Source organism: Rhea pennata, chromosome 1 (assembly GCF_028389875.1).
Source record: "Rhea pennata isolate bPtePen1 chromosome 1, bPtePen1.pri, whole genome shotgun sequence".
NCBI lineage: Eukaryota > Metazoa > Chordata > Aves > Rheiformes > Rheidae > Rhea > Rhea pennata.
The window spans coordinates 199,042,472-199,179,469 of NC_084663.1; the positions used below are offsets into that span (position 1 = coordinate 199,042,472).

Genomic DNA, 136,998 nt, shown 5'->3' on the forward strand with positions numbered 1-136,998 from the left:
ACTTTTTAATTTTTTTTACTTCTAATTAGAAGTAGATTTATTTTTTAAAGCTAATATGAAATTGGTTTGTGTGAATTAACGTAATTCCTCAGGCAACAGTGCGGCTATGACAGTTACCCAGCTGAGGATATGGCCTCCAGAATGTACCTCTAGTATTTAGGAAATCTACATTTTTGTAGATTGTTTTGTATACAAGTCAAATAACAGCTGGATCCTATGTGATGTTACAGTTAGTTTCATTGGCAATTCAGAAGATAGATAGTTAATAATAAATTTCATTGCTTCTATTCCCCATTTTCATATACAAATAAATTGTCTTCTCTAAAACATTCTTTTTCTTTAGTAAGGCTTGTATTCATAGTCATATCAAAAGTGTTTTGGAGCAATCTTTCTGCTTGCTTTCTTCAGTTATCATTATTCTACAGTGTTCTGAACCTTAGTAGTCATTAGCAAACCTGCATTTGAGTAAAGAATCACATTAAAAAACTATAAGGTAAAGTATTTTCTTGTCCAAAACTAAGGCAGGATGAACTAAAGTAATGAGCTCATCTGATCCTCACCTATCAAGGCTTGATTTTAAACTGTACTCAAATACAAAGCCCAGTAGAGGATGTTGTCATGAAGATTATTGCGCTTTCTCAGTATCTTGCTATAGGATTACTTTCTTCAGCGATACATAATTTCTTTTCTTGAATGCCACACAAAGTTACTGTACTCTGTAAAAAAAAGGACTTAAATTTTGATGAAGTTGTGAATTAGACATAAGGAGACAGAAAACAAATTACTATTCTATGATTCAGCTACATCATGATCTAATATTGTTTCAAAATTATTTTGCTGTTAATTAGATTGGCATCGTTTTCTGAACACCTGATGTGCTCTTTGGCGTGCTACAAACTTAACAGATGCACTGTCTTCTGGGCTTTACCGCTTCCTCTGATGAATGTACAACATTTGGAACAAAGCCGCTCTTAACACCTTCCCAGCCATCCTGGATTGTGATTTCTCCTTTTTTTACAAGTTCATAGATGTCTCGGGTAAGAATTGTGAAGGACTCTTCAACATTTGTGGCATCTTTTGCTGAAGTTTCTATGTATTTCATACCACAGTCAGATGACAGTTTTTCAGCTTCTTCTCTGGTAACCTCCCGCTGTGATACTAAGTCGCATTTATGTCCTACTAACAGAAACACGATCTGAAAGGGCTGTACATGCATTTTTGCTTCTTCTAGCCAGTCTTTCACGTGTTCAAAAGATCGCCGATTTGTGATGTCAAACACTAGTAAGCCACCCACAGAATTGCGATAATAAGATCGTGTTATTGATCTGTGAAGAAAAAACAAGAAAAAGGAAAATTAAAATTAAATTACATTTTCACTTTATTTGTAAACACATTACTTTTCCACGTGGCAATGTGGTTTTTTTACTATAATTTTTATGAAATACGTCTTTGCTTTTCTTTAATCAGAATTTATCAGTTTGCCTTCTCTGCACAAAGACGTTCCTTTGTCATATTTCCTTACATTCAAAAGTCACTTTCTAAACGTTCTTTAAATCAACATCTGGCACCAGTTTTGAATGCTGAATACCAGTTTGAATGCAAAGTGCTGTTATTAGTAAATGGTTGCACATATTTGCAGAAGAAAAAAAATCAAATATTTAGCTAATAATTGTTAGCACTGAGGTCCCAGTCCTTCAGTTTTATACACACATGCACTTAACTTCATTCTATTCAGTTATTTCAAAATGAAATATATAGGCAAATGCTGACAAAACTGGAGCCTAGGTTTGTCAGTGTACAAGCATATCCTTTTGCATTCCTTTCAGACAAATTTGTCAGTAGTAAAGTTTGATAAATAATCATAGGTGCTTGTGCTTGTGGGTGGACAGGTAACAGACCACGAAAGGAAACTCCCCAAACAACGCCGTCCAAAATTGACTTGAGCTGAGCAAGCACGTACTTGTTAGAGCGCTGACAAAGAGCACTTCCACCTCTAGCAGACCTTTCACATAGAGTTTCAAAAACTCTTTATATTGTATTTATCCTTTTTTTCGCATGATACTTCTAGAACTAGCAACAAATACTCTACGTTGCAGAGCATTCTCTGGAAGTAATTTTGGAAAGCGGAAACCCTTCCTCTGAGAGAAAAGATTTTTAATGAGCTCTAGGAAGAGAAAAAAAAAGTGTTTGTTAGAATGTAGATGGAGAAAGATAAAGGGACTGAAAAATTATTCTAAGCTGGTATTCATGGGCAATAGGGGAGGATGGCAAAAGTGAGACGAGCCATTTTAAAAGAAGTGACAACAGTCATTTTTGGAAATGATAATATAGCGAAGAATTAATTCTATTTTATCTTATGATAGCGAAGAGAATATAGTTTCAGAACATAATGGATCAGAATGAACTGTACCCAGAAACACATTCTTCTGTAACAGTAACTCCCACTGATTTGCAGGTAATCATATGTTATATAGTCTTTTATAATAATTTGAACAGAGGTATAATTAGCTGCAATAGTCATATTACAGAGAAGTAAGTGTAGTTAGATAAGGCTTAGCTTTCTTTAGATAACTAAATTCCTTTAGCCATGGCAAACTGCATTAGATATGGTTTTATCTAGATAACAGGGAGGGATTGTTTGTCCTATTTTTCAGAAAGATCTTTTATGCATTCTCAGCAACAGAGTCCATGGAGTTTGTCTCTGAACCATTTCAATGTGAAGACAATAGGATGTAAAGACAAACTCTAAGGCTCATTCTAGCATGGATATGAAAAATGATATGTGATTTTCAAAAATTATTTAATACTGTAAATAAGGGCTATCATATTCTGTGATATATTGAATAAAAAGTACTATATGAATGTGTTTAAGGTTTTTGTAAGTGGTATTTTTGCAGTGGAGCAGTTGCAAACGCAAATGAGTACCTCAAAATACAAGTGGCTTTAGACTAAGGAAAATATGTAAAGAAAAATGGCATTAAATCTGGAAAAGTAGACTAATGCAACCAATTTTCAGAAACTACCTGGAAAACAGTTATGCTAAAAGAAATGTATTAGGTGGTGAAGTAAGTTAGTATTGAAAAAGTACTGCATCATCTACCAAACATTTTTATACAGAATGATGCCGTATTGTATATGTATTGCTATGTGCTTATACGTAGAAGTCTATATCCTCATGTATGTAACTCACTTCAGCAGAGTTATGGCAATTTATACTAGTTGATAATCTAGGCCATCATGTTTAATTATGTGTATGTATTGTCTGTAACAAAGGTGGCTAATAGCATCTGTAGCTTTGTGCTGTACATTACAACAACTGGAAGTATATATGAGAGAGGCAGCAGTCACTTTTCTATATTTTTGGTATGTATCATTTGAAATTAGTTTGCTCATACCAAAAAAAGTTAGATATACTAGTGATACTTTTAAAAACAGTAAGAAAAGAAAGTAGGGGGAAAATATAAAAGAAAGTATAAAAAATAAACATGATCTCATTATGTGCTGCTTAACCGATTGTCTAACATCTGAGAAAGGATGATGTTTGTTGAAATATGGTCTATAAATATTTGAATAGGCTTACTATTCAGATGAATTATTATTTACCTTTTCTTTTTTTAAAAAAAAAGAAAGTATTCCTGGGAAATAAGATAAATTTTTGAAACAGAAAGTTTAAGCCATCAGTTTTGAAAAATATCTGGGCACATAAATGTGGTAGCTTGTTCAACAGTGTCTAAAACATTTGACTTAGATATGACAATCAGAGTAGATAAATATTAGATGAATACATTTTTGGTGGATAGTTACTTGGAAAATGAACTGTGTAAAGTATATGTTCCTATATGTACCCCTAATGTACCCATAATGCACCCATTTATGTCCTGTATCATGCCTAGAAAGAGCAAAGAAGCATTGAATTAGATGATCTGGTAGATCTCTGGTTTTATTTTATTTTTCTCTGTGAAGCTAAGTGCAAGGCCAATGTTTGACCTGATAAGGCTGAGAATTACAGCAGCAACATCCTAAACGTATGCTCTGCTCAGCTGCTAACCTACCTAAGGTGCTGACGCGTCTGAGACATACTCTGATGTGTTCTTCAGGGCGGTGTGGGCTGGGGGCAGTGCCTGCCTTCACTCCTGGCTCATATAGGAGTTAAGACCAACCACGGCTCCCGGTAAGTGTCCTGAAGGGTTCTGCTGGGCAAGGTTTCACCAGAACACACCTAACACACTCAGATGGGTTCAAACTCCTCACCAAATGTAGATGAACTTGCTTTCTTTCAGCACAGTGAATATACCAATCTTTCACACAGATTCCTAGTGCATTAGTTCACCAGATGCAGGTTAGTGCTCACAGGACACTTGATAGAGGCTACTCTAAATGTTTTGCTTAGAACCCTTTTAGACTTTACCTTTTTAGAGGGCAGCTAGAGTGGGCTACTCAGCAAGTGAAACTGAATTTGGAGCTGAGTGTGACAGCAAGGCGGGTGGGAGCAATTATCTCACTGACGAAGGTGCTGTCCCATGGCACCCATGTAAGAGCAGAACAGACCTGCTGACAGTGGCCATGGTCAGTGACAGCAAGTGAGTGCCAGATAAATCTGTAGTGATGAGGCAGGGCTAAGTCAGGAAGACAGGTATGTGAGTCAGGGTCTGAGTCAGGATCAGTAAGGTGCAGGACTGGGTGCAGACATACCTACAGCAGAGCTCAGGCAAGAACCAAGGGTGAGAGGCACCAATGAAGCTTCTCACAGCTCTTTTCACAGCAATCCAGTCCCAAGCTACAATTGCACCATGTCACAGCTGGTCTTTGAATACAGGCAGCCAGATCCCTCGTAGGGCAAAATGTTGCACAGCATGTTGATGCACTCAGAGCCCTGAAAGTTATGTTTTATAAAAGCCATAAATATAGGCAGTTATGCCTTAAAAAGAGGAAGGGTGTTGTTCATCCTCATTTTCACTTTTGTTCTCAGGGGGTGATTCCAGGCTGTGCATTCCAGGTGGGCAGAAACTTCTCAAAGCAACAAATTTTCAATTCCATTTCCAAACCCATCATTTCTCCGTGGTTATCTTTGGGCGACTTCCTACATTATCAGCCTGGTTCTTCAGACCCTGCACAAGGTACCTTCCTAGTATAAGGTTGTGGATCCCATTCCAGGATATGCTATCTATTATTGAATTTTTAAATTGTTTAAAAGATGTACTTCTCAGCCTACTCTATTCTGATACAGCTGAAAGGAAAAATGTTTAATTTCAACACAGGACATTTTTCTACAGTATAAGCACCATCTCAGTGATTACAAAGACCACAAAGCAATCCTGAGTTAGTTTAGAAACTGCAGCCTAGAAAGAAGATAATTCAAGGGAGAAATGGTAGTCTACAAAATCACAGAGAGAGCAGACATAGACTGATTGTTCATCTCTTCAAGTACAAAAGTTAGAGGCTACTAAACATAGCTAGTAGGAGCCAAATTCAAAATAAAAACCCCAAATGATGGTCCTTCATGCAACAGGTGGTAGATGTGTGCATCTCAATGGGAAAGATGTTATGAATGCAAAGAGTTTATCTGAAGTCCATGGAAGTCTGAACAAACACTGAACAAGAGACTGATAGAGGTTTATTGAATAGACAAACCACACCAGGCTCAAGAAATCCCTCAAATTGAAAGTACGGGCTCACGGAGTACCCAGGAGAATTCAAAGGCTCTATCAGAGACAGGATACCTTTCAACACTGTCTCCCATAACATCCTCACAGACAAGCTGATGAAGTATGGGCCAGATGAGTGAGGTGCACTGAAAACTGGCTGGACAAACTTAGATGGTTGTGATGACTGACAAGGAGTCTAGTTGGAGGTCAGTAACTACTGTTGTACCCTAAGGGTCAAAACTGAGTCCAAACCTGTTTAACATCTTTATTAATGATCTAGATGATGGGGCAGAGTGCACCCTCAGCAAGTCTGCAGATGACATAAAACTGGAAAGTGCAGCTGATAAGTCAACTGGTTGTGCTGCCATTCAGAGGAACCTTGATATCCATAAGAGATGGACAGAGAGGACCTCAGGAAGTTCAACAAAGGGAAATGCCAAGCCTTGCACCTGGGAATGAATAACCCCCTGCACCAGGACAGGCTGGGGGGTGACCAGCTGGAAAGCAGCTTTGCAGAGAAGAACTTGGGGGTCCTGAGGGACAACAAGGTGACCAAGAGCCAGCAATGTGTTCCTTGTGGCCAAGAAGGCCAATGGTATCCTGCGGTGCATTGGGAAGAGCATTGCCATCAGGTTGAGAGACACAATCCTTCCCCTCTACTCAGTCCTAGCGCGGCCACACCTGGAGTAATGTGTCTGGTTCTGGGATCCCCAGTATGAGAGAGGCATGGACAAACCGGAGTCCAGCAAATGGGCCACAAGATGATTTATGGACTGGAGCATCTATCATACAATGAAAGGCTGTGAGAGCTGGGACTGTTCTGCCTGGAGAAGAGAAGGCTCAAGGGGATCTTATCAATATGTATAAATACCTGATGGGATAAAAAGACAGGGTCAGACTCTTCTCAGTAGTGCCCAATGACAGGGTGAGATGCAACGGGCACAAACTGAAACACAGGAAGCTGCATCTGAACAAAGGAAAATTTTTCCCTGAGAGGGTGACTGAGCACTGGAGTGGGTTGCCTAGGGAGACTGTAGAGTCTCCATCTCTGGAGATACTCCAAAGTCATCTGGATAAGGTACTGGGCAGCAGGCTCTAGGTGACCCTGCTTGAGCAGAGGAGTTGGACTAGCTGATCTCCGGAGGTCCCTTCCAACTTAAAACATTCTGTGATCTTGTGATTCTTTGAGTATGGACTTTAGACTATGGCCTTTCTTGTGCTCTTTCACAAGAAGAGAATATATCCACTTGCATGATTATACACAGTTAAGTGCTGCAAAATCAGATTCTAAGAGTAAAGTGAAGTTTTTCACTGCATTATTGTTATTACTTTTTAAATAGAAGAAAAATACAGGGTTCTGCAAGTTGTCCAAGTCAGGATGAAGTACTGGTGACAGATTAGATTTGATGCAGTCCAACTTTTTCATAAAGAATGCTCAAATTTCAGTTTCCCATATTATCAAGAAATCTGCATGTAGATCATAAATTCTTGTTGAAATTATGGCTTCTCATTTACAGTAAATTTTATTTCAGCTAATTAATTCTGATTGAATTAGCATTATGGAAGGGAAAAATACTGGCTAGAACAGAAGTCATCTTCTTAGCTTAATCTAAATATTAGATTAAAGATATAAGACCCTAATTAATACGCTGAAGAAAAGCTTTGCTAAGATGATGCCCACTGAACAATTGTTTCTAAACATGAATTAGATGTATTAATCACATAAGACTATGGCTTTAGAGTGACTAAATCAGTCACTGTTTTTTTCTCATGATCCTAGTGATAGTTGCTAGGATGGACCAAACTTTCACTAAAAGCTGTATCTAATTTCAAAGACTTATTTTTATACCATGACTAAAAACTACACTGTAATGATACTGACTTTGAAACTATGTATTGCTTACCTAAAAAGAAGAATAAGGATAGTGTTTTATTCTTAAGCTATTAGAAATGGAATGTATCTAGTTAATATCATGGTTTAATAACATTGGGTTAGGATAATTGAGATATCCCCACAATATTTTTTCCTAAATTCTTGAAATAAACTCTCAGTTTTAATAGTGCTAGTAAGTACTTCACAGCCTTGGAATTTCCATGATTTAAATACATATCGTTGGACTTAAACACAGGAAAATTAAACAAGAAATTCACAGCAAAATAGACAATGAGAAACACATTGCCAAAGAAGAAAATTGCTGTAAATGACAACTAATTTCAAGTTGGAAAGAAACACAGGGTGTACCCCGTGCTTACCTTAGTCTGTGTTATGGGCCTTAGTCTATACTCTGCAAGTCTGCAGGTTCTTGTTTCAGTAAGCTGTTTAAGGCATTGGTCAAGGTTAGCTGCTGTTTGTGCAGCAGCTAGCACAATGGGAAATTCTGACGCCTTACTGCTGTCAAAGTAAATATAATACATAACTGTACTATCTGAGCTCAAAATAAGTAAACTACCCAGTGTCTTGTTTGCAGCTTGTTCACCCTTGTTGTGGAAGTAGTAAGAATTACTTTGAGAATAATACAAAGAATGCTCCATTTTAAAAATAATTTCCAAGAACATACATGAAATTCTGTTGAAATACAGCAGCATCACTGAAGTAGACACATGCAAAACTTTTCCCGAAGCAAAATTTCCAAGAAAATGAGTGTTCTCTTTTAAGAGAGTGTGATGGCAGGGGTGTCAGACTTTACTTTTCCTCTTTTGCTAGGTCCTTGCCTAGGACCAAGAAAAGGAGGTTGTTGTACAGCCAGTATTTTGCCTTGTACACAGGAAATTCTCCAGGGAGCTTTTAAGGCAGGTTTTACTTCCTCCAAACTACCAATGCAACTGAGTTAGAGTAGAGCAAACTGTCTGTATTCCAGAAAATTAGATAACTTCTTGGAATAATTAGTTCTTCCCCAATAATAACTTTGCTTGTGATCTGTAATCTTCTTCATTAGCAGAGAACAGAATGTGCAAGTTTCTAACCTGTGGTGTACAATTTAGTAAAATATGCATAATTTATTTGACTGAATGTAAAATAGACTATAAAATGAATGTTGTGATATTTTGTACATCAGTTGACAAGAAATTAGCAGCAGGAAAGTAAACACAGATATTTAAAACTACTTCCTCCAGTTTGTGTCTTCTGGATATTAGACAAAACACAGATGTATACTAATAGTAAATTTTAAAGCAACTGAATGCATGACTCATCACTGTATATCCCCTGAGCATTCTCAGTTTAAATGATATCTATCATTTGATTCAAAATGTATGCAAAACACGGTGTATTTGCATTCCTTTCAGTCAAGTGCCGTGTCATTGGCCATCCTGGCCATTTGTCAGAATATTCAAAATAAAGCAGTTATAAATACTTAGTCATTTGTTTACATGTATTTTATGTTTGTTTGCTGGAAAGCACAGGGAGGATGAAGAATGCTGAGTGTTGGCACTGTTAATTTCTTTGCTAAACTTGCAGAGGCCTGTCTGCAAAGATATGTATAAGCTCCTGACTCATGCAAGCTCAGGAAAGTTTGTTGTTGTTGTTGTTTCTCCACTGTAAAGCTTGTAATTGAAAACAAAGGGTTGATATGCCCTAGTAAAATATTGAAATCCCACTTTGGCAGCTGAGTGGGAGAATCTACATAGTTGCTGGGGAGAAAAATAGGGAACTAAAAAAACCCCTCTTTCCTACAAGGAAGGGACCCATTTTAACCCTATTGCTAAAATCCCAGTGGCAAGTGTGCAGTTTAAGCACCACGTATTGCAACAGATAGATGGGCCTAATGCATTAGCCTCCTCCCCGCGTTTGTACCTAGCTTATAGATACTACTGAACCCAAAGTCCAAAATATATCCATACACAAATTGCCTGAGGTGGCAAGCAGTAAAGATAAAACAGAGAGTCACAAGAGTGTGTGACTTTGTAATGACAGAGCTACCTGAATGAATAATAGTATCAGCTTGTAAGCTGGGGAAGGACTGCGATCCTTTTGGGACAGGAAAGGAGGGTAGTTTTGTTACCTGTCTGTGGTAGAGGGGAGAAAAGAGGGGATTTAATACTCGGAGTAGCATGTAGGCAACTGCACTAGTTCAGCTGCACTATAGATGACGGGAGTACTAGTGAAGGCTCCTGGTAACCCTCAGCGGAGAGCAGATGGAGAAGGCCGATACAGCCACAGCGAGCGACTGTAACCGTCTGCCCTACGGCTCCGGCGCTGCCGGAGCTGCCCCGGTGCTGGCAGTGCTGCTGTGCCGGGAGGGGGGCGAGCGGGGAGGCGGCCCGGCCCCTCGGGCTGCACGGGAGGGAGAGTTACGGCAGAGGGAAACGCTGCAGGGGAGGATTAGTTCTAAGGTGATGACAAAGTAAGAATGGAGAGGGAAGCAGAGAGCTCCTGCTGCAAGGCAGGAAAAACCGTGGAGGAGGGGTCGCTACCCTGGCTTTGGGGCTTCAGGGCAGGGATGAGGGAGGGCAGGAGAAGCGGGACGAGGCCACTTGTTACCCCCACGGTGTGAGCTGGGGGGAGGGGGAGCGGCTGTTCCCCAGTGGGGCGGAGGGGAAGGCTAGGAGAGGAGGCAGCTCCCGGGGGTGCTGCTGGGCAGCAGGGCAGGGCGGCTGCTGGGCAACGGGCTGCGGGGCCGGGGCTCGGTGGGCCATGGGGGGCGGGGGGGGGGCTGAGTGGGGCACAGCAGCCAGGCGGGTGCAGAGCCGGACGTGCCGGGGGGAGGCAAAGCCCGTGAGGCAGGGGACGGCGCTGGCGGATGAGGTGGGGGCGCAGGGCGGCGGGGCCGGGGCCGCGCCGGTTCCGGGGGGCGGCCGGGCGGCGCGCAGGGCCCGGCTCCCGTACCTGAAGCGCTCCTGCCCGGCCGTGTCCCACAGCTGCAGCTTGACCCTCTTGCCGGGCTCGATCTCCACGAGCCGCGAGAAGAAGTCCACCCCCACGGTGGGGTCGGAGTGCAGCGGCCCCGGGAAGCGGCCCTCGGTGAAGCGGTGCAGGAGGCAGGACTTGCCCACGGTGGAGTCGCCCAGCACGATCAGCCGGAACTGATAGATCCAAATCGCCGCGTCCATGGCGGCCCCGGCCGGGCCCGGCTCCGCCTTGGGGCTCTTCCTGGGGCTCCTGCGCGGCCGGTGCCTGCACCGCGCTCCGATCGCCCCCACGCCCGGCATCGGCGCGGCGGGGCGGGCGGCGGCGGGCGCGCGGGGCCGCTCCGGGGGCCGGCGGCGCGGGCGAGGCCGGGGCCGGGGCCCCCGTGGCCGCTCGCGGGGCGCCGCGCGGGCTCCCGCGGCCGCGCGGGCGGGGCGCGGCGCGGCGCGGCGCGGCGGGCGGGGCGGCGGGGCGGGGGCGCCGCCGGCGCTGTCCCTTCAGCACCGCGCCGCCCCGCGCCGCCTCGCCCCGCCCGCTCTGCGGCGGCGCCCGCCCCGCCGCCCGCCGCCGCCGCGGCCCCGGGCGCCGCTCAGCCCGCGGAGCCGCCCCTCGCCCGGGCAACAAGTGGCGAGGGGCCAGCGGGAAGGGCGAGGCCGGGGCAGCGGGGGCGAGGGCGGCGTGGGGAAGAAGGTGCCACATAACCGGGCGGCTGCGGCGGGGGGTTTGGAAGGCAGCGTGCGAGGAGAACGGAAATCCCGGGGGAGGGAGAGGAGAGGGCAGCTCGGCAGCCGGCAGAGGGGCGGGGAGGCGAAGGAAGGAGCCCTGCTGCTGGGGCGGGAGGAGGACGGGAGCCAGCCGGAGGAGCGTGAGCCGGCGGGGTACGGACGGAGAAGCAGAGGAGCAAATGGTGAAGGTGGGCTGGCAGGAGGGCAAAGGGAACGGAGGGTCAGAGAACGGATCCGCCCGGAGAGAGCAGTGCAAGCTGCCTGAAGAGAAGGCATAGCACCGGCAACGGCAGGGACAGACAGTCTTCATTTCCAGGGGCACAAACTGCCTTTTTTGGCCTTGGTGAAAATTCCCGCACCTCCTGCTAGTGGGACGATTCCCTCGGTGTAGACGTCCTCCTAAGAAACTTCTTTGCTTCTTGGGATCTTCAGCTAAGTGTCACGTTATCATAAATCTCCTGAGCAGCTGATTCCTCAGAGTTCTCTGTCTGTCTCAGGACTACACAGGGTAACAAATGCCAACAGGCCAAGACGGCTGTTAAGGGCATTGGGGCCAAACAGGATCCTCAGCCTTCTGGCAGGAGCTGCAGCAGCTTCTGCGACTCGGGCTGGGATAAGGGGCACGGGACAGGAGCCCGTGAGCTGACCCGAGTAGGCTGAGTGAGCTGTGAAGTAGGGTGCTGCTGGCAGAGGATCAGCAGTAAGTGGATACTCGTATGAATGGGCACTTTGATAGTGAAAGGACAGGGAGAGGAGATGGGCAGCATTTTTTTTTTTTTTTCAGGCAGCCTGCTGTTTTCCTCTGTTAGTATCAGGCACAGATGCAACTAAACACATAACTTTGTGGTGGGCTAGGGCTGTATCAGAGACCATGCTTCTTCGGTGTCCAGTTCTGGGCTCCCTCAGTACAAGAGAGACATGGAGCTACTGCAGAGAGTCCAGCGTAGGGCTACAAAGATGATCAGAGGGCTGGAGCATCTGCCCTGTGAGGAACGGCTGCGAGAGCTGAGCCTCTTCAGCCTGGGGAAGAGAAGACTGAGGGGGGATCTGATCAATGTGAAGGGAGGGTGTCAAGGGGACGGAGACAAACTCTTTTCAGTTGTCCCGTGTGACAGGACAAGAGGCAATGGGCAGAAATTGAAGCACAGGAAGTTCCGCCTGACCGTGAGGGGGAATTTCTTCACTGAGAGAGTGACAGAGCACTGGCACAGGTTGCCCAGAGAGGTTGTGGAGTCTCCTCTGGAGATGTTCAAGGCCCCCCTGTATGCAACCCTGTCTAACATGCTCTAGGTGACCCTGCTGAGTGGGGAGGTTGGACTAGATGATCCCCAGAGGTCCTGTCCAATCTTACTGATTCTATGATTCTAGTATTCTATGATTCTGCAGCTCTGAGTATTTTCATTGTTCAAGTGTGGTTTTGTTATTCTAATGTGCTAGCTAGTCATGAGATTTAGAGTTGATAGTTTTGTTTCCCCACGTAGGCTGAGGTACACTGCAGCTCCGCAGTGTGAACGAGAACAACGGAGCAAGAGCTGGCCAAGGGTAGGGTGAAGCCAGAAGAAGAGGAGTTTGCACGCACTGCTCAGGAGCTCATGCTCCCCTGCCAGAAATGAACTGGCTGAGCCTGGCTGGGATGTGTAAGCACAGCTGTCCTGGGGCAGATGAGGCCAGACAACCCCAGAAGCTTCCAGCAGACTTGACCTGGCAGTCCAGAAGCTGTTAAGGGCAAGGCTGCCAGAGGGATTTATCTTGCTGCACACACTGAGTTGAAGCTGTAGGATGCTGCCTGCTCCAAGAATCCTGACTCTCCAAGGACCTTCTAGGCTGTCAAGTCAATCCCCAGAATTTAAGTGGCTGTATCTGTGTGGGTCTCTGTTTGTGTTTCCCCCCCAAACCCTGCACATTTCTCCTCCCTACTTTGACAAGCTATCCTTGAAAAAACTAAATGAAAAATAGCTTGTGCCTAACTGGTTGCTCCTTTGAGTAACAATAGAAGAATAGAAGAATAGAAGAATAAAACAATGTTACCTTGGATAAATGAATCTTCAGAAGGATAAAATCACTCCAGTTCTTCCAGTTTTATATGGAACAAGCTTACAAGTAATTCTAAGGCATCTTTTCCTAAGTGTTTTGACAAAAGTGGCACTTAGGTAAAAGAAGTGGAAATCTATGTGTGAAACAGAAGTGTGAGGTACGAGATACAGGTAGCTCTGATTCTTGCTGGAAATAAACAGGAGAAAATTTTAAATGGTCTTTACAGATTATATAATACCTGGATCCTGCCTGGGTCACCACCCCGGCTAACACCTGTGGATCTTCAGAGTTTGAAGCATAAACTTTCTAGCTTTGATGTACAGCAGACTGCTGTCCTCTGTGGGTCAGGATTGGGAGACACTCACAGTAATGAGTCACACAGCACACTTATTCCTAACATCTAATAAAAGTCAATTTACCTACTGCATTTACAGTTAAGCTAAACATATATATTTTGAAGGCTTCCAGTCCAGTCTATCTAACTAAACCCAGTGTTGTAGAAATATAGTGGTATCTAAATTCACACTTATCCAAGCACAACCATACGTAATCATTTGGGGACGTTTTGAATGTCGTGTCCTAAATGCTACCTAAAGAACCTTTACTTTTCAGGTTTGATGTGAGGTGGACAAGGTGGGTGTTTTACCCTAAGTCATTCAGCTTTTAGTAGTTTACCAGAGAGTGCAGATGCCCTGGCAGTGCATAGTACATCACAAAGATCTCTGACTGCCACAGTACCTTACAAAAATGGGGATGAGGAGCTGGAAGAGTTAAAGCAGAGAGGTTAGAGCAGCAGCATGAACCCGGCCCTTTTCAAGATAGTTTCCACTACTTGGGCATTGGCAGCTTCGATGAGCTCTTCCCCGGATTAATCAAACCAAAATTCTTGGAAATATTAAGAATAAAACCCAAATGTAGACCTTCATATCTACTGCATTATTAGCTAGGTGACTTTACTAAGCCATAAATGCAAGATAGTCTAAAAAATTCCAATTTCTTTCCACACTTCTGACTTGCTGTGGATCTTTGGCACCTTTCTTTAAGTGGTTAAGTCGCTATAGATTTACTTCATGGTGTTACCGAGGCTTAAAGAAACATGGGCCAAAGTAATTGCTTCTCAACCCCAGTCAACCAGAACCTTTGCACTCAAGAATCTAAGAGAACTCAGATGCCAGGCCTGTTTTTATGGTGTTTGTTCCTGCTCAGAGGCTGATACAGCTGCTCATTTTATCAGAGAAGGTTTCTATATATGCAAGCTGTTGGAAGATGTTACTATCTATCTTTCTTGAGAAGAGTAGGATTGCAGGTGGGATAGTTTCTGCTGATAAGCAATGATTTTCCTTCTTGTAAGATGCCACAAAACCAGCTGGGTTTCACATGATGGTGGGAAGAATATTTCTTAAACCATAGCATTTTGGTAATATTTCTTCTGTTGACTTCTTTGATGCACACACTTAAACTTAGTTCCAGAGTAGCAGAACGCCAATCATTATGTTGAAATAACCAGTCTGCCCTAAAAATCTCCTAAGTAATATGAGAGCAAATCTGCTGCCGTTCTCACTTTCTGCACTTCAGTGCGTTTCACACTTTCTCCTGTAGTGTTAATTAGCGAGTGCCTTAACTCTTGTTGAAGCTAATATAAACCTCAGCTCTGGTTTATGGAAATTTCTGTTCTCAGTAAAGGAGCATAAATAAATGTCTTTAAGCAATTCATTAAAAATGATTAAAAGATGAAGCAAAAAGCAGAACAGTGTATTTCAGTGTTTTTCTATGAGTAAGTGGAGACACAAATGCAAGTCAACAACACACTTTTATTAAAGTCTACATCTTGAGTTTGTATTTCAATGTACTGTATTAAGGAACCAAATTAGACCGTCAGCCTCACCTAAATGCAGAGTGGCATTTATTCAATCAAGTGTTGCCCATGCACAAGGAAAAATGGTTTCAGGGAGGCCACTTGTCTCATCCTAGAAGGCTGAGTCGTGCCCCCAAAATGCGTAATTTCTCCCAGTTGATTATAAAGGCAGTCTAGACAATAAGGTCACATATATGTGACTACGCTGTGGATGTCTAAAGTTAGGTGAGATTTACCGCATCCCAGGAGTCCTTCCATTGTCTTGAAGTTCTTCTATATATCAGAAGGATGAGGTTCTGTGATTTACCTTCCCACACTGCAGGTCAGTGCAATTCAATGCTAGCAAACACTATCATAAAGACAAATCAAACTGATGTTGCATCAGATGAAGTGGCACTATTTCACTGTGTAATGAACACACATTAGCAAAGCAATAAAGAAGTTTCTTCAAATAAATAATAGCTTTTTTAAAGGGCAAATTTTAAACTGTTTGCATTCCTTATTCTGTTTTATTGGAATTATAATGTAAATTTGAATAAAGTGAACTCAAATGACAGTTTTTCAATGGTGTATCAATACTGCTGGACTAATGTTAAGCCCTAAAACTAATTTTTGCTAGCTGTGTCCTCTTGAAGAATTAGAGATGTAGACTGTACAATCTTAGATATTGTTTGAAAGAGTGAAAAAAACATTTTGCCAACTGGCTGTTCAACAGCAAGGTCAAGAGGAACTTCAAGCAGTAGAGACACAGCTACATGTACTATTTCAGTAAGCAATCTAACTGGTATCCTCAGCTGTGTGAAAACTGCAGCCACGTCTAGCCTCGCAGCCGCTCGAGCTGCAGTTGGATGTGCGGGCTGGCTGGGTGGAGGGGCTGCAGGAGCTGGGGGAGCCATGGCCAGGCAGTGGTTCCTGGGGCAGCTCTCTGCGGGTGGGTGGCTGGGCATCAGCCGTGTGCAGGGCTGGGCCGAGAGGGCAATGGGAGGAGCAGCTGGTTGGGGCTGAGGTTTTAACGCAACTCTCAGCATGAGCCTTTGCTTCAGGAAAAGTTTCTGAGCGAGCTCAGAAACACCTTAGAGACCAAAGACTATCAATGAGGGCAGTGAAATCTGCAGGCAGGACTCTCCTGGGGCCGAGAGCAGCCAGGGCTGTGCCACACTGCGGCTGCGCCAGCTCCTGGCCTTGCAAGCGGGCTGCACCCAGGCATTGGGGCTCGCAGTGGGGCTTGCGCTGCAGCTCCCCCTTGTACTGGCACCTGCCTCTCTGCTATTTTTTGCAGTGACTAAGGGATGGGATAGCAAAAATTGTGCAGAGAGAATGATCACCTGATGAGATGGGGAAAAGAGGCTTCATTTTCACACTTTGTACTCAGAGGAAGTACAGCAAGAAGCTGGTAAATGGATTTGTTCATGCATGCATCAGTGCGAACTAGGATTAACTACTAGGCTACTGAATGCTAATGAAGACATCTATTGCTCTCATTAATGTAAACAAATACATATTCTCAATATCACTTTAAATTTTCTTACTAGAGTCTCAGTAGTGAGGAGTACATTTCTTGCTGATAAAGCTGAACCTAATATAAACAGTCTCTTTTTGTTGGCAAAGGCTTACTATGCACACTTCACAAAACTATGATTAAGGTTGCAGCAATCCTACTGTTCAAACTCTGCTTAAAATGACACTGACTGTAGTATAGTTCCTCTTTGTTTTTTATGCTGTTAAGTAGCTAGACATGGAATTATTTTGAAATTTCCCCGTGTACTTTGGAAAATTTTACATATCATAATCTATGTGAATTATAGTGAGTAAAATTAGCTACAAATGTAGTAAAGAAATACATATACCATAATGTCATAATTACCTTAACTCTTATCAGGTCCCTCTAACATTACTGTTGATGTTAAAATCTTGTTTCTGGAAGAAAAGTTAGGAAAATATCCTTCAGAATGAAAATGGGAAGTAACGTATGTATCAGAAAAAGGAGCAGCGGTTATGCACTGCTAGCAAATTGCATTTTGGTAATTTGGAGAAATATATTTTTAATGGATAACTATTGGACCTACATCAAACTCATAATGAATCGTCTCACAAATATCAATATATTTATATATACTCTGCTGCAACAATATTTATGTCAAGAGACGGGGCTGAGATTCAGCTGACTTGCCTGAGGTCATACGGTCAAGTTGGGCAGAGCTGAAAATTATAAACCTCTGGACTTAAACAATCCTACTCTACTTTCTTAACTGCAAGTTTATGCTTTCACCCACTTTTGCTCTGCAACACTCAGCAGCAGACAGCTAAATTAAAATGTTGAAGAATATATATATATACATATACATATATATATATATATTGTTCTAACTTCATTAAACCTGAGTTGGCCTCATAGTAGTGAAAATACTAGTAGTGAAAATACTTCAATATTTTACATTCCTGGCCTTCTGTTATGTCTCTCATGGTCTCACGCTCAGCTCTCATGACTAAGGTACCAGAATATCAATATGCATCTGCTAGATCTCTTGGTGCTTTTTTCCTTTGAATTTACTGAGAGCTCCTCCAAATAGTCTTTCTGTAGGAATAATGTCTGCAACTAATCTTTCTACAGTAAAGCTCAGAAATAACTTAAAATATTTGTATTTCTAAGTATGAAGACTTAAGTTTGGTAACAGAGGCAAGGTATTTAGGGAGAGAGAGCATCTTTCATTAAACCACCAGACACCAGTGGAATATATATTGATTATGTATTGATTGATGTATTGATGGAATATGTATTGATCACATACTCTTCAGCTCTGATAAAGCTCCAGCAAACATCAAACTTCGGAACAGATTGGGAGCAGTATACTTTGCAAAAAACTCATCTATTTGTAAAAAGGCAGTCAAACTTTGTGGAACAAAGCATGTCAACAAAGAAAAAAGTAATAGACTTTTGAAGGTGTTAGAGAGAGATAGCAAATTCCTATTCGTGATGTGTTAGCAGGAACTGAGGAGGGTGAAGAAAAATTAACGGGCCATAAATTTTTGAGATGGTGGAGTTCAGGATCCTGCAGGAAAGAAGTAAGGCAACAAGCAGGATTGCAACTCTGGACTTCAGGAGAGTGGACTTTGGGCTCTTTGGAGACCCAGTTGGAGGAATCTCAGCCTCACCTCCATCCCTGGAAAGGTGATGGAACAACTTGTTCTGGATGTCATCTCCAGACATATGGAGGAAAAGAAGGTGATCAGGAGTAGCCAGAATGGATTCACCAAGGGGAAATCCTGCTTAACCAATCTGATAGCCTTCTCGGATGGCATGACTGGCTGGGTAGATGAGGGGAGAGCAGTGGACGTTGTGTACCTTGACTTCAGCAAGGCTCTTGACACTGTCTCCCATCACATCCTCCTAGAGAAGCTCAGGAAGTGTGGGTTAGACGAGTAGATAGTGAGGTGGATTGAGAACTGGCTGAAAGGCAAAGCTCCGAGGGTCGTCATCAGTGGCATGGAGTCTAGTTGGAGGCCTATGGCTAGTGGCGTCCCCCAGGGCTCAGTCCTGGATCCCATCCTGTTCAACTTCTTCATCAATGACCAGGATGAGGGGACAGAGTGACTCTTCAGCAGGTTTCCTGATGATCCCAAGCTGGGAGGAGTGTCTGACACACCTGAGGGCTGTGCTGCCATTCAGAGAGACCTGGACAGGGTGGAGAGCTGGGCAGAGAGGAACCTCCTGAGTTTCAACAAGGGCAAGTGCAGAGTCCTGCACCTAGGGAAAAATAACCCAAGGCACCAGGACAAGCTGGGGGCTGACCTTCTGGAGAGCAGCTCTGCAGAGAAGGACCTGGGAGTGCTGGTGGATGACAAGTTGACCATGAGGCAGCAATGTGCCCTTGTGGCCAAGAAGGCCAATGGTCTCCTGGGTGCATTGGGAAGAGCACCTGTTGCCAGCAGGTGGAGGGAGGTGATCCTGCCCCTCTCCTCAGCCCTGGGGAGGCCTCATCTCGAGCCCTGTGTCCAGTTCTGGGCTCCCCACTACAAGAGAGACATGGAGCTACTGCAGAGAGTCCAACATCGGGCTGCGAAGATGATCAGAGTGCTGGAGCACCTGCCGTATGAGGAACGGCTGCGAGAGCTGGGCCTCTTCAGCCTGGGGAAGAGAAGACTGAGGGGGGATCTTATCAATGTGTACAAGTACGTGAAGGGAGGGTGTCAAGGGGGTGGGGCTGAACTCCTTTCAGTTGTCCCATGTGACAGGACAAGAGGCAATGGGCAGAAATTGAAGCACAGGAAGCTCCACCTTTACGTGATGGGGAATTTCCTCACTGTGAGAGTGACGGAGCACTGGCACAGGTTGCTCAGTGAGGCTGTGGAGTCCCCTTCTCTGGAGATGTTCAAAACCTGCCTGTATGCAACCCTGTCTAACATGCTCTAGGTGACCCTGCTGAGTGGGGAGGTTGGACTAGATGATCTCCAGAAGTCCCTTCCAACCTTACTGATTCTATGAAAACCTTTAGAGAGTAACGGGAAATATGTTGGAAAGTTTTGCATTTATTGCTTGGCTTGATCTCATTGCATTTGTTATTAGTTGTGCTGTAGGAACTTTCTTTCTAATAATGTGTCTGGAATGCCAGGGAGCCGTTCACAGGCGAAGGAGAAAGGAAGATTCTAGGAAAACAGAGTGGGAGTTACGAGATCCTTTCAGCATTTGGTATAATTAATTATATCCTGTATATATTTTGACTCCTATATGGTTGGTAAGGGTATTTTTATAGTGTTCTAAGAGTATCTATGTAATCCGGTGGTTCATTCAAAGGTACACTCTGACCTCTTAGAGGATGTCCTTGGTTGGTGAAGGTTTTCCTTTGTTGAGACAGGTACATACCTGCTAGAACATGTATATAAACATCATAAAAAATAGCTGCACAACTTCATCATCAAAATTCATGCATTCCACACATGCACATCTTAGATCCAGTTCGTCCTGAAATATTAAAATGGCCTTGTGGAGATGATGGAAGTGAAATTACTCTGTAGGGAATGAACTCACAGAAAGAGTCAGTAAAGAACAGAAATATCCAGCTGGAACAAGGAAGACTCTTCCTAACTCCCCAAACCTCATCTTTAAGAAGGACCTACAATGTAACTTCAAAGACAAGCCTGGGAACTAAAAGTCATAACTCTTCTGAGTATTATCAGGCAATCAAAAAAATATCCATAGATGTTTTATAACCATTAAATAATTTTTAGTTTTCCCCACATCTCACCAACAGTTTGTTTCTGTATGAGACAGAAATCCTGATTTCTCCAGTTTGCCCTGTCTATTTAAGAAATGCTACTTCTAACTTTTTCTGGGTGAGGTGGCTCTCTCCATGGATGTGTGTGCATAAAGATCTAAGCACTAGCAACTGGAGGAGTCATGGATCATAGAGGCTCGTGCATTTGGGATACCAGCAATTGCAGAGATCAGAGTGAGTGTGTCAGTATGTATGTGTAGCAGTTGGCATGAGTTAGGCTGAATTAGCACTGCTGTTGACATGGTTGACACCATGAACTTTACCTGATGTTTTACAGTAGTAGAAGCAGACAAAAATATGATCAACCAGCTGTCCCAAGCAACAGAATAGTTTTGGTTTTAGGAAAAAGACAGGCAAGCTACACAAACAACCTATTGATCATCAAGTAGTGTAAAATTGTCCAGAATTGTCTAGAGCTGACTGTAAGTGCCAGCAAAATAACAACAAAGCAGAAGAGAACAGCAAATTAGAAAACAAATGGGCCAATCATCAGCAAAGTATTCTCTACCCTATCCTATAACTAAGGACACTAAAGAAAGCTGCACTAGCCAAGGGTGGCTGCAAAAAGACGCTGGGGGAAAATCCCATGATCCTGCACCAGGATCTGCAGCCATCTCTCCAATCTCTGGGGAACCCCAGGAACAGAAAAGATCCCTCATGACCATGCACCAGGAGTATGCACAGTGTGACAGGGAACCACCACGCCAATCCATTTCACCTCTCTCAAGGACTGTGCCATTTCCCCCACAGGATGGGGAGGCTATGTAAGAAACCATAGTGCTAACCTGCCCAGCTTCCCTCCCTCGCTGTACCATCTCTTTCATGGCACAGGGAAGTCATGTATTTCATAATATTGCATATACCTGCAATTAAAGTGCTTTGGTATTCAAATTCATTTGATCTTCTGTATGGGGCATAAATGGCAGGGTTTTGGTAGCCAAGGGCTTTGGAGGTGACCTGTGTGGGAGGAAGTCATGAACCACCCTGTGCCAGTCATAGCCAGCTCTTGTCAACTCTGTTATGGATAAAAACAATCCACCATACACCAAAACTCCAACCAGTCAGAAGAGCATGTGGCATCTCTGCTAAAACATACTTCAGAAAGGGCAGTAGCTACTGGGGAAGAGAGGAGGAGGGGCTGGATGATGGTGCACATGAGGACACACAAAAGGAAAGACGTGGGGAAACCTGTAAAGGAGACACAGGAGGGCGCTCATGAGGAGAGACACAAGAGGAGATACAAAAGTGGACATGTTTGGAGAAACAAAATGGAGGAGGCAAGTAGAGGAGGATATTGCTGGAGACACAGTGGGAGATGTAGTCTTAGAAGCAGGTGCTCCATGCCAGAAGAAGTATACCTCTGAGGAACTGCGGTCTGTGGGGGACCCACACCAAAGCAGCTACACATCTGAGGAGACTGCAGCCTGTGGAGAAATCCACACAAAGTCACGTACACCTCAGAAGGCACTTGGCCCACGGATGATCCAAACTAGAGCAGGGATACCTCTGAAGGGACTGTGGCCTATGGGAGCAAGTATACCCCCCCCATAGAGACAGCAGCCCATGGAGAACCCATGCTGTAGCAGGGACACACCTGAAAGGACTGTGGCCCATGGAGGAACTTACATTGGAATAGGAACAGCTGAGGAGACTGTGGCCCGTGGAGAACCCACACTGGAGCAGAGGCACCTCCAAAAGGACTGCAGACCATGGAGGACCCAGATTGGACCACTGGAAGAAATGAGTGGGAGGCAGAGAGCAGCAGGGAGAGACTGCTGGGTGCTGACTCTCAGCTCCTGCACTGCCTGTCACTTCACAGAAGGGTGTGAGTGTATCATGCAGTGAAGTCAATGGCACTACAGATGAGGAAGGGAGAAGAGTTGTTGGACAGAAGCTGAGCCTGGGAAGTGGGAGCAAAGATGTTTCCGTAAGTATTTGTTTGTTTGTCTTCTTTGTTTCTCACTACCTTAGTCAGTAATTAAAAGCTAACAATTTACAACTGGCAACAAATTAAATTAAGTGAAATTCCCTGAATAGAGACTATTTTGATTGTGACACTTCCACAATGTCATTTCATTGTAAGCCATGACAGTATGTTGGTGTGTGTAATCATGAGTGCACATCAAGTCGGACCAGCCAGCACAAACTGGATGGAGTTCTTCAAGGAGATGACAGCCATTTGCAGAACAATCTGATAATCAAATTAATAAAATTATTTGGCCTCAAGTCACGTAAGAGCAGTCCAGGTAAGCTTGCTCTCTTCAGAAATAATCAAAGAAGCCAGACGAGACCCCTGTTTTTACCAAAATATAGAAGAGCTTCAAAATTCTTTATCCGATCCCACCGTGAAATATTCTTCCTCAGTAGAGCTCATTTTGTTAGAAAAAAGGCCATATCCAACACATGTTTTGAGCATATGCAGAACTGGAACAGCTCCTCTGTGCCTGGACCTATGTGTCCAAGCATTTTACAGAACTGAGACATGGAAGTCCATATAGTGCTGTGGGATTCGAATGTCATGATACAAAGGCCTGTGCAGAGAGCTGGCATCTCAGCTGTTTCTAAATGATTGACAACTGCATTAAAGTTTTTATTTCCTTATGCTGCCTTGAGGAAAAGCCATGGGAAATTTCTAGCCTTCCTTCTGCTGCACAAAAATGCTCCATTTAATCTCTTGTTGGGAAATAGTTTGTCCCTGGAACTACCCTGAAGCTGCTCTCTTCCGGTTCTTTTGCTTTCTCTGTAGAAAGGGAGAGTATGCAATGCTATAGCACTGCAAAAGGAGAAAAAGCCTTACTTGACTTTCAAGGTAATGACTACAGAATTGTTTACACATTTACCAAGGGGTAAAAACAGTGGTAACCAAGCAGCTCAGGGAATATTTGAAACTCTTTAATATCTCAGGAGTCAATAGGCTCAGGCATGGAAATAAAGTGTTGAAGTCACACAGTCGTTGCTGGCTAGCTCAATCTATCTTACTGTCCCAGAATACTCTTGCTTGACCTCCACCTGATTTGAAAAAGTGACCCCTGTGAATAGCCGTTAGGGGAACAGGTAAATCTTCTCCTTTATTAACAGAAGGTTCAAAGACTGAGGGGCTTCTACTTCAGATGATCATCAGTGGAAAAAAGGGAGATTTTTTTAAAGCAGATGTAAAACATCACATTTTTCCTCAGGAGTGAATAAAATGATGTCCTATGGACACTGTAGAGTTAAGCCGCCTTCTGTCAGGCCTTGTTACAAGAGCTGTTGTCTGATAGCATCAAGATGACTGAAGAGGACAGTGGTAAGAGCACCTAAACTGAAATCTTCTAGCACTTATCAATTACATTATACGTGAAAGAGCAGAATCCACAGTTAGACTATAAAGAAACTGCAGCCTTCATGATTAGGGAAGACACTCTGCTCAAGCTTTCTGTCCTAAGAGTCAAAGTGGAATGTTGACATAGTTTGTCTTGTTTGTGATTTCTGTTCAGATTGTTTGCAAGTATTTTCCTATAGATCAGGCCATAGACTCTATTATGACCAGCCTGGATGGTGTGCTGTCTGTTAGACCCACTTGTAAGACAGCTAGAAAGTGCACCATCGCTTTTCTGCAGGAATGGGGAAGATAAATACTCCAGTAAGGAATCACTCAGTGTGTTTACATGTGTGTGAATGACAAAGAGCAGGTCACCCTTGCAAGTGAGACAAGGCTTCAGCACAGAAATAGGGGTGCAGTTTAAGAATAGATCTTGAAAAATTGTCACAGAATTGCTCATTTACTTAAGAATTTTGTCTGGATTCCAGAGAAGGAAATGGAAAGAATGAAAGGATTATGTTTCTTTCTTACTGTGTTCCATTCAAATGCTAAAGTCCTTGTTGTTGTTTACACCTATTTGACAACTCTTAAGCAAGACAGCCTGATATATTTACTACATGCAGTATCTGTCCTCGTCCACTAACACCCAGAGGCAGTGATCAACAGCCTCTTCCAGAAACATGTGCCAGTGGACAGGCATATGTCATTCCTCACTTCCCCTAGACCTTCACTGCCTTGAGGGGAATTCTGTCAAGAGGCAGGTCATTCTTCTCCCTCAAAGTAAAGGCTGAATGTTGCAAGATCATATTCTTACGCATTTGTCAATAACCTAACCTCATAAAGCTCTGTTCTAGACAAGTATTATTTCCTCTCCAAGGTATTGCAGGTATAAAAGCATAAGGAACCATATGCAAATTTCTGTTAAATTGCAGTGATATTTGGGGGTTATGGAGGATTCCTGGTAGATCCTACTTATATTTAGCTCCTGAAGCTTTCAATGGACAAATTAAAGAACCTGCAAACAACAACAGGACTCTGATCGTGACACAAACAATAATCAGACTGCTATGGAAGCTCTCACGGTTTGTCCAACAACAGACATACCTCTGCCTCCTTCAGATGAGATTATGTTGCCTGAAAGGTAGTAGTATGACAGACTTGTTACAGAGGCCCCTTTTCAGAGATGTTCTTTCTTTGCTTTGCTGCTTGTGGATCAAATACAGCATTCTTGTATTTGGCTTCTAAATAATGCTCTGGAAGGAGAAAGTTTTGTGCACTTGCTAATCCACCAGACTCACAGTGTACTTTGCTAGATCATTCGCACTTTTATCAGTGTGGGAAGCCAAGGTGGTTTGTAGCTCCCAGTCTGCAAAGCGGTGAAGTCAAAATTCCAGACAATATAAGTCTGGAAGGCAATGGTGGAAAATGTGTATTTTCAACAGGTTGTTATTATTTTTTTTTTCTGGAGATAATCTGCCATCTTTGAGGTGATGTCCACTCTGCAATTTAAGGAGCCTGTTCAACACATGCTTTCCTGCTTATTTGCAATCCTGTTAAAGCTGAGAGGAGATATTTTTGCTCTCAGCAAGAGTCCAAAGAAAGCTCTTACTGAAGGGACATGGAAGTGATGACAATCTTCATGGTAATGAGCAAAAAAAACGACAGATGAATGGCATTGACTTCAGTTCATATAAGCAGTTCATGCTTTTTTCATGGTAATGAGAGTTATTTGGTCTGCCCTATTGTCTGCATGTAGAACAGATTGCTATTACTGCTTTTATTCCCCTTTTCTTTTCTTTTCTTTTCTGCTTTTCTTTTCTTATCTTTTTCTTTCTTCTTTTCTTATCTTTTTTCTTTTCCTTTCTTTTCTTTTCCTTTCCTTTCTTTTCTTTTCTTTTCTTTTCTTTTCTTTTCTTTTCTTTTCTTTTCTTTTCTTTTCTTTTCTTTTCTTTTCTTTTTCTTTTTCTTTCTTTCTTTCTTTCTTTCTTTTTCTTTTTCTTTTTTTCACGGAGAAATTTAACTTCCTGGCTCTGAAGATGCTACCTAGATGGCTTTTTTGAGTCTTTCCTCTTGTCTATACAGACAGGAATTTCACTCCTTTCCCTTTGTACTGATCACAAACTGTGTGTTGGCTAAAAACTGTTTTTTTCAGAAAGGATCTGAACATCTCAAAAAGCTCATTACATACATCCACTTTTCTGAGAGTCTTCTGAGTATAGGTGGGTTAAAATTGACTCTCCTCCTTTTCACTAGCTCCTCGACTGGAAGTGATGTCACCACCTTCTGCTGTCCCTCACTGCTCAAAAGCAGACCTCCTTCTCTCAGATGTCCTGCATCAAGCCTAGATCTGGCATAACTTCATCCTAGGTGAGCATGGACTTGGAGCCCTTGTTTGTACCCAAAAAGAAAAGCTCTCAATGCACTGAAAATGCCTTCCTCCATCAAGGAGTCTATAATATTCCTCAGAGAGGGACTATGATTATAGATTATGCCATTAAAGACTCATCCCCACACACAAAGGAATACAGAGGAATATTGACAGATGGGGGCATCCCAGTAACCATATCAGAGAAACAGAGCCTCCTGACCTGGGTCATCCCAGGGCTGTTAGAGGGCAGTGATCAGCCCTATGGGTTAGAATTGAAACCCAACTCACGAGTTAATGGGAAAGGCTTTACTGAGGGGGTTACAGCCTACAGGTGTATGGGACTTACAATGGGATGCAGGAGAGGAGCATTTGGGGATTATAAAAGACATCTTAGGATGTGGAGGAAAGGAACCAAAGGTGGGAAAAAGGAGGAGTCTATGTAGTTTGGGGAGGAACAAGGGTGGGGAACCGAGAGGGATATGGGGTTAAAAGGAGCCAATTGTGTGTATACATGTTACTGGCCAGCATGCTTTATCTGACTGTGGCCTGCACCTATCATGGCAGTCTGTCCTGTCTTCTTACTGAACATGGATGAGAAACAGCTTTTGTGCTATTACTGGACAGGCTATTCCTATGAAGTATTGAGCTATGTCTCTGTGGGGACAGGTGAGACAGGCCACTGCTCACGATGGAAAGGAGCCGGCAAATCCAGGAATACCGAGGAAGAAGAGGCTCAAAAGAAAGACCCGAGCCCATGACAATGCAGGGAAGAGAACCCTGAAAGGGCACTGCAAAGATGCGGGACAAGAGCGGCCTCGGAAGAGGAGCGGCTGGTGAGGCTGTGACAACGACCTCCGAGACTATCAGCCGTGACGCAAAGCCAGAGTGACGGACTGCCCCTTTTAGTAGGCCACACAGAATGAGACGAGATCCCTTGGCGCGATGCCGATGACTCACACCAGGCAAAGGACAACGGATGCCTACCACGCTACTGCTACACAGTGTGGGCAGTGCTCCTTGAGCACAAAGAACAAGAGCAACAGGTTTCTTTTGAGATGACTGGCCAGACCTAACAACTGTTCAGAATAATCAGAGGTCGTTAAAGAGTATCTCTCTCTGTGACAGGGAGTCTCAGAAGGCCAAACTGGCAAAAAAATAGCAGCCAGGTCTGGGTAGTTGGCTATCTGTGTTACCATTGAGCCACTGCTGTAAGCTTAAATTGGAAAATAATGCATGCCAGTTAAGGAGAAACTCATGGAGTACTTCTTTGGGACTCAGAGTCTCTGGACAAGCCAATGGATGAGAAACAGCTTTTGTGATATTACTGGACAGGTTATTCCTATGAAGTATTGAGCTATGTCTCTGTGGGGACAGGTGAGACACAGGAGTCTGTTTATGTTAGAATGACTTAAGACTCCAAGATGGGTAGATGATTCCAGAATGTGCTTGTCCACAGTGCTTCTATTTTCTGCTAAAACAGAGATTAAGTTTTTGTATGGCTGCAATAGCAGCCTCAGGCCATTTCTGGGTGCTCTTATTCTGCATTTTGGCTTGCCTGGCCCTTGGTGAGGGCTTGCTCTAGGAATCCCTGGGTAAGAATTGCAGTGGAAGATTTTTTTTTTAATTTCAAAACACCTGAGAGGTTTTTGAATACTGCAGTGAATGTAATAGTCCTGTTCTGTTCTCTGTAAAACTTTCTCCTTTGCCAAGTCTAGGAGGGGGTGAGGAGATGCTTGCTCCCTGTATGGAAACAACATAGACCTCACTTAAGCTAGGATTAATTTAGGTAAATCTCTTCTCAGAGCCCTCTCCTCAGCCATATGGAAAGTACAGTACATGTGTAGAGGCATATGTAGGGGGACACAGAAAGCAGAAGAACTGGAAACAAGCCATACATAATTTCTAGAGTACTGATGCTAGAAGTAGATGCACACAAGCCCTTTAGCACCCAAGCCTCTATTCAGAGGAGTATTTGTCTGTATTGTATGCATAAGAATCATTTAATCCACCAACAAAAGGTCACTACAAATGCAATGCAGAATATTGCTGAAACTTCAACTTGCAAGCCTTACCATCCACAAAAAATTATTTGTAGTGTGCAAGTGCAGGGACAGAATTTCCAGATGTGAACAGAAGGGAACTTGTAATCAACAAAAGAGGGCTGAAGCAGGGTCACCACAAGTGTATGCAAGTAAACAGGGAAGTGCGTACTGCACGGTGTTATGGGGAAAGCTCTCATGTTCTGAGAAATCAGCATACTTGTGTGCCTCTCTGAAGCACCTGTATGCTAATGCATGCAGGATGGGGAACAAACAGGAAGAATTAGAAGTCTGTGTGCAGTTACAGGGCTATGATCTCACTGGGATCATGAACAAATGGTGGGATAGCTCACAGAGCTGGAATGCTACAATGGATGGAAAGACAGGCTGGGAAGGTGGGAAGGGAGAGTTGCCCTCTATGTGAGAGAGCAGCAAGAATGCATGGAGCTCTGCCTAGGGACAGGTGAGGAGCCAGCTGAGAGCTTGTGGGTCAGGGCTAGTGAGCAGACCAATATTGGTGATGTTGTGACATCATCTGCTATGGACCAGTTGATCAGGAAGCTGTAGGTGAGGCTTTCTTCAGAGAACTGGAAGAAGCCTCATGTTTGCAGACCCTGGCCTTCATGAGGACCACCCCAATATCTGCTGGAAGGATGACACAGCAGAGCACAAGTAATCCAGGAGGTTTCTGGACTGTATTCATGAACTGATGAGGAAAGGCACTCTGCTGGACTTTAGACTTGCAAATAAGATTGGGATGTGAAGATCAGGGGAAGGGCAGCCTTGACTACCATGACCATGACATGGTGGAGCTAAGGATCCTGCAGGGAAGGAGAAGGGCAAAAAGAAAGATCAAAACACTGGACTTCAGGAGAACAGACTTTGGCCTCTACAAGGATTTGCTTGGAAGAATCCAAGGGAGATGGCCCTGGAGGGAAGAGAAGTCCGAGAGAGCTGGTGGATGTTCAAAGATCATCTCTTCTGAGCTCAAGAATTGTCCATTTCGAAAAGCAGGATATCAAGTAAGGGCAGGAGGAGGTCTGCCTTGATGAGCAAGGAGCTCCTGAGTAAACTCAAAAGTATAAAGAAAGCATACAAGAGGTGGAAGCAGGGACAGATGCCCTGGGAGGAATACAGAGATGGTGTCTGAGTGTGCAGGGATGGGGTTAGGAAAGCCAAAGTCTGCTCAGGGTTGAATCTGGCAAGAGATGTGGAAGGCAACAAGGAGGGCTTCCACAAGTATGTCAGCAGCAAAAAAGAACACTGAGGAAAATGTGGCCCTGCTACTAAATGATGCAGGGGCCCTGGTGCCATACAGAAAAGGCAGAGATACTGAATGCCTTCTTTGCCTCAATCTTTACTGGTAAGACTGGGTCTCAGGACTCTAGGATCAGAAGGAAAGTCTGGAGCAATGAAAACTTAGCCTCGGTGTAGGAGGATCAGGTTAGGGAATACTTAAACAAACTGAATGTCCACAGGCCATGATGAGATGCAGCCACGAGTGTTGAGGGAGCTGACCAATATCATTGCAAGCCCACTTGTGATCATCTTTGAAGGGTCGTGATGATCATGAAAGGTTCGTAAGGGCTGAATGTCACTTCTATCTTCAAGAAAGGCAAGAAGGAGGATCAGGGGAACTACAGACTGGTCATCTCATCTTGATCCCTGGGAAAGTGATGGAGCAACTAATCCTGGAAAAGCATTGCCAGCAGGTTGAGGAAAGTGGTCCTTCCCCTCTTCTCAACGCTAGTGAGGCCACATCTGGAGTGCTGTGTCTATCACTGGGCTCCCCAGTATGGGATAGACATGGATATAATGGAGTGAGTTCAGCAAAGGGCCGTAAAGATTATAAAGGCATGGAACCATCTGACATATGAGGAGAGGCTGAAAGACCTGCAGCTGTTTAGCCTTGGGAAGGCTCAGGAGGGATCTCATCACTTTGTTTAAATGTTTGATGGGACTGTGTGAAGAAGATGGAGCCAGACCCTTCGCAATGGTGCCAGCAACAGAATGAAAAGCAATGGGCACAAACTGAAACACAGGAAATTCCATCTGAACATAAGAAAACACTTTTTTCTTTTTTCACTGTGCAGGTGGCTGAACACTGGGGCAGGTTGCCCAGAGAGCTTGTGGACTCTATCCTTGCAGATATTCAAAAGCCATCTGGACACAGTCCTTGGCAGCCTGCTCTAGCTAACCTTGCTTTGAGCAGGGGGGGCTGGACTAGATCATCTCCAGAGGCACCTTCCAACTACTCTGTGATTCTGCCATTCTAACTAGAGAAATTAAAGCTCTTTGAAACATGACAACCCCCCTCATAGTTCTTAAAATATACCTGCTCAATAAAAGTGAAGGTGTAACCTCTCTGTGTCTGTAGTGTTTCCACATATGGCTTCACAGTGTGTGAATTATTCATTTGACAGAATTCACATCTTAACATTTACAGTATGATGATGATTGCTAAAGATTTTCCTGGATATGCAGGCAGTGAAACTACTGTTCTTTCCTCTAAACATATACTATGATCTGGCATGCTGAACAAGTGTAATAGATACTGATGAAATTGCTCTTTGCTGTTTAAACAAACTTGACATTACTAATGAAATAGTAAGTCTTTACAATTATTTACACAGAATATTTTGTGATGTTTACACAGGCAGCTTTTTAACAGAACAGCGTCTCTTAGTTTTGCATTTTCATAACCATTGTTACATTCACTCTATGGCTTTTATCTTTTTTCTTAGTTATCACCTGAGTTGCCATGCATACCAGCTTCCTTGGCTGGAGGCAAAGGTGGTCTCTCTGAAACCATTAGAGATTTTTACAATTGTGTAGTTTAGTCAATGCTTATTTCACCACTGTCTCTCTGTTTTTTTTTTTTTTTTTTTTTTTTTTTTTGCTGTGAGTGAAAAGGAATTCAAAATACAAGCAGCTAAAATACCTGAATAACTGTGTTTTTACTTTCTCTCTTTGAAATCTACCTAGTAGCCCTTCTCTATCTGACAGGTCTGCAAGTAGAGCCAAAGTAGAGAAAAACTGCAGTGTCTAGCAACTCAACATCCTACAAAAATGCAAGACCCTGAATTTGCAAAAGGGCAAGGAGATGGCTTAACTTTCAGCATTTCTCGTCTACTCCATAGAGCCTAATAACTTCAACATTGGTGATGAAGACCAATGATCATATTGCATAGCATCAGCTCCACAATACTGTACACTAATAGCTAATTTGGGATATTCTGTTAAAGAATGTTTTGACTAGTTAGTCATAATAATGAACAAGAAGTAACCATTAGAGTATACTGTTAATGAATATTAATCTAGTAAAGTTTTGAAGTTTAAAACTGATGCAATAGATTATATAGTACATCCCTAACACATTAAATATATATATGTGTGTGTGCGTGCACATACATACACATACACATTTTATAGTAAAGCAAGTGACAAAGCTTTTGTTTGTTCAGTATCGGTATGCCAGTCACCATACACAGTATTGCTCCACAAGCCGCTGACCAATCCTTGCATATATAAACGTGTCTGTCGTGGTAAATTTGTGAATTCTGCATCACGCCTGAAGGTGCAAGTCACAGCAAGTCACTTCCTATCAGACAGGCCTGCTTGAACCTCTTGCTCAGGAGACCAGCTTTGTTTCCAGAGATATTTGCAGTGCATCACAGGTCTCTCTGGCTCTGCAGGAAGACACATTCCTGCTACTTTAGTGGAGGGCTAGGGCCCGTGCACCCAAACTGCACCCCACTTGTGAAACAAGGGGCTGTGAAGAACAAGGCTAAGCCATGCAGGATCACCCCATCTCAGAGAGCAGAGCTCCAGGCTGCCCTCTGAACCTCGCTCTCCTCGGACACACAAGTGCTGGGGAGAAAGGCAGGCAGGGCCGGGAGCTGCAGGAGATCCACCTCCCCCGTCTCCCGCAGTCCCAGAGGAGCAGCCGCTCTCCTCCCGTGCCAGCCCCGAGGGCCGCGGCCGAGCGCCCGCCCCGCCGGCCCCTCTGCGCCAGCCCGTCCGCGGGAGGGGCAGAGGGCCCGGGCGTGCAGGCGCCTAACGGCTCGGCGTAACTCGGCTCGTGACGGGGCGCGTGTGTTGGCGCCACAATTCAAACGGCGCGAGGAGGCGCGGGAGGCGGCTGCGAACGAAGGCGGAGCGCGCGCATGCGCCCGCCGCCCGCACCGCCCCCGCCACCCGTTGGGCGGTGCGGTGGAGGCGCCATGTTAGCGCAAGGGGGCGCCCGCTGCCGCGTTGACGGGAGAGGGAGGCACGCAGGGTGCTGGGTGGAGCGGTTAAGTTCTGAAAATCAGCGGTACATCTCACGTGAAACTTTTAAAAGCAAACATGTTTTAACACAGAATAGTAGAAAAGTCGGTGCTGCACCTGCCAAAATCTATGGTTTTCACCACTGATTGCCTTCTGTGAAGTCTCCTTAAATGATGTCATGTCCATTGCTATACCGGAAACATCATCGTGAATATTTCTTAGTGCAAGCAGTACTCAATATGAGACTGTCAGGAAGTACCAAAGGCATCCACCCACTTGCTTTTAAGAAAGTAATTTTCTGAATAAATGTCATGTCTTCTTACTGGAAAGTACTACACATGCACAGCTTTCTTCTTCAAGTTGCAAGTCATTCGCTCTCTTCCAGCCAAGCCTGCAGATGAAAAATAACTTATTTTGGCAAGATTTGTTAAATCTTGTAAGTGAGAAACATTCAGGTTTTCATATTGCATTCAAATTGATGCATTTATATCAAATGTTCTTACAGGCATTTTAAATTATTTTTTCCTTCCCTATATCCAGTAGTGACAGCTAATCAAAGCCAGCTGACAAGTTCTCCTACTTGCTACTTTGATTTAGGTCAACTTGTATGTAAGCCTTCGGGATGATCCCAAAGTGTGATAAGATCAAAGTTTTAGTTAGATGTGTTTGTGCAATCTGTCACTCCAAATTTATTTGTGTGTAAGAAATTAAAATCTGTCTCTTGATTTTTAAATAAATGAATATCTTTTCTTTCTTTTGATTAAGTTCTGACTTCCTTGTAGGGACTTGGGAAAATGTCTAACAGTTCCAGGTAGATTAAAATATGAATAAATATATATTTGGCAAGCTCTGTTTCTTGAGTGTGCATTATCTAATATACTATACTGTTTACAACTCCAGGAAGCACAATGGTCTTTTCATAACGTAAAAGTGATCTAAAGAAACTTTAACTCACTGTTAATGCAATGCGGATAACAAGAAAGTGTAAGTTATCATACTGAGAGAATTGAACAACCATTCACTGTGCAAAGCAGTTGCAGAAGTAGAAGAAAACTTGGATGTGGTCACTGTAACACTTAGATGTCATGATGTTACTGCTGAGGTTGTGAATTAATATCCTTGTCTGTTTTTGGCAGGCTGAGGAATAGTGGGAATGAACTTAGAGGTGTAAGTGGGCTGAGGGATACTGGTTAACTAAGTGATACTGGTGGATCAAGTGGCTATTAGGAGGTACCTGGAAAGTTTATAAGCCAAAGACATATCACACGGAAAAATCTGTAAATGTAAGAAACTGAACACATGTAGAAAGTTGAAGTTTTTGTAAAACAGTGACTTAATAGTATCATACGAGAGATTCCTGTAAATCAGTCTAGCCATTCTTTTTATTTTACAAATGTAATTTTTCTCATTTAAAACAATGTAAGATAGCAGTGATTCTATAGAACTTGATGGAGGAGGGAGGTTGGACAAGATGATCTCCAGAGGTCCCTTCCAACCTCAACTATTTTAGTGAGATTCACAGAATCACAGAATCACACAGAATGGTTGAGGTTGGAAGGGACCTCTGGAGATCATCCAATCCAACTCTGCTCAAGCAGTTTCACCTAAAGCATATTAGACAGGACTGTGTCCAGGCAGGTTTTGAATATCTCCAGAGAAGGAGACTCCACAGCCTTTCTGGGCAACCTGTTCCGGTGCTCTGTCACTCTCACAGTAAAGATGCTTTTCCTCATATTCAGACTGAACTTCCTGTGTTTCAGTTTATGCCTGTTGCTTCTTGTCCTATCACTTGGCACCACTGAAAAGAGTCCAGCCCCATCTCTTGACATCCTTTCTTAAGGTATTTGTAGATCCCCTCTCAGTCTTTGCTTCTCCAGGCTCAACAGGCCCAGCTCTTGCAGCCTTTCCTCACGAGAGAGGTGCTCCGTTCCTCTGATCATCTTCGTAGCCCTACACTGGACTCTCTCCAGTAGCTCCATGTCTCTCTTGTACTGGGGAGCCCAGAATTGGATGCAGTACTCCAGATGAGGCCTCACCAGGGCTGAGTAGAGCAACAGGATCACTTCCCTTGACCTGCTGGCAACATTCTTCCTAATGCACCCCAGGAGACCATTGGCCTTCTTGGCTACAAGGGCACATTACTGGCAGCATAGCCTTCTGTTGCATCAGCCACTCCTCCCAGCTTGGGATCATTGGCACTCTGTCCCTTCATCTAGGTCACTGATGAGTAAATTGAACAGGATGGGATCCAGGATTGACTGCTAGGGGACACCACTAGCTACAGGCCTCCAACTAGACTGCACCATTGATGATGACCCTCTGAGCTCTGCCTTTCAGACAGTTCTCAATCCACCTCATTGTCCTCTCATCAAACCCACACTTCCTGACTGAGGATGTGATAGGAGACAGTGTCAAAAGCCTTACTGAAGTCAAGGTACACAATGTCCACTGCTCTCCCCTCATCTACCCAGCCAGTCATTCCATCCGAGAAGGCTATCAGATTGGTTAAGCAGGATTTCCCCTTGGTGAATCCATTCTGGCTACTCTTGATCACCTTCTTTTCCTCCATATGTCTGGAGACGACATCCAGAATGAGCTGTTCCATCACCTTTCCAGGGATGGAGGTGAGGCTGAGTGGCCTGTAGTTGCCTGGGTCCTCCTTCTTGCCCTTTTTGAAGACAGGAGTGACACTGGCTTTCTTCCAGTCCTCAGGCACCTCTCCAGTTCTCCAGGACCTTTCAAAGATCATGGAGAGTGGCCTAGCAACTTCATCCGCGAGCTCCCTCAGTACCCATGGGTGCATCCCATCAAGGCCCATGGATTTATGGGTGTCAGGTTTGTCTAAATGATCCTCCTTGACCATGGGAAAAATCTTCCTTTCTCCGGACTTTCTCTTTCATCTCCAGGCTCTGGGATTCCTGAAGGCTGCCCTTAGCAGTGAAGACTGAAGCAAAGAAAGCATTCAGTAACTCTGCCTTCTCTGTATCCTTCACCACCAGGGCACCCACCCCATTCAGCAGTGTGCCCACATGTTCCCTAGTCTTCCTCTTGCTACCAATGTATTTGAAGAAGCTCTTCTTGTTGTCCTTGACATCCCTTGCCAGACTTAATTCCAAATGGGCCTTAGCCTTCCTTGTTGCATCCCTGTGTACTCTGACAACATTCTTATATTCCTCCCAAGTGGCCTATCCCTTCTTCCACATTCTGTGTACTTTCTTCTTCTGTCTGAGTTTGGCCAGGAGCTTCTTGCTCATCAACGCAGGTCTCCTGCCCCCTTTGCTGGATTTCTTTCTCCTTGGGATCCATCACTCTTGAGCTTAGAGGAAGTGATGCTTGAGTATTAACTAGCTCTTTTTGTTCCCTCTTCCTTTTAAGTCCCTGTCCCATGGGAGTCCTCCAAGTAGTTCCCTGAAGAAGCCAAAGTCTGCTCTCCTTAATTCATACTTACATTGACAAAAAAGTGAACCACATTGATCTTTCTGAATTCATTTCTGAAAACAAGCAAAAAATTTCCCTTTGAGCGTATGTTAAACTATAGGTTAAAAAAGTCTTCCAGCATCTTCCAACATGGTGAAAGTTCAACTAAAGTACTGCTGTGTTAAAGGTAGAGCTCATATCATTTACTCAGTAATGGACTATCTTGCCAAGTTTAAAACAAAGAATGGAATGCTGCTCCACAAGTCTGGCTGACACATAATCTCTTTAATTTTTATTTTATTTTACCCAGTATTTTCTTCTCTCTCCTCCCTTAAATAAAGTATTTGTGAACTATTTAGAGTAAAAATATCTAGACCTAAAATCCAAGATTAATAATAGAACAGACTGATAACAAAATCCTTCAATAGTAAGTAGTGGAATAGAATGTTCTCAAGAAAGAGTAATTAGTTTTCTAAGAGAAATGATGTGAAACAAAGGCATATTATTAGAATTTCTCCAGCAGGCAATATGAAATGGATTTTGTATATGTAGGAATTTTAAGAAAAAAGAATTTAGAGCTGTTTACTTCCGCATTATTTATATAACCTTGTAATATCTGGATACTACAGTATCTTTTTATATGTAGAATAGAGTCTTGTTTTACATCATTCTGATGTCTGCTATTACTCACATTTTCTTGAAATTGACAAAAACTAAAATGAAGAAAAACTATTTTGATCTTAGTTCCATATTGAAGATCACACTCCCTTTCTGCTTTTTCATTTATAACATCTAATGTGCTTCTGCAGAATGCTCTTCCTACAAGTGTGGTTTGAAATGTCAGAAGCTGTATTTTGATTTTTAGAATAATGACTTTGATAAAAATAAGTAACATTGTTTCCAGTACAGATGTGAACAGCAACATAACTAAGAAACAATCAATAAATAAGATTATGTAAGACCTCAGAAAGAAACTGGTAGAAGCCATGCTTCTGAGACGTTACATAGTAAAACTACTGAAATTGCTCTACTTGAACACCTTAATAACCATCATTGATTTCTGTTTTTTCAGTGCTATCATCTGCATGTGGAGTACTGTGTTCAGATTTGAGTTCTCCAGTACAAGAAAGACATTGGCATACAGGACTGAGTCCAGCAGAAGGTCACCAAGATGGTCAGGGTGCTGGAGCACAAAACATCCAAGGAGAGGCTGATCAAGCGATGATTTTCTCACGTTTGCAGTCTAATATTCTGCTGCCACTCATCATTCCCCTCATAGACACATAGGCTATGAGTCTACAAGACCTTTGCTTGTTGTATATCCTGTCCATTACACCCTCTCTCTCTGTGTCATCCGTAGTGAGCATGGAAATTAGATACATCCATATCACTAACTACTGATGACCAAGATCCACTTGCAGGACTGATGGCAGATAAGAAACTGTTCTGCCCTTCAAGAGGCCCTACAAATGGGTCAGAAAGCAGGAAAGGTGAAAATAGCATTTTATCTCAGCAGAGGTGTGCTACTTCTTATGGGGCTTTTTTCAATATGGTGATTGATCTTAGAAAAGTAAGGTCATCCCCTTAAGGATAACCAACTCAAAACATCCCATAACAGCAAAACAGGAATCCCATAGCTACTCGGGAGATGAACAAATGGGTGGACACAACACAAACCAGCATATTTGCATGTAGTGCAAGCTAAAATAAACAACATTTTGTGCGTGCTGCCTAGTCTGACAGAAATGGGGCCAAGTGCATTCACTTCATCCACAACAAATCTATGTTGCCAGGAGTTTTGCCTTGGAAAATACAGGAAAAGCTTTCCAAACTTTGGGAATATTCATTAGGCTACAGTTCCTAATTAATATGGAAAGATTGTGTCCCAGTCTGCATATAGGAAACTCTAATGAATTTGGTGGATATTTTAAAATACTATTTTTACAGTCATCAGTATGATCAGCTAAAGAAAAATCAACATTGTGGCTGTTAAACGTTATACCATGAAATCACCAGGGGAATATGATTCGAAAACACAGAGAGAAAGCTGTCCAAGGGTTGGAAGAGCAGTCTCCTTCATTTCAGGGACAGACTGTTTGGAAAAAAAGATCATGTTAGCAGCATGTGCTAAGTAGATGCAAATTTTGATGTTCCTTGGGCTTTGTTATGTCTGCTTTTCAGAGACATAACTCTCAATCTGAAGCTGTAATCTCCAACTTCTCTATCAGCTTTTTAATTAACATTTGTGATATTGCCAACTGTCAAACAGTGCTAGAACACTAAGAGGATTTGAGGGAGTTGTGTTTGGACTGGATGTGAAACTAGTGTCCTTCCAAACTTCATGGGTTGTTAGTGAAATCAGCACTCAGGTCAGTTCGCTTAGGCTTCAGAGGTATTATGTCTGCAACAAAAATTGCATTTTTGCCTGGCCATAGTACCAACTAAGGGGAGAGTCACAATTCAAATAAATGAAACTGAAAATTTTGATTTCCTCAAATAGGCCTGTAGGTAGTATCCAGCCTACTCTCTCCCTGGCCAATGCACCCCACCCCACCTTCCCTCATCCCCTTCCTCATCCCTTCTTCCTGCCACCTCCAGCCTTGGTGAGTGGGTCCCATCTGCAAAATGATAGCCTGCCTTGCCAATCAGGACAGGAAAACTATGGCTTATATGTGGCATGGCCTTTTGGTTGGCTAGGCCGCACCCAGGAAGGGTGCCTTCGGGGCAGCCACCCTGACTCCCCTCTCTGGGCCTGCTTCCTGCTGCCTCCCTAGCCATAGCCTGTGGTGCGTCTTGGTCTAGCCACCCAATGTGCCTCACACATCTGTTCGGCAGTGTTGTAAAACAGATTAATAATAATAAAAAAAAGTTATCATTTTAAACCTAAATGTGTTTTGTGATCCACACTAGTGGCCTGCAGCAGAACTGAAGGAGGGGCCTGGGAGAGGGCAGGAGCGACTGAGGTTGCAATGTGGGAGCTCCTTGCTGGAGACATGGGTTCAGGGAGGCATGTCCTCTGCACCTGCGAGCGTGCCTTGTTTAAACAATTCTTCCGATCACTTCTTTATGTTATGCTGTCTGGCAGGAGGGAGCTGCTGGTAATACTTAGCTCTTGTGTAAGGAAACCAAAGGGTGGTGTACAAGACCAGAACCAGTGACAGATAAAGACATGTGTGGCCTCCTATTAATCAGCCCCCTAGTATCAGCCTCTGTCTTGTCATTTATGTGGGCTCTGGTGAATCTCAGTGGCAATCAGGTAGCTAGATTACAACCTTAAACTTTTCCTGTAAATAAAACTCTCCGTGTTTTGAAAGCCACCTTCTTCTTTTATTTGCTTTTGCATAGTTAATACCTCTTTGGCTCTACTTAATATTTCCTTTTCTTAGAGATTGAAGACCAAGCACTGCACTGCAGGGTATGTCTGAGGTTACATCTTCCTTGCCATAAGGAATGTTTTTGCGCTAAGTAGTTTACTGTGATATTTCTCAGATTAAATTTTATGTCAAATTTTAGAGAGCATTAGATTATTTTAATTTTAAATTTGTAGATTTCCTTTGTCTGCAGATCCTTTTTTTCATACAAAACTAGAATGACTCTCGTGGCTCTCAGGGCTAATCCCGGGCTGTCAGGCGCTTATTATTTTGTTTCTGCTACTCCTATAGAAAGCCTATTCCAGAGCCTGATTGTCCTAACAAAGACAACTGTATTGTAAATACTAGTAAGGAACTGCCTTCTGATTTTTGGCCTGAAGATAATAATGTTTAATAAACATATGTTTGTTCATGTGCCAACATTGTTTTTTTTTTTTGAAGAGTTTATTTTTTGAGGGTTTGCTCTCAGTGTATTTTTTGATGGTAGTCATATTCCCTCTCAGTGTCATTTGCTAGAATAAACAAGCCAAACTCCCACTGGCTCCTGTGGATCTTTTTTTTTTTTTTTTTTTTTTTTTTTTTAATCTTTCTGCACATTTTTCTTGAACACAGGTGACCAACATATACACCATATTTCAGAAGTCTGTCCAGAACCTCTCATGATAGTTCTAATACATCTCTGGCTTGCCTTCAGCTGATACATTTTAGGATTACATTTGCCCTTTGTGCAGCTGCTAGGCCTCTCAGCTCGTGGCCATCCTGTGAGTAGCAAGTACTTCTTTGTCCTGATTGTCAGCTGTTTCCAAATGATGAATTTATGCTACAAATCTTTGTGACAAGCTTCTAGATAAATGACATTGTGTTTTGTAGAGATAAGTTTAATCTCAGTCCTATTACTCAAGTTCTCAAGGCTGGCCAGGTCTTCTGAATATTTTTCAGACATTTTTAACTGGCTTCTCACTAGCAAAAATAGGAAAGAAATCATGCAATAGAATCATAGAATCAGTAAGGTTGGAAGGGACCTCTGGAGATCATCTAGTCCAACCTCCCTGCTCAGCAGGGTCACAAATAGACAGAAATTAGGCTAATCTTAATTAAAAAAAATATATGTAAGCTGTTTTTTTCTCTTCTATTGAGAGAAAAAAGAAATAGCTTACATATCATTTTTTTAATTAAGTTTAGCCTAATTTCTATCATTAGTTTGACTTTTACTTCCTTCTTTAGTCTTTTACAGGAAAAAAAGTGGTTATGTGAGAGAAGTAGTTAAAATGATGACATATTGGACCTGTAAGTATTCCAAAATGTTAAAATATTGAATTGATGACTTAAAAAATAAAATGGCATTTTATGTTGTAACAGAACAGGAGTTTTTATTTTAAAATATTCCATTTGAAAAATCCTTATATTGATATTTCCCTAGAAAAAGTTTCAGGAAGGAAAATCACTCCATTGTTCTAAGAATATATTATATTACTTTAAAAAAAGTTAGAGTAATGAAGCATGTATGTAGTATGAATGAAGAACCAGAAAAAAGGGGAAAAAAAACACTGTGGAGGAAATCATAATCTGATGATGAAGGACCTCTAGTGGTAAGAATATTTCCATTAAAAAAGCTTATGGTTATGCTTGTTCATAATTTTGCATTGAGTCATTACTTCAGTTTCAAATTTGAAGGTCAACTTAAATGGTATTTTTGTTTTATTTTTGTACATAAGATACAGAAAATATAATTTGATTATAGATATATCAATAAAGGGTTTAGGCTTACAATGGCATTTCCCTTTAAGCTCCCTGAAACTTAAAACAGATGCTGTCAACTTAGAAATTATTTTGTGTTTTTATGTGCTATCATTACAAATAATACAAAAATGGAATAATGAAAGATAGCAGATTGATTTCACATATTTAGCAGTTTTCTGTATAAAAAAACAGGAGAAATCTTCCCTCAGCTATGCTCCTTGTTTTTCATTCATTTATCACAAAATTATGATTTTCTTCTAGGAGGAGGAACAGCTTGATAGGACACACTGAAATAAAGCTGTTTAACAAAAAGGAGTTGAAAGCACATGAAGATATGAAACCTAAATCTGTGTCTCATTTGTTATGGCTGTGCTAACATTTGTTTTGTTCTCAGCCCTAAAGTATTTTTTTGAAAAGCAGCAAAAAAGCTATTCAGTTGCTTTTGGGCTATATTTCAGCCATTCTGGAAGATAACCAGCTATAAGAAATGTTCAGACTCCTAGTTCTTTTCAATCATACTTCAAAATAGTTTAATATTTCAGATACAAATTTTGAACAGACCACATTTTTAAAGAATTCTACAAATAGTAGAATAGTAGAACTGCTGATAGTTCTTTATCAGCAGTTTTTCTAAGTAAAGAAATAAGTGTATGCCCACTAGTCTATAGGCCCACTAAACATCCAAATGCATCTTGCACGCAAATAAACCCTAACAGCTCCCAGGGCTTTTATTCACACTGCAAAAGACACAGCAAACTAGGTTACAGGAAAAGAGTTACTTTTATAGAGCACCAGTTTTCACGTCTGAAGAAGAATGTGCTGCTGGTGGTGTGCACACTTACAAGTTTCTACTCGGGAGGTTATATAAGAGAGTGAACCATAGGAGGGCTTATATGTTGATTATATGTGGTTATATGAGTGAATATATGAGGGATATAGCTGATTATATGAGGGAATACCAATTCTGGACTGAATGGTGAGTCAGGACCCAGCTAGCCGGTTCAGCATCACACTCGAGATAGCTGTATAGTTCAGGTGCAGTATAAGGCAAACTCGGGGGCTGACTAACATCCATAAAACTACAGCCATATTCACCTATGAGGCGAACAAAGAATTGTTCTAAAAGCAGGAACCAGAAGCACGAATGGCTTGACGTAAGTCATGTTTGGTCATCTCAGCTATTTCTGTGTTCATGGCCATATTTATTCACAGGTCATAAAATCTTCCTCGGGTAACAAAGTTACAGAACATCTGTAAACTGTTCTTAACTTCTGTCATATTTAGCAGTGCCTAGATGCCCTAGTGCCTCGATGCCTTGGACTATAACCCTTCTATAGCTGAACAGCTCCAGCGTACAGCCCCAGACTGGCAGTTGCTTTCACGAGCCGGTCAGAGGCTGCTGCAGGTATGTGTAGCAAGGAATGCCAAGAGTTTAGCTTAAATGGAGATAAAAAGCACCAAAGACACAATTCTCCATCTTTGTTCTTGACATCAGCAGCAGATTGTAGATATGTGAGAAATACAGTTAAAGGCAAAGATAATAATACCACAGCTGTGGAGATCAGATGTGACAAAATATGCAGGCCCTGATAGTTCTGTTTCTTTTTATCCTATCTATATCTTTATCTTATTTTAAATTATGGAAAGTCATGACTAGCATGATCCGACTCGTGACTAGCACAGCACTGAAACTACTCTTAACAGACTGATTTCTTGCAAGTCACAGCAGGATTTTTTGATTAGGAATTTGAAAGAAAAATGCATAAACTATTCTGTTATACAAATGGAGGAAAAACACATACAATCTTAGAGAATACAGAAAGGAGTGTATATACATATTAATATATGAGCTAAGGTATGAAGCTTCAGCTTTAATGTTACACGATGGCAGAATCAGGGTTTTGGGGCCAATCCTCTCCCATTTAGTCCTGCTCCTTGGGGGTTAGGGCCTGGCCCTTGAAAAGTGGAAGACTTGAATTTTAGTTCAAGTTTCTGCTGAAAACGGACTGGAAGATATAGTTACAAAGATAGCTTGAGAAACAGCAGAGGAATGCCTATTTTACGTTCCTAAATCAATCTTCCAAGGATAGACTGTGGTAATTAGAAAGGAAGATAAGCAGGACTTGAATGAGAGAACTGTGGCAGGAAAAAACAATATCTGAAAAAAAGTGTGTGTGTGTGTATGCGTGCACGCGCGCGCGTGTACATGCATGTGTGTGTGTCTGTGTGTGTGTGTGTGACAGAGAGCCCCGAGCCACGATGCTCTGCGAGGAACAGGCAAGGACAGACATCAGCAGTTTCTAGTGGCAGGATGGTGGCAGAGCCAGGCCTGCGACATGTTTGCACCGATAAGGCCAAGAGATCACTTTTTCCCTCAGGTAAATGAGCCAAAATTACTGTGACCCATTTCCCGTTCGGGGAGATCTCTCTTGGGTTTGATTCCAGCACCTGCCACGCAGAAAGAGGAAGTGAGAGGAGCTGTATTAAAAAAAAAAAAAAAAAAAAAAAAAAAAAAAAAAAAAAGAAAGAAAGGAACAACCAGGATGTGCCAACTGTGACCTGTTCTGCCGGTGAGTTTAGAGTGGCTCAGCCTGAGACATGGGCAAAGGTAAACAGGCCAGGAGAAATCCTTAGGCCTGGGAGCTGTTAGGATGAAGATGAGAAACCAAGTGCTTACACATAAACGTGCTCACAGCTGTGCAGACACAAAGCTGGGAGAAATTAAAGGAAACTAAAGCCCTGTGGGGTTTAGAGCGATTTTGATGCGCTAGACTGCAGGAAGCCTGTGCTTCCTGCACCGCGGGAAGGCACAGAGACGGGACCTGCACGCAGTGCGAGCCCCCCGCCCGAGGCTGCGGGAAGCCCTCCCGATTTCCCGAGCTGCGACGGGCGCGTAGCCGCCTCCGAGCAGCCCTGTGCTCCGCCCGCGCCGCCGCGAGGGCCACACCGGCGCGGAGCCGCGCACAGGCGGCCCGGGCGGCCCCGCCGGCGCGGCTCCTCCTCCTCCTCCTCCTCCTCCTCGGCGGCGGGCGCGGCCGGGCCGGCGCCGCCTCCGCAGTTCCCTCTCTTCCCCCCTTCCCTCCGCCGCCGCGGCGCTCGGCGGGCGCACGCTCGCGGCTCCCCGGCATGGAGGCGGCCGCGGCTCCGGCTCCGGCGGCGGCGGCGGCGGCGGCTGCTGCGCGCGGGGCCGAGGCGCCGCCCGAGGCTGCCGCCGCCGCCGGCGCGGGCGGGCTGCTGGCGCTGCTGCGGGCCAAGCTCTTCACCTGGTGAGTCGGGGCGGGCGGCTCGGGGGGGCCGAAGGGGAAGGGAGAAATCATCTTTCAGCGCTCCGTGAGTCGCCCGCAGAAGCGGTGGGGATGCGGCGGCGGCAGCTGTACGCCCGCAGCCTGGCTCCAGCCCGGGGCTCGGCCGGGCTCTGCCGCCGCCGCCGGTGCTGCGGCGCGTCCCGGGCGGCCGCCAAGTCCTGCCCGCGGGCGGGCTGCGCCTGGCGGCCCGCGGGGAGCCGCGCTGGTCCCCGGCTGCGCGGACGGAGCCGTCCCCTGCCCTAGAGGAGCCTCTGCAGCTACGTGCTGAGCGATCCGTCGGATTCTTCTCTCTTTCGTAGGTTTAGGATATAAATGTTTCACTTTTACTCTCTTTACAAGATGTAAAAATGAAGACTGAGATTTCAGAACCTCCAGTGAGAGTGTGCGCTCCCACCTGCGCACATGTGCTTCAGTTTTTTAATATTTCTCGCTTTGATCTTATTTTTCTCTTTTCCTCTTTTGCTATACCTCTTCTATCAACATTGCTGCAAAGGACAGGTGATTAAAAAAAGGGGAAAAAACAGAACAAGATAGCTGAGAGGAAGCTTGAAGTCCAGAAAGCTCAGGATCCCCTCCCCTGCTTCCTTGAATCAGTTTATAGCTTTTAAAATGTATCATTTGGAGCAAGCATTGGTTAAGCCTGGAAAGCTGAGGAGAAAGTCTTACAAGTTAGGAAGTCATTGAATGTATTCCAAGGCTTATACTGGCAAAGTGCTACTTGTGGTGGGTGTAGTAACACCTCATCCTGCTTCCAGCTTTCCTTCAAGACTAGCAGTTGCTTACAGATTCAGTTTTCATCAGGGGGAAAAGAAATCTGTTTGAAAGGTTTTTTGGGAGGTTCCAGGTTTGCTCTTTAATTAAGCTACTTAGGTGAAAAATGCGAGGTGCTAGTTCGACTGCCAGCCCTGCACTTACAGTCTGGGGTTTGAAGGCTAGACTGCATGGAGGGGTGCACTGGCCAAGCAGAAACTTGTCTCCAAGGCTGAGGCCTGCCTTTCTTTTTCTTTTGCCCAAATCCGCAAGGTTGGACCTTAATGAACTGCTCAGTAATCTCAGCTCTATTAGAAGTTTTGCCAAAATGTTGCCAAAGGACATAACAAAGTAATTCTATTGATGGTAGTTGAAAGAAAATAAATAGCTCTCGATGTCTTTGGCAGAGCCTGATCTGAGACACTGAACTGTTTTTTTTTTTTTTTTTTTTCCATGTAGCTGGTGGCTCAGTTGAGGTTATTTCAAAGCTTTCTTGTAAGCCTTTTTGAGTCTTACGAAGGCTTAGTAATTGTATATAGGAAATGAAATGGATTTTTCTTTTTGTTTTTCTTTTGAGTAAAACCAATAGACGTAAGACTTTCTGGTTCTTGAAACAAAACCTGTTTTTATCTTTGTTTCATTATCTTTTACAAATTAATTTGAGCTTAGTTTTGAAGCAGGATATCGAGATACTTAATTTTGAAAATGTTAGTTTTCAAATTTTTTTTTTTATTCAGAGCTATCTGTCAGTTAATTGGAATATGACTTCAGTCTGAACCTGCGTTTTCTTGTAACTGTTCACATGAAGATGTGAGGTTATTCAAATGAAATGATCTCAATTTTTTTTTCCATTCAAGAAATATTCATTAGTTAAAGTTGAAATATGAGTAAATTATTTACATGAAGAGTGTTGCCAAACTTTATCTATTAGCGTTTCACTGGTGACATACATGATCTTAATTTTTGAAAAGAAAGTAGCAAATTGCAGCATTTTTTTTAGTGAAGAAATTGTACTGAAATTATAGGATTTTATTAATATAAATGCCAGGAATGGACTTTGAGGATTTTCTTTAAATGCATTCAGTCTGTATCTGAGGAAAGTAATAACCTGGTGTATTTTTTCTATTTCATGTGGATCCAAAGAAAACCAATCTGATTCTCTCGTATGACAAGATTTGCATGGTTAGTTGGCTAGTTCAGCATTATCTTTAGATCAGTTTATAGCCAGTTTTAATCTGTTGTAAGAATCCAGAAAATGACTCAAAATTTTACTTATAGCCATAGGTATAGTTAAATAAGATATACCTTTTCAAGGTAGAGGAGGAATAATTACCTACTAGCCAATTAGCAATTACTAAAAATTACATACATACATATATATATACACACACATACATATACATGTGTGTGTGTACTAGCAGGAATTGTAGAATTGAAAAACCATTTCGAATCACTTATTGAGTCATCTAAGAGTCCAAAGTGGTTTAATCCTTACCAGTGCATTTACAAAAAGAGCGGAAAGGACCAAGTTCTGTCATTGAAGAGTTAATTATTAATATATTAATAAAGTTCAATATTAAATTATTAATAATAAAATCACAGGAATCAATAGTCATGTCAATATTAGAATGAATGGAAAGTCATGTTTTTGAGATGGGAATGTTTTTCTCTTCAATTTTGTCTTGCAAAATGAAACCGGTAGAATTTATGGATTTTAAAGCTTACTGTCAAATTCTGCAGAGTTTCATGGAGATCAGTATACTTTATGAAAAGTTTTTTTTAATTTGTGCTATGGAATTTTAGTGGGCACTGAAACAGTAAAGCACTTGAGCTAGCATGTAACAAGGGTAATCTTACTCTGTTCAAACATCTGTCTTGCTCCCTCGAGCACAGTGCACTACTGCACTGGGAGCAGCACGCTGGCAAGTCGTGGGAGGAGAGAAGACATCGTTGCTTCACGGTGAGGCTTGCATCCGATACTGGTGTCTTGGAGGGCAAGCGCAAGAGGTTGTTAATATGCACACAGTGCAGAACGGTGCCAGAAACACAACACAACTGGAATTCATAGAAGACATTTTTTGAGGGCGAATTTCCACTATCAGTGAACAGTGTCTTCATTCAGTTCTTTTGATCTTAACATTTTGAATCTGTGTAGTAGGGAGAGAGAGAGGAAAAAAAAAACTATTAAATTGGAGAAGAGTAAAGAAGAGAATTAAAGAGGATGAAGACAGAATTTTTGCTTTGTCAGAGTCTTCAGTACTGCAGAAATAAATACTTTGGGAATGCCTAGATACACATTAACTAAATGGAGACAGTTGCTAGTGGAGTAACTACTAAATAAACATTCTGGAGATTCTTGACCAGATTCTCTTCCCATATGCAAAAATGCTATCAGGTAGTTCTCTAGGATCTTTAAACTTAAAAGTTAAGTTAATCTTAATTATTATAAAGGCTGAATATCAGGCCTAATGGACTTACTCCACTGCAAGCGGCAAGCAGGTCTTTCTTGATATCGTTTTTTTTAAATAGACGATGGATGAAGCTGATCAATTCTTAGCAAGTATAAATAGCAACAGATAGAGTCATAGAATCAGTAAGGTTGGAAGGGACCTCTGGAGATTACCTAGTCCAACCTCCCTGCTCAGCAGGGTCACCTAGAGCATGTTAGAAAGCAACCTGTTTATTTTTTACCCTTTCTCTGGAATATGATAATTACCTGGTTCGCCAAAGTGAGGTATACTTGGACTCTAGGCCTCTGCTACAGAGAGGGTGCAAAAGCGCACAGAGCAAAGCTCTCTGAGCAAAGCTGCTGCCTGCCTATCCTGGCAGAAGGGGTGCAAAGACTTGCCCGTGTTCAGCAGACCACGCTCGTGCAGGGCTGTATTGCCAGCACTTCTCCCCATCCCTGTGGCAGCATGGAGGAAGCGGGCGAAAGGCAGTTCACATCCCGAGTGGAGTGCCTACCAGAAAAGGCAATTTTGAATCTTACTCGTGATTTGTAGAAAGGAACCATAGGAACGTTTAGATTTGTTGCATGTGTGGGAGCCCCTAAGGGCTCATGTGTTGACAAGGATTCTTCATTTTTTGGGTTACACAGACTTCACAGCTCTGCTAGAATAAAATTGCAGCTGTTTTATGCACTCACGCCTCTAACTGGGTTTGATCCCCACCTCTGTGCCCTCACCTGACCTAGTCCAAGCAACAGAGCGACTTTGGCTTACTAAGCTTGCTAAAGGCTTTCTCCTTGTCTCCTGCTGTGGGGGTAAAGAGGAAATATTTTCTGCTGAATCCAAACAGGGAACTCTTTTATTAGGTTAATAAGAAGTATATATGTATTTTTTTAATTCCTGAAACCACATTTTCCCTCACTATAGTTTACTGTATTATTTCTGCCTTGAAATTTCTATAGATTTTTTTTTCCGTCTTCCTACTTCCTACAAAGGAGCCAGATTTCACAGGGCTGGCAAAGAGAGAGCTAGAAACGTTGGTCATGCCTACCTGAGAGAAGTAGTAAGATCTTTGAAATTTTAACTAGTCTATGTCACAGTCTTCTCAACAGCACTTGATGAAGTAGTTTCTCTAGATGAGCTTGCAAAGACATTTCTGCACCAGTCAGAATTATAAGGCAGAATGTGTATGTGGGCTCCACTACACATTCGATGTGTAGTGCAAACAGTGCGATCAGGTCTTTGTAAAATAAATAATGAAAAAATACATGGTATGACAGAGGTGCAGCGGCTTCCAAACTTCAAAGGTTTTGCCTTTTTTTTTTTTTTTTTTCAATAACTGCTGCTTCTTGCATACATTACACATACATTATTTGCAGTTACTAGTACCCTGCCTAGTAGCCATGGAAAATTTCTAGCTGAAGTATGGTCTTCATTTATTTACTCTTTTCTTTATTTACTCTAGTGTTTGCAATGCTAAGTATAAGAATCTCCGTTCTTTCACCTATAGGAAAGTTAATCACACAACAGTGAATGTGACTTTATAACATTTTGACATAATACATGGCTACTTACAAAATGTATATGGACTGTTGCTGGGATGCTCAAGGCATGCTGTAGTAAAATGAGAGACTCGAACCTCTTGGAATCTGCAGCATGGCTAGGCTTTCCATGGATTTGCTGTCTCCTCGAAAGGGAGTTGGAAAGAGAAATGGGTTTAGCAGAATTTTGTTTGGGACTGATGATACAGTTTTAGTTGGTTCTAGCACCCCAGAAGACACTCCTTTTGTGGATCAATTTTTCTGGTAACTGGATTGCCCATCACAGCTAAGTGACCTGATGCTTACTACATTAAAGTCATGCACCTTGGAAGAACAGCCAGTGTTGCTTTCCCCTGCTGTGCCTGGATGCAGGTGTGCCCTGCCATTGCAGCAGGGAGCTGTGGTCACAGAATGCCTCCAGACTCCTAATGGGATTCTTGCTTACCTTGCTTGATGATTTTGAGTAGCAACAAATAAATCAATTATGCAGACAATTAAATTGCCATCAGTGGTCTTCAGAGTAAATGGATGTGAAGCTCTGCGGCCCCATACAGACAGTATGGTGCTGAGCCAATCTCGCTATGTAGATTTTGTACATACAGGCAGAGCCAGGGCTGGCAAATCTGCACAGTTCCTGTGGCAAGAAAAACAGCTAACCAAATGATACACAGAAAGCTATGCATACTTCTCTATCTGTCTAGGGACACCTGGAACAGCCCAGAGCTGCTTCATATTAGGTGGAGAATTACTACTAAAATAGCATGTTCCCCCCCACACACACACCTCAACTTTTTAGCTGTGGGTTGTGTTTGGAAAGAAAGGCGAAAACTACCATAGTAGTGCCTAAGCATGTCGAAAACTAATGTGTTCTTTGGACAAAATGTGTTCTTTAACTCCATCTTTGACTGCAGCAGAACGTGATGGAATATGTCAGAAAAAAAAGCCACAACGAGTATTAATGCTTTTGTAATTCCTTAGACCTGCTCAGCTGAGGAGGCTTTCAAAGCCTCAGGTGTTGCAAGAGGCTGAAGGCAGTTGTGCCTCATCTCCATGCTGCAGATTTCTGTTGACTTGACTGTCCTCCAGCTACTCCCTTTTTGACTTCAAAGGATGCAACTGAAGCCGTGTCTACCAAAATCTCTTTTGATGAGAATAGCTCTTCACATTGGTTGAGCTTGCCCTATTTGTACGTACTCAGATAGGTACTACAGTCTCTGGTTTTGGTGGTTTGAACTGGCCTGGCCCATTTTTCCTGGCTGTCATGAGGTAGGAATAGCAATTCTGTGTGGTCAAAACACTGTTTATCAGTAAAAAATAAATTTTCCTTCTTATAAATAAGGACCTTGATAAGGAGTGGAAAAAGAACTGTCAATCTAAAAAATGGCCTTTTCTCAGTAAAACAAGATAATCTTTAAAAGCAAAAACCTTGAATGTTAAATTTTAAACTTACTATGTTGTCTTTTACATTTACAGGTATATTTTGAAAACAGTAATTCTGGGCCAGATGCTTTCCTTGTTTATCTGTGGGACTGCTGTTACAAGCCAGTACCTAGCAGAACAATACCAAGTGAATACTCCAATGTTTCAAAGTTTTATCAACTATTCTTTGCTTCTTCTAGTTTATACAACAATGCTGGCATTTAGGACGGGTATGTAAAATATGTGGTGGGAGATTTTGGTTCATCATTTTGCTCTCTTCTATGTTTTTCTTTTGGATTTGAAACTAAACAACTTGCTCAGTACTTGTCCAAGCTTTTTAAACTTCCTGCTGAAATCCTTGCCTTGTAATAACACCTGGAAATGAATTTCACAAGTTAAGCTTGCATTTCATTTCATTTTATTTCATCTATTTAAAATTTTCTGCTCTTTGGTTTCATTAAAGTCCTATGTTATATTAGGAGAAAAATAATCATTATTGTAAGAAATCTTGTTACCAGAGGCTATTTAATACTCCTCCTACATCTTATTATTGCACTCTTTAAACAGTCCTAATCTTCTAAGTATTTTTCTTGTGGTGGAATTCCACCCTTTCACTATTTTTATTGTCTTCTTTTTTATTTTTTTTATTGACTTTATTTTTTATTGGCTGCTTTTTGTTTTTACTGTATCTTTCTTAGGTTGGGGTAACCAAAATCAATCATCTCAATATTATTTATGCTTCTAAAAGCAATATCCCTGTGCAGCATTTGTTCTGAAAGGACCATATATTGATTGGTGCTTTTTTCTAAACAGGCAATGACAGTCTTCTGCAAATTCTGAAACAGAGATGGTGGAAGTATATTTTTCTGGGACTGGCTGATGTTGAAGCCAATTACATGATTGTAAAAGCATACCAATACACGACTCTTACAAGTGTCCAGGTAAGGATCAATCTCCCTTTCTGAACTGTTGTTTGTCTTACAGTTTTGGACTGGTTTCTGAAATGAGATTTCAGAGGACAGACATAGAAGCTATTTAAATCTGAAAAAAACTATCAATATCTATTCTGTCTTTGCAATACAGAGAAGAACATCCTGCATCATGAGTAATTGTTTCCAGGGAGCGGAGAAAATTGGCTTCAACTCTTGTGTTGATCTCTAAGTATTTTTGATAGAAAGTACTGGAAGTCAGCAGATGTTTCTGACCTATGCAGCGAGGGAGCCAACTTTGTGGCTTTGGGATGTGGTGCTTCAGTTCTGACCCCTCACTGTAAGAGGGAAGGGACATCAGCTTGCCAGGCTCCTGAAGTGACAGTAAACAGTAGCATCCTCTGCAATACCAGTGGTTGGTGCTGTCTCACTACATCAGGAAAATCTTGCATTTGTAAATAGCTCCAGTAGCAGACAGACTAAGGCTGTAGTCTCTTTGTCACTGCATGCACATGTGAGCTGGCACTACTGCTGGAAGAGTAGTGCCATCCTCCTGCCTCCAGCGGCTTGTTCCTAAGCTTGCACAGCCATCTTCCTTGAGCTACAACATCAAAAACTGGCTCAGGGAACTGAACAAGGTTAGAAAAAAACACTATCTTTTGTCAGAAAATTGATAAGCTATGTTGTTTCCCTGAATTAGCTTACTGTGTGCCTCCAAAACTGCTTTTGCTGCAGCAAGAGAAGGGACAGTGCAGAAGCAAGAACTGAATGTTTCAGTGACTGAGCTGACTTCTGCTTGTTCTTCCTTAATGTAGATCTGTGGCCTGGTTCATGGTCCCTCTTATTTAAATAAAAGAATAAAGTCCATATGGATTTTGCTGTTAGCTGAAAAGGGGTATTTAGCTATCCAGTGATTCACAGAGTCAAAGTGATAAAGGTTAATATTTAAAAGAAACACCCGAAAAGCAATAAACTCCTGTGATCTGGGTTCCCCTCAGAAAACTGCAATGACTTTTCCTCATGCTGTTTAAAGAACAAAAACGTATGCCTGAAGGATTGTCATTGTCATGTTTTCCACTTCATACTTACATATTATGGCTCATTAGGCTTTTAATTTACTTATGAGTAATGTCTAAGAAATTAGAGTTTTAACAGTGACATGTTTCTGTCTCAAGACCAAGTTAAGCTGATAACTGAAACATTGTTTGATCATATAATTCACAGCCGAAGAAGCCAGGACTTTGGTCCAAATTCTCAGAAGGAATAAAGCTATTCATGTGACTTCTTCCATAGAAATTAAGAAAGAATAGATACAATTGGTCTTCTTGCCCAGTCACCAAACTCAGATGTTTGCTGAACCTTCTCATGTGATAACCTTCAGACTGATGCCTCTTTAAGTGTCAGTTCAGTGTTAGGAATTTGTTGTAACTGCCTGCTGCAGTACGATTTCGTGCATATCTCATGAAGTACCCAGTTCTTCACCTTTGTCAGAAATGAAATTCAGGACAGAAAGATCTGTTATTTGCTCCAGGAGCAAGCAGTTCTGCAACTACATTAGTATATAAGAATGGCCATCCTGGTTCAGAGCACTTAGTCTAATATTCTGTCTTCAGTAGTGGCCATAAATAGATACTCAGGAAGCACAAAAACAAGGCAGGAATATATCACACCTTTTCTGAACACATTGTGATCACTGTTGAAATGCTGGCTGACTGGAGCTTTAGCTCAGCCTCATGATTTTTTTCAAAGATAAGTTTCCGCTCAGCAAGGAACTTCCATGTATTTTCACACATGTGCAGAAGAAACAAAAATGATTTTTGTCTAATTATCAAATGTTAGCATTGCAAGGAAAGGTTTGGGAGATTTTTACAGAGATAACATTGGGATGGCAACTCTCATTTCTCTGTAAATAAAGAAGAAAGCCTTTGGTCCACAACTGCAACTCTTTATTCAGCCCTAGTTGAGACAGTGCCAGTAGGACTTCACTGCGAGGTGCATATGTTTCAGTCTTGCGACAGGACTTGACTGGGCTGCTCTGTGTAACATGTTTGACTGCATATTTCATAGCACGAAACAAGCAGTGTGGCTCCACATTGTTAATATGTTATTAAGTCTAGTTAGTATTTGTTCTTTACACAGTTCAGGTAGGGGCATTTAATAGGCAGCTGTAGACAGGATATCAGTTCATAGAAGAGTATTAACCACAGCAGGAGAAAACGTAGTGTGTGCCTCTGGAGAGTGTGTCTGGTGGCTGCCCTATGGGAGCCATACAGGCAAGCAAACAGGATGAGCTGTTGAGCTTTCTTACTGTCTAAGCTGTCTGGAGCTGGCAGTTGTGAGCAAACTAACGACCTCTAACAATCTATGATAATTGCTTAACCATTTATTAAAACATCTGTTAATAATTTACCCTATCATTAAAACCTTCTTACAAGCAGTGTGGTTGAAACCTGGTTTGAATCAAGATGTAAATCAAATCAACAAGTTATCTTTTATTCTCCCTGTAAAAATGCAGAGCAGAATTGAACAAAATGAGGGTTTGCTGAGGCTGTACTGGCACTAGCAATTGGTGCCTACTAGTACTGCTATAAATGTCATAAAGCCTGAATAAATCTTATCCTTTTAAATGGTTCCATTGGCATAAATTCATTGTGATGTTACAGTTTGCTTTGCACCTCTTTGATCTTGATCCTACACAGAAGAGAACATTTTCCTCCAGAAAACTCTTTGAACCTAGTAGATGAAGGCAAAGCAAGATCCAGTAGTTGGGAATCAGATTTCTTTTGTTTGTAATTGAGGATAATTGTCCACTGGAACAGGTTACCAGTGTAAGTTCTTCATCATCTGGTGCCTGTCTGTCCTGAATGCAAGTCTTCTTGCATACCAGGGTGCCATAGCTCTAGAGTATGTTATTGGTCTGAATGCAGCAATTCCCCATCCAGTGTTAATGAGATTGTGGTTCATTATCTCTGAAACCTTAACACACTAATTAAACCTTTTTTTTTTTTCTTTTTAAAGGATTTTGTTCTACTCTTTTGGGTTGAAAAACTGCTTGGAGGTTAGAAGGCTGCATGGTAGCATCTCCATAAATGGGGAAGTGAAAGTTTACTTATTAAAAAGAAATGATATGTTTACTACCAAGGAGATGAAAATTTTCCTTTTTTATTTTTGCAATATTTCTTGGCTTTAGTGATTATAATTTCATACCACAGAAATCTTTGTTTAAGACTCAGCACTTTCAAATATACTTTTGTACTCAGAACAAACTAGTTGAGACTAAAGGTGGAAAAACAGTGTTGGGAGAGCTAAATCATACATTTTGATGAAACAGATAAATGACATTTCTTGTTTGATACTAGAAAAAACAAACACATTCAGGGGAAGTGTTAAAAATGTTCTTAGTGTAGATAAAAGAGAAAAAAAAAAAAGCCTGTGATCAGATAGAAACTTACAGTGTGATACTCTTAGATAGAGCAAAGCTGTATTGAAATACATGGTACCGGGTATTAGGACTAGTGTTGTTCTAATGTCTGCTAATAACGCCTAAATATGTGCCTATGCTTTTACACAGACTTCTTAAACTGAGCAAGCTGGAGACAATCCAGGAAACACAGATAAATAGATGGAAGGATTAGAGAGCACCATTAGGACTTAACCTGTATTAACTTCCCTTAATGCTGTCCTAGTACGACTCAATATATGTAGTTATGAGCAAATAAAAACCTTCTCATGACAGTTCTACAAGTTTGGTTAAAACCCTTGTAAGTGATGAATGAACTAACAGAAGTAAGCACAGGAGAACATTGAAAAGTCTTACATTTAGAGAGACAGATGTCAGTAATGAACATTAAGGACTAAGGGTTATTATTTTGATTGTAACAAATATGCCGTGGTCCTATTGACCTGGCCCTAAAACTTCAAAGTGACTTCAAGAGGCCACGTTTTAAGAGCTGGCATTTAGGAGTAATTTGAGAGCTGTCTTTGGAAGGCTATGTTCTGCTCTAGATCGTTAGCTTATGTACTTTCATGGCACTAAACTGAGGCAGGCCAGAAAATACGCCTCTCATTTTTTCCTCTGGACAAATTCAGAAACAAATCTGTTTTATTGAATTAAATATTAAAACCAGTTATGGTTAGCTCAATGTCACTTGTATTATTTGGTTATTCTCAAACATTATGTCCATTTTATGCTGCACCGTATTTTTCTGTTTTTTGTATATAACTGAGTCTTGATTTTCTGTAATAAAGGGGAATAGGTAAAACATTTGTGGGTTTACCTTTGCCTTTCTGTTAATGTGGAGCTTCCATACATAAGAGTTTAGCAACATACAGAGCTGAATAATGGAGAAAGGGGAGGGAAATTGATGTTGCTGCTTGTCATTGAGTGCAGACATCCTTGAACTTTAGCTGATAAGTCTACTCAGGACAGTGCCTGTAAACATGTCTGAAGTGCATCTGGGCTCGAACAGTCTTTTGTGTCCTTGCTGCTGTATCATGGATAAATTACAGAGAGAAGTACCTTCTTGAATAATTCAGAGTTGGCTGTAATAGGGAAGTGGACTGAAAATGCATTGATTGATGTGTTGTGCGTGATTTTGTGGCAAGCTAGAACACTGAGGAGGTGGCCCTAGGAAACCTGCTCTCTCCTTCCTGTCTTCCTGCCATCGACTGCATGTTTCTTCCATCACATGTACCAACTCTTCCTCAGTAAGAAAAAAAAAAAAAAAAAAGCCAGATACAAAACTTTACGGTCCGATTATTGTCTTATTCACTCTGATGTAAAATTAGATCAATTGTATACTCTAATAGTTCCAGTTTTTTACATTGTGTACACTCAGCCCTAAATTCTAATTGGAGTTTTGAAGAGGAGTGAAAAGATGAGCTAATAAACAAATACAGCTGAAACCTGTAAAGAAAGAAAGGAAAGACACAACCTGATGGAAAAAATGAAGTGTCAGTGAACCACTTTCTTGCATTAATGTCGTGGGGAGCAATGTGGACTAGGTGAAACAACCTAGAGCTGATTTGTGAAGCTGGGCAGATTGATTAGATTCCTTGTTGGAAGAGCTTCTAGATCTGTGAGTTTCTAATAGGTGAAAGTGAAGCCTTTCCCCCAACACCCCTTATTCGCTTGCAAAATGCTTTTCATGGTAAAATGTAGGTTTGACCCTTCCATTCAAACTAGTCTGTTGGGGTTGTTTGTGCCTTTCAACAGGCTAATGTCCGATGGAAGCGATGGAAGGTAAGATCTTGTACATTTGCTTTCAGGATAGTGATGTCCAAGCTTAGGGTAGGTTTCTAATTAAAATTGTTCCTCTGTACACACAGCTACTGGATTGTTTTGGGATTCCTGTGCTGATGGCTTTGTCGTGGTTCATTCTCCGTGCAAGATACAAACTGATCCACTTCATTGCTGTTGCTATCTGTTTGCTGGGTGTAGGAACAATGGTGGGCGCAGACGTACTGGCGGGGAGGCAGGACAGTGAAGGTAAGGAAAGCTTTCTCACGTGGGGGAAATGCAGAGATGTGGTCCCTGCGCTGGTCTAACTTTCAAAGGACAAAGAGGAGCAAACTTGGGGGAATGGATGTAGTTTTATATTAAGCAAGAAAAGGAGATGATAAACTACTATTTATATTTCCTGGCCAAGAAGATAGTAGCTGAGGAGATGTCGATTTTATAAGGAGCTATGAAATTTGTTAGCTTATAGATTTGGATTATTTCTTCCATCTTGAAACACCTGTGTTAAGCTTGAAGTTTACTGCTGCTTATTGGCCCCGATGAAAGACCTTTTTCTTGAAAACTTGGTTGCTCTTACTAATCGTGTGAGGTGGTCTAATAAAAGATGCTACGTCTCCCTGCAGACCTCATCTTGCTTACACTCTTGGCCTACTGCTGCCAGACTTTTCTGATCTGCAATTCCCTGAAGATTTTCCCTGAGCATGAATAGCGAATCAAATGTTACTTAATAACAGACTGATTTCTTTGAGTTATCTTTTGCAGACCCATAAGAAATAGTCTATCTATCCGCAAGGTCTGGAAAGCGCTGTCCTGTGATGCCAGGGCCAGCGGAGACGTGGGCAGAATGCAGGGAAATGCTGGGGCCTCCCAGAGGCAGCCTGACCTCTGGGTTCCTGCACCCAAAGGAGCGTAGGTTAGGACTGGCTTCATCTTCTCTATGCCAGAAGCCCAAATCAGGCCACACCATAGTGATCTTATTTTGAACCCCAGTGGATATAAGTTGAGGTATATTTTAGCGGGAAGAGGAATGTAGCATCAACTGCATCGGACAGCACAGGGATAAGCCTGTTTAGCTTTATTTTGGGACATCTGCTGCAGGTAAGATGGCATGACAAACTGAGGGTTAGCATCAATGCTATGTAGTACAAGTATGTCAGACTGCTGAAGGAGAAAAATCTTCCCCTGAGACTTTAGGACAGTTGTGTTTTATTCGTTGGCATGGATATCCTTAGTACTGCTTTCCCTCGTATTCCAGACGTATCTCCTCAGTGATTGCCAACTCAGGGAAGGAAATTTTAAATCAATTCAAGCAGCTCTTGTCTCACCACTGAGCGAATCCATAATGACATTTACTTAATGAGTGACTGTGTTACAGGGAGTCCCATTAGCACAGTACAAATATTTCACGTGATACCTGATACCACACGTCTACAGCACCTGCTTCAGAACTGTTATAAACTTGAAGCTTTGTCTAGGTCCCACAGAAATCAATAAATTGACTTGGCAAGACTTGAATTAGGCCTTAGTGCAAAAGCAGGAGCAATAGTCTGAAAGCTGGACTGCGGCACTAGTCTGCAATTCCTCTCGAGTTCCTGTGATGCCTGACATCCCGGAGAACCAGGGAAAATTGGACCAAACCAGAAAGTGGTGCCTTGGTCAGAATGTGATTTGAATGTGAAGTTTGGCTCATTCCGTGCCCTGCAAGGGTAATACAAGCCATTAACAGCGTTAGCGTTGAGGTGCCGAGCAACTGATCTACGTTCACACATACACATCATTTCCCCTTACCCTGAGAGGTGCTAGAAAGACAGAGATGTTTGGGATGAATTTGCTTGTTTTTTTTAAGGAAACTTGAAAAGTGTTTGCAGCATTACCCTTATTTTGGATTAATATTTCTGTACAGGAAGTGACGTGGTGATTGGAGATGTCTTAGTTCTTCTTGGTGCTTCTTTGTATGCCATTTCTAATGTGAGTGAGGAATACATTGTGAAAAATCTGAGCAGAGTGGAGTTTCTAGGAATGGTGGGCTTGTTTGGGACTATTATCAGCGGTCTACAGCTGTAAGGATCTAATATATTTATTTTAAAATTAATTAAGAATATTCTACAGATGATTACTTGTCTACCATGAAATGACATCGTTATTATTAAATTAATTTCTTTGCTAACTCTGTATTTGGTTTATATGGGAGTCTTTTCATTTGAATTCCATTTTTATTGTTGTGTAGTATCCATTCTATATCGTTTTTATTTACCCTTATTACAGCAATTCTAAAGCTCAAATCCTGCAGATTGAATATGTATCATGCTTGCCTGTATTTTTGATTTTATTGACCTTCATGAGGACACTTAGTAGGCTGACGACTGTTCACAGGAATGTATTTCTTAATGGGTTTTCTCTGTAGAAAGCTTAAGGAGATAATGATTAGCAGGATGGCTTCCATATTAAACTTAAGTTTAAAATGTAGCATGTATACTCTTACAAATAAATGTGTTAGACTAAGAGACCATATGCACTAAAGAATTTTATGTTTCTCATTTCTCTTCATTATAGTTAATCATTTCCTCAAATGATATATCAAATAGAACTGAATCTCTGAAGGATGAAAAAGCCTAGAAGGAAGGCATAAAAATGAAAGTGCTCTTGACTTTCAAGCAATTGAATTCTCAAGCTTTTTTTCATGCTTGTTAGACTTTGGAGTTATTGTTATTTAATAAAATTTCAAACAAAAAAATCAGGGATTATAAATCAAAATGTTTCCTTTATATTCTGGTAATTAAATTCTCTATTTGAATACTTTTTTTTTAAACTGTTTGATATTTTTTCTTTAACTCTAGAGCCATTGTGGAACATAAGGATATAATGAAAATTCAGTGGAACTGGAAAATTGGTATGTTTTTGACAAAATGGTATGCACTTTTTCCGAACATTGGAAAAACTAATAGTCATTTAGTCCTAGAATGGTGCTTTTTTCACTTTCTTTTTCTCTGTGTTAAGTAACAACCTTCTTACGTTGTCACGGACACATTTATTTTCTGCAAACTCTGAAACTTAGTAAAGAGATAAGATTACAGGATGCATGATCTAAAACATCTGAATAATATTTGTCTTCTTTAGAATCATAGTTTAGTGTCTTTACTTTAAACTGTCATCTCTTTTTTACAGCATTACTGTTCACAGCATTTGCTCTGTGTATGTTTGGGCTGTATAGCTTCATGCCAGTAGTGATTAAAGTTACTAGTGCAACCTCAGTCAACTTGGGCATTCTGACTGCAGATCTCTACAGTCTTTTTTTTGGACTTTTCCTGTTTTTCTATAAGGTAGGTAGTTTCATTCATTCATCATAGTTTCAGTTAAGTTTTTACTTCAAAACTATAAATAAAACATAATGTTCTTATTAGCCCCTCAAAATTTTTCAGTTTTATATTTTTACAGATTTTATCATTCATCGCTGTCAGATATCAACCAGAAGGACATAATTAATTACATAGCCTTGCACCATTAGGTAGTTAGTGATTGTAAAACAATTTCATACTTGATTAGAATCCCCAGTAAATTATTTATTATCTCTAATGATAGATTCTTATTTTAATTCCTATTTGGACCTCCACGGAGTTTGTGTGTGTTAGATTTGGTTCATCTCTCTCTCACAAACACAGCCTTTGAATCCAATTGTGCTGAAATGATTTCGGTGTCTAAGGCAGTGGTGGCTTGACTTGGTTTTCAGAAAATAATGTTTTCTTTTACAAGTTTAATTTATTTATTACAAACATCTCAGGAGAAGAATCAAGATCTCTCAGAATCACTTGTGAGGAGAAACTAAAGGAACTGAAAAAAAATGCAGATAAATATGTAGTTCTGTGTGCTTTGCAAGAGGCAGTTATTTTTATTGCTCTCTCAAATATTTTCTGAGGTGTCTACCGAAGCTAAAGTACAGTGCTGGAGAGATTTCATTCCTCTTCATCCAGAGTCATTTGTGGGAACCTAGCTCACTGTAGCAACTGGAGTAATTGAGTTGTGCAGTGGCTGGAAGGACTTAGAAGCTTGTGAAACTTGCTTAAGATGCTTAATTTGTATTATTCCATGTGGTTGCTTTCTTTCCAGCATTATGGAGAGCCAGAAGCTTTTATGTCGGATTTGTTTCTGAAAGCGACAGCCAATTTATTTTAGAATCCAACAGGCTATACTAGGATCCAATTTTGGGCTAGAATTTCCTTTCCAAGACATTCCTAGCTATTGATTTTCCTCACCATCTTTGGTTTGAAAATTTGCACCAAACTACTGCTTCAAACTGCAAATCATCTATTAAAAATGAATATAGGAAACCATAGTTAATTTGAAAAAATTTAAAAATTCATTTCTCACTTCCAAAACCACGTTTTAGCACCAGCACTCAGATTTTAATGCAAGAAGTGATTAGAGAGCAGTATCTGTAATAGTTAAAATGAAGAAATAGGCAAAAGCTTTGGAAAGGATGTACATAAACTTTTAAACTGTAGGATTTTAACTTTTTGGGGGGAGAGATTTTCTTGTGAGCAGATCATTCCATAATTACTGACTGCAAGGTATTCTGGTAGAAAAAGGGGAAAATGAATTAGAGAAGACTTTGGGGCTGCATTATGAGAGCATTTCAGGTGTATATTAAAATATGTGTGAATAAAAAGACCCAATGAGAAGTGGGAGAAATGGCTAAATGACTTAGATGCAAGTTGATTTAATTATTTTGTTTGAGTCTTCACATGGCAAGATGGAACAAGTAGTGCTTGAAACTACTGTATGTTTTTCATGGGGGGACAGAGGGAATAGCGAAGTACAACGCTAAACATTCAAGAGAAGGCTCTCTGGAGGAGGAGGAGGACAGCTCTACTAGAATGAGCTTGCATCTGTGGTTGGAAACCATCAAATAACAAAAAAAGGGAGCACTAATAATGCAACATCTTTAGTAATCAGGATTTGAGATAACTTAGGAACCAAGAACTCAGGGACCCTGATTTTTTCAGGGCTTTTAACACTATACTTAGCAGTAGAAAATCTTGCCAAGTTACCATATAGTTTCTTTTCCTCTTGAGCAAAAACATCAGACAGGACATTTCCTGGATTAGAAAGCACACCAGATGCAGGAATCTACAAACAGAAATGCAAGAAATCACTCTCCATTCTTATTCGATAAGGAAAGATTTGCCCATTACTAAATGGTATTTCACGGTAAGCCACTCAAGGCTTGGCAGGGCTGCAGAGTGGAAGGAGCTGAGCTGTGGGGAGCTCTGAGTTGCTGTTGTCTGAGCCTGCTCTGAAACGGAAGCAGCACAAACACGTCCTGGTGCAGCAGAGGCTGAGCCCAACATGTATGAGTTCTTAGCTTGAGTACGGCGTGGGAACGTGCAGTCAGGTTCCCAGCCCCAAATTAGTCCATTTAATGTGAAATATGAATTTGGCATAACTGCTTTGATAAGCTTCTTTTACTCTATAGCTAATCATTGCTGTGCTTGCTTCTAATGAGCTCATTATACATAGAGAGCTGGTGTGAAGAAATATTACATTCCTGTTTTTACAAGGTGCTGCAAGTCCTTAGCTGCCACTGGAGTCAGTAAAACCTTGGATTACTTGCGCTCTAGGATGATCTAGATCCAGATGATCTCCAGAGGTCCCTTCCAACCTTACTGATTCTGTGATTCTATGATACTTCAAATGCATCTTCAGCTCATTACTTCATCTGTCATTATGTACTCGCTCAGCTACACAAAAGTTGTGAAATGTGATGGCAAATATGCAAGAATGTCTAAGAAGAAGAACCCCTCAAAACACCTTAAAAATGCTCTTCAAGTGTTTCTGTTGCCTAAACTTTTAGGGAAAAGGTACACTGCAAATATGGACACTAGATGGAGTTACAGTCAGCCTGTCACATTTAAAGTAGTCTTTAGACTGGTTATTGAATAAAGGGATATAAGCTGCACATGTATGACTGAAATCAATGTCTGAAGCAATAAAGTTGCTGCATTTGAAACTATATTAAAAAAGAGAGAGAGAGAGAGAGAGGCCACAGAGGCCGTGCTTTCACCCCCTCAAAAGGGCATAGGCCTGTTGGAGCAGCATGGTTAAGGATACCTGTTTCAATATCTACTAGTACATAATGAGGTCTTGTATCAAAGCTATATTACATTTTTTTTGTGCCCTGTCTTGATGACTGTGTCTACTCTCAGATTAATTAATCAATTCTAAGAAGCCTCAGCATAACTCCAGAATAAGATAAACTCTTCCCTCTGAACTGATAATAAAATGGTTTAGTGCTGCTCTCACTCTGAAATAAGGGGGAAGGGAAGCACTCTGATAGTTAAAAGGAAGACATTTTAATGTGATATCATCTGCATATGCATTGTGTGAGTTTATATATAAATATGCATATAATGCATTATACTCACATGCTAATACTATCCTTACTGCATAAATGGCTATCTTAAAACTCATCAACTAAATGTGTAGGGATAGGAGTGTCTCCCCATGCTTCTCCAAAATAGGGCTAAACAATCTAAAAATGATTGTTCCCAAAATTTTGTCCTCATACAGGACTAGAAGAACTAATTAAGTGGTGTAGTCCCTGTTCTAAATCCTATTCTATTCAATGACTTCAGATTATGTCTTAACCATGAAGCTTCAGCAGTTGTGCTCTCTAATCTACCCTTTCCTCTATGCCATGCAGTTTTTCTGTCCGAGGCATGACTGGAGCAGGCAGACCAACTAGCGTTAACGTATAGGTCAGGCACTTGTCTCGGCAGCAGATGATGACAGTGTGAACCTCCCAACTCAGGGGAGCCTTGCCTTGGGACTACAACTTGGAGCTGTAAACTGAACAGTGCTAGGGACTATTCTCATCCCTATGGCTAAACCTTCTTGCCCTCTAAAGTGAAGGGCTGCATCCAAGCTATCTGTTGTCCCTGGCTTACGCTATCTTCCGAATGGCGTCTGGAATACTTTGGAAGAGGACAGGCCAAAAGTGTGCCGGAGAGGGAGCTAGCTACTGAACAGTAGGAGCCGTCACGGCACAGTGCCTGCGGACTGGCACTGCGGGGGGTACTAGAAGGGACATTGCCTGCATCTCCCACTTCCTGGCTTGGTGATCTAAGTGTGTTGATATTCTGTAAAAGCTGGGCATGATAAACTGCTCTTTCCCCAGCATCTAGGTTTTAAAAGAAAACAGGGAGTCTTGCTGTTATGTGAAAGAAAAAAAGATGTTTTGCCTTGAGAGGATTGATACTCTTGGGTGGAGGCTTCAACAGAGCATCCTCGATGTTGGTGCTGGAGCACTGGGTGAGCAGGATGTCGGATACATCTATTTGATGTTTCTGGAAAGATCCATTCACCTATAGATTTTTGGATTAGCATCAAGGAGACCTATATTCTTGTATGCACTATTAGAGGGGATCTAGGCATTACTCCACCTGCTCAAACTTGCCTGTCAGCTGCATTTAGTTGCATGCAAACACATGCTCAGTCACGTCCTTAGACTGCACTCTGGAGAAGCTGTGTGGGTGCCTTGGTACAGACTCAAGCTCTACCTGTTTGATGAGACTGGTTCAGTCATGGGTAGGACAACTGACACTGCTGCTGCCTCCATCAGGAGGTTTTCAGAGCTTGTCCCTTCCTGAACGTGACTTCATTCCTGACGTGAATGGTTTGAGTCCAAGCCTACCTCAAGGGTAGCAGCCAGCAAGGTGAAGAGAGAGGGCTGGTGTGTTTCAGCCTGCTCGTCCACTTGCATGGTGCCTTCCAAGGGTTCAGGGCACTTTCCAAAGCAACTGACTGCCTTCTGGGAATTGCAGAGCCTTAATTGCAGATACCTTGGTCTTTTTTGGATCAAAGTCCTGTGCCTTTCCAACTCCTATCATTCATTGCATCCAGCTCTGCTGCTTAAGGTAGAACTGATTTTTCAAGCAAGTCTAAGGAAGCTCAGGGGGGGTTGGGTGTATTTTGGAATTTCTCAGGCTCTGTTGAAAATCTTGACTGTGACCCAACTGTCCTGAGTAAAAATACTGCTTCCATTGAGGTCTAGAACTTTCAAATGTCCTGACAATGGGATATAAGATATGCTATGTCCATCATCCTACAGTTGAAGTCAGTATGGCTTGGCAAAGAGAATAAGGTGAATTTTAGCAAACCTCTTGAAAAACTGTTCCTGGATGTGTATGACTCAAGCACTTTGTATTACTAAATCCAGCATTATGAAGTAAGCATTTATTTTTCTGTCAAGATGGATGAATATTGCCAATTTTTAGAATTTGAACAATTAAGCAAATGACAGTGAATCAAATGCTTGATGTACCACAGCAGTCCATATTCTTACCTCATATGGCTCTAACTGTTCACTTCCAGTAAGTAGCACAAATGTTTAACTTGTACAAGGAATCTTGGTCTCCCTCTCTTCAGAAACTTTCTATGTGTAGAGAGCAAACAGGTTTTTGCCCAGTAATAACATTTATCTAGCCCTGCAGGTAGTTGAAAGAGCAGTGCAGAGAACTAGTGATTCTGGTGACTTGCAGTAGAATGGACAGATTCTTCTCTTGGAAGGAAATGGAATATCTGACTGTGTTAAAACAAAATTCTCTTAGGGATATAGTGCTTCAGTATACATTTCAGTTGTAAAACTGCTGTCCTTTCCTATCACCACATTTAGAGCCGTTTGTTCTGTTAAGATTTTTTCATGTAGACCTAAGAAAATACCCAGTAGGAGAGAGTTGAGGCTGAGAGAAAGAAAAACAGTAAGCAACTTTATCAGTGAATGGTGCTGTTGGATTTTGATTTTCAGGCCTGAATATTGATCATGGTGATAATCTGTATTAAAATACTCTTTTAAAAGGAAGTGTAGCTTTCAATTTCTTAAACAAGGCAGCATTTTTATGTTTTTACGTCAGACAAGACTTAACACATTTTGTTCTTTCCTCTGACAGTTTTCAGGTCTTTATATCCTGTCCTTCGTTGTCATCATGGTGGGCTTCATTTTGTATTGCTCCACTCCAACTCGGACTGCAGAACCCACTGCTTTGCCACCGCCTGTCAGTGCTGGCTTGGACAACGCTGCGCTGAAGATTGAGGAAAACGACAGTGGAGCTCCTGCTGGAACAGTACAGTTCGCAAGAGAAGAAACTGTGGTGGTCAGCACCAATTAAAAGAAATGGCAACATTTCAAAATAGGGCTTCTTTACTGCCAAAATTCCTCTCAAGTATTAATCTGGGGAATTGTTCTGTTGCCAGGATGCTGCACTGATTTTAATGCACTAGATAGACTTTTAAGGCCAGATCCTCAGCCCATGAAATTATTGATTTACCCTTGCAGAAAATCTGGCCCTTAGAAGAAGACAGAGTGGTATTTATGTTGAGTCTCTGGGAAGCAAGAGACTGTTATTTTTAATTGTTTGATTAACTTAACAGCAAATGTTTCAGGGAAAACTAAGCCAAAGCAAGCTCTCAGGTCACTAGCTGGAGCAAATACCTTTTATATTACATTAGGGACCTAAATCTGTAAGATGCTGTCTGGGAGCTCCGTGGCTGCCACACGCTAGTGCTGGGAAGCCCCTCAGGTTCTCACTAGAGCTGGTCTGCAAGCTGTCACATCCATACACCTTCCTTTGTTGATGGACTTTATTCCTCAGCTGGAGGCATTTGCTTCTTACATTCCACTCCGATGATCATCTATTCCGATTGCTGCAGTTGCTGCAGCTGGGGCTGCTACAGAGAACAAGTATTTTATTTTCAGTTTTGCTAGTAATGGAAGTTTGAATATGTTTTCATAATCTCTACTTTTTATCTCAGTAGCCTGTTGTTTGGTGCATCCCCACTAGGTGGAGGAGACAGTCAAGCCACTCCTCTGTCGAATAAGAATTGAATATATTTTTTTCTGGACGAGACAGCAAGAGGGTTTGAACTGATGTTCATTTCTTATTGAAATTTTCCTGAAATGGGACACATTTCTGCAGAAAGATTCTAATACAATTGGCATTTCTTTAAAAAAAGTCTTAGCCAATAATGGCAATCTCCAAAATGTTAACTGTTTTCACTAGATTAATTGGCAGTTTTCCTTCCCTCTCTCTTTCATACTTATAGTAAGTGATTAAAATTGATGTGCCTGCAGTTTTGAGATCAGTAAAACCATTCTTGGGTTTTTTTTTTTCCTAGCGCAAGCCTTCATATTTTAGTTGTATGAAGTGACACTGAATAAAATTTTCGATAGCTAAAGAGTTGGCTCTTTGTTTATTTTTAAGCTAGAATTTCTTTTATTACTCAAAGTTATGTTTATGAATTTTACTGACCAAATGATTCCTTTAATCACTGAATTTCACCCTAAGGAGTAAACCTGACACTTTCTGAAGATACTGGTGATCATAAAACAAAGACTAGTTTTGTGTACTTTCATTGTAAGTTATTAAACCCAAAGGATTAGGTGAAAATCTTACCTGATATTATTTAGAGATAGCAAAATAAATATTCAGCAGATGCTAAAGCAGCTTACATTGTCTTTTCACTGAGCAGTTCATGCCCAGAAGAGTAAAGAAGTGCTGATGTACTTGAGTCCAGTTATCTTCTGCTTTACTATTTGATTTAAATTCAGGACATAGGTTGAGACACTTAAATTGGGACATCTATAGACATTTATACAGCTAAAGCTGAACAGAGAACTGGGGACCAGGGTGGATAAGGAAGGTCATCTTAGATGGCACTGGGCATCTGGGTTCCCCATCTCTACAAGGAGCTTAGGCACCCAGGTCATAATAACATTATTTAGCTACCTAATTTTAAGTGCCTACAACCTGGAGCTAAATCCGATCCGGTATTACCTATGTCATTACTTACTGTAGTGTGTAAAGTGCAGTATTAAAGCAAACAGCAGCCAAATGAGGGTCTGTGGGTGAATGGTCCTGAGCACTGAACCTATTGACACAGTGTGGGATTCAGTTCCTAAATTTAGCTAATTACTTATTTTGTGTAAAAGACTTGTTGAGGTCCTGCCTAAAGTGCCTCTTCTCTGTGGGGTATGATTCAGTTGTCTAAGTAGAGATGTTCAGTATCGATGCAGACACTTTGTGGATTCTGTGGTGTATGTAGGGCAGAAATGGCCCAGGATCTTAAGGAGACCTGTGAGCTGGAGCAGTATGGAGAAGCCGGGTGAGACACCCAGAGACATCTGAAACAGCTTCATCTGCCTGCAGTTAAGTCACTGAGTCACTTCCCTAACGACTGTGGGGGGCCATTTATGATTACTTTAGACGCTTAACCTTTACCCATCTAAAATGAAATGAATCCGCATGAAACTTGCGGCCCAACCTGAAGCATTTACTTCGTTTGATCGCAGGGTGGCATTTCAGTATCTCTGTGGCGTCTGCCAACGCAGCTGCGTGTAGCGGGAGGGGAGGGATGTGCTTCAGCGTGCCTGCCCGGCCGGGTCCCGGGTGCAGCGGGACAAGAGCAGGGCCCTGCGCACGGACTGCGGCTTCGCGGAGGGTCGCGCAAGGAAAAGGCGCAGGGCTGCGGTCGAGGCGCTCTCGACAGTGCTGTCGAAGACGCCCTTCGCTGTGTGGAGAGGAGGTGACAGCATCATCTTGGCAAATGGAAAAAGTAAAACGCAGCATCCCTGCAGGCATTTCTCACTGAAAGAGAAGTAGGAGGAAATTTTTTGCTGTGTACCAAAAAAAAAAGGGCTAAAAGGGGACCGTGGCTGGGTCCCCTTTTTTGCTAAATTGTGGCTCGGGTTACTCTTGCTAACTAATCTATTAAAATGGCAGAGCACATATTGGAAAAAATAAGGAAAATTTATGAGCTTTATGTTCCAAAACATTAAAGTACACCTGTTGAAATGTTAATCTACTGTATTGCTTTTACTGGGAAATAATTTTGTTAAAATAGATAACCACTAGCTGTTGCATATTTGGGGCAGAAAATGCTACAGCTGCCCATGCTTGGGGAATGGTAGTTATCCCACCTGACGAAACTGAATTAAAGTGAGGATTAAATCTTAATTACATATTAAGAAATAGTGTATCCTTGACAAAAGTGTCTTCTGAGAATTTACAGGTATATTAATTACTGGTTAATTTTTTAAGAGATCGTTAAAGAAAATGCGATATTCCCATTCATATCTCTCTGCTGTAGAGGATTATTGCACAAATGCTTCACCAAGGGTCTTGGGTTGTTTAAATCCATCAGCACCGTGTGCTCAAGCTGAATTTGAAAAACATCATCATCACAGCAGAATCAAGGAGGATGTGCAAACATTTGATTATTGGAGTTTGGATTACTTTAAATTCATACTGCAAACATGAAAATGTTTTAATTAGATGATTATCCCATACTGTCACTACTATAGGACAAAGATAATGCTTATGAGATTAAACTTGGTAGTATTTTTAAACTTGGTATTATTTCCAAGTTTGTATTCATTTTAATTTTAATTTTGATACTCTGTCCTCTCCCATGTATAGTGCTCCATTTGGGAGATATTATTTTATTTTATCTAAATTACTGGTATAATTAGTGGTAACATAGTGTAGGTCTTGTCTGAAAGTACACAGAAGCATGTATTGACTCAGACTTTGGCTGGTCTTCAAAGTGTAGTACCAGCTTACGGAGTGGTGTGAAGATATAAGCAGTAGCTAACCTTATGTTACACAGAAACCACAGAAATTAAATTTGTGTGAAACACATGAAATTACAAACACAGTTCATCAACTATGGATTTCTTGTTCCAAGGATTTTAAAATATGAACGTAAGAGCAGATCACAATCTGATTCAGATGACTGGGACCGCTTAGTTCCTTGACTGGTTGTATTCTGAATTGAGAGCTTCCAAACTCTGTTAGTCGCCTCTTCAGTGTCTTGTGCCTCTTTGGACTGCTAGCTTGTTTGCAGTTCATAAAAAGATCAAAGCATTTGCCACTCGCACTGCTCACATACCAGTGAGTTAAGTAGCACCTTCCGGCCTCCTTGTCTGCTTCGTTCCTGCCCCGGTTTGAGGTGCGTTGTGATGGCATGGGAGTGCGCCCTAATCTTTCACGTGCTCTTCCTCCTTTCTCTCAGGACGTAGTAAGATGATGCTCATTTATAAAATGTGGAAGACCCAGTCCCCCTGAACGATTAGCCTTTAGGCGACCTTTAAACCTGGGTTTGCTCTCCGGCTGTTTCACAGATATTGGCTGGGAGTTCATTTCATGCGGCTCATGGCCAGGCAATTTTCTTGCCATGCTGTTAGCAGCTGGCACTGGGATGTGTATTAATGCCATGAAGAATGTCTGGGAAGTCTATTATGCTTTCAGCAAGGAAAAGATCGATTACTTTTTTTTACTCATTTTGCCAATTACTCCAGGTTGGTGATGTCCCCATCCTGCAAGACTCTCCTCTCTCTTCTTTAAGTCTGCTGAGAGCATAAGCCCTTCTCATAGGAGGGTGGCCGACCCCAACCCTTCTCCCCTCTTCATTTCCACTCCTTTTTTCACCCTTGCTTCTCTCTCCTTTCCCCAGGTAGGAGCTACCTGGGTGAAAAAGAGCCACAACAGAGGGGCTTTGTTTCACAAACTGGAGCCACAATGTGGTTTGAGTTGGCCGGGGCGAGAAAGTGTGCTGCAGATGGGGAAGGTGGATCCCACACTGTAGCGTGTGTGACACTCCCTCAAGCCTAGCCTTGCACGCTATAGGGAAATGGAGATTTCCTAAAACAAATAAAATGATTAAGTTTGCTCCATTTCCCATGGGAAGTCCATGACAGAGCAGGTGCTTGAACCCACCCTTGCAACGCCCGAAGCACTGGCTGTTCTTCCCTCTTAGCCTGCTCCCACAACTGAAGGGGATAAATATGCCATACATATTCATTGCCTGTCCCACAGATTAAAAGCAAGTAGGTATAGATTCTTTAAGAAATATGCATTGCTTCAGAGCACAAGTAACACACATTTATTGCTCCCGAGGAAAGAAATATTCAGTTAATGAATTACATATGCCAGCTCATCCAGTACCTCTGAGAGAAGGTGTGTGGAAGATTCTTTAACATGTCTCTTTTTAGCATTGGAGTTAACTCAAAAAATAATCCAGCTGTCACATGCATTAGATCCAAGTATCCAAATAAAAATGTGTGACATCCTGCCTCCCTCCAAGGTTTAATTAGAAGGATATCAGAAAATTATCTGGCATCAGAATGTCATGATGTGTTTGAAAAAGAAAAAAATTAGTGGAGCAGTAATTGAGTGGTGACATTATCTGCTCTAGAGTTTGACAAAGAAGCTATGCTGTTGGACATTAGATATTTTAAGATTTTTGACCTTTATTCATAAGTCTAACATACTCAGTTCTATATGATGTGATGTCTGGGACAAGCATATCAGTTCTTGTCAGCACCATTCATATATTACGTATTGTTGGATGTTTCATGGAGTTGAAAACACCTGTCGTGTAAAAATTTAAATCAACTTAAGAAGTTTGATAGAGAAAAGCTGCACCAAGCTCTGTGATCGATTATAAACAATTTGGAGCAAGCTGACACAGATTCCTAAAAATGTAAAATGAAAAATCCTTGTGACAACTCAAGCACTTGAGCTGAAGAGAAGCTGATGAGCTGTGATGTCATAACCTTTTAACTTTATTATTTTTTCCTTCTATTGGAGATGTACCTAAAACTACATTCATCCAGCAAACTGCATCCGAGGTATTGAGATCTCACCCTTCTGGGCTTCCTGTACAGTCCTTGGAGGACCTGGAAAAGCAATTCAGCTCTTCTTTGGAAATGCCAATATCTCTTTACTGAGTTTTCTTATTTCGTGAATTTTAGTTTTAGGTGGAATCAGCCCAGGTCTAGTGGGTCCAGCCAACTCACCGGGCCATTCTTACAGGCACTAGTGTCTGTAGTAATGGGCTTTTCAAGTCTGAAGATTTACAGTTTAGGAGAGAGATGAAAGAGGCACAGAGAGATTTGCTCAGCAGCTAAAGGAAACTCATGGCAGGTTCAACCGGATTTGAGTGCAGTGATATTCAAAGTGTGCATCTATCATTCCTCTCCGGACAAAATTTGATTTTTTATCCTACAAGAGCATAAAGACGATAAGTTATAGATTTTGCAGAGAAGAGCCAGAAGGAAAGGTCTGATTTCTTGTGTAACACATGTCAAAGTATTGTACCCAACTGGTCTAAATCAAATCTGTAGATTTTGGTTAAATAGTAGCATCTTTTAAAAAGTTTGATATTAAATTCCTAAAATGATATCAAATTAATGTGTTTTGGAATTAAGAGAACCATTTTTTTTTTCATGAGCTGGCTCCTGCTCACAGAAAGAGATAAGACCAAATGTTGTAATTCTCAAAGTGCCTTTGGATTAAACAGCCTCCAAGAGCAGGTTCCCATGCCCTTTGAGACTGATGTATTTTTGTTAAGTTACCAGCTGGGAACGGTTGTGATATTTTCATCTGAAATGAGTGGCCTGGGGTCAATATTACTGAACACAGGCCCATGACATCACTTAATTTAAAATAAACTTTATTTTACTAGCTCGTCTCCAGGCTGGTAGTGCCATGTTTGATGCCCATTGGTTGGGATTTTTCTGTAGCTGTTTCACTGCCTCAGAAAAAGCTTTTGAAATAATAGATACACTAAGCTTCTCTCAGAAGCTTAAAAAGCTGGATATAGCTAGCTGAAAAAGATGTAACAAAAGCGTATTTTGTTCTTATATATCAGCATCAGAGTGTTCAAATATCTGAGAGAGCAATGACTATTGAAATTACATTACAGGCAACTTCCAAAGAAGGCACACTTTGCTAAAAAAAGCATGAACGTATATTATTATTGTACAAAATGAAGTTTTTATGTTTATTTAAGAAAGTTAATATGTTTTTTTTTAGAAATACCAAAGCTTATTTTGCATCTAAGAAGACTGGAAACAGTGCAATAACTCCAGAGTGAGAGGTCATTAGAAATTTGTATAAATAGCAGCTAGTAAAAGCCATTGCAGTTCTTAAGGAATGTTCTTGATACTGTAACAGTCAGGGGCTATGTTGTTGCTCTTCAACTCCATCTATTGAGACTGTATCTAACTATTATATCTAGAACAGAACATTCTGTTAAACAAAAGTGCACATTCCAAAACACAAAAGTTTAATTCAGCAGATGCATGACCAAGGTAATAGTATGAAACAGGATGAATTTGGCAGGAAGTGGACTACACAGGAGTCTTTTCAGCGGGGCAGAAGACGATGGTTTTACTTTAACTGATTGTTATTATTTTTTAATAAACCAGATATCTCACCCACACACTGACATTTGTAACAAAGTCGGGAACATTTTAGGTTTTAGCCTCAAACTCTTGAGCCATTAAAAAAACCTTGTAATCGGAAAATTAGGCCAAAAATGTAAGTGAATAAAATTCAAAGTAATTGAAAAGCTTGCTCAGAGTGGAAAGAGACAAACAGCTTTAAAAAGCCACTGCTTCATGTCCTAATGATTATATCTGTATGTGCATAATATTTGTGCCCTAGAAAAATCAGTGAGTACTTATAAAGCAGACAGGTGCAGAATGATTCTGGTATACCTGCTTTGCCCTGTTGTTCACAGCTGAGCTCCTTCAGATTAGTTGCAAGGAGACTGTGATGCCATTTGAAGCTAAAAATCTGTAATTTGTCTTCTTCTGCCATTAGCATAAGTGCCTTTTGGACTTTCCCGAAGAAATTATTTTCATTTAGTAAAGTTTATACCTTTCATGTGTTAAAAAACCCTAAATCCTACTGGGCAACCCTATCTCTTGTAACATCTGTAAATTAATTTGTTTCTTGAGAGCAAGAGTGATTTATAACTCACAGCGAAACTAAAGTAGCGTGACTAAATTAAGGGGAGCGGTCAGGCAGTTGGAATACGATTATAGCACAAATGCACATCCTGTGCTAATGCAATACTCAGGTCATGGCTTTAGTCAAACAGGAATCAGCAAGCACAAGGTCCTGATTCCTGTCTACCTACAGCGTTAGTCTAGTTGTGGCTAACATGGAAAATGTCTGCGTTATCTCAGTACGATCAGAGGGCTGCCGACGGATTTCGGGTGTGCAGACGGGAGATGCCATGTTATCTCTGACTTGCATCAAGTTGGGAATGGTGGCACACGCCGTGCTCCATCAGCGGTGCTTCGCATTTGTTCTGCTTGTTTTCCTTAATCTGAATGAGTCACTCGGTAGGAAATGAACGGTTGTTCCTTTTATGTTCCATCCTCTTATGAACAGTTGTTCCTTTTGCACGGAAACGTGCAGAGGCCTCTTCCCCGAGGCGCGGCAGGGCAGGCACTGCCGCTGCTCGGGCCGGTGGCTCTTGCCAGGTGTCGAGGGGATTCCCTCCTCTGGTGGCGCTCCTGGGACTGCTGTGCTCTGCGTCCCTTTCCCACTCTCCTGTCCCCGTGGGCATGCTCTGGGCTGGGGTGATTTTCTTGGGATCCAGTTTCCAGCTGGGAGTTATCTGCAGAAGGCAGGGGTCCCTTGGGCTCAGCAAGGGGCTTCGCTGCAGGGCTGGGTGGTCGTCCAGCACGGCCTTCCCTCCAAATTAGTCTGCTAATGAGACTAGCCCAGAGCTGTCTTCACTGCACAATTTAATCTGCAGCTGGCCTCAGTTGCTGGGGCCCACTGTGAATCTTGTCAGATTCTTCTGTGTTTCAGATCTGCAGATCTTGTGTTTCATTGGGAGGGATCTGCAGCAAGAGGAGCAGGAAGGAGGGTCAAGCACACTTCAGGACATTGAAACACCTAAGCTCTCTGTCCCAGCAGGACCTCATGCGCATGTCAGATGCTCTGCTGCCTGTAAAGCTTGCAGAGTGGCTTTTGTCTAAGAGACATCAGCTTGGGAGATAAAACACTGTAGAGACGCTCTCACCAAACCTGATCAATGGTAAAAGCTTATGGCTGCATCTTTCCTGGTAAATAAAATAGACTGGATTCTGTCCTCTAGGCCGAATGGCACAATAGGACTCGTATCCACATAGCTAAGGAGTTTTATGCCCAGCAAGGTGCCTGCTCTGAAACTACTGGTAGGGAACTGTCCCAGGCAGTATTTGGGAGAGTGCTCCTTGGTCTGAACCAAACTAGCACCAGGAACGAAGCTAACAATCTAGCAGTGCGCCTGACTGCAGGACCCTGCTCAAGTTTGTGCCTCGGCCTTATTTAGTTTTCTAGTGCAGATGTTTCCTGCAGGTTCAGCCACAGTTGGGGTTTTGCTTCTGCAAAGAGGGAGGGAATCCCAAGGTCCTAGCAACCACTATGCAGAGGGCTCTGCCAAACACAGGAGAAACACCAAATTTAACTTCCACCATGTATTTGCTTGTTTTTCTGTTCCGCTTGGTATGAATACATTTCTCTGTTTTTCTTGCAAAGTGCAAGAAAATCAATCAGCTTCTTCAGCAGATTGGTTTAGCAGAAAGGAGAAGGAAACAGAAACATCTCCATCAAGGTATGTTTCCTCAGACAAAGCCTTGCCATGGCTGTTTTCCTGAGGAACTGTGAAAAAGTCATGTGATTTGGCTTGTGCTCAGGTTCTGGTTTCTAAAAACAGCACAGCACGAAAGGAAGCGCTGTATAAATGGAGTCCTTCCAAATTCAGGGTGATGGGGGGTGGCACAGCAAAGTGGCCTAGCATTTGCTTTAACATCAACCAAAGCTTGAGAAGTGCAGTTCTGTAAACTGGTATTGCAGTAGTTAGAAGAGATTCAGCTGGACAGTCCTACAGATCCTGTGGTCCTAGTACGGCTAACTGCATCTGCCCTGAGAAGTGCTCCTGGCCCCTGTGTCCATGCTGCTCAGGGCTCATGGTGCCTACAGCAGACTGGCTGCCCTCCCTTGGTGTCGTACTTGGTCCTGTTATTGCCTGAGCTTTTTATGGAATTCCCTGGTAGCTTTAAGACTTTAATTATTAATGGTCTTTTCTTTAGATTAGAGAGTCTGAAAAAGGCTAAGTTGTAGTCCACCCAAAAGGTGATTTTATATGCCAAAACTAAGCATGCATTCTACGGGCCCTGGTGTGTAAAATGAGGGTCTGTCTGATGGGACAAAGTCTTCTAGGATAGTTCTGAGAGCCTGCTGAGGGCAGCAGGATCCCAGCCTGGTCCGGGCTTGTCCACACTGCCTATGTGGAGTGACCCTTCCCAGGAACCATGTTCCAGTTTTGTTTCTGAGCAGGATAATTGATTCACTCCAAAGAGACAATCTAGGAATGAAATAACATTTTATCAGGACAGCAGGACCAAGAAGTCAATGAGGGAACTAAAATATTCAAAACTAGTTGGCTGCATTTATACTAGTAAGTAAAATGGGTCATTGACTGGCCTTCAGGGCAGGTGGCATGACACAGATCATGTCCCTGCAGCTAAACTCCCTTCCTTCCTTAAAAGAGAGGGCTCGTGTACCCTGCCCTCCAGAAGGAGCTGCTGGTCTGTGCCATTCTCAGATCTGTCTGTGCCCAGGATCTGCCAGCCTTTTTTATTTTTCTGTGTTTCATCCAGAGAAACCTGTATTAGAAGGTAGCTGCACCATAGGGAGGACTCAGTAGTGCATCCTCTTTCCTGCATTTGGATGTGTAGCACAATCCTGTTGTGATACCATTTCAGAAGAAGACCTGGAGGAATGCACCAATCCCATCCCATTCACAATCTGGATCCCTTTTTAATGTCCTTCTCTCCTCGCTGCACTGTGGTTTCTGCAGTGAATCATCTGCGTGCCAGGAATCTGCACATATTTCATCCAGGAACAAACAGTGACGAGCTTCAGTGCAAACTGAATTAATACTAGTGTGATGACAGTCTCTTAAATGTCAAGCCCATGTGTATGCCTGGGTGCTGCTTTCTTCCACTGAGGTCTATTTTTGTTGGAGGACACACAGCAAATTTGCAGAGCACACACTTCATCCATTAATGCTGCTCTGTGAATTCTGTGTTGTACACCACGGCGCACTGCAGTATTTTGTATGAGGAGGAGCCGTGTCAACCTGAGGAACTAACGAGTCATATTGAAGTCTCTAGTGAGCTATTATGACTATTACTAATACAGTATTTTTGTAGCAAAAGGTTGTATCAAACACCCATCTGGCTTTTCAGTAGAGGTTTTCAGAGCTGCTTGTAACTTGAGGGTGTCCACTGTCTCCCATCTACTCTTTCTTCACAATCTTTATGATAACATTTGAATGACTGTGGGGAAAAAAAGATAGTGCATCAAGAGAAGGGAACGATTCATCCAAAATGAAAGATGTTTCAAAAGACAAATGTCCCAACCGAGGCAGTTAACTCTAAGGCTTTGTTACTAGGGTTATGGTCTACCGAGAGGCAGCAACATTTTTACAAAGAAAAGGACCTTTCATCTCAGTACTGAAAGAAGAGAATTTGAAGAACCTCTGCTGTTTCTTTCTGTGAATGAGTAGATCAAACTTCTAGTAGTATTGTAAGGCTGCTTGTAGAAAGAATTGAGAGTCACATTTGTAGCAAGCTGAATTAAAATTGTTTTAAAGTATTTTGCATTTTGCTTTTTAATTAGCTAGTAGTGTTATGAAGTTTTCCACAGAGACTGTTTTGATTTGTTCCTTGTCATTTGATTGCCATTCAGTTAATATAAGTGACTGATCAATATGCCCCAGAATTTTCCTTAAAATGATCAAATATTTAGCTTTGATTATAATAAGGGGATACAGCACGTTAATTTACTCATTATTGGATCAACCTGTAACATCAAGTAAGAGTTCGAAGTCTCAAGGAAGTGAAGCCTGACTCAAGGAAGAGTTGGAGCTTGCAACCACATCTTGCAGATAAAGCTGATGGATCCATGTCCTTCAGGTATTGACATGTACCTAACCTAAGACTGATCATGGTCTTGAAGCTCAGTGCAAGGTAGCTGCTGCTTTGTGACTAAATCCTTCACACCCTTCCCTTAAAAAAAAAGAGAAGAGAGAGAAGCAGATGATAGTTGCCAATCTAATATCTCCCAGTGAAGGATTGTCCTATGGATACTTCTGTTGGGTGAACTTTGGTCATGTTCCTGGTCATACTGACTACTGTTGGCTGAAATGGAAATGAAGAATTTGTACGTGTTAGTTTCTGCTCACTGCAGTTGGCATTAGCAAGGTTAGTCCTGCCTGATTATAGAAATCTCCTGGGCAAGCAGGTAGGAGCCTCTGCAGTGCCTGTTGGCAACACAGTCTGCGGCTGAGACACAGCACCAGCAGCCTTGGTGGTCCTGGGTCCAGGCTTGGTTCCTATCACCAGCATGCTGCCTGCCTGCCTGCCCTCCTTGGCTGCTGAGGGCCTGAGCGCAGGTTGGTGGTGAGGACAGTATGGTGTAAGTGGGCAGTTAGGTCTCCTGAGCAATAGCTAATCAAGCCAGTTTTGGATATGTGCTCTGCACAGCGAGACCTGAAGGCTCATTAACATCATGTCATTAATGAGGTCTGTTGAGAACCTGGCCATCTTGTTGTTGAAATGCAATCCTGCTTGTTTCAGGAATGGGACAAGCTGACTAAAAAAGAAGCCGTCTTAAATATAAAGGACAAACACTCCTGTGTGTGCTCTGACACTTGTAATAAACAGAGAGCTCAACTGCATTTGTGCAAGCTCATGAGTTTCTAATCTGTCCTGTTAGTGGCAACCTTTGATCTGGAACAACATCAAGATGTAGAGGAACTGTCTCCCTCTGGGGCTTCTCCCCATCCAGTTAGGCTTCCACATGCTGTGATCTCTATTTCAATAGTAAGCTGATCTGTCAGGGCATTCAGTCAGAAATTAATCAGTGTGAGCATAATATGAATACATACAGTGCTGAGTTTTTATTCTAATAAATTAGTTAATAATTTCACTTTCAAACAAATTTCAAGCAAAGAGGGAAGTAGTGCAATTTCTGATGCTTTGATCATGCAATGACATTTTGATGCTAAGTTGATAAAATAATCTAGACTAATGGTTTTATATAAAAGTAATTTGAAAGTACTTTGGTAGTTTTGAAAGTGTCCTTTTTAGGAGGTGGACAAACAGTTCAAGAAAAATCTATGCTCCATCTAGAAGTGGCAATCTGTCATTTTCACAGTGTTGGCTTTGTGGCGTTAGCACAAAATAAAGTAGATGCTGGCTTGGGCTTATGTCATCCAGGGTCTGTGGTACTTAAAGAGTGCCAGACCCTGGAGAGATGTGAGCCCCTATGTGCTGTACGAGGAAGGAAGGAAGTTGTGTGCTTTCTTCTTTATACTGGTAAATGAACCAAGCTACCAAGCAGTTAATGCTTGGATTAATCTGTTCAGGCTCTGCCATGAGTAGAGGCTGCTGAGGAATTTCACTGATGTAGGAAGAACAATGATTCGGTGAAGAATGAGGGAAAATGTTCCTGACCTCTCCTGGTCTCTCTCATTCCCAGTCCTGACAAGCCCAGCAATAGCTGGGCAGGGCTGAATGCAGCAAGTGCTCTTGTGCCCACAACAGTGCGGGTGCTGCTGCCACCCTGGGAGTTGCTCTGCCACTCAGGGGAGTGACAGAGGTGGGAGACAGAGGACAAGGACTAGAAGTGGCTGTTAGGCGCCTAAAAGGAATATAGACCAGGCTCCAGGCAATAAAATATCTCAGTAGGCTGCTGCTGATAAGGGATGTGAGAATACAGGAGCAACCTTTCCATGGCAAAATCTGCTAGCTTTCTCATCCCAGTGCTTACATTTCAGATGTTACTGTGGAAATATCAGGAATTTACAGATTCAAGCCAAAACGGGGAACAACACTCTTCCCAAGAGGCAGAAGGATAGTGGACATCCTGTAGAAGGAGTTTTCTTTGAGAAATACTGTTTTCTGCTTTTTGTTGGTGCTATTTACTCTGATCCCCTCTAGCATAGTGTTCCTTGCTCTGTTATTCCTGCTTAGTCAATGTGAAGCATGCTCCAGCAAATCACACTGCTGCTCTAAGGTCTAGCAACCTTTCAGTCTTATCTACTTACTATTTTTATTCATTTTTCCTTAAAATGTATATAGACTTTATCTACAGAACACAGTGCTTCACCATCTGCCAGTGACATTCAACATTATTTTTATTTTGAAATGACCTAAATGAATATAGGTCATGTTGCAATGACAGTTGTGCAGCCAAACATTGCTCTAGGTGTCTGACAAGGAAGTCACTGGAGTTAATCGAAATGCTTCCTTCCGATTTTGAAACGGGGACATGTTCCTTGGAGGGAATAATGAGCTTGACCGTTTACACTAGTATTTATGTGTACCAGTTTAACATAAACACTAGCACACATAAGCTCCAGAATACCAAAGCCCTGCATTTATGTTCAGTGCTGGAATCTGTTCTCAGCAGATAATAACACAAACAATAGACTCCTGCATTTGGTACACCGTATTAGCAGTGCTCATCTGCAGGTAGATAGCAGTGACAGGAGGCAATTTAATTTTGACATTTTGTAAATGGCTATTTTACTGTGTTGGCACAAAGGCAGCGATGTGGGGGGTGGTTTTCCACATTTAGGACTCTATTTATAAGCTAGCAGTTGCCAGCCTTTTTATCCCTAAGGCAGATATTCTTATTTTGTACATCTTAATTTTCTCAGTTTCTTTTAATATTAATCTTCTTTTTCTGGAATGAAATCCCTAATGTTCACTGCAAGCTGCTGAGACACTTGCTGTTACTGGGCTGCTATCAAGAAACAGTGCAGAAATATCAGCAATGGATCAATCTGGACCTGTTCAGAGCAGAGAGTGTATGACTCACAGCAAAACTTGCTCTTGATCAAGTAGGATCATCCTTAGAAGAGTGGATTTTGACAAGTATTTGACTATAAAGCTGACATGAGAGGTATGGCATTTCTGCCCTCTGCTTGGTGGAAGGTTGGGACAAGAACACTCCAGGTTCCTCTCAGCCCCCTGTCATCAGTTAACTGGAAATCTTGAATGTTTCCACACAGAAAAATAATTAGAAAAGCTTTGTCGCATTCCTCTGAGTTGACACACATGGTTCTACTTACCTACAACACGGTAATTGGCTCCATAAATTGGGATAGTACTCATTTGTTAAATGCCATCAGCCTTGACACTGATGAGCTCTTCCTAAAAGGAAGGAAAATATAATAAGGAACGTGGTCTCTGATTTCCCAGCACTGGCGTGCCTTGAACAACTACTTTTTGTACTTGTTAGTTTGGAAATAATGTCACCATAACCAAACAGCAGAGAGAAAAAGTCTTCCACAATGTTGGGAAACTATGCAGCAAATCTGTGATGTAGATGACATTTGCTTCAGGCCATCCCCATCTAGAGCAGCATATTTCTGGTGGTGACCTGATGGAGTCAGAATTCTGTCATTTGTAAGTGGCTAACATGAGCTGGTCGAACACCAACCAGATTTGTTTGCAGTGGCTTTACTGTGCTCCGTTTTGATCTTTAGATCTCCTTAGGAGCACTGCCTCAGAGACAGCACGCTTCAGTTAGAAGTCCCTATCTGGAGAAATATTTTCAACTGCAATGCTGTTAGATGATTTTCAAAGCCTTTTTTCATCAGAAATAAGATCTATACTTGCCTACAGTCAACATCTTTGAAACACTATAAGCAAATCAGAAGCCGTCAACAAACTGCATTAATATTTTAAAAAGATATTTAATTATTGATGGTGATGCTTCAGCATATTCTTTATATAAGACTTCACCGTAAAGGAGTTGCCTTGAGGTACATTTCTCATTGAGCAGTACTGTGCCACTGGGAACAGTTTATAGGGCTTTTATTTATTAGAGAACATCAGCAATATTTAGTTAACTTAGAAGAAGTGTATTAAAGGCACTTTACACTTTTACTCTTTTACTGGGGTTGTGATACTGTTTGGTTGCTGTTTATCTTTGCAGAAGTCAGCCCAGGCTTATTAGGTTATTGCCTACAATAAGGAAATAATTGAGGTGCATTAAGGTGCTTAAAAAGCATGGAAAAGAGTTGCTTTACTACAGCTTCTCAGATAACATAATGAAATTGCCCAGAGAAATCCTACGGTCTTGGTGGCCTTGCCCACAGCTGGGACCCCAGAGGTGGAAACTCTAGAGACTGGAGAACCCGGGAGACTCAGCACTGCCACAATGCTGTTGGGTGGCCTGAGAGAGTCATTTGAGCTTTCAACCCAAGTTTTCTCAGGTATGAAAGGGGATAGGAAGCTTTCTATGTAAATGTTTCTGTAGTTACAGACGAAAAGCAGCTTTTGAGTGATCTGGTCCTAAACAATTTCAAAGGCCTGTGAGTTATAGATGTGTTAGAGAGATATGGAGTTAATTTTTACAAGTTAATTTTTTTAGTCAGACTGGTATATCATTTCCTTCATGGTGAATGACATTTCCTTCCTGATGTGAGTTCCAGGACCCTGTGATCTGCAACATCGATTTCATGTTGTAGCACCAATTACAGAATTACAACTTGCCCTACCAGAACAGGGAGTAATGTTTCAGTTTGCACTGTGTACTGCTGGAAATGGCATTGGAGAGTCAATGACACAGACCTGAACTTGATCTGCCCTTGTTCATCTGCCCTAGATTTAAGCTGGAATGAGAACCAGTGCAGCTGGCATGTGAAAACTGGGGAATGTAGTAATATATCAGTGCTAATACAGATGCACAAGAGGAAAAAGCAGTCTTCTTAGAAATACCCTTCTTGCCATCAGCATCTCCATCTGGTACCTGGATGCTTACCCTGCCATACCAGGCTAATTTCACATCTTCTGCAAAAGGATCTTAGCCTTTCCTGCACTTCACAGCATCACGTTCAAGCGTAATTCTACAGAATATCAATGAACTTTCCCAGAATCTCTGATTTACCAAGACTGCAGATCCTAAATGCGCATTGATGTATTGGCAGACCGTTGCTAAACCTGAAAGTGGTCTCTTGCATGGTCTTGGTGCCCTTCACTTGCTGCAGAAGTGTACAGATGTGTCATCTCTTGGTGGCACATGGGTCACTATGTGAAAAGGTTGATGTACTCAGTCCTGTTGTCAGGGAAAGCATCAAAAATACCAGCATAACTGGGATAAAATGGCAGATTCAGAGGCAATTTTCTTGCAGATTTACCATTATAGATAATGTATGGAAAAAACATTAAAAATAGCTAGTGCTGTACCCTTGTACAGTAGTTGAACTAGGGGGAGTGAATTTCACAGCTTCTGCTGGGAGTTCATCTTTTCTTTGACTAGTGCTAGTCTACACCTCCTGGGCAGCACTTTTATCTTTGACTCAAAGGACGCTTCTGAAGAAATTTCCTTCCCCAGCTATTTTAAAACTTGAGTGTGTCTCATAATCTAAGCCATTTCAAAGGGGAAAAAAGAGACTCTGGACCTACTTGCAAGGATGTTATCACATTATCTCTGAAAAAAATCAGCTTTTTTTCCTGTACGTGAAACAGAAACAAAAAAGCACTGAAGGAAAGAGAAGGAAACCCCTTATTTGCTAAACTTCCGTGTTTCAAAAACACAGGAACCATGTCAGTGTTCTTGGAAAACTAAACGTCATTTAGGGATAAGTTTTTTAGTATTTAGAGACAAATTTATATATGTTACTAATTCTTACGATTTTATCAGGCACCTTGGGATGTCCTGGAGACCTGAGATAAGGTAAGAGTCTTGTCTTTTATAAAAAGCAAATTTCTTGCCCTTATAATTGGAGAGGAAATGTGATCCAAAGGAATAGTAATGACTGACGTCAAAAGAGTCCCATATTTACCGTTATTTAAAGAAAACTATTTGTTTGGATTTTGGGGAATCTGACTCATAATTTTAAATATTTGAGGCTGGCAATAGAAACAAAACTCCCCTTTTCTCTTCTTAGAGCTTTGACAAGCTTTCCTCAAAACATCAAGTTTCTGACAACACTTAGGGACTTGAATTTTCCCTATATGTGCATGAATTCACAGCTTTGACCTTTGGTATTTTGAAACCAGAACAGGAGTAAAATTTAAACCATGCTCCGAATCGAATCATGTGCTGCTATAACTTGCTTGAAGACCTTCCTGGAGCCCCTCCTTAGCAGCAGAGGGAGAAGATCTGGATCTGGTGATCTGAAGTTTTTCTTCATGTTCCAAACTGAGAACCTGCTCTTCTAGCAACAAGTCTGCTTTGTATCACAGAATCACAGAATGGTTGAAGTTGGAAGGGACCCCTGGTGATCATCCAGTCCAATCCCTCTGCTCAAGCACGGTCACCTGGGGTGCATTCCCCAAGACCCTGTCCAGACAGCTTTTGAATATCTCCAAGGATGGAGATGCCACAGGCTTTCTGGGAAACGTGTTCCAGTGGACAGTCACCCTCAGAGTAAAGAAGTTTTTCCTCATATTCAGAGGGAGCTTCCTGTGTTTCAGTTTATGCCTGTTGCCTCTTGTCCTATCTCTGGGCACCACTGAAAAGAATCTGAACTTATCTTCCCGGCACTCTCCCTTCAGATACTTATACACATTGATAAGATTCCTCCCTCAGTCTCCTCTTCTCCAGGCTAAACAGGCCCAGCTCTCTCAGCCTTTTCTTGTAAGAGAGATACTCCAGTCCCTTAACCATCTCTGTAGCCCTTCACAGGACTTTCTCCAATGGCTCCATGTCTCTGTTGTATTGGGGATCCCAGAACTGGACACAGCACTCCAGGTGTGGCCTCACCAGGGCTGAGTACAAGAGGGGGATCACCTCCATTGATCTACTGGCAACACTCTTCCTAAAGCAACCCAGGATACCATTGGTCTTCCTTGTTAGAAGGGCATGTTGCTGGCTCATGGTCAACTTGTTGTCCACCAGGATTCCCAGGTCCTTCTCTGCAGAGCTGCTTTCCAGTTGGTCAACACCCAGTCTGTCCTGGTGCATGGGGTTATTCCTCCCTAGGTGCAGGACGCTGCACTTCCCTTTGTTGAACTTCATAATGTTCCCCTCTGTCCATCTCTCCAGCCTGCCGAGGTCCCTCTGGATGGCAGCACAGCCCTCTCATGTATCAGCCACTCCCAGTTTTGTATCATCAGCAAACTTGCTGAGGGTGCACTCTTGCCCCTTCATCCAAGTCAATGACGAGTAAGTTGAACAATACTGGACTCAGTATTGGCCCCAATTGTACATAGAAAATCAGAAGTTTCTCATGTTATTATCATCCAAGGAGAGCAGAAAGAAGGTAAATCATTTGTCATTTTGTAAATACCTAATGTTGGTGCTATCTGAAATAGAATTATTATTGCATGAAAAATCACTAGTATCACATTGAGGAATGGCAAAATCCAAACTTGTTGAGCATGCTTTTGTTTTCCATATGGGCTGGAGAATGAGGGTGACATGGAAGTCTTGCTTTTAGTTTAATGGAGGATGTTAGCTCTTGAACAGTTTTGTCTTTGAAGGCAAATAGACTAGCAATATTCTAGGCAAAAAAACTATTCCAGAATACACTCTTATGTCAATATGATATTCCCAAATAAAAGCCATCTTTCCCATACAGAGAAGGGCAGCAGCCTTTTTATTCAATGTACACCTTCTACACATATACAGTAATGTAGAATTTGCTACAGAGAGCCTTAGCATGAAGGGGCCAAGTTTTTAAGTCCAGCACTGCTACTGTGTAGCTAAGAGATGTCCATGAGCACCTGCTTCAGTTCCTGGGACATATGCTTGTCCTCGGTTATACTAAAAAAGGGAGCCACAGGTCACAACCACAGGTCAGCCTTCCAACAAGAAACTATTTCCTCTCTCAGTCTCATCAAGTGAGGGCAGAGGAGGGGAGGTGTCTGTGGCTGAGCTGAGCTGCTGCAGATTTTGAGACCGTAAATTAGTTTTAACCTACGCTCACAACTGTACGTCTCTGCTTTTCCTCTAAACTATAGAAGCAAGAGCAATTAGTCTCATTAAAAACATGAATGTACAGCAGGCAGTATGCGTTCTAATAAAGCAAGCATACATTTCCATTAAAATAATTTGCATAATGCAATTCCATGAAGTATATTTTCTTCATTTTCAAGCTTCTTTTTATTCACTGAGCTCCATATTAATTGCTAATAAAAAACAGTGCAAGAGTTTTCATTTTAAGGGCTTTCTCTCTGTCTTTTGAAGAAAGACGCTCAAAGCAAAATAAAATTATTCGTATTCTGATATACCTCAGTGCAGACTGTTTCCCTACCAAGATGTTTTTAGCTCAGAGGTCGTTGTCTTTGTGAAGTGCACGAGGGATATCCATCCTGTGTAATGTTCCTCAGGTTCCCATGCTGTCAAGTGCTACAGATAAATGTCTAAAGATCAGTGGTCCAGTCCTCCATTTTTTTGTTGCCCTGAGTCTTTGCTGCTTTTTCTGGAGCCAACATAGCTTCCAGCCAGGTCAAAACTGGTATCAGAGAAGTAGTAAACACACTGTTTCATTTTTTGGGTCCCTTTTTGCTGCTCAGCTGCAGGTCCTCAGTGCATACTACTCTGAGTGGAGAGCATCTTACTCAAGATCTGGAAGTATTCCTGTTTTGTATATTCTGTCTTCATATGTGCCAGAAATCATTTAACAGAAGGAGAACCCATGACTCCTTTATATATTGGTGTTTGAACAACTATTGTACAAATAAAATGCAAGGATGAAAATGAAGTCTTTGGGAGGACATATGTTGAAATTGATTTTTGGGTGTTGTGAAGAACCCTTATATGCCAAATAGTTAAGAGACTTATAAGTAAGAGGTACTTATTAAAAATCTGAGCTTTCTACATGTACTTCTTGAAGAGCTAAGAGGTTTCATGTTTGTGAAATCTACAATGCTCAGGCAGGAAAGTGACAATCATGTGTGATTCAAGTGATCCGTGATACCCCAAAACAACAAATCAAGAAGCCATAGCAGTCAGTAATAGCAATCAGGTGTCAAAGAATGATGGACCAAAATGTGTTTCTGCAAAACATGTCCATTATGAATGATGAGTATTAATAAGTATCACTGGTTTAATGCAAATAAATATCACATTAATAAACATTACTTCATGCTGATGAGCTCTTCATATTTTAAAATACAGTCTTTCTTTCTTGCCAATATTTCAAAGACTAGGAGAATATGAATATCTCAAAATAAAACATATAGACCTTAACCATTTAAGTTTTTTCCTCCTAGTTGGGATTAATTTTTGGCCATGGCCTACCAGGGTGTCTGCCTGGACAGATCTAGTCTCCACAACAGCAATACAAGGAAGAAGAAAGGCAGGGGAGACCCCAGCTCCAGCTCCTGCCTTCAGGCCCCATTTCCCTCTCCTTGCCCTGCTTCTTACCGAGCCTCCTGACAGACCAGGAAAATGGTCCCTGGGGAGAGACAAGGAATACCACTCTGTCCTGAACTTCTTACGTGGACATGGGATTTTGTCCTTTCTGCCCTCCCCAAACCATGGACCATTACAATCTGTTAATTCCTTGTGTCCTAGAGGGAAAAAGGGACACAGGATATAACTGCTAATCACAGAGTCCATGTAGTTACATGACCTGGTGTGGAATGTCCTTTACTATGAATTGACACATAACAGAGGTTATGTCTCTGGCAAAGCGGCAGAAGCTAGGAATGCCTTCCAGCTTCCAGTCTCTCCAAAGTGCAGGGCACAGCCAGCATCTTTTCCTCAAAAATAAGATAATCTTGTCACCACACACAACCCCCCCCCCAAAAAAAAGTTTTTTTTTTTTAACCATAACCACAATTAGAGAGTGACGCTACCAGTCTTGCTGTAATTAGTCTACCGTCAAGTGTACCGCAGCTCTGGCAAGTCCATGCAATTGTGTGGGGCCTCTGCTTATTGCATAGGCATAAACACAGAGGGTGAGATCCATTTTGTCTAGCTGTAGCTCAGTCTTCTGCCCTGTTTTGGAGTTACCTTTAACATGAAATACCATGTGTGTGCCTGTATCTCTGCATTGTCCCTGAGGAAAGTGGAAGGTAACCAGCTATGGTAATATGGCCATGCTACAGCTCCATGCGTGAGGTCAGATAAATCCCACCTTTAGTGCCTGAAGGCTTAGGGAGCAGAGAGCTTTGCCCTAGATTTCCTCTAGATATGTAGTTTCATTAGCTCCATGCTGCAGTAGAGGTCTGGGTAGCCAGGAGGGTGGAGAGTGGCTCAGCAGCAGCTGAAGGGCAACAGGAGCTGTGTCCTGTGAAGATGCTCAACACTGTGCTCGCTGATGGAAAGCCAGCTGATGGAGATCTAAGCAACATTTGAGCAGTTGGAGTCCCTGTTGCAGGTCCCACTTGGAACTGATGCATTTAGTCTAGTTTCCTATGAAAATCCTGAGAACAAATGGCCAGATTTTGGTGGAGGGTCAGGCTGCTGGCGGCTGCCTCCTATTTCTGATGATGGTCCGTGGTAGAGGCCTTGCAGTAGATGACTGACCACTGGCCTGGGGGTAGCTCCCAGCCAGGCACAAGGCCATGTGGAGATGGTTGAACTTTGTCATGCTGGTGGTGTCTGTACACTCTGGTCTAACGCACCAAAAAATATTTTTTCCCAGGATGGGGAGCACAGATGTGCCTGCAGCAAAGAGCCAACATAGGTGTTCTTGTACTATTTTCCTTCTACTACATCCCCGTCATCCTTGGGGAAAGAGGCTGGGAGGATATTCAGTAGCTGGGCTGAAAAATCCATTTTCTCCCCAGAGTCTATCACCTTCTCTCCTGTGAAGGGATTTATGAAATAATTAGCATTCAGCATCTAGGAAGTACCAAAGGGCAGCTGCTAGCTGTGGCTCTGGCAGGGGGATGCAGCACCAGGGCTTGCTGCAGAAGGAGCCCAGTGCATGATGAGGGAGCAGGAGCATGTTTATTGCTGCAGCCTTGCCTGCACTTAGGCTCATAACTACGCTGCAAACCATTGCAGCTTAGCACGCACATGCTGGCTGTCTGCACCTTGCAAACCCCGGTGATAAATCCTCCGGGAGATTAGTCTCCGGCAGCCGTTTCTGCTCAGCTTTCTGTGCTGAGCCACCCCCGCACAGAGCTGGAGCACCTTTGGGAGACTGCTCTGAGGCTGGCATTGCCTGCTTGGGGGCTGGTGCTGGCTGTACCTCTCGTGCCCCATAACCCCATTCCCAGTACCACTCTCCTCCCATGGGGAGCCAGGCTGACCTGCCCCAGCAAGAGCAATGTGCACAGGCAAGAGGCTGAACCAGCAGCACTGGTGGTGGGCATCAGCCCTCAAAGCCAAAACTGATCATGGAAACACAGGTGTAAAATTAGGGCCTTATGCAACCTGCAGTGACAGCAGCTGGAGCTGAGTCACAAGTGTTTATGTACTGGAGAAATAGTGAATTAAGAGTTTCCAAGTGGTGCTCTGAGGAGAGGGCACACATGAGTGGGAAGCCGAGCTCCTGCCAGTCCGAGAGCAGATGAGCAAGTTCCTCTAGAGCAAGAGCACTGGTGCAAAGCTCTTCAGTACCAGTGTTGGATTAATTTTCTGTGCAGAATGCATTGCTGCTATGGCAGCATAGGTGCTGCCCTGCCAACAGAGGTGGCCAAGAGACATGCTGCAGAGAAGCGACCTGCCTCCAGTTGCCCGGGAGCTTGTGCTGGTGCATGTGCACCATTCTGCCCTCCTGGAGCAACCAGGAGGGCTGGCTGCCCCTTGCAGGGCTTCTGCCAATGGGGTAGGAGTGGGCAGGGAGGGCAGGAGGGAAGTGACCAGCCGAGGGTCACATGGCTGCTTATTAGAAATACCCAAATTTTACCAGTGTTGTGTGTGTAGCATGAATTTGAGGTAGGAGAGAGGTAAGAAAGAGAAGATATAAATGTGCATGGGCATGGACTCAGATTCACACACACAGTCACTTTTGCTTTTCCAAGTAGGCAGGTCAGCATTCAACGAAGGAGCCAAAAGAAGGGAATTGGGCAGAGTCAGCCATCTGAAGAGATGTCTAAAATCTCTTAGAGGAGTCCCTGGAAACTACAAATGAAGAAGGAACAGACACAAAGTTCTCCTCCTTTGCTATATCTCTTTCTCACTTTGTTTTACTAACCCCTCTGGATTTTTTTACAAAGCCATTTTTAGGTCACAATTACTTTTAAATTAATATTTTTTTCCACCAACAAGTGAAATCTAAAAAAGGAAAAAGGCATCTTGTAGATCTCCTTAAGTGGAAAACACCCTTTCAAGTATGTCTGATAGTGATCTCATAAACAGCTGTCAGTCCTGGCAAGCGGCAAGCAGCCTAGAATGTGCTATTCTTAGATCAAGAAAGTATAAGTAGGTCAAATTACAATTGGTTCTTGTAAACACCATCCGCATGAAAATCAGAAATTGATACAAGGTCAGAAATTTGTAATATGCTGAATCAGAAAATAAAAATGGCCAGGGCCAATCTAGTCTTAAAAATTTTTTTGGTTAATCTCAGTTTTTACTAAGTTTGTTTTGCTCCATGTGCTGTCAGTGGTCTGAGATTTCTCTTTGATTGGGGAGATGTCACGGAGTCCTTCTTAAGGTCCGACAGAAATAAACCAGCAATACAGTTTAGTCATGCCTTTTTATGTAAGCATTCCAAGGTAAAACTAAATGGATAATGAGGCTGAAAAGGAAGTTTCAACTTGATAAGTCCTTAATGTTTGCTAATAAAATATACTGTATGCATGAGTAAGGCAACTCTAGTCACAGTGCCACAGTCTTATTTTTCAGAATTGAGACAAATGCTTAGGTTACATGGATTCACCCAAATGCATGACTCCTGGAAACGTAATCACTTAGCTCATTGCTGTTACTGGCCAATAACAGCTGCCTGCAAGCCCTGGAGGCAGGAAGGAGCTGCCTCCTCCAGGTTACATAGACAGAACATGAATTTCAGGCCAAACTCTCCATTCATTTGCATTAAGTGCTTCCCACGGAGCAGGGCATTGCTGAACGTCTGTGCTACACTGGGACGCCGTGCTTGGAGTGGGACACCCTCATGGCACCTACCTATGCCTCGGGTGGCCAGGACCACCTCGATCTGGGACATCTCTTCCCTGGCCCCTGGCCTCTGGCCACAGCTGCCCCCAGGCTGCCAGGGAAGAGGCAGCAGTCTTGGGTAGGCACATGGGCCTTCCTGCAGCTATCCCACCTCCCCTCCTTGACTGCTGCTTGCAGGCACCAGCAGGTTTCACCCTCCCCCCCTACTTCAGCTCTGCTCAGCATGAGTAAAAATGATGAAAATCTGACCTTCTGTGGCTGTCCAGATAGGAAGTTCATGTCATTTTTCTAAAGAAACTTACTATTTTCCTTCTAGTTTCTGAAGATCAACTTACTCCTCAGTACAACTCAGTATCTGTCTGCACAGCCACAGGCTTGCCTGGTGCTCAACACAGCAGCATCTAAAAACTTAATTCATCTTAATTAATTAATTAGTTAATTCCTCATCTCATATGAATGCCTTCATGTATACTACTCACATCTAGTCAGATTGACACAGAGTAGCAATGAGCTGCCGCTGTATTGCTGCCTGTTGAAAGCAGATTTCCTGGCAAGGGGGGCTGGGAGACCTGGGCAGCTGAGGCAGCTGGCTACACAGTGCAGCTGCTCGTGGAGGGCTGGGGAAACCTCCTGTGCCCTCCATTCTCCCAACGATCCTTGTGTCTCTCAGAGCATGTGTCCCCTAATGCTCCAGGACACTCCAGCTTGCTCTGGTCTTCCACAAAGCCAGTTTATCCTCATCTGTCTTCATTCTCATTTCTCTTCCATTCTAAGAGGTAAATGTTGAATATGGAGGATGTTCACCTGTAGGGTAAAAATCTGGTTTGGGGTAAAATTGGGGTAGTAAATCAGGCGCAGATTTTAATCTTGCAGGCTTTATTTATTCATTTTTATTGGCAGATTTTATTCTATATTTTATCTGCTGTTTGGACTCGTATTATGATTTTATTTCTACTCTTATTCCACAGAGATATTACATTACCCTTCATGGACCTCCTCCCCTGCATTTGGACACTGCCTAATTATAGCTCCAAGCTTAACTTTAAATAGGCATAGCACCTTTTTCCAGTTAATATCCTTCTCTGTCAACTTTTTCCTCATGAATGTAAAAGATGTGCTACGGATGTTTACAGTCTCCTTGAAAGAGGAACAGAGCCCCAAACACTCTTGAGCTATGTTGAGGACATTCTGATCATGAGACAAACCTTTTGCACTTGGATGCAGAGGAAGAGAGACAAGAATAAACCAGAGAGTTCCCAAATAATCCTGACAGGCAGGGCAATGTAAAGAGAAAGATCAATAAGCTCTCTGCAAAACTAAAGCTTAGCTAGGTCTGAAATGAGAGGAGTTTTCTTAATTGTGAATCTTAGCCCTTTTCTTGAGACTATAACTTGAGTCAGATTTAATTCCTTGCCTTTCTTAAAGCAGAAAGAAAAATTATAATGTGGTTGGAGTCCAATAGTCAGTCAAAAATGAGGTTAAATATTTAAGAATTCAGTTTTTCAACTGTAATAGACTTGCCAGCTCTTGTGATTTGTAATGATTTTTGCAGACTGTTTGAATTCCCTCTTGCAGCACCTGGAATCATTTTAACAAACAAGAGTATGAGATTCCACTTTAAGTGAAAAGCAAATGTGTATCTGTTGTAGTTAGAAGAGCTTGAAAATAGGACTTCCAAGGCTCAAAGGCATCAGGCAGATGACCTCCCACCCCAGCAATTTGTGCTTCAGCTTTCAAACAGATGTTCTACTTTTCAGGTACAGGATCAAAATTTTGAACCCTTATGGGCAGCAATAACATCGCTGTTAAGTTCATATGTAGCTTTTGGTTATCTTGCAGCTTTTATTGGGATAATAGAGTTGTACTTAACTGGATACAACAGGACATAAGATATAGTTACAGCTTAGCTGAGTCCTACCTTTGCTTGCTGCTGTTGCAACTGCATCTGTCTCTCTTTACGTCAGTTAGGGACTTAGGGATCACTGTGATGGGAGTGTTCAGAAGACTGAAAAATCAGGCTAGTTTTAAACTTTACAACTAGGTTTACAAATTTCGTTCAGTAGCAGTACACTTCTTGCTAGCTGGCAATTCTTACACAACATTAATCATTGTCACTATATTATCATAAGGAAAACTTTTGGTCTTTAACAATCATAATCTAAATTAGCTCTAGTACAGGATACCACGGAGCAGATAGTTTGTGTGGTTGGCTGTGGTCCCTGGTCATTTGTAGCCACCGAGGTCCAGGCAATCATGGCTGAGAGCCTGTTGATAACAGAAGTTGGAGTCAAGGTGGGCTTGTCTTCTTTCTTCTCTGATTCTCCTCGTTTATGTCTAATGTTCTTATGCTGCTGCCCTTCTCCCCCTAAGAGGGGTTTTCCTCCACCCCTGGTATTGCTTACACTGCTTTCTTTTGTCTTGCTATTCAGCCTTCTTGTCCTGCTATTTGTAGGTCCTTGGGCTCATCTTGTCCTCTGTTCGTCAACTTTTGTTACTTGGATGCCTCCTATGTGCAACTACATCCATCTTTGTTTGCCCTTTTGGTGATCACATTGCTCTCATACTTATGACAAATTGTGTCTGGCTATGCCACCATGGTGTTACAAAATAGTTGTGTACTGTTGTTATCTACACTATTTTAGTGTTCGTGTTGAAGGCAAGCTAATATTAATCATATCTTGCTTAGTGCACTTCTGCTTTATAGGTGTCACAGGCTTCCGTTTTGGTTATATTGTGCAGATTCAGATGCAATTTAATCAAAACTTTCATTTATCAAGGGAAAAACACAGCCAATAGTCCATCTGCAAGACTATGAAATTCTCTAACTGTTTGAGATATCAGAGAAGACACTGAAATAGACATCAGAGCAAATGACGAAACAAAACCAAAGAACCAAATTAGCAACACCCCGCATCCCCCCACAACTGAAAAAAGACCGGAGATTAAATCAAATATAGATCACAGACAGATGTTTTTGGCAGCACATTCAACTTCCTCTTGTTTCCAGCAAGGCCAGCCTGCCCACAGTACTGGCTGCTTTTCAGGGTTAATGGTGACTCCTGGGAGCCTTTTGCCTGTGTCCCTTTCTGGGGCACTCTGCCCTCAGAGAGAAAGCACTTTCGTCCACGTCTTACATCTTCTTGGGGGCTTCCAGTGGGTACAAGTGCTACAACTGGCAAAGCAGTGGTATAAATGGCAACACCTTCCTTTACTGACCAAAGCAAGGCTCTTTGAACAGACAATAACACTGAAGTCCTGTGGGAAAAAAAATGGTTTATGATCCCAAAATTAAAACCCGCGGGCTACATCTGGTAACAAGCATAGGGATCCAGAGAGGGACTGAGACAGAACTGGATCACCTCAGCCCAAAATGGAGACCCAAGCCATCCCTCTGAATGAGCCATGCTGTACAACAGTGAGCACCTGAGGCTTGCCAAGGCTCGTTGGGCATGGTTCTGTTTGGATGCGGTGTGTGCCCTGCTGTGATGTGTGTTCTGGTGCCTCAGCCCCTCACGAGGTGCCAGCACTTGCATCCTCCTTCCGTAAGGGTCCCTGGCATCTCTCTTTGAGCCTGCGTTGCACATGGATGGGAGCAGGGTCCTCAGTGTGCAGTTGTGGTCTCTTTCCTTCAGGCTCTGGTGATGGTTGTGTAGCTATCCACCTTGAGTGCAGCAAGAGATGAGTCCTGCGCTTGCCCAGGAGATGAGAGATTTGGAGTCAGTTCCCTCAGCCTGAGGACGTTCAGACTTCCACCTTCCCGTGCTGATTCGGGTGGACATTTTTTACTTCTCACTGTAAAATACAATTCTTAAGACTTGCAGGACTAGAGGGGCTGGGAGAATGCTAGGACATTAATCCATGAATGAGGCATCATTAAGTTGGCCTATAAAAAGCATCCATTAGAGCATGGGACCAGGCTGCTGGGTGGCAGAGTGTTGCTCTTTGGCTTTATGGATCATGTTGTGTGGTAACACAGCTTAAATAGAGAGTAACAGCCTCCCAAATCGGTAGAGGAATTGCGATTCAGACTCCAAGCTGGTCAAAGATTGTGGTAGACCTCAATACTTATCTTTCTCCACAAATGTGGAGCTGAGATGCATCTCACCACATTAGAAAGTGCTGGGATGGGTTGAATGTAACATACAACTTACCAGGCATAATTTTCTATTTGTCTTGATACCTTTCCCAGATAACTCCCCTGACTGCACATTTATAGAAGTAGAAATGAGGCTCTAAACGCATCATGTGTCTAGTGATTTTTCATACATTTGTCACCTGCTGAGCATCTTCTCATGGTATATGGGGTGGGGGGAGGCTGAGGACAGGATGGCAGCAGGGAGTCTATGTGGCCTCACAACAACAACTCCTCAACAGCGAAAGTGGTCATGCATAGTCCCTCAGTCCAAGAAAGTGAGGGTGATACTTTGACTACACCTGGGGCCTGCTCCTTCTTGCCATCCATAGAAATGGTAGAGGCAGTGTCACAGGATTTGGCCCTATAGAGATGTTACTGGAAAAGGGGATGTTAGCAATAAAAATAGATGAGAGTATTTGAGTCATGGATCCAATTGGTTTCAGCTTTTTAACTTAATAGGCACAAAACCCAGGAACTGTGCTGTGACGTAAGTCCCATGCTCATGGGCGTTACTTCTCTTGTCCACTTTCCCTGCTGCTTTCTTTCTAAAGTTAATCTGAGGAATTCACAGTCCTTGTGTGAAAGAAAATGTACTGACTTCAGACCATCTGTATTTCCCTTCAACAAATGACACAGCTTTTGAGTGAACAGATATTCAGAAGGGCAGTTATGATGTTCAGATAGGGCAGTTATTTATCATTCATTACTATTTCGCATGGTACATATACATGCAGCCTCTGGCTAATGAAACAGAAACAGGTTTTAAAATACAGAAACCAGTTACTTCATTTGCATTTCCTTGACATTTTTTGAACCACAGAGAGCCACTCTAGTGGGCAGCTGCAAAACCCAAAGTAGCTAAAATAAGACTAGACCCATCTCTTTGTGAAGGAGGTCATTAGTTGAATTTAATGTGTCAGTATGACAATCTGCCTGGGGCCTGATTCAGCAAAAGTCCTCAAATACATTCAACTTCATATGTGAGAAGAGTGTTCTGAAATCAGCTGCTGACTTACGTAGAACTACATATGTGCTTAAATCCTTTAAGGGATACTACAGGGTGGCTCCTTGCCTGTAGCTCAGCATGCAGCCAGGCTTTAGGAGATAGGAATGATCACCCAGGCGACTCCTACTTTTATCTATCTATCTATTTTGTCACTAGGCAGAAAACCTGTTATTGTCTAAAAGCCGTTGACAATGTTGAACTTCTCCCAGCTCCTCTAATTTCCAATTGTTCTGCACTTCCTATGGATTTCAACGCTATCTGTACTTTCTGTGCTTGCCTGTAAGCACCCAGCAAGTTGCACGGTAGATCCCCATTCTTTTCATTGAATAATTTAGGCATTTTTAAATTGTTTTCAGATATCTCTGCTGCTTTGAGGAGAGATGGTTTCTAGGCCCCAACCATTTACAGAGTCATTTATTGTTGTTGTTTAGACCCATTTCATCACCTGCATACATTTTGGGGTTGGTTCTTTGCAGCCAGACAATAACAGACAAGGGCTTTCTTCTCCTGAATGTGACAGTGGATTACTTAACCAGTCCTCCTGATGGATGGTCACTGAATCCTTCTAACGCCTCTTGACATGTTCTGTTGTTTTCCATACTTGAAAGAAGAGAGGTACCAAACTTTTCTGAAACATTGTACTGTAGGTTTCTCACTGTGGAAATAATTAATTCAAATGAGTCCTTCTGGAATCAGATCGTCTCCAACTATTTCTTGAAGAAATTTTGAAGCAAGAGCTGACAGGCATCCTGTGGCAATGAAGTATGTGCACACCACGAGTGGCTACTGTAAGAACTCCAGAGCGCAGAACCCAGGAGCAATGCAGGCACAGTGCTGCTTCGGCCGTGCTACCTGCAACGAGCGTTGACTGTAACATGCACTTCTGTTGTTTGAGACCTATGGAGCACAACAACAGTCTGGGAAATTTGCCAAGCCTCAAGCGTATATTGGAACAGGGTTGGTGTGAATATATAACTGCAAGTTGTAAAGAATACTTTAACTGTTGGTCTAGCAAGGGCTAATGACTGAAAAACCAAACTCTCTCTGGAATTCTACATGTATAAAAACTAGCCTTCGTCCTTCAATAAATTATTGTGTACTGTCCTTTACATGTCCCCACAGCTAACAAGAAACTCGGGAGTTGTACTAGAAGACTGAAATCCACAAACATAAAAAAATGCAGAATACCAGTGTCATAGGGAAATCAAAGTTGCTCCTAGTGCAAGGGCTGGTATCGTCTGTGGATGATATCTAATTCTTTTTAATTAATATTTAAAAATAGATTTTTAAGGGAAATTTTTATTACTTTATTACAGAAGATATTTACAGTACAGAAAAAAGTAAGCACAGTACCAATACTTTTTAACATAGTACTTTGAAGACTGAGACTCAGCATTGCTAACTTTTTGGATTGCAATTGCTAATCAAAGTCATTTCAGTCACTGCAAAGGGGTTGGAGGGAAGTCCCTCATGGATCTACGTGCTTCATATTTGGACCTCCTTCATTCCTTGTTAGGAGCATTTTACTCCATGGCTGTGATCTTTCTTTCAGGAAGAAAGTTAACTTTAGAATAAAAGTTTCTAACAGGCAGCTGCAGTGTCCTTTCTGGTGCCCAGTACATGAAAATATTCCTTCTAATTTTTCTCCATCTCCAAGAACAGCAAGGAAAGGTACATGTTTGCTCCTCTGGGCTAAGGCAACCAGAAATTTGAATGTCTTTGCCTGAGCACAGCAATTTTTCTATTTAGCTCTGCCCAAGTCTGAAGCAGATGGCCTGTGAAAGCTGGATATCTCAAGTCATGCTAAAGAAAGCTGCCTCAGCCCCTGAGCACACTCAGGAACTTCTTGTTTCTTCTGGCCTCTTGCAGACTTCACAAAAGCTTTCCAAACCCTTTGTATAACTGAACTGCAGCAGGCTTTTTCTTCCTTGAAAATGCTGGACATCTGCGAAGCTTGGTGGCCCTGCAGAAGGGCTCAGCCAGGTGCCTTGAGGAACCCCCTTCTGGTTGCCTGGGGCCTGTAGGTAAGACACTCTTCAGCTCTGGGTGGTTCTCACCAAGGCCGCAGCCACCTTGCTGGCCACAGTAACTTGCATCAGCTGTGACTCCGTGGAGAGGGATCCAAAACCTCTCTCCACGGGCAGCTGATTGGCCTCGCTAGGCTGAAGATGAGCTTCTGTTGTAAAGCCGTAAGTTTTAGTCATACTGAGAGGTGAGCAAAGAGAATACCATGCTGGTTTCTATATATATTCTTTTTTTATCTTTTTTCTCCCTCTTCCCTGGAAGTATCCAGGAAGAAATGAGACCCAATACTATAGTTTCATTGTCTGTGAGCTATTTACATCAAACAGCCTTCCAGTGTGGCATTTATCAAATGGATAAATTATAGCTTGGTCTTTAGTGATGCTCAGAAGCTTTGAAATTCAAACAAAGAACTTTGCTGTATGTAAAGTAAATAAATAATAGGGGTTTGAATGGGAAAAAACCCTTTTATTCATAGAAGCAATTGTTACAAGCTTTCTTCTTTCTGTCTCTTTGCAAGAAAAAACCCAACAACCTATTTCAAAGGTTTTCATTCAAATGAGATGAGTGAACCTGAAAATGCTTTCCATTTTTTTGTGATCTCTTGCCCTGCAGGTCTGTAGTCCTTCAGCTTTTACAAACATATATGAGGTACAAGGGATGAACAGAATAAGTATTGCTTGAGCTGAAGAGCATGGTAGAAAAGTCTCACTGGCTTTCCTGAGGTTTAAATCAGGCCCTAGGGGGAAGTTATTTTGCCAGCTATTCTGTTCCTCTCTGAGAACACTGCAAGCATGTTTTGCAGCAAACATTAGCTACTTCTTTACTGAAATTTTCGTACTTCCCCAGGACTATATTATAGGAAAAATAAGAAGTAGAACAATACTTACAGAACAGCTGAATGTATAAAAATGTTTATCACCTCAGTGAGCAGTTCTCATGAAAGGCAGTGAGAAATAAACTGTGAACAACTCCTCCCTAGTCCTAGCAAGGGGAGACAGGAGAGGAGACATTTTAAAATCTCACTTAAGGTGCTAGTGATTTTCTCTAGGGCTTTCTTAACTCTAATGGTTTATAAGGAAAATAAAACTGTGTTAAAAAAAATACTGCTTCCCAAAAGTTTAGAGAAAATACTCCTAATGGGTAATGGTGCTTCCCAACCCCAGTGCAGCTAATTTAGTGTTCCTGACCTATCCTAATAGCTGAGATTATATAGAATGAGGCAATCTCTGACACAACATAGTCAAGCCAAGCCAGTGCAAAACGTATTTGGGGATCTGTCTCCTCTTACTACCTTCCTCCCACCAAGCTCATTTTAGGATGTGGTGTATTAAGTACTTTGTATGGCTGCTGGGAATGGGCTTTTGGGTGACAAGGTGAGGACCATCACCCTGCTTGCACTGAAGTTCTGTGGTGGGAGTCAGGCTGGTCCTGAGGTGCAGTATCTGTGCCTTCCAGTAAACACTTGAAATTATGAGAAGAGCTATGAATGATCTGTCTCCTTGAATATTCATTTATTAGTGTAGCTGCCCTGTAGGCTGGAAAGTACCGCAAGATTCCCATAGACTGACTGCCTGAAGTAACCTAGCTAGATTTTTACCTTTTATACTACCATGAAATTGTAACGCAGCCTCTTCAAGCACCGTACAAATCCCCATATCCTTTGGCAGCCTTGATTTGTCACAGCTCGTGTGCTGTTCCTATAAGAACATACCACGCTGCTGTCAATCACACGGAGGTCCCAAGAATCATGTGGTGCAAGAGCCTGGGTTAAGATTTATGCAGAATGTAGAAAAAGGTTATATAAAAAGCCTTCCTGTTAAGAAGATAGCTGTTTTATGTTTGAAGCCATGTTCACTATGTTACTGACTTATGGGGAACAGCTCTGTCACAGACCAGCGTTGAAGAGGCACCAGTTACCAAGCTTTCCCCTTTCCTCATGTCTTATTACTTCTTTGCCCTTCTTGCATCACTCCGTTGAGTCTTGAGACCTGCCTGCTGCTTAGTGATGTGAAGAGTGAATGTTGAGAAACAATATTTATCTCCTGTTGATTTGAGTGAAACAGAGTTTGCAAACTCTTATGTGCACCAAATGGGTGAGCACTATTAAAATTTGCCATTGCAGTGCTGAGAGACTGTGATACCTTGCAGGTCCCATTCACAATCTGGTTCTGAGGGGCACCTCAACAACATCTGAATTACTGAACAGCTTCCTCTCCTAGGATGATGTCTCCATAGTGCGAGCATTAGTGCTGGTGTGATGCTACTGTCTGTTCTCAGCTCAACTGTGCTCTTTGCCTGTCGTGCCCCATACTGATTCTTAAGGGCATCTGTCTCACTGTGGTCTCTGTGGGCCCATGCTGGAGAATTATGTGATCAGAAATGGTGCATATGTATTCCTAGCCTGGTACCAGTATCACCAAGAAAATGTTGAAAATGAGGGAGAAAAAATGAACTGTTGCATTTGTCAGTTGGCATGCATGCATGGAGGACTTCTTCTGACTGCAGTGAAGCAAGGTAACTCACATCAAACTGAGTAGGTGCATGTGTAAATGATGCAGTGGAGCTCGAGGAAGTCAGGTTTTCCTGCCTACAGCCCTGGCTGGTGGCAGCACAGGGGTCATTTCCTAGAGGAGCCTGCACCAGCTAGCAGGGTGTGCAGCAGCCACTGCAAGGAAGCCAAAGCTGTGAGGTGCTCCACAGAGCATTGCTCTGGCTACTCAAGGGCTAGGCTATGCATCTCTCTTCTGCCTGCCCCAGGAAGCAGACATTAAACATTGGCATGGGTGGCTGGAAGGATCCACAACCCACCTTGCGAAGAGAGATCACTCTTACTGTCTGGTTGGATGTACGAAGTTTCATTCAAACCGATGGGAGATAAATATTAGTCCTTAGCATTCACTCTTCACAACACTAGAGCCCTGATCTGGTCTCAAGACTCAGTGAAGTGTTGCAAGAAGAGCACAGAAGTAATAGTGCGCTAGGAAAAAGGGGAGTAGGGTAATGGGTGCCTCTTCAGCACTGGTCTGTGAAACTGCTGTTTCCATAAGGGTTCTGTACCTGTAACCCAGGGTCTATGCTTGCGGCTGTGTCTGAATAGTGCTTGGCACAAAAGGCTTCTTGACTACATGCCCAAGCACTACAAATCACAACAGCAGAAGAATGCAGCGTTCTTTCCTTCATAGTCATCCTTTGCCACAGGATTAGGACCTTACAGTTCTTCCAGTACTTCATTAATCCCAGGAGGTGACATCCTATTAAAGGTCCTTATCACATTCCAGAAGTTTATTTTGCAAATATTTCATGGACTGTAAATTGAACAGCTGTTCCTTTGAGGCACTGTTAACAGCATAGACACACTCTGCTGAGATTCCCGTTTTTCCACTCTAGTGCTGTAGCTGTCTTAAGCCTGCCGGTTTCCTGAATTATCAAGGCACATAAGGTGCTGCTGTTCTCTCAAGTACAATTTTATACCTTGGTTTGTATCTCAGTTCTCTGGCACACAAATAAAGGTCCATACAGTTGTCTCCTACCACAAAGAGGAGATTTATGGAGCTGGGCAGAGAACAGGAATATTCTATAAACAGGTGGCAATATATTCCATGTTGTACAGTTGTTTTCATCTCAACTTTGGACACAGTGGGAGAGCTCAGCGTTTAGCTCTGAGACAAGGAAAAGGGAAGGATGTCATGTTCTCACTGAACAAGAGCTCTTCTTCCATGGCTGAACCAGAATGAGGGAGTGACTGCTTGTGGAGAGGCCAGCCCGAGCTGAGCAGCCTAGCATAATGTTAGTCTTATAAGGTATGTTTAAACTGCTATATTAAATAGGCAAAGGACAGCTCTTTGCCTGGACACCTGGGCCCAGCTGTCAGGGGCTAAACTAAAGGGTTAGCAGGGGCTAAACTCTCTTCCTTCTTAGGATAGGGTGATCCCATCCAAACTGCCCGTCACGCTGCCCCCAAGCCATGCATGGGCACTGTCAGAGGGAGCATTTGAGGGCCTTGGACAGACATGTGCCCAGCTTTGCTTTGCTTACTGCAACAGATGTGTCTTTTGGGGCTGGACTAGTGGGGAGGGAGCACAGAGGCATGTGGCATCCTTAGGATAGGGGGGAAATCCACAGGGTCCCCAGGGCAGCAGGGTCACCCACCCCTCCTGCATGGCTGAAGGTTTCACTGAGAAGGGAAGGTGCAGCAGAGACAGGCCTCATAAAATTGTGGGCAGAGGAATCCTGTCCTGCCTTTGTTAAACTGGAGAATTGGCTCAGCTAAAATTTCAGCAAGGCTGTAAACTAGGATTTGCGCCTAGTCATGAGGGAAAATAAAGGTCGGATGTGGCAAGCCATACTTTGTACTAAAAGCGATATTAAAAACAAGCTGATGTTGCCAACATATGTGATGTGATTGAGACCTCCTGCCAAAGAAATTGGTTTAACAGCTGGGCTGTCATATCAGTCTAAAATGCTTGACTCATGACAGAGTCAAAGAGATTACCTCCTACAGAAGATACTTTTGATTTTACGTGGAGCCCGGTTGGACTTGGATTGAGTAACATAACATACCTTTTCCCTTGCTTGCCATGCCATGTGCAACCCAGTAACCTAGGACGTGCGTCTGAAATTTCTGAATCAAATACAATAGGAAGGGAAGAAAAAAAAATCTAGAGCAGTGAATCTGGCAGAATTACAGAGCTGATTGGCACAGTCTTGAAAAGGAACTTTTTGATTTCAGAAGGACAAACTTCCCTCTTATATGGAGGCAGGATGTCTCAGAGTGGATACTGCAGAAGCTGGAGACAGCTGGCCATGATTTCCATCTCCACTGTGCACTCCGAAGGCCAGTCAGGCAGCACGCCCTTCTGCACACGGCTGCTGTGATGTGTTTTGGATGAGAAATGCAATGCTGAGGCTGAAACACAAATCCAAGGTTAGATTTGTAGGCAGGATCATCCTGCCTTTTTTTACTTAGATTACTGTTGTTTTACTCTGATTACAGGCATGGGTCTGCTGAAGTGCCAAAAGCATTTATGAAATTTGTAGCCTGAACAATTAAGATAACCTGAATCTCGTCTTAATGTTGACAGAATAAAGGACAAAGGAGCTTAGTGAGGAAAGGAAAACAGTTGAAATAACCCTAATTTAAGAAAAAGTCTCTGAAGACTCTGAAACAGGTGAGATTTTTGGTCTTTCTTTTTCTAGGCCTTTAAATCTGTAATAGTCTGAATTACTTTTGAAGAAGGGATTTTGAGACTGCTTGATCACCTTGGTAAAACCAATTATTTATTACAATCATATTTCTATTTGTAATTTTCTGGTGATGCCCCAGGTTGCATATATTTCTGCATCAATTCCAAACTATCTTGCACAAGTAAATACTGACTGCTGGGTCAATTCTGTTCAAAAATATTTGTGTTTGGATGCGGTGAGTTGTGTTCTCTGCATCTATCTCAGGATATGTTCACCTCTGTTCTCCCTGCTTCTTGGACATGGCTCCTGAGTGCTACTGATCTCTTTGGGCCCAAAACACCGTTTTCTTAGACACTGTGGCACTTAGACACTTGCTGGTCATCTGGCTTTTCTGAACTTGAATAAGCCACTGCTGGGCCACTTTTTCTTGGCAACAAAGCTTGCTGCATTCTCTCTGTCAGGGCACTGCCAGAACAAGATCTTCTTTTTCTTCTCAGTCAAAAGCCTTAGGAGAGAGTAGGCAGGGAAAGACATGCCCAGTCATGCTGACAGGGGGAGGAAGCAGGCTAATTTGCTCAGAATATCCCTCACATCCTGCTCCCTTCCCCCCCATGCACACACGCACACACACACACACACACACACACACATTTCCATTGCTCCTTGGCTGACATTTCTCTAGCACCTACCCTTCTCTCAGGCAGGTCGTACCCAAGCCACATGCTGGCAAACTTTATGAAATAATTGGCACAGAACCAATCATTTCTTATTACAAGGAGAACAGCACACAGAAAATAGCATGAACTAGCAAGGTTCATGTGTCCTTATTCCCCAGGTAATCATTAAGCAAGCATCAGTCCCTGCTAGTGTGTCAGGGGTAGTAAAACTGAACTTTATCTCAAGATAATGAAGCAACATACCCCTAATGTTTTCTGAGATAACAAGTTTCTTGTTTGATCCAGCACAGGTTGCTGCTTCTATACAAAAGAATAGTGGGCCCCACAGGAACTATGCAGAGGATCAAAGCATGCTTCACTAACAACTCCTGCTGGATTAAGAGATGTTTTTGCTAGCCAGAGTTGGCACAGGTCAATGTCATGTCATCCAGCATTACTGGTTTACTAGGTGCAAGGTGGTTGCTAAGTCCAATGGACAAAGTACTGCTTTTGTTAACAGGGTCAGGCGGAGCCCAAGGAGTGTGTCCATCTGCCTGCATGGTTGCTTTGTCAGGGAAGAGTTATGATGGAGCAGGAATTCATGCTTACTGTCAGTACAGCCAGAGCTGATATCAGAAAAGTGTCTCCTCTAATCCACAGTGGAAGGTGCCGGGTAAGACCTCTTCCATTTAATGAAGAACTAGAAAAGACTTCAGAGAGGGGCAGAGGCCAGAAAGATGCATTGAGCCTGTGTTTTCAACACAGCCCTTGCAAGTAGAGCATCTTATAACTGTACGTACATTCATCTCTCCCAGGCCATATAGGTTAATTGTCTTCCTGACGACTGATGTTGCTACTTAGGTATTCACTGCCAGGTTCCCAAGGTCAAAGTGATTTAAAGTGAAATGCTGGGAGCTGATAATGGCCAACTTCAAAGGACCAATGCTTCCGTCTTCCAACACTCACTGGCTCTCTCATTTCTTCTGCAGGTTCATCACAGAGCTTCAGGACCTTCTCTTTACCATTCTGAAATTACTGCTCTACTGGTGACCTCCCCACGTGGGCAACCTGACCTGCCACCAGTCACTTGAGGAGATCTGTGCATACATTGCCACCGTAAAAGGACACAGCAACCCTCCATCCTTCTTTCACTTGGTCTGTGAGCATGCAAGGAAAAGTAGCAGTATGGCCAATTTTGTCTATGGTATCTGCTCCACCTATTAGAAGTGTGATGCTCAGTACAGGGAACCTGTATATACCAGCTGCTGATGGGAATGGACCACACTTACCACATACAGGTCATGCTGCTGCTGGCATGGTCTGTAAATAGTACCTCGGACATAGAGACATTTTTGTGAGATGTGCCCTGACCACGTCACACAGCCACCCACTTTCTGGGTGTGGGTAGTTTACAGAAAGGCTGAGCTTGGAAATACAAAACTGCTCTTAAGGAAGGCAGCTGCAACCACTGGCACAGTGCAAAATGGCTAGCATTTCACAGCATACCAAAGGATGGAGAGGAGGCCCCACGAGGCCAAGGACCTGGCACCAGCTGCTACGAACACGGAATCCATGTGCTACTGATTCAGCTGTGCACCGTGGCGGATTTGGTCTTAGTGGTTGCCTAATGAAGCCCTTGGAGCATAAAAACAAATAGTTTCTTATTTCAGAGAAAGGAATGAATGAAAATACGTTTGTAGAAGATACCATCCTTCGAACGAAACATATGATAACAGAGCAGGGAATGGATGCCGTTTCCATTTTTTTTCCCTTAGCCATAGCACCTTAGCCTGTGGTTGGCAGGCATAAACGTAGGTGTCTGCGCACTGCTCACTTGCTGTTATCTGTCTGCTGTTATATACCCTCAGGTAATGAAGCCCCCATCTGCTCATACTGAGATGTGTTAATTGATTTTGTAGGAAGCAAATAATGGATTTAACTGTTTATCAGTGACGCACAAAGTATGATTACTCATACTCAAAGTATGAGATGAGAAGAGGGCAAGCAATATTCATTAAAAGAGACAGTTGTTTTCTATTGTTAAAGTACTTTGCTCTCTTCTTATATGCTACTGGACAGTAATCCTGTTAAAAATTGTTGTTCATTTTTAACATTCATCTAGCAGAGTTCAGTGAAACATATGCCTAGTAAAACAAATGGAGAGAGCAACCTCTAAATTGCTGATTATATCATATGTGGATTTTGACCAGACAGAAGGAAAAAAAAACACTGCAGGGACCCAGACTAAGGATTCTGTTTTGGGCTGTTTCATGATTTGTTTGTTCAAAACTCTTCTTTTCTGGGGTTAGAGCCTGACAGTCCCTAAAGCTCAGATGCATTAACAATAGGCTGGAGTGGGTGTAGTTTATTGGACTGTCTAAAATATCTGTCTGAATTCTTTTCATGTATTCTATAATAGTAGTAGTGTGCACAAAGGTAAGATGGAATAACATTTTCTTTTCAACAGTTATGTACAAAACTCCAACTTCCATTATTTTAAGCCAAGTTTCTTGTCAGATTTGATTCTATCCACTCGGGCTAAATGGCCGATGTGATTAGAAAGTCACCAGAGACCTCCTGACTCTCTTTGAATATTTATAAGTGCTTCAGAGATGGAAAGGTGAATCACTGCTGAATGCAGATCTGTTCCTGCCTTCCCTTCCCATCAAATCACTCCAGACCATCGTAGCTTAGTTTATCCTAAAGAACATGAAAGAGTGCCACCATATATTTAGGGCTCAGTCCTGCCCCAGGTAAAACCTGTAGCAAGATTCCTTTTGAATTCAAAGAGAGAAGATTGAGATCCTTCATCGGCCAAGCAACCCTAACTGAAAGGAAAGCTAATTAGAACATGGCTACTTAAATTAAGGTCATGTTTGCTATTGCGGTTCATATTTTCTCAGGAATGAACCACTTGTTTAGGTTGCTATGGTTACTTGTTACAGTTATGCAAAGAGAAGTCCAATTCAGCCTATCCCTGGAATGCTGAATGTGGACAATTTAAAAGATAAATACTACAAATGTGACATTAATCACGCCAAAGCTCCTCTGACTGCCTCAAAACCATAAAACAATACTGTTTTTATTATTGAGGGGTGCCTCTCACTCGATTTTGGTTCACAGAATAATGTATTTCAAGATGAGGATGTTAACTATACTCAGTGGGGTGACACTGATTCATACCAGCCTTATGTTTGGCTCAATAAATAAAACAGAAATGTAACTATCAGCATGTCTCTGTTGAAGTTCTTTATGAGTATGGTAAGCCAGCAGAGACATATTTTAGGCATCATTTAGTGGCACCTTACCTGTTCATTACTTCCGTTTACGTTTGTAGAGAACACCTGAGTCTTGCATAAGCCTTAGGCCTTCCTGCCCTGTTGGGTTTCGCCCAGCCCCAGCATCTTCTACATAACTGGGAGTTTTGCCTATGGTACCTTGAAACTCAAAGTATTATAAAAAAAATGCTAAATCACACTTCACACTGATGCTGTGGAGCATTTATAGAGACAAGCTTTCTTTTTGTTTAAATTCAACTATATTCCTGGTTCTGACACAGATATACAACCCAATGTGGTTTTCTCTCTACCAGTCATGGGCTGGGCACAGCACTTCCTCCCACCCCTCGTATCCTATTTGCAGACCATTATGTTACCTTGTGGTGGTCCCTAGCTAGTAATACTCTGCTCTCTATCTAGCTCAGAGCTTTTAATTGCAGAAACAGGACAAGCATTTGTTATCTAGCTTTTAAAAATATTATTATTTCTTCCCCAAATGAGTTCCAGGCTGTGGTTTCCAGCAAGCAGATTCTGTTCACATGCTGGTCTGACTGTCCCTAAAGAAGGGCACTGCTTCCATCCCATGATCTCAGGGTTAGGGTCTTGTCTTCTAGAGAGCGCATGTTGGACTAGGTAAACTGACTGCGGCTGGCTAGATACTTCTTGATGATCTTTTAGCTGAGGTGAGGTGTCCCACTATGGAACTGTTGTTTTTGCTTACTTTTGTTTTGTTGTTTTTAATTTACGCTACTTGCACCATTTCGTCAAAGTTCTTTTTGTACGTGAAGTGGTGGGAATGGTAGGAAACTAAAACTAATGCTAACAGGTGGAGTATCACCCAGAATCTACTATTTATTTGGCTGCCCAAAGAGGTTTAGGGTCCTGGTTTGGCCAGGGTTTAGCTAGAATTTCAGGCTTTCTGCTTTCTTTGATTCAGGTAGAGAATCTCAGAGGAGGCAAATTTCCCGAGAAAGACCAGACCCTCTGCTCCTTTTGGACAGTGCATGCACAATCCCTTTCCACTGCAGCACTCTCTTCTGTAGTTCCTGTCCTCCAAGATGAGGGATGGAGGCATCTCTCTGCCAAGGCTTGCCTCATCTGGGACCTTCTAGCCCACCATGCTACTAGGAATAGATAGTACATCTCTACTACCACCACAGCTTTTTTGGTGAAGACATGAGCAGGTGAATGTACTGAGGAGAAACAATGCTGCTTTCTTGAAATGCATCACCGACGTCACGGTGTCTCTTTACTCAAATACAAAGTAGCCTAGAGGGGGAGAGAGTCCCGCCTCACACACACTGCACCTGTGGGTAAAGGCATGTGCACAGGTGGTTACTGCAGCATAGCTTGTATGGTGTGGCATAGTGAGGCCAGAACCTTTCAAAAATGGGTTTATCTGCCCATAGCCCTGTGGACAGCGTAGGCTGCATGTGCCAGAGTATGTTGGCACAACAGCTGGTGGCTACCTAGCAACCCAAGGCAAACCTCCCATGCAGTGAGCATTTACAGGCTGCCTTATAAATGACTCCAGAGATTTAAGAACTCACACGACAGCTGTATGAGCTAGAGCTGAAAGCTTTTCATGTAACAGTAGTGCTGATATGTTTGTTCATGGAGATAAAAATTGTATTTCTATATGGTGCCAGGACATAGTTTATTAAAGACTCACCTCTTTACATGTAAGAGAACCAAATCTGCTCTCAGGCTACAGGCATGCAGAAGCCTCACTCGAGGGTAAAGAAAGGGGAGAGGCTGCTGGACACCAGTGGCTTCTTGTGTCCAAACGCCTACTCAGAAATAAGGTCACAGTAACTCACCACTTTTTTCTAGAGATAAACACCCCTGAATCTGTTTATAACTGGTTACTAGGATGCAGCCAACAGGCTGTGAGCTGATGGCTTCCCTTGCTTAAGATTGCTTGCTCTCCTGTTGCAGGATGACTGAAACTATTGCTGGAGACTTGTAACACACTAATAGCTGCAATGGCATTGAGCAGTCTTGATGTAAGAGCACTGAACAGTTTCTCAGGAAGCAGTTCCTTAATGTTATGCAATAAGCAGACATCAGTCATAGGGAAAGACCTATTTGCTTTATCAGTATATCAAGCACAGCAAACTCTCACACTAATTTTGAGGAAGCACTCTGCTGTAAAGGTCTAATGCAAAGCTCACTGAAAGGACAGACTTTCATCATCCTCAAAGAACTTTTGTTGAAGATAAATTCTGAAAAGATCTTGGCTACCAGACCACTAGCATATTTGCAAAACCGCAGGCTGGGTTAGGTTAATATCATAGGAAGGGCTGACATTAAGGGTGTTCTTATAATCCCACCTTCCACTAACAACACTGTAAAACTCCCGCCCCAAACAGTAGAAGCTGTCACACTGGAAAGACCTGCAGGACCTTCAGCCTGACACAGCCTTTACCTGCTTTACAGTCTTTTTCTCTGCCAGACATGCAAAACTTGCCCAGCCATCGAGGTCTGAAGACAGACAGCTATGCTTCCCTGCCTCTACCTCTAATCTTGCTGTGCCAATGTGTCCTCTCCAGCCCCTGCAGGCAAGTTCAGTTCAGGAAATAAGATTGTATTTCAAATTTCAATACCTTTTCCTTCCAGACCAGCTTCTACTGTTAGTTCTGCTTACTTATTTCTCTGCTAGACTGCTGAGTTGATATTCCATTTTCTTCATTCAACAAATACTGACTAGATTTTTTCCCCTCCATTCCCTTAGCACCTTGTGTTTGTGAGTAGAAGTCTGCTGGTTTAAGCATAAAATCCAGGAATAGCACCCATCGCAATAAGGAACCGACATGGCAATAAGTGCTCTTCCTCTGAAGAGGTGGCCATCACAGGGCCCCACAGTCTCAGGTACCATGCACCTGACTGCCCTGGCTGTCTAAACTGCACCTCTGGCCAAAAGTGTATTTTAAGTTCTAGCGGTGTGGTAGAGTGTGACCACAGTAATCTACATCTCCATGACCTTGTCCCTGCTGCTGAAATTAGCTTTACATAAGGTTTAGCTCAAAAGCCTCCCCAAGGCTTCAGCCAATACTGTCTGGACAAGGGAGTGCAATAAGAGCTACAGAGTGTAGCCCTGAATTCCCTGTTAGCCTTTAGCTATCTTCCAGGAGAAATTAATTAAATTCAAGGTCTGATGTTTAGCATCACAGGGATAAGTTCCCTTTCAATGCTTTTCTCTGAAGTGCAATGAAAGACAAACACCCGTGTACTAGACTTCAGTTCTATTCAGAACAAACTAGAGCATGTTCAAGCTGAGATACAAAACACATCAATTGTGACTAAGCTTTCAACAGCATTCTTACATTATTTCTCCTAATTACATTTAATCCCCTAAATGCTATTCACTGTCTTGATTTTCCTTGAGGTGACTGGGTCACTGCTGTTGCAGATGAATCAATGTGTTCTTCACTCTTGCCCTGACATTTAAATTAACTTGAAGACAGTCAGCTATAAAAGACTGAAATAGAGGTCTCTCTTTGCCCTGTCCCTCCTGCCCTGCCTCTCATATGTAGTGCCTTAGAAACAATTTTAAGGTGTCTTCTTTCCCCATAGTGCTAAAGGTTGCATGCAATCTTTTCTGGGTCAGAAATACTTAATCCTTAGTTATAACCATGTTAACATTCTTGTTTGTAGTTTGGCTCATAGTCCTGCAGCTTTTGTCCAGTTGGAAATGGTGGACAGAAATAATAGAGGAATATTTTCTGTCTCGTGGCTTACTGTGAAAAAAATCTAAAACCAAAAAAGCTAAAAAAAATAAAAACAATAAAGTAATTTTAATAAAAATATAATTAAAATAGTATAAAAATAAATTAAATTGGCAGAGAATAAGGGTCAATAATCTTGCAACAATAACAAATGTTTATGTGACTTGGTTATTGTACTTGTCTGAAACATATTATCCTGGATTTTTCTGGTCAGATTCTCTGTCATCTAACTGTAAAGATATAAAAGATAAATATCTTCCAGGGAACTGCATATGTCTACTTTAGGTCAAATTAAATTGCCTATTGGTGGAGTGTTTGTCCCCACTAACTTGTGTGGTGTTTGAAGTAGAAGGAGATTAATGCCATGCGTGAGACAAAAAACTGAGGATTGGCCTTGCTAACATTAGCTATCAAGAAGCAGAGCTAAGCATGAATGAAAGATTGTAAGAGAGAGCACTTTGATCGTTAAAATTTTGAGTCTTATTCGCCAATATTTTCAGTGATCTCTAGAAGGAGAGGATTAACAAGCAGCAAATATCAACAGTATGGGACAAGATGTTCTACTTCTGGTGTCCACATCCAAAATGTAAATCCTTAAGATCCTCACTCTACTGACATCTTAACCTGGAGATACTTACTATCCAAAGACGCTTAAATTTCTCAGCACTGAAATTCCCAGCCAGCTCTACCTTGTGTCTGTGCTGCTATGCCATCCTTTGCCCCTCTGGCCTGTGGGGCTCCCCCTGCTGAGGACAGAACTGAATACAGATCTTCACTTCCCATGTGTGGCTATTGCTGTCAACCTGCTGAGCAGACGGAGGTACAGTTTGCTGTGGTTGGAAGAAACAATGACTGTGATATCTCAGGATTTGTTCAAAGCATCTGTAATTGGTAACTACTTTTGTAACTGAGTGGTCTCATTATCTAATGATTTCTTCTTTGCTTCTGCTGGTCTGATGTCCTTATCCACTTTGGGATCTGTTTTGTACTTCAGCAAGCCCCAGAGGAGATACTGATGCTAATGTAAATGCCATACAGACAGGATCATATCTGTCAAGCTCTCCAGATCTGCTGTGTTGGTAACTTTGTATAGAAACAATACATGACATCGGTGGACTGGGACACAGCACAGCATACTTTGGAGGATGAAAAGCCCTACTTCTTGCATTGAGGAAGGAAACCAACAGAGCATTTAGCATTGAAAATAAAAATTTAAAAGACAACAGAAAGAGAGGACTATGAACATCTCTGTCATTTAGCCAGGTCCATCCCTCTTAGGCACCCAAACTTCCCTTCAGAGCTGGTGGAGTTGGTCAATAGAAACTTGGAGTTTCTATTGGAGTTTAGTTTATCTAAAATAAGCAGACGACATGCACATTCAAAGTGCCAGTTTTTCTTTCATGAACTTTTTTAAGCAGTCCTGTGTTGACTGTTTCTGAGGATGACTCTGTCCTCTAGACTGTGTAGCTACCCCATGGAGATATGGGTCTCATACCTTCCTGTGCACTGTGACGGGACTCTGCTGTTGATATTGTGAGTTTGGTTAAAAGCCTAAAAAAAAGATGATGCAATATTCAGGCTTCTTCATGCATCTCCTCCCAGCAGCTTTTTACTGAGTGGTAGTGTCAATTTACTACTGTAAATCAGCAGATTTAAGATCTATGGCCTATCTGATGAGCAGTCTTAACTGCTAGTTGTTTTCACTTCCCATAGTTACCTATGAAATACATACTGTGATTGCAAGTACAGTATATTGCTGCAAGCTTGGTTTCCTACAGAATAAGATATCAATGTTTTAAGTGAGTCTTCTGAGAATATTCATCATTACACTAAAGAGTAGGTGCCAATTTAAAAATGAACCAATTATTAATGAATTAAAAAAAATTGACTGCACTTAGTGAGAAAGGTAATGAAGAAAGCAAGAATGAACATGATCTACTCTGATCATGTACGAATGGCTTTGAAAGATTGTGTGCTACCTGATTAGCAGACTAGGAAGAACTTGAGCAGTCACAGCAACTTTAAATATAGACTAGAGCCTTAAGTTTGAGTATGTGAAACATGAAGAGGGAGCTTTGGCACAGGGTTTGTGAAAGCTGAGATCATTCTGATCTGTCAAAAAAGAAAGAAAAATCAAAGTGCTAAGAGTAAAACTGGTCAGTTTGTCCTCCTCTTTCTCTTCTTCCTGCTTTGCTGATCAGTATTAAATCACTTGATTAAATAAACTATTCATTTAAAGATCCTGCCTTTACGGTGTTTGGCCTCTCTGCTCATCAGCAGTCTGGGTACAGTTTGTTGGGATAGTCCAGAAGTTGCAATCTCTGGCAATTGCAGACTCTAATCCATGGAAGTCAAGCATTCCAAACATGAATTGGATTTCCAGGTAAAGTCTAGGCACTTTCCACAGCTCAGATATGTTCACTGGTAGCCCCTACTTAGTGTAACATCTTTTTTCCCAAGACTTTATGTATACATATCGGAACATCTTGTCAGGTGGCATCACAAGTACAGGTAACATAGTAGTTTGGCTCGTCTAAAGTTACTGCGGACTAGCACTGTCAATCAGAAAGTGTTTCTAAGCTGGCTGGGTCTCAGTTCTAGCAAAAAGAACTGTTTCAGATTACTAGGTTGAGGAAAGTTAAGTTTTCTGCCATGGAGAATATTTGAATTTATTATTTCATTTTTTCAGTTCTAAAAATATGCAGAATGTTGTGCAGAGAATCTTAGCTATGGACAGGTCCCCTGGTGTAGAACTGTTCAAGTATGAGCTATTACAGCTGCAGAAATAGACCGTTATATTTAGTTTGAAGGGGCAACCTGACAGCATGAGCAATGAAGGAGCCATAAAACCTATCCTGTCTATAGTCCCAACCTTCTTGCCCCAATAGGCTGTATCCCAGAAGCCTGAGGATATGCAAAGAAGGATCATGTTATATTTGCTCTGTTTCTATATGCTTTCTCCAAATTTCTCTACCAGCTAGTATATTGGATTAGGTGAACCTTTGATCTGGTTTGCTTAGGATCCTACATATCCTTCTGTGCTAAGATCCTCAGTACAAATAACCATGGAAGGATCTGAGCCTGTAGAGATAAAAGGAAGGATATGCAGGAGTTAGGGTGTTTATTACGTGTGTTGGTTAATGACATTTATAGTCGATTTCACGAGCACTTTGAAGAAGGGAAGTGTTCTAGCTGTCGTGGGTGAGGGGAAGGCAGAAGTGTGCTGGAAGAGCACAGAAAGGGCTCCTTGTTAATGCAGAAGCACAAATACCAGCCTGGTGGCCAGAGCTGAGGCATTCCAGCCAAAGAAAGACATTTACCAATCTCTGCCAATTTAATTTCCTTTTTTTTTTTTTTTTTTGAGTTTTCTGTTGGAAGAAAGTAAAACAAGCCTCAAGATCTCCAAGCCTTATGGGGAGAGGGCAGGGGAATATCTGGGCACTGATGTGCAACATTTAATAATTAGGATCAATGACATTCAAATTTTTTACCTTTACCTCTATGGCTATTTGTGATTTCAGAGTGAAGTGAAATAGCCGTTACCTGAAAAATCAAGAGATTTCTGCTTCAGAGAATGTGACAGGGAAGAGCATAGGGCAGGTTAGATACATGTTAGATACATGCCCAGTTCCCTCAAGATAAGGGTGAATATTTTGAATCTAGGTTTTCCAAATCCTCAGTAAATATTGTAACTGGGACATCCACTAAAATAGGACATCAGGTCTGCCAATGGTCTCTATACAAGAACGGGCTGTGGTGCCTCAGTCTGGCAAACCATGCACAGCTGCAGCACCCTGCAACCTGCTGAGGCATCTAGCTCCCTGAATGAGGTGGGGGTCAAGCCTTGGCTCCTTGCTCTGTACTTTTCAGCAGAGGATTCCTAATTAGTTTGTTGGCTTTTGTGAACTTGATGATTGGGCGTCTAAGAGTGCAGTTGCAAGGCAATTAAGCCAATGAGAGTGAAGATTTCTGGTCTCCCTCCTACCTCTAGTGGCTATATGAGGAGGCTATTTATGGAGATCATTCAGCAAAACCCAGGCAATCCTTGCCTCCACCCCCTCGGTAACCCACACAGCTATTTGTTTTGTTTTGTTTTTCGTCAGGTTGGTTTCCAGCCAGCCAGGCTCCCTTACCAGAGTCATGGCACAGTTACGCAGGTCTCCGTACTGGTGCAAAGGGAAGGCTGAAACTGGGGACCTCATGGAGGCTGGACTTCAACAGCGAGCTTGGATGTTGTGAACTACACTATGTCACAGTGTGCCTGAATGTGAATATACAAAAGGCATCAGAATCAGTAAATAATTTGCATACTGTATGTCATTTGGTGTTTGGCCGTGAGAATAAGAGTCAGTTCTGTGGAGAGCTGTACGCACTCAAACCTCGTCAGGATCCTCGTGCTCATGCACTGTGCTCCAGAAGTGACTGCTCTAACTTCAGTGGAAATACTCAAGTTATTCCTTTGAATACGAAGGCTACGAGCCCCCATCCAAGAGGATGACCCACAAGCCATGCTTCTGCAGCACAGGGCTGGCAGCGTCTGGTCCCGGTTCAGTCTAACCTACTCTGCTGACATCCTCTTTCAGATGTATGTATTTAAAGGAAAAAAATAGCAAATTCCTTTTGTTTGTTTGTATAATGAGTTTTAGCAGTGTCTTGGGCAAAGATAAGATTATGTGGGTATTATAGTTATCTGGGCCTCAGAGCAATGTGCTTTCTGTGAAGAAATGCTGCAAGATGGCAGAAATATTTGTCTGTTCAGGCATTTGGAGCATTAATACCAGAGACATCATTGAAAATCAATGAAGGAAGAGAGTGGAGGTGAGTCAGTGGCTCTTTAGTGCAATGGACTGTGGCTTCCAAAATCCCTAGCCCCAAACTTTTCTCTCTTGCAAATGTTCCTGTATTGCCTTACTCTGTGAGTAAATGCAAGAACTATTTTGCTCCTTTTCATCTTTTTTGAAATGTATATGAACATGAGAAGCTGTGGAGACCGCAACAAGTATGTAGGACAGCAACAGCTGTGCTGTTCTTACAAAGCTAACTGCAGTCAGGGCTTCAGCCACGGGAACCGATCTTCAGGGATCCTGAAATCTGCATAAATACGGCTTCACATGGCTCTTCTTCTCTTTTCTTTCGATTTTCCTTTCTTTTTCTTTTCTTTTGTCCACATTAAGGAAATTAAACCAGGGCATGAAGACACAAACTGGCCAAACGAAATTTGCTGTAAAACCCCATGTAAAACTCCCAAGGCTTGTGTATAACTCTGCCCTTAGTACAACACACCATGAGAAGAAATAAAATTACAGTAAGTAAATAAGCCCTTAGACCTCTATGCACGAACAGCCTTAGTTGAATCCTGCAGCCCAGATTAGGCCTTTTAAAATGCTTGAGATGTGATGTCAGCGTCTCGGGTGCCAATACACTTGTTGCTCTCCTCCCTCAGACTACTTTAGTTCTCACACAGGGACGGGGCATCCAGACCGTGTGGGACAGAGCAAGAGGCTGAGAAGGAAATAATATCTGCATCACACCCAAGTCTTGGAGGCAGGACGCTGCGCTCCATTTACCTTCTTAAGGTAAAAAAAAAAAAACTTGTTTTGTTTATTGGGTCAGATTTTCTCTTGCCCATGAAAATAGGAGGCTGACAAAACAACAGGGGAATGCAGGAATTTTGTTAACTGTAAGTGCCAGCCTTTTAATATTTAATCTGCAGACTAAAGCAGTTTCTATTTAAACCCTCTGTCTTCAGTATGGTACAGTCCCAAGGCTTCTCTTGTTTTCACCATAGATGTTATAGACTAATCTAGCATCTCCTTTAAGATTTAGTTTGTGTGGCTGAAATTCTTTATTTGCCTAGAGCTTATTCTTCATTTGTTTAAAGGCTTTTCTTTTATTTACTCAGCATTCATATGGGATTAGTGGAATGTTATTCATGGTAAAGTATTCTCTGCATGAATTCCAAGAACATGCAAAAATCTAAACTTGTGATAAAGTAAATAAACAATAACAATAGCCAACAGAAACCTTCCAAATTTAACTTGAATGGGATTTCTGAAGTAATGTAACTCCGGCATCTTGAAAGAGCAAGAAAGTCAGAAGGTATCTGGGAAAAGTCTCTCTCATCTGTAGGATTAACTCACAAAATTTATGAAACTTTTCAGAAATGAATATGTTGCACCTTAGGTTTTCCTTGTACTTTTAGCAGTAACATGAATTCACTATTTTCTCACCTAAGCTTTACAAGAGAGGCTGAAATTTGAATTCTTTTAAGCTGTAGTATTTCAGTACAAAATTTTATAAACAGTAAAAATCATTTAAGAAAAGATGGAAAAGTGAGTAGGATAAAAACTGTAGAAATTAGTTCTTCTACATAAGAGAAAAGTTTCCACCTATTTTATTTTAAAAATGAGAATACACAAAGAAATATGGGAATTTTAGGAACTCTAAACAGCAATATATTTGTGATGTATATCAGTTCAAAGTAATAAATGGGTTTGGGGCATTCTTTTTTTAAAAAAGCTTGTGCAAAGCAGAGGACTAATTTCCAAGGACTGCTCATCCTGTGAGATATATTTTGGGGTGACACTGAGAACGCTTCTTGTCAGGGGTGGAAATCAAAGAAGGTGATAAGCTGCTGGAGATAGCTTTTGCTTTTACTGTCCACAGTGCCTACTAAGTTCGAGCCACAGAAATAACATTTATTTATACCCATATAAATAGCTCTGCTGAAGTTCCCTCCTTCACTTATCTGTTCTTCACATGTTTTTCTTTTTCGTTGAAAGAGCCTGTGACCTGAAGGCTGAGCTCAAGGACACTCCCAGAAAAGTCACTGAAGTTTTCCCTTCGCTTTACCTGTTGAGCTCTGCTCTCCCCTGGTTATTCCCCAAAATGGAGCGATCCACACAAGAACTCTTCCTGAACTTCATGATTGTCCTGATTACTGTATTGCTCATGTGGCTCCTCGTGAAGTCTTATCAGGAGTAAAAGACAATCAGAAACTCTCGGAGCTGATTTAAGTATGTCTCTGCAGACATAAGTAACATCCTCAGCACACCTCTGATTAGCTTTCAGTCAAATGAGGATGACATGAATTTTTTTACTCTTGCATTTGTGTTGCCTGTGCTAATGTTTGTAATGGGTCTATAACGGTGTAATTATTTCATTCTGCAGTGATCCAGCTGTAAACTGTAAAATGCAAGGTCCTTAGACACTATTACATGTGGCTGTCTCCTCTGACAGCTATTGGGAATGTTGTAACCCCTCTGCCCACAAAGCCTGCTTCTTTGGTGTCAGTGTTAGGTTTTCTAGAGCATAAATCTGTAATATGCGATGTATCTGTCTTTATTAACCAGCATAAAAGACATAAACTTGCTTAACAGAAAGAAGTGTGAAACCTTTACTTTCACTTGCTCTTGTTTCTCTTAAATAAAGAAGAACATGTGAAACCCTGCTTTGTAGTGTCTCTTTTCCCTTTTCTGGTCCTGTCGCTGCTAACTGATAAACCTGGCAATAACGCCAGTAGAGTGGGTCATGCAAGTCTGGCATTTTTATTCATACTCGGATTTTTCCTTGTACTTTTTTTTTTAAAAAAATTGCTGTAGAGTGAGAGTGGAAACCCTGCAGGTTTATTAACGTGTATCCACAGGCACGAGCAGACTCCAGCTGTTCCTGTAACCTTTCTGGCCTGAGTTAATTACCCTGCCAGTGCTATGAATGCCGTTGTCAGAGAGAAGCTCTGTCTCACAGCTGGAATTGCCGTATAACTGCATTTTCTAAAGTTGGATTTTGGAGAGGGATTCCCAGCGTCCTATTTTTGGCTGAGCTATGCTTGGATCAGTGCCGGGGAGAGGTGGCTCGAGTCAGCCACGGGCGTCACCGCCCTGTCGAACGAAGCCTGTCAGGGGCAGCAGTCCCACAGCATCCACATGCAGACTGACGCACAGCAAAGCTATCCCAGATGGGCCCCCTGCACCGTACATCGAGTTTCCAGGGAGGTGCGTGACCGGGCTAACGCTGCAGAGTCGTCACCTGCTAAGGAGGTCTTCACCAGCTCAAGGAGCACAACATGTTACAGTCCCTAGGTCTGCAAAGTCAGCAATTACGCTCCTCCTAGGAGTTTCTCTTGTGTTATTTTCATGGCTTCAGAGGATCAGTATTGTCTGTAAAATGCAGTTTTCTTTAAGAAGACGGTTATACAAGTATCCCCACCATTAATACAGGTCTCCCTCCTCTCCAGGCCTCTGTAAGGAATGCCTACTGTAAGTGCATTACCCAAATCTGCCTGTACATTACTCAAGGTGGCTCTGGGGGATTTGTATGTGAGATCGTACTGGCAGTGACAGCCTGGACTCGGGATTGTGCCTTAAGGACAGATAGTAAATGTCGTAGCACCATTTGTTGAATGTGACTGTTGCTTAAAGGTTGTTGGTAAATGATCCGTTGTCCTGTTCCGTTTGTATTTTCCGTCCTGCTTTGTAATCACCCCCGTTCCCTTCTTCGAATGTTTTTCTCAAAGGCAAAGAACAGTTACCACAGATGCAGTCTCCCAGTCAAGAAAATTTGACTTTAGTGCAATGTTTGATAAAACCTGACTCTTGTCTCTGACTGAGAACAAACTTCCTTGCAGCGTTTCCAGGGACAACAAATTTTCTCTGAGAAAAGTGAGACATTAAAATGAGCTTTTGCCAACAGCCTTCCTCTGCTATCCACCTTCCACCAGGTGCTCCTGTAATTTCATTAATTTACACAATCAGTTTGTGTTCATAGGGCTTGACTGAGGCATGCAGCAGAGACTGGAGAACGACATGGAAAAATCTATTTTTAAATATGATGAATACTTGATAATTCAGTATGAAAGATTCTCATCTTTCACATGCTGTGACTCCCTATCCCAGCTGAACAGTGTGTCTTCATCCAGTATTATTAGATCTTCACTGTGGCTTAAAAATATATTTTCGGACTCGGGTGCATCATAGCTTTCCCTGAAAACCTTGCCGCTGTGCACCCACTCTGCCTCTTCTGGCACAAAGCAGCTTGCTGTGCCCCGGCAGGGAGGGATGAAGCTTTTCTGATGCCCACGGAGTGTACGGCCGATCTCCAGCAAGGCCAACGTAACAAGCAGATCAACACATTTGGGCTCGCCACAGGCTAGCAATGAAAAGAAGAGAGGTGTGGGCTGCACTACCTAAAACAGCAGTGCCGCAGACAGTCACAGTTCAAGGTGATCCAAGCAATTTTGGGGTACAAGGAGAAACTGTCAGTGAGAGTCTGGAGCATCCAAGCCTGTTAACCATCTGTCTCTTTGAGAATAGGCACGTATCTAACTTAAGTACAATATGATTAAGCTTGAGCACCCCAAATAAGTTGTTTTAAGTGAGAATACCAGTCTAAGCCATTTTCTTCTCAGGCATTCAAAATTTTTAGTAGATTTTGAATGAGAAAAGTTCAATTTATCCAGAACTGAGGTGCTTTTCTCTTTCTTTTAGTTCAAACAATGTAATTTTTCTAAGACTGAAAAAAAAGGCAATTGAAGTATCAGCATTAATGCCAGATGCCCTGAAACGAGAGCACTGTACTAGCAGACAGGCACACTGGCATCAAAGAGCACCAGCCAAATACATGCATATAGGCCATTTTCTCCTCAAATGTAGGTGCTTAGTGTGACCTCTGAATCTCAACTCTCTCCATCGCCTTCCTGTTTGCCAAAGACGCCCTTGAGGAGGGGTGGCTCTTTGTGACCTGAGGACTGATATTACCAGCTTGTGCTAGCCTTTGCAGTGTAAGAGGAGAACCAGAGGACTTCTAGAGTAACACTCATTTGCCTTTAGTTTTTTTGGCGGAATTATCTTAGACAAAAATGTTATTAAAATTAAACCTAAGAATAAGTAGCTGCATTAGCTCCTCCAGCAGCCCCACTGGCTGCAGAGATGGTTGATCAGGTACTGCAGCCTGCTCAGAGCTGGGGCACCCCACAAATTTCCAAGAACTTCATCTGGCCGCCTCCTGCTCTCTAATGCTGCCTATTGGAGCCACCCAGAACAGCTGCTGTGGCAGATCTACTCTTTCTCTAACCTAAGACATTTTCGTTCTTCTTCCTTTTCTGATTGATCTACTGGTCTTTCCAGGTGACTGGGTGCCATGGTATCACAAATTATCTGGAGAAGATTTTTCTTTCTCACCTTAAATGTTGTCATACATTTTAATTAACCCATATCTGTTTTAAGCTGCACCTTTCTTTCCCATCTTTATTGCCCTTTATGAATTGCATTTTAGGAATGATGTACTACGAGAAGTACTTATTATGCAAGCTTTCTTTTATATATGAAAGCTTTTTTGTTCTATACACACACACACATTTATATCAGTATATACAAACTTATAAATATTGATATATAAACATTTGGTCTGCTATGTGTTTCACATGTGGTGTGCACCTGACCTGAACACAGTATCACACCTGCTCATGGAGAAGGTTTTGCAGGTGACAGTGTAGCTTATCCTGTTTCCCTTCCATCTGCTTTATTAGAGGAGTGCTTGGTATAGTATTTGCACAGGAACAACCAAAGACAAGCAAAACCATGGTTGCTCAGAACCTTGAATTGACCTGAACAAGGCAGTTTTTATTCTGGTATCTAAATATAGATGAATTAGTCTCACCTAGAATGAGCAGTTCAGTGGAGATCTTTCCATTCAATTTATTAGGCTTTGGATCAGACCTTAGTGACCTAAATTTAGATATTCGGATTTCAAAAGCTTGGCTCTAGGCCTGATGACTCAGAATTGCTAAGTGCTCTACTCTTCACTCAAGAGAAATTAGAGACACAGGACATTCAATGTGCTTCTGCAAAAAAAACCCAGACAGGCTTGGGTGCCTAGATATGAACCTAGGAACCAAATTTTAGGCATCAGGATTTGAAAATTTGTCCAAATATTAGAAAAAATTTCAAAGGCAGTTATCAAAATATTTTTATCAAAAATGGTTTTAGTGGATTTGGGTTTCTGTATTTTTTGCAATAAGAGTATATTTCTCAAGGAAAATTAAAAGTTGCCATAGACAGATGTCACACTTGAAAACCAACCGTTGCCATTTGGCTATGCTTTCGAATTATGTCATGGCTGCTGTAGATTACATACCTTGTGTCCTTTTTCTGCTTTATAGACTAGTTTTCAGGTTAGACAAGTTCTTTATCATGGGCAACATAAGCAGTGGTTCTCATGATGCATCACCCCCCAGCTTCAGGATAGGAAACTGATTCAATGAGAGATGGATAAGAGAACGGAAAAGAATATGTTTGGTGCTGATGAGTCACATCTGCTGTAATTTCAAGAATATTTATTGTACACAATTGTTTCACGTTGCAATGTTTTTGATTTGCAAATTTTCACTCAAAATTCAGATCTCTATGGGAAATCTGCATACTAAGCAGTTTATGTGTGCATGTTTGCGCCTGTGTGTTCAGCAAATGATATGGAAAGAAGGGAAGAAGTAGGAAAGGCAAAACCGAGTTTCTCTGCCATATCAACATGGCAATCCTGTGTATGCGTATAGTTTTTCTCTGGACAAATCCAAGAAAGTTTTAAACATAAATAACTTCCAGCATAGTTCTATTTGTATAACTACATTTGGAAGTGTTCCAAAGGCAATAGATGCCCTTGCATTTCAAGAAGATCTTTGTACAATAATTATCTATGTTTTACTGGTGCAGTGAGCTAGGAAAGATCAAGAAGACTGACAGTTGCTGACACTTGGATTCCATTGTGAAGGCTACTAAATCATTCTTCACCTACACAGCTGAGCTAGCTTGCCCCTTGTGCATAGGGCTTACCCACAGATTAGCTTCTCGCAGGTCTGAACTGGAAAAAAAAAAGCTTTTAGCATGTTTCCCAAGACCATATACAGCTGATGCTCAAGCCAATCAACTCTGACCTCTTAGCTTAACAGTTCAGCTGTCAGCTTCCAAAGAGAAATGACAGTATTTTCAAGCAGACTCCATTATGCTTGTCAGCTATCTCTAATCTCTGCTCACGCTGGCCAACCTGTGAATGAAAGTAAAGAAGCAGAAATGCCTGCAAAATGAACAGAGATAGTCACTTAATGCTGCTGTGCTTTTTGTATTGCACTTGTACTTGATAGTTCTTCACTTCAACGTATGGATGAGGGAGAAGATAAATAATTTGGCCTTGGCACCAGAGTTAGCTGAATGTTCTCACATGCTTCCTTTTAGTTTGAACTGTGGGATCCAGAAGGGTATCTGGTGTACAAATGTGCCTTGGTCTACTAGCTTTGTATATATGCATCTTTGTGTACCCAGAGCAGCAGCCAGAGCTGAGGCTTTATTCCAAATGACTGTTTTCCCCACTCCACTTCTCCCCTCTTGGAAGCAGGTAGCATTAAACTCTCTGCCTCAAAGGAAGGAGTCCAGAATATATGGCGAGAGTAGTACACAATCTCCCTCCAAAGTATCACATCCCATTCACATCTGCTCTGTACTCCTGTCCCTGCCCATAGCTATGAAAACCTAGAGAGAGCGTCACTCAACTTTGAGGTCAGGTTGAAGGATCAAGGTGGCCGTATTCACCCATATATATAACTTTGCTCTCACATTCTTTGGAGAGACTTAATCTTTTGCAGAGATATGCCTTGGGAGATGGAGTGAATCTAGCCTTGTGCTTATTGAAGTCTGCACACTTCTGCATGCACTTGGCATAACTCTGGACTTGCACATTACCGCAGCAGATGAGCTTAGATGCACACTGCAAAATATCTGGCAGGAGTGACCTAATTCTTTAACAAAAACTTGAAATATACTGAGCAATAAGCAGTGTAGGATGGATTTTGCATGTACCTCTTTTCCCTGCAGTATTTAACCATTTTGTTGTTCAGCTTCTTGTCCTCTGAAAGCAGGGATATAATTTTTTTAAATACTTACAGTGCAGTTTCACTAGTGACTGTCAGTTTCAGTAGGACGACCTGAGCCTTTCAAGCAAGATAAGAAAGATCTGTTTCTGCAAGCAGAAGGCCATAACTTCAATGGATTTCAGTGGAAACTAGGCCTGTTTATGTCAGATAGGGATCAGCCCCTTTGTGTTTCCCTAGCTCTGATCTGCTCATATGAAAGTCTGTTTCAGTAGCACTTGAAAGAGATACGCTAGAGGTAATTTTAGTCCTTTTGCTCTCATACAGTTGAAGTCCTCTTCACCTGCTTGGTTGTGAATTTTGGCTCCTTCCCTGCTGAGGCTGTACTCCCTAGAGTACTGAAGACTCACTCACAGGCTGGGGGAAAGCTTGTCTGTATAAAAAAGCAGCCCCAAAGCTATAGGGATCATTGTCTAGACGTGAAGTCGTATAATAGCGTATCCTGTGGTAAAGGACAGTTAAAGGAAAGTTAATGAAACTCATATGGAAAACAAAAATAAATGGCAATTTTAACAAATAAAGGTCCATTTAACCAGACACAGAATCAGACCAAACCCAAAGGCGAACAAGATTTTTGTGGAATCACTACCAACAAAATGAAGCTGGGCAGATTGGAATATATGTTTTTAATGAGAACAAGCCTATCAGAAACTTGGTGATTGGAAGATAACTAGTAGGACACTGTGATAGTCCAGTGCAAATAATTTCAGAAGGACAAAGAAGATGATATCAATAAGGAAGTAGCAACATACATTAAAGAAAGCTTTTGATAAGTAAACTAACTATTCCAGCATGTATTACAGTATATCTCTAGCCTGACATTTGAAATATAAATAGGATAACGGTAATATCAGGGCAAAATTGTCAACCAGAATGTGACATGCTAAAGGACAGCAGAAAGGCTGTAAGACAAAAATTTCAGCAGCCACAGTGAACCTCATTTGCCTTCTTCATGTAGGTAAATGTCACACTGGGCTCTGATACAGGCTGCATTTCTTGCCATCATAAATTATTTTTTCTTGAGCGGTCATATGTCACAGAAAGAATGCAGTCGTGAAAAACACACAGGGCCAGGATCAAAATGTTGCCTTTGAAATATGACGGTGTGATAGTGACCACACTGTGCTTGACTGAAACATCCTTATGAGGATGGGAAAGTCAGAAGGAGAATCAGCAGAGTACAGGAAATAGCACTGACATTCAGAACATAGAAGCTGCATCCAAATGGGGGAAGCAGGAAAGAACTCAGACAAGTAAATGCAAAATCATACAGCAGGGAAAAAGGTTGAGTAACAACAGTCCAGATGCATCAAATGTTAATTATAAAAAATATCAGAGTAGGAAACCTGCCCCAGAGACTGTAGAATCTGCAGTTGATAGTTGTAGAGCAGAAGTGCTCAGGGAAGGTAAGTTTGGTACAAGAAAGATATATTAATTATTTCAGCAGTGCTCACAGTGGAACAGATTAAGAGGGTTTCCACACTAGAATTTAACTGCAAGTGATGAGTTGGAGAAATGGCCTGAACTGCAGGACCAAAAATTGGAACAGGACCAGTAGAAGGAACAGCAGCATATCACCAGGACCAGATGATGTTCACCCAGTAATTTTAAAGGAATTCAGATATGAATTTGCTTAGGTAGTTACAGTGGAGTGTAACTGATTGCTTATATCAGACATGGTACCAGAGAAGGTTGCAGATGTGATATTAATATTTAAGAGGGTTGCAGAGGACATCTAGGGAGTTACAGACCAGGGAGTTTCATCTCCATATTGGAATATATATATATATATATATATATATATATATATATATATATTCATATATATATATATTTTTTCATATATTCATATGTATGTGTATATATATGTATGTATGATAGAATTCGATGGCACATATGTGGAAAAAACAGCAATGCTTTTGCAGATGGAAATCATACTTCCTAAATCCATTAACTCTTTGAAAGAACCAGTGAACATGCCAGTAAAAGTGTGCTTGTCAAAACCCAAACTGTCATGGGATAGAAAGAGAAGTTCTCCCTTTAACTGGCTGAAAGATAAAAAGAAGGTGGCAATGAACAGTGAAATTATAATTAGAAGTTGTTCTATGAGACTCGGCATTGGTTAACATATTTACAAGAAAAAAAGTTAAACAGGACACTTGCAGAAGTTGCTCGTGGTGTAAATGTCATATATGAAGAGTTGCAGAATGTTGTCTCAGTAACGAATGTCAGAATGATAAAATGGTTGATGACATTCAGGTAAGGAGAAAAAGCCCTTCAATATACAAAATGATGAGGACATCATGTACTGGAACACAGGAAAAAGATCTAAAAATCATTGAACCCATCAAAACCATGCTTAATCTTGGAAATATTAGCAAAGGAATAGAAAACAAAACAGAAAACATTTTGTCTCTCTACAGAAAAGAATGCATAGTGCCTACATCTTGAATATGCAGCCAACAGCCGCAGCAGTTCGTGCAGCGCTGTCTCGGCTCTGCCTTGAACTTCTGGGGCCCGTGGTGGACATTGTAGTCTGCTGACGCTTGTGGGACGTGGGGACTAGAGTGTGACTCTGCTAACAGGTAAGGGGAGCAGCTGCAGGTAGCCTTAGGCTCTCCTGGAAGAAGCCCCAGCAATTATCCCCCACTCTAGCTGTGTGTAGCTGCTGCTAACGAGCAGTCTCCCAGTCTCCTGTTGCCCCTGAATAGAGGGAGCTGGGGCTTTTGACACAGGTAACTCTTGTTTAGGGTGGATCAAGTACCCTGTGGGTTGGTAGTAGAAAGAGGTCTATTTAAGAGCCAGGCCTGGAGCACAGCTCCTAGAGGCAGCCAACAGACACAGCAGTTCGTGCAGCAGTTTGTGCAGCAGGAGCGCAGTTAGGTGCAAGAGGACATCTTCCGGTGCCAGTATTGCCCACTCTTGCTAATATGGTTGTAACTCACCGAAAAGCTTATTTGCCAGTGGCTGTGGGAACTGCTGTATCAGCTGTGTCGGAAGTGTCAACCCAGACAGACCTCTTGCAGCAGATGCTGCCTTACAGGTCCCAGGCTGCAGGGAGTGCTTGGAGCCTCTCCAGAAGGCCTGGACTGATGGTCCACTCTCCTGCAAGAGGTGTGCTGCTGTTGAGGATTCATGTCATCAAGTCAGGGAGTTGCAGGATGAAGTCTGTAGATCATGAAACATGCGGGAAAGTGAGCAGGAGACAGGGCATCCTCAGAGACTGTGCTGCTCCTGGAGTCCCAGTCCTCTGCAGCAGGGGGGTTGCTGGAGGACTGTGAAGAGTGGAGTAGTACAGCACAGCACTGTCAAAGAAGGCTGGAAGCTAGCTGATTCTTGAGCAAAAAGAAGAAAGGCCCCTAATCCTCCTGTAGACCTGGAGCTGCAGTTGAAGAACAGGTTTAGTGCGCTCCGGGATGAGGAGAAGCCAGACCTAGCCTCAAGGGAAGCAACTGAGCAGCCTGACCCCCGTGCCTTGCGTGACCACTCGGAAGAGGCGACAAGTGGTGGTAGTGGGTGATTCTATGCTGGGGGGGACAGAGGTGCCTATCTGCCGACCTGACCTGTCCTCTAGAGAGGTTTGCTGCCTGCTGGGGGCAAGGATACGAGATGTGACTGAAAGTCTAGCAAGGATTGTATGCTCATCAGACTGCTACCCTCTGCTGCTCTTTCACGTGGGTGCTAACGATACAGAGAACAAACTAGAGACAATCAGGGAAGACTTCAAGGCCTTGGGCATGCTGGTCAAGGGTCTGGGAGCCCAGATGGTCTTCTCATTGGTCCTGCCGATTAGGGGGAGGCATGGGAGGAGGAATAGGAAGATTTCTCAAATCAAAAACTGGCTACGCCATTGGTGTTGGCATCACGGTTTTGGATTCTATGACCATAGAACATTGTTTGAAGACCAACAACTGGTGGGGAGAGATGGGATTCACCTCACCAAGTGGGGCACATTTGCCTTTGTAAACATGTTGCCCAGCCTAGTAAAGAGGGCTTTAAACTAGGTAGGAGGGGGGAGGAGGGGTGTCATACAGACAGGGTAGACACCAAAACACAAGTTGGGTTGGGGGCCTCCAACAGGTGCATGCAGCTGGGGATGTGCGTTTGGGACATGGCTATGGGTGACCCCCATACACCCTTCCTGGGAAACCTGCAGGCATGACCACCTCTTTGAAATGCCTGTACACCAATGCACGCAGCATGGGGAACAAACAGGAGGAGCTGGAGATCCGTGTGCGGTCACAGGGCCATGATCTCATTGCAGTCATGGAGACGTGGGATAGCTCCCATGACTGGAATGCTGTCATGGATGGATATGTGCTTTTTAGCAGAAACAGGCCAGGAAGGTGAGGTGGTGGAATTGCTCTTTATGTGAGAGAGCAACTGGAATGCATTGAGCTCTGCCTAGGCAGGGAGGAGGAGGAGGCAGTTGAGAGCTTATGGGATCAAAGGGCAGGCTAACATGGGGGACACCATTGTGGATGTCTACTACAGACCACCTGGCCAGGAAGAGGAAGTTGATGAGGCCTTCTACAGACAGCTGGAGGTAGTCTCACGATCACAGACCCATGGGGGACTCCAACCACCCTGACAGCTGCTGGAGGGACTACATAGCAAGGCACAAACAGTCCAGGAGGCTCCTGCAATGCTTTGATGATAACTTCTTGTTGCAAATGGTGGAGGAGCCTACGAGGAAGGGTGTCCTGCTGGACCTTGTCCTTACCAACAGAGAGGAGCTGGTTAGAGATGTGAAGGTTGGGGGCAGCCTTGGCTGCAGTGACCAGGAGATGGCGGAGTTCAGGATCCTGCATGAAAGAACTAAGGTAACAAGCAGGATTGCAACCCTGGACTTCAGGAGAGCGGACTTTGGGCTCTTCAGAGACCTAATTGGAGGAATCCCATGGGTTAAGGCCCTAGAAGGAACGGGAGTCCAGGAGAGCTGGCTAGTATTCAAACATCACTTCCTCCGAGCTCAAGAGTGGTGCATCCCTATGAGTAAGAAGTGGAGCAAAAGGGGCAGGAGACCTGCATGGGTGAGCAAGGAGCTCTTGGCCAAATTCAGACAGAAGAAGAAAGTACAGAGACTGAGGAAGAGGGGACAGGCTACTTGGGAGAACTGTAGGAATGCAGTCAGAGTATGTAGAGATGCTGCGAGGAAGGCTAAGGCCCAGCTGGAATTGAGTCTTGCAAGGGATGTCAAGGACAACAGGAAGGGCTTCTTCAAATACATCAGCAGCAAGAGGAGGACTCAGGAAAATGTGGGCCCGCTTCTGAATGGGGCGGTGGCCCTGGTGACAAAGGATACGGAGAAGGCAGAATTACTGAACGCCTTCTTTGCTTCAGTCTCACTGCTAAGGGCAGCCCTCAGGAATCCCAGAGCCTGGAGGCAAGGGAGAAAGTCTGGAGAAAGGAAGACTTTCCTTTGGTTGAGGAGGAAAGAATTAGAGACCTTCTGGGCAGGCTAGACATCCACAGATCCATGGGCCCGGATGGGATGCACCCACGGGTACTGAGGTAGCTGGCGGATGTTGTTGCCAGGCCGCTCTCCATCATCTTTGAAAGGTCCTGGAGAACTGGAGAGGTGCCTGAGGACTGGAAGAAAGCCAGTGTCACTCCAGTCTTCAAGAAGGGCAAGAAGGAGGACCCAGGCAACTCTAGGCTGGTCAGCCTCACCTCCACCCTTGGAAAGGTGATGGAACAGCTCATTCTGGATGTCATCTCCAGACATATGAAGGAGAAGAAGGTGATCAGGAGTAGCCAGCATGGCCCAGAGAGGTTGTGGAGTCTCCTTCTCTGGAGATCTTCAAGGCCCGCCTGGATGCAACCCTGTCTACCATGCTGTAGGTAACCCTGCTGAGCAGGGAGGTTGGACTAGATGATCTCCAGAGGTCCCTTCCAACCTTACTGATTCTATGATTCTATGATTCTATGAATATGACATTCTGTTATCCCTTCTTCCTTCAAAATTGATATAACAGAATAAAAAACAGTGCCGAGAAGCCCAACAAAGGTGATAAAACATTTTGCAAAAACTTCTGTGTGAGACAATATTAAGCAGACCAAGTCTCCTTTCCTTGGGAAAAAAAAAGATAACTGAAGAAAGGGTATGAGTAGTGACAAATAAGGAATATATGGAGTGACTATTCAGATTTTCTTAGTACATCAAATAAAGAGCAAGTAAAATAGGGATATATAAATCAAAGAAAGGTGTTTAACAGTACAAATCTAAACTTTAAAACTCACAACTACAAGATGTTATCAGAAAAAGCAGTACAAATATGTGTAAAAACATTTAGATAAATCTCTGGAGGAAAAGCCCATTAAGACTTGTTAAATATAAAGATAGACTTGTTGGCTCCAGAGGAAACCTAAGTCACAGATATGCACAGAATTGCGAAGATGTGCTTAAGAATTATTGTTGCTTGGTCTACTCAGTAACACAGTGCTGTGCTGACCACCAGCTCCCAGAGTATTGCTGCTGGCTGCTGGTGACAGCAGGGCTCCATGTCACCACCAGGGCCTGTCTCACTGTCTGGAATGGAGCAGGGCACTGCCGGTAGCCCCAGTCCAGGCATCAGGCATCAGGATAGATGGACTGAGGTTGAGCTGGGTGGTCATCCACATGTCAGGGTCAGAGTCGGGGGCAGTGGGCCTGTGGCTGGGCAGGAGCAGACCTGTGGTGGGGCTGGAGCCTGGCAAAGCTGTGACAATGTGGGGCAGGGACTGACAGCCCCAACTTGGGCTTAGATGGGGGCCTGGCCCTGGGTGGGAGGAGAGGTCTGGGGCATAGTCAGAGATAAGGAGGGCTGGTGGTGCTCTCAGAGCCCTGATGACTGTCCATATACTTTTTCCTTAGGCACCCACTATTTCCTCCGTCCCTAATTGAATTGATGCCAAGAACAGGCTGAGACATAATGAAAACCATTTTGGAAATTAGGGAGGGTGCAAAATTGTGGGAAATGTGTCTGGAAAAGAGGAGGTTGTTTGTGGGTACCTCATAAATCTCTTCACATCAAGGACAATCTGCCACTCTGTAAACCAGGAACTGATGATATATTCCAATATACAGCACCTGGAACATTGACACAGGGATAGTTTTAGTGATCCTTCCTACACATCTCGAAAAGCATAACAAGGGACGTTACTGAAGGGACTACATTTAAGCAAGAGAAAAGAAGATTGTTAAGAGATATAACACCTTCAACAATATACAGTAACAGTAAAGAAGAAGGCAATAAACTGTTTTCCATGAACACAAAGGACTGAGTTTCAGTGGTAGCAAAGGGGATTTCAGGAATTTTTCTTACAGTCTATCCTAGAGGACATAGTCAAGTATTTTACTATATTACTATATTTTTGAGAGATGTTGTTGGACTCCATACATCAAGAGATGCTGCTAGAGGTTTTTAAAAATGAGCTGGCCAAACATCCATTAGAAATAGCTTTAACAGAACTGTCCTACTTTGGAGAGGGATGTTATCCCTTGGGGAGCTGCTACCACATCAAGCAGCAGGCACTAGCCTTCTTATAGGTGCTGAAGAGGTCAAACACACCCCTAGTTGGCTCACTGGAGAGGGGGATATTTTGCAATGGATAAGACTGGTAAAATAAAACTACTATGATGTGTTTATATGAGCTAACAGTGAGTATGCAAATAGGCTAATTGGCACTTTTCTTAATAGTTTTTATCTATCATTTATGAGACAGAGAGCAGAGTTCCCCAACATGGAAAAGGGGAATAGCCTCAGCATGATTGCCATATTCTGGTTTCCACCAGAAATCCAACTATAATTAACTTAATTTGATAAATAAAATTTTCTTGAAGACAGTGAAGAAGTGTCCTCACTTTTGCTGTTCCAACAATCAGCTGCCAGCAAGGGGCTAAAATCCGTTGTAGTTCCCAGAAAAAAGAGCTATTATATATTGCTGTCTTTTTCCTTACAGGCCCAGTGGTCCCAGCCGGACTGAACGTTGGGTCCAGGCACTCGAGACTGCTGCCTGGCCCGGCCCGGCCCAGGTCGGCGCTGCGTGGAGCTGCCCGCTCCACCGGGCGCTGTCCGCGGTGCTGAAGCGGCCGCTCCGCCGGGCGCTGTCCGCGGTGCTGAAGCGGCCGCTCCAACGGGCGCTGTCCGCGGTGCTGGAGCGGCCGCTCCGCCGGGCTCTTTCCGCGGTGCTGGAGCGGCCGCTCCGCCGGGTGCTGTCCACGATCTGCAGCGGCACCGGGAGGGAGAAGGTGTGGAGGTGCTTGCGGACTTAAGCACTGAGCGGATCGGGCAAAAACCTTTCATGTTCTAGCTCTACATCTGAGCGCTCCTGCTTTTAATTCAGAGGGCTCCTTGGTTATAACTCAGGTGAGTCAATGGACAAAATGAATATAATGCTGTTCTTAAAATTACCAGTGCTTGTGCCTTTGAGAATGGCTTTTGTGTTTTTTCTCCCATAAAAATTCAAACTCAACATGCAATCAGACATCAATGGCAAAGATTAGGTTGGGGGGCTTTACTAGAAGAAAAATTTAAAAAAGCAGTGAGACTTCAGCTTAAGCAGGTGAGAAACCATGTAAAAGAGATAGATGGATGCAGAAAAAAAGGTGAGAAGACAAAATCTAAAGAAGGTGCTGGCATCATGGTTAACTTACTGTTTTTAGAAACTGAGGGATGTACTGGGGAGAAAACAGGGAAAGCTGATATCCCTCTGCCTGGAGGAACTGACTGTCTACACTTAGATATTGCTTAATGGAGCGATTTAAAGTATTGCAGAAGGGTGCTATAATAGCTTTAAACAACACAAGACAATGACTTCTAAGTTTTCTATGTATGCTGAATAATGTAAACTTGTAATGTAAATATATCAGAGAAGTAACAGTTATAGTAGACAAGAGTCAAGATGGTGAGGTCCTACCCAAGAGTTTTTGTCATCAACTATAAAACAGGATGTTTGACTCTCAAAACTCCATTTTTTTGGAAACAGCTTTCTCATGGCTAAAGCTGGGAAGAAGGGACTGGAAATTCAAGTCTCTCCTTGGTTCCAAGATATTTAAAGCTAGACTTGTTCTTCCTCACTCCTCATTTTCCTCAAATGTTTTAGTCATTTTTTTTGTCCATCTATTAGGATTGTGCAAAACTGAACTATTTGTGATATGCAAAGCTTTCCTTGTCCTGGCTGAAACACAGCTACTGGGAATAAGGCATGTAACAACAGCATGCTGAGATACATTTATTTCATGAAGGCTTTTTAACAAAAACTTTCTCTCTTTAAAATATTGATTCTTTTTTTTTTCCTTTGCAGTGTTTGCTACAGATAATTCAATTAAAAATTTACTATAACTGATTTGTTTTTATAAGTAGGGAGCTGAAGAATCATGGAATTAATCCCTGGCCAAATACAAGTCAGGCACAGGCCAGACTCCAATATGCAGGAAATGCATCACCCTCACCATTTCCAACTGCCAGTGGGTATTTCATACACCCCTTTTATTTTCTGAGAGGCACATGTTCTTACACAAATTTCTAGTATATACTTAGTTTCCTCTGAAAAGTGTAGATATTTGATATTAGTGTATAGCATTGATTACATTTTCAGTAGCATCACAGGTGACCTAGCCCAAATGGTATAGGCTGCACTTCCTCCCACAGTGCTCTATCCCAAAGGTAATTCTCTCCCTCAGAGGAGGGAAGTCTCTAGCTCCCATCATTCAAATGTCTATGGGCTGTCATTGTTGTACCTGAAAATAATAGAAAAGAACGGGTGCATTTAAGTTAATTATCATAGTGCATAAAACTTGTAGACAGAGATTATGGACATCTATAATAAATTCAAGAGAATTGCCAGAGACAGTGTTACTAGACAGCAATATTTAATTTGTATATACAGGTGAAAATTAAGAATATAAAATAAAACATGGAAGTACTAGAGTCTCTCTTTACTACTTGCAGTTCAGACACCTCTAAAGTTACTTGAACTACTGCAGATTTTCAAATGCACTGTAGAAGCTCGTGTAGTTTTTGGATCTCTATGGCATTAGAACTGACTTTAGTACTCTAACAGCAGTGGTATTTCTGCATGATACCAGACTCACTGACTGGCTTTTCAAATAGTCTCTCAAGATATGAATGCTTAGTCTAGCTCTTAACAGAAGGACAGTCATACACTGATCAAGGGAGACATTCTGACCCACTCAGTAGATATTCAGAGCTCCCTCAGACCTGCCTTTTCATACAGAAAATGAAAGGAGAGCACCATGCTGATATTATAACTTATTGCTGGGGCTCCAGTGTTCTTTACTGTTGCTGCATTCATCTCCTGTCCAGACGTGGCCAGAATTTGCTTCACAGCAGCCGGGCCTGATTTACAGTAGCTGAGGGCTGTCTCAGGCACAGACAAAAAAAAAAAAAAAAAAAAAAAAAAAAAAAAAAAAGAGCAACAACAACAACAAAATAAATATCCTTCTATCAGTGAGTCAAAAGGAGCTGAGTCTTGTTTGGGACAGCTGCTGGGAGTGTGAGGGTGCTTTAGGGGCAGAACAAATCCATGCAACAAGTGAACAGCTGAGCTGGAGAAGTTGTGTTCCCAGTGCAGTCATATGCTCTTATCCCTTCCCCCACAGCCTTCAAGACAGGGAGAAGGCAGGAGATGGCAGCTGCCTTGAGAGGGCCAAGCTAAGAGCAATTCTACCCCTAATGCCACCCTGCAAGCTCAGTCAGTGCAGGATAGGGAGAGAGAATTTCCAGATCACCTGGCACTTGTTCAGCCCTCTGTTCTCACAGTCCTTTTCCCATCATTTTTGGGCCACAGAGCTAGCGAGAGTTGACGTGGACAGCCTCTGCAAAGTACCTCTCTGCCAAGTGTGTGAGACAAAGGGTGACAGGAGGAGAAGCTGAAGGGGTGGTGAGGGCAGAGACAGAAACTCAAAGCAAAGTGTACTCCTGTTGGCTTAAATTAAAACAAACAAAACCAATGTGAATGGAAAAAAAAGGAGAAAGTGAAGAGGCAGATCATGGCTTAGCTGCATCTGTTAAAAGGGGTATGTGAAGCCATCCAAAAGCAAAACAGAATCACAGATATCCTCAGCAAAGACAGGCAGCAAGATAAATCTTCATGGATGTTACAGCCTTCTGCCTCCTGCCCCTTGGCATTCCCTGCAGCCTGCACGTCAAGCTGCAGAGGTAGCTTCACCCTGGCAAGTAGACTGGTTTTGCAGGTTAGATCAGGTTGAAAAGCTTATGTCAGGAGGTGTAGAGCACATACCATTCCTATTGACCTGGATTGGTATCCAAAAGCCTGACTGATTCCCAGGAAAGAAATTTTACAATCAGTAAAGCTGAAACTCAGCTTTGGGCAAGCAGAGAGTGCTCGTGTGCTGTCGTAAGTGCTTACTTATTTAAACAGTCTTGCCGAAAGGATGCCTTGGTTTGACAAGTGGAGGTGACAAAAGTTAAAGGGCTGAGCTGATTTACTGCTTTTGAGGATTTTGGTCCTGTTTTTCCTGTGTACTTGCTGCTGATTGGCCTGTAGTGAGATGAGCACCATGCAAGTGCTTTGCTAGATGAATTGAAAAGAATCTGCTCCCATTGAAATGCCACCTCTAGCTCATGAGCAATGCCATCTCCAGCTCAGCTTCTTGCATCAGTGCCTCCTAGCAAATCACCCCACTTATCCATTTCCCTGGTGTTAAAGGTCTCTTGTCTCACTGTCTGCACAAATTGCTTTACTGAACCAGTTTTTATGTTATTGATCATTTACTAATTTCTCAACCAGCCTAACACACAGCTAGAGTACAGCCCTCTATTTCACCTTTAGTCTGCAGTTGCTTGCAATGTCATTTTCATCTCTCTTCCTCCTCTGCTTTTGGACTCCCTTTTCCAACATATTCCCTTGTGTAGCTCCCACGAGCTCACATCATTTTGTTTTGTGATAGCTGTTGTGCCTTCAGTTAACCCTTCCCATTTGTTCCCACCCGTTCCCTAACTCTGCCTTTTACAGCTCTGCCCCTTCATGTCTGTCCATTGGCTATTGTCTTTCTACAGGGTCTACGTAGCTAAACCATCTTCCTTCACTTCCATCTCTCCATTGGTCTTCCATGATCTTTTCTCCCCAGTTTCCTGTTTCTGCTCCATCTGTAGACTTGTATTTCCCTCTTCTGCTGCTGTTGTTCTGTACAGGTGCCTCTTACTGCACACATGCAGCTGCAATTTGACTCTATTCAATTGAGTTTTGACCATGGATCACATTTGGTAGGAGGTGAAAGAAGACAGAGGGTGAGAGGAATTTTTTTTCAGTAAAGAAGCTAATCGGCTCTAAAACGTACATATTTTACTCCTTAAAGCCAGTGACACTTGTAAGAATAGGAAGAGAAACAAATTTCACGCTGATTTAAATAATACTTCTACCACTTTTCAGAAATGCATCACTAGGTGAGGCATCAGAAACAGAGTCTGTAAGAGGAGAATAGGTAGCACACATCTCAGTTGCCTTTGACAAATGTGACCATGGCTATTTCTTAGATTTGGTCTCCCTTTAGCTTCTGAGACTGTCCCATTCTGCTCCGCACTTTTCTGATCACTCCTGCCACAAGCACTGTGGAGGATCTTGTCCATGGGCCTCTGTCACTGGTCATTTTATTTTTTTCCTTCAACATTTTGTCCATGGATAAGCTCCCGCTCTGAGTCACAGAGCTCTATCTGTTCCAGAGTTTTATCTTAATATCCATATCATAGCCTGATGTAGCTACAGAGCTCTTTCTAGCTGTGGAGAACACTCCAAAGCCATTTTCAGACCATGACCACCTCTGTCCTTAACTTCTCTTCAGGTCTTTATATCTAGGCTGTGATAAGTATTGTTGGCACTTCCTGACTCATCTCTTTTAATAAGCACCACCTCTCCTATCCATTTGCAGAGGTAAAACTTGCCCCCAGCTTGTCCTCATCTCCTCAGGCTCTGGAACAGGCCATGTAACTATGCTCAGATCCATTCAGGACCCTTCCACATTGCCGAGCTCTCTGGGTTAATCAGAGTAGCCCGTGTTCATTAGCCCAGACTCTCCAAAGACCCCTCCCTCAGCATGCGCTTTCTCACTTCAGACTTTTTCTGTCAAGGACCTTCCCAGCCAAATTCTCTCCACCATGAACATGTCTATTCCCTTTCCCGTATGCCCACAGTACCATGTTCTGCTGTCCATTGGTTTGATTTTTTCACAGTCATCTCCGTGTGCTGCCCTTAGCTGTCCTTGCAATTGAGAAAAACTGTCCATGAACATAAAGCAAGCTTCCTTGCATCCTTTTCTCCAGTTTCTACTTTGCTTTGCTGAGATGATAGGTGTTGTCCTATCGCTTTCTCCATGCTGCTCTGTCTTGCTCACCTCTTTGTTTAAGACTGTGATCTCTTCGGGCCATCTTTTAGTCACACATTTTCATAGCCCTTCAGTACAGGCCTAGGAACACAGCAACACAAGTAACAGGCCCTCTGCCATCCTCCATAGTTCACTGAGATCCAAGCTGCTGTACCAAGTTCTTGCTTGAAGGTTTTACAGCTAAATCTGTTTTTCTAATTATAGTTCTATATAGAGAAGAACATGTCCTTTACTAGAATAATGACCTGATTCCTATGTGTGCTGTTCACAAGGGAACGCACAAAGCCTGTCCTACTATATTTCTAAATGATCTTGCAGAAAGACTCCTGTC

At 42.4% G+C, this 136,998-nt stretch overlaps 3 protein-coding genes and 1 long non-coding RNA gene across 4 annotated transcripts; 3 read left to right on the plus strand and 1 right to left on the minus strand.

Annotated features, from left to right (window-relative positions):
* Window positions 1–621: 621 nt before the first annotated feature.
* RAB39A (RAB39A, member RAS oncogene family) lies at window positions 622–10,793 on the minus strand. The gene is made up of 2 exons (XM_062567271.1): window positions 10,471–10,793; window positions 622–1,325 (listed from the first exon to the last, which is right to left on the minus strand). Exons 1-2 carry the CDS (start codon window positions 10,791–10,793, stop codon window positions 899–901), a joined length of 750 nt encoding a protein of 249 aa, XP_062423255.1. The 3' UTR covers window positions 622–898.
* On the plus strand, window positions 4,094–9,001 carry LOC134135637 (uncharacterized). Its single transcript, XR_009957328.1, has 2 exons — window positions 4,094–4,171; window positions 4,970–9,001. It is a non-coding gene; the product is annotated as an uncharacterized LOC134135637 (long non-coding RNA).
* Window positions 10,794–21,593: 10,800 nt separating the features above from the next.
* Window positions 21,594–66,725, plus strand: SLC35F2 (solute carrier family 35 member F2). The gene is made up of 11 exons (XM_062583963.1): window positions 21,594–21,842; window positions 22,198–22,305; window positions 23,125–23,187; window positions 44,070–44,149; window positions 50,400–50,575; window positions 51,159–51,286; window positions 56,603–56,762; window positions 58,417–58,573; window positions 59,351–59,403; window positions 59,679–59,833; window positions 65,456–66,725. The coding sequence occupies exons 1-11, from the start codon at window positions 21,594–21,596 to the stop codon at window positions 65,672–65,674; spliced, it is 1,548 nt and encodes a 515-aa protein (XP_062439947.1). The 3' UTR covers window positions 65,675–66,725.
* A 49,140-nt stretch (window positions 66,726–115,865) lies between these two features.
* On the plus strand, window positions 115,866–117,853 carry SLN (sarcolipin). The gene is made up of 2 exons (XM_062577469.1): window positions 115,866–115,979; window positions 117,186–117,853. Exon 2 carries the CDS (start codon window positions 117,292–117,294, stop codon window positions 117,385–117,387), a length of 96 nt encoding a protein of 31 aa, XP_062433453.1. The 5' UTR covers window positions 115,866–115,979; window positions 117,186–117,291; the 3' UTR covers window positions 117,388–117,853.
* The last annotated feature ends 19,145 nt before the right edge of the window (window positions 117,854–136,998 follow it).

Excerpts from the sequence above, each read along its gene's own strand:
- SLN (XM_062577469.1), top strand. The coding sequence starts at position 117,292 with ATGGAGCGATCCACACAAGAACTCTTCCTGAACTTCATGATTGTCCTG.
- SLC35F2 (XM_062583963.1), top strand. The coding sequence starts at position 21,594 with ATGAGGAGAGACACAAGAGGAGATACAAAAGTGGACATGTTTGGAGAA. Across the intron at positions 23,188-44,069 it reads AGCCTTACTTGACTTTCAAG|GCCGAGGCGCCGCCCGAGGC; the intron begins GTAATGACTACA and ends GCTGCGCGCGGG. Across the intron at positions 50,576-51,158 it reads AATGCTGGCATTTAGGACGG|GCAATGACAGTCTTCTGCAA; the intron begins GTATGTAAAATA and ends TTTTCTAAACAG.
- RAB39A (XM_062567271.1), bottom strand. The coding sequence starts at position 10,793 with ATGCCGGGCGTGGGGGCGATCGGAGCGCGGTGCAGGCACCGGCCGCGC. Across the intron at positions 1,326-10,470 it reads GCCGGGCAGGAGCGCTTCAG|ATCAATAACACGATCTTATT; the intron begins GTACGGGAGCCG and ends TTTTCTTCACAG.